The sequence below is a fragment of the Leucopleurus acutus genome (assembly GCF_964270905.1).
Source record: "Leucopleurus acutus genome assembly, chromosome: 12".
Classification (NCBI taxonomy): Eukaryota; Metazoa; Chordata; class Mammalia; order Artiodactyla; family Delphinidae; genus Leucopleurus; species Leucopleurus acutus.
In genome coordinates, this window is record NC_139154.1 from 84591524 (window position 1) to 84735702 (window position 144179).

Genomic DNA, 144179 nt, shown 5'->3' on the forward strand with positions numbered 1-144179 from the left:
GTGGTGTGGCTGAGAGTTCTCCTGATCAGTTCAGGGTCCTAACTGCACTGCCTGATTAAGCAAACATGCTGAGGTTTTCTTCCTTGGGTATAAACACATCTGTTTGAAACAGGGATCTTTAATGTTTGCACTGTCTCTGAGGGAAAGGGTAGAAACTCCTGCTCAAGGGAGATGTTTTGGGGAAGATTCTAGGCAAAACTCAGCATTTCGATATTGTCTTAGTCCTTTTGGGCTGCTATAACGAAAATGCCTAGACTAGGGGGCTTAACCAACAAATATTTATTCTGAAGACTGGGAAGTCCAAGATCAAGGTGCTGGCAAATTCAGTGTCTGATGAGGGGCTGTTTCCTGTTTCAGAGACAGCCATCGTCTCCTTGTGTTCTCACATGGCAGTAAGAGAGTGGGAGAACTCTATGAGGTCTCTTTTTAAGGGCACTAATCACTTCCCAAAAGGCCCACCTCCAAGGGACATCACTTTGGGGATCAGGCTTCAGAATATGAATTTGTGGGGGCGGGGCGTGGGGGCATAAACAGTCCAGAGCAGATATAGAAGCCTTTGACTCAAACCAAACCCTGCCTGGAACGTCTAGTCTTGGTGTGCTGGATGCTCCTTTGGCGTCGAGTAAGGCAGACTGTGTCCTGATCAGTACCTCTCTTTTCCTGGATCCTAATCTGAACAGAGGTTAGAGATGCCTCCTTGAATGTGGAAGAAATTCTATGCCCTTTACATCACATTAGCCTCCTGGGGGGAAGACAGAGAGGCCCAAAGAGAAGTAGCCAGATGTGGGATTTTTCAAGAGAATGTACCACAGGCCCCTATGAGATGTAAACATTCTCCCCAGTCACACTGGGAGTCTCTTCACCCCATCCCTACCCTCACTCCCACCCTCTGCTTGGTGGTAGGACACAGTAGTCTGATCCACATCAGGATTTTTTGTCTTTGGAGTTGAGAGACGGAGTAGAGTGGGAGGGTGGGAGACAGTGGATGGACGGAAATCTAAGTTGACCTTTGCCTATTATCAACAGGAAATCAAACTAATTGTAAAATAATTCAGCAGCAGGAAGGGGCCACGTCCTCTTCTCTTTCAGATGTCTGTGCTTCCTTCTCCATATGAATCTTCTCCCCAGGCTCTCCAGTGACCTTACAGCCTTTGGACTTTCCTACTGCTCTGAGTTCTAAGCATCGTGGGTGTGCTTCTCTAACTCAGACACCTTTTTGTCATCTGTCTTTTGTCACCTGTTCTTATACACACATTCACGTTCCTGTCACAGAAATGCAAAGTTACGTCTTCTCGTGACACTTCCAATAACAGTATTACCTGCTTGAGGCAAATGCTGATTGCTGCTTCCTTTTTTAGTGCCCTTAAGAGCTAGTATAGAGCATTCCACACCCACACATTACTAGCTAATAATGGGATTTACAGGTAAATATGCATCAACTTCTAGACAGTAAGAAGGAAAACATTTTTTTCCCTACATCAATAGTAATCTTAGTTCTGAAAAGAAAGAACTATTTGAAGGGAGAAACAAGGTAGAGATTTGATTGAAAAGAAAAAAGAAAAGGTAGAAGTGTGGGCATAAAAGAACATGAGAAGCCAGGCAGACTGATGGCCACATCTAAGATTCAAGCACTAGGCTGTATTTCTTCCTGAGAGCAGGGATCAGCAAACTATAGTCCATGGGTCAAATATGGCTGGTCTCCAGTTTTTATAAACAATGTTTTATTGAAACAGAACCATGCTCATTTGTTTACATATTGTTTATGGCTGTTTTCATGCTGCAGTGGCAGAATTGAATAGTTGCAACAAAGGCCTCATGGCCTGTAGAGACAAATAAATTAACCATCTGGCTGTTTACAGAGTTTGCTGATCCCTGCCCTTGAGCAAGTGCACTTGCTTAGTATTAAAGCCGGAGGGAGTATTCACTGTCTGGAGTTTACCTCTTTTCTTTTCCTGCTGCCTACTTTCAATGCCAAGTAGAGGTTATAATGATACTTCATGGGCCCTAGCGCTCTCCCTTCTTTCCTGGAAAATCAAGTATTTTGTAAAAGAAAGAAGAAGGCAGGGGAGAAAGCAGAAGCTTCATGGCAGAAACTTCACGCTCCTTGAGAGCTCACTTCGACTATTGGCTCTAACTCCATGGCAAGTGGAATGTGAAGGTGATGGTAGAATAATATATTAAATATATCTTCCTTTTCTAGGGAAAGAGATGCTTAGGTATATTGCTGCTCATACCCATTGTACATATATCTCATTAAAATTTATACTGCTTTAAAATGAGCTTCTGGTTGAGATAATAGTATTGGATCAAGATTTCGTTTATATTGAAATGGTTTGATTGGAATATCCTAGTATGAGGAAGCAAGGAAAAGGCCAAAAGTGCTTATACTAGATGTAATTTAGTAAAAATGGAAAGTTCAGGTGTTTCTGACATATAGAGAACATTTACAGCATTTTGGCTTTTCACATTCATCTTTCCAAGTTCTAACATTTTCTTTTCTTAACCCCTTAAAAATAATGAATAATTCTGTTGTGTACCCAAAGCTTGAAATATTTGGGTATATGTTAATTCAGAAGATAAAATTCTTTTGGAAATCCTCACTTTAGTCTACATATGAGAAATGAAAAGTCTACTAGCTAGAATTCTAAAATTACCAGTATCATTGGGTTTATACCATTAAATTGTTTTGAGAATCTTATTCAGGGGTCTGGAATTAATAACCATCCATTCATGATATCAACTCCAGCGTTGGCTTCTGGGTTAATGAGTTTGTCCATCTGCCCCCCACTTTTTCATCAGCAGTAAACATAGGCTTTAGTAAGCATTAAAAGATAACCTGTCTGAAGACTCACGCCCACTCTCCATCTTGGGAGGATTACATTTCTGGGGACCGTTAAGATCTATTTCAGTATCTGTTATTCACTAAATATTTGTCTTTTGCTGTCTCCAGATAATTGGTAGACTATTACTTTGCTTCCTTTATGTTAAGTATGGCCTTTGTTCAGATCACTGAAATATGAGAGAAAAGTCTTGAGGACCACTTCTGGTTATAAGCTTTAAGAGTCTACCTGTGAATCACCACTGTCACTTCCTTTTTTCTTCAATCAGCAACATTTCATATAGTGTGGGCTCTGCACATCTGGGTTCCAGAGTGGGGTGATGTGGACGTGAGCTCTCAGTCAACCTGTGCACACTACGTAGAGCAAGAAATACACCTTTGTGTCTTAAGCCACTGGGATCTGTGGTGTCTTTTGTTACTGTGTCGTTAACCTGGCCCTTCCTGAGTGATTCAGTGTGTTTAGCATGGCTTTAAAAAAATGATTTGAATTCTCCATAGTGGGAGAAACAATCAATTATTTCTCAAAGAGACTCATATGAATGTTTGACCTGGCCTTTTAGTCAATGATTTTATATTAGTATGCCTCTGGGATGCAATACACACTTTTTTCTGTCTGTTCACTTTTGTTGTTGTCGTTGTTCCCTATATATGTTATTCCCCAGGAAGAAGACATTTGAAGGAATACTTTAGAAATTGAATGTGTGAAAGCCAGTCCAGGTCTCCGTCAGCATCCCTTGGAGAAAGCAACCCTCAGAAAGAATTGAATGATATTAGGCCTGGGGGAAATGCAGCTAGAGAGTAACAAGCTATTAGCAAATTGGGTTGCTTTCAGCATAACATAACATAACAGGATAATATAAATATGGATTAGTGGTCCAGTCCAAGTTTTTACCGAAAGAAGTACAGATGATGTGAGTGGAGGAGGAGCTAAGACAAAGATTTAGCCAGAAAAACACATTTTTGTATATGCCAGGCCACTTAATCCATTTCTGCACTCATTTTTAAGCCCAGGCATTATCATTGATAACAATTTGTCGCCTTTGAAAACTCAGAGTGACTAAGGCTCTTCCTATACTCTGACAAATCATGTACTTGGACAGTTTTAGTTGTAGTGGCCTTAGGTAGAGATAGCTTTCTTTTCTCTTCTCTTTATGGGCAAGAGTGTCTTGCAGAGTCTCCAGTTAGGCCCAGGCACTTTCAGACCTTTAGAAAGCAGCTGCCAGAGGAAAGAAGCCACTTAAACTGGCCTGTGTAGGTTTATGTTTTCATAGAACAAAGCAGTGTTCCTTGCCTATTGTTCTATCTCTAGCCACATGTGCGTATTAGCAGCAATAATAAAACATTGCTGCATTATCCCCAAAGCATGGGTCTCTGATAAGATAAAAGCTTTTTTCCCAGAAGGGTTGGTTAGTGTCTGGGGGGTGGGAGATTGGAAAGGAAGAAGTACATTAACCTCACGGTGCTGATAGAAATGGCCTTTTCTGTTATGAAGAAAATGCACACGTTAAACACGTGCGACTCGCAAAGTCATAAGAGATCGGTTACCTTCTCACTCTACTTATCTCAGTTTATAGGGCTAGTAAGTGGTTAAAATGCTGCAGACTGTTCAGTGAGAAGTGGTCCATGAAAGACATACAAAGAGTCAGATCTAAAAAAAAAGAAGGGACTTCCCTGGAGGTGCAGTGGTTAAGAATCCGCCTGCCAATGCAGGGAACATGGGTTCGAGCTCTGGTCCGGGAAGATCCGCATGCTGCAGAGCAACTAAGCCCGTGCGCCACAACTACTGAGCCTGCGCTCTAGAGCCTGAGAGCCACAACTACTGAGCCCACATGCCACAACTACTGAAGCCTGCGTGCCTAGAGCCCATGCTCCATAGCAAGAGAAGCCACCGCAATGAGAAGCCCGCGCACCGCAACGAAGAGTAGCCCCCGCTCGCCGCAACTAGAGAAAGCCTGCGCGCAGCAACAAAGACCCAATGCAGCCAAAAATAAATAGATAAGTAAGTAAATTAATTAAAAAAAATTTTAGTAAAGGAGAAAGGTCACAGCAAGAGAGGTTATTGAGTTATGAGTAAGTGGAAACTCAGAGTATATCCCAGTCATCTACAATGTTCCTTGTGAAGTTTGTGCACTAGTCTCTTCTTCTGTCCTTGGATGAAGCTATTACTTTTTATTGGCTTATTTTTCTTTATCCTTCAATATAAGACTATATGTAACATATATGTGAGTGATGAAGCAGAATAATAAAATGAACAGTTGTGAACTCACCACTCAATTTTAGGACCACAAACATCACTGTAATTTCTTATGCAATTCTCCCACATCACAAAACTCTGCCTTTTCCCAGCCTGATGGTGAACTTTGTGCTGAACATTGCTTGCTTTTATTAAAAATTATTTTCACGCGTGTATATACATACACATACACGTGGGTACATCCATATAGTGTGTCGCTTGGCTTTGCTGGATTTTTGAGCTTTATAAAAATAATACACTGTGTGTAGTTTGTTGGGACTTGCTGTTTTTACTCAATATTCTTAGATGCACTCATGTTGTTTGTAAAATTTCGTCTATTTATTTTTCCTGCTCTATAATTTTTCATTACCTGACTAAACTACAGTTTGTTCATCCACTTTTTCTGTTGATAGGCATTTGAGTTGTTACTCAGGGTTTTTTTGGTTTGTTTTTTGTTTTGTTTTGCTGCTGTGAACAGAACTGCAATGATTTTTTTTTTTTTTTTGCTGCTGTGAATAGAACTGCAATGAATATTTTTGTTCATGTCTCCTGGGACACAAGGGCAAAAGTTTCCCTACATATTACCCTGGATTGTATTGTAGGTAAATATTCAACTTTACATACTTTAGAGCATACTGCCACGTTTTTTCCAAAGTAGTTGTACCAGTTTGCTTTCCTTTCGCCAATGTACATGAATAAAAGTTCCCACAGATCCACCTCTTTCAATCTTTGATATTATAAGATGTCTTAATTTATGCTAATCTAGTGTATAAATGGTATTTCATTGTGGTCTGATTTGCATCTCCATGATTGCTATTGAGTTTGAGCATCTTTGCAAATATTTATTGGCAATTTGTGTCACCTTTGGCTTTTTTTTCAACTAGCAAGGTAACTATGTATCCAGTTTTCATTAGAAGGGAAAGAGAAGCCAGTTGATTAAAGCCCTTAGGAATTAAGTCCACAATTGGTAGCTGATAGATGACCAGAACTAAGACAAGCAATAACTCCTGTCTGTGAAAGCAGGACAGTGTGTGAGAGTACCCTTAGGAATCGCTTAAATCTTAAACTTTTAAAATAATTTGTACCTAATAATGAACTATATCTATAAATAACGGTGCATGACAATTGAGAACTTTCTGTATTCCTACATAAATCTGTTAATATTGTGTGGTGATAAGCAACAAAACTCACTTTGACTAACTTAAGCTCAAAAAGATTATTCAGAGCCATTCTGTTCACAATAGCAAAAGAATGGAAAAACTCGAAGTACATCCATAGGAGAATGGATGAGTCAATTGTTGGCATCATGGCATCTTGTATGATGGCCCCACTGAGACTGCATATGGACCCCAAAGGAGATCTGGCTACTGTTACCAAAAGAAAAAGGAACATGGAGGCTGGGAGGAAAAAACAGCCTCCAAAACCTGGCTCACTGGACTCTTTCTTAGGTAGAAAGACTGAAAGGAATTGCTGGTTTCCAAAGAAGACAAGTGGAGTTTGAATGAAAAATGCATGTTTTTAACATCATGAGAAAATATTACTAGATTATTTTTCTAACTACCCTGATTCTCTTTGTGGCTGAGGTTTTCTAGGTTAAGCTAATAGCCAATAAGTTAGTTTGTGCTAAGATGTGAGGATGGCGATGACTTGGCTGCGGGAAGGAGTATGCCCCGACTCCAGTGCCAGCTTGAACCTGTTGATGTTGTTGGCTTTGGTGTTCATGAGCTCATGCATATCCCCTTCCTAGTAATTGTGAACCTTCGGGAGAGGAACTAAATCTGCACTCACTAAGAGAAAGGCTGTCTGCTCGGGTTTCTTTGGGTCCTGTCACTGGCAGGAGACATCTCCAAATCTATCTCTCAATCAAAGTTTGACATTAGTACTAATTTAAGTAGATAGTAAATTCACTATTTAAGCAAGTCAGATACAGTGTGCCTTGGTTCCAGAAAGGCCCCAAGAAGGCTGTGAGGTAGGAGGGACTAAGATTGTGAACTCCAGGTACTTACGTACATAGCAGGGGAGGGAAGGGTGGCACCATTTTGAAATTCAAAAGAAGGGTGATCTACAACAAGGCAATATGTGGTTAGAATCATTTTCCTTTAACTTTTTTATTTAGAAGGAAACTTATTGAAGCATATGACAAAAATAAATGTATATAAGCAATAACAGAATTTCAAGTACGAGCAGTGTCAATAATAATAATAATAGTTACCATTTATTGATTTTTCTCCTCTGTGTCTCTCAAAGTGCATATGTGTCTTAATTCTGACCCTTATAACAATGCTTTCAGTAGTTTTCTTATTCCTATTTTACAGATAAGAAAGCTGAAATTCAGATCAGTTAAGTAACATATAAAGTAGCAAGTGACATTGCTGGGATGATGTCATGTTTGGAATTAGAATTATGACTAATTCTAATGAGTGCACATTTGACTTTTTCCTGCAAAAAGATATACAGTATTTGATAAAGATGCCTGATATTTCTGTGCAGAATTATAGCTATATAATGATATACATGAGGCAGTTAGGATTGGAACACTTTTTTCTGAATTGGTGAAGAAAAATGATGGAACACTGGATGCTTTCTCTCCATGGTAAATACCTTTTGACATTAATATCCCACTTGTGAAATGCCTTTAGCAAACTCCTCTTTCCTTTTCTTTAACAGGTACGGAGAAGTAAGGGGCAGCTCAGATGAGGCCTCCCCTTTTGACTGGATAAAAAAAAGAGGGGCTAGAAAATGTCATTCTTTGGTGGAAGAGAGTCTTATGTTTGGTTCTGTTGTGATCTCTGATGTTGGGGCAGTAGAAACTTTGACCCATTTAGAAAATAGCGCCATAACATTGCATTACGACTGTTTTTCACTTAAGCAATATATCTCAATTGAATAAATTTTTCATCCTTTTATAAAGGAGAGAGTCTTATAATACTCAACAGAACCACAATTCTTTTTTCCTCAATTTATTATTTGTTGGCCAACACTCCCATCTGAGTCAACAGGCTTGGGTGTGATGCTCCTCTGGTCCATCCATCGTGGACCGGAGCTCAGCATTTAGTGCAGCCATTATCTTTCAGCTCTCACTCGAGTCAGCAATCTCGCACAGCTTGATCCCCCCTTTAATTTAGAATTTGTCTTCTTCCTTGGCTGCTGGCTGCCTTCAGAAAGGAATGAGCATTCTCAGTGAGTAAATGTAACTAACTCCCCAGCCCTCACCCTCTTCCCACCCCAGCAATCATTAGTTGGAACATCTGTTCACCCTGTGTTTGACACATGATAGAGCTCACACTGGGATTTTTGGTTAGGAGTTTTTCAACATCAATTATTTACTAGACTGAAAGCTCTATAAAGAAAGAACTGTGTCCTAAACTCAACTGTAATTCTAAGCGTGAGCATAAAGCCTGGTATTTATTAGGGCCAAAGAAATATTTGTTCAACTGCATTGAATATTTATATCTGAGACATTAACTCAAGATGGTTGATAGAAGAGGGAAACCAGAAAGCCACATTTTGTCATAGAGATTTATGTTATGACTTATCCTCCATTGGAATAGACCCATGTTAATGACCTTATTCTTATTGCATCATTCTTCTTACACATTCATCTTTTTAACTCTGAGAGGCAGTAGTAAGAGTTAGGCTCTTGAATCAGAAAGATTTGGGCTAGTTCCCAACATTGCTGCTTCCTAGCTTGGTACGCTTGGGCAAATTACTTAAACATTCCAAGCCTCAATGTTTTTATCTCTAAAATGGGAGTAAATAATCACAACTACCTAAATGTAGTATTTTGAGATAATATTTGTAAGGTCTATGTAGTAAGTGCTCAGTGAATGGTAGCTACAATGATTATTTTACAACCAAGAGCAAAACTGATATTTATACCACAGTGAAACTGCAGACAACTTTTCCATTCAGTTTCAAAGATATAAAATTTTGTACCATTTAAGATAGTTATTCAGAAAAATCATTATTTCCTTTCCTTACATGTACCAACAATAGATATTCAGTGATGGTTACAATAGCATGATTATCTTGTAACATAAAATGAATCTTTCACCCTAGCACCCCACTTCAAAAAATATTTTTAATTGGCCATAAGAAGTGGGTTTTCAAACCAGTTTCTCTACTGGTTCTTGTTTATTCGATACCATGTCTTGCAGTGTATATCGGTCAGCTACTGCTGTATAACAAACCATTCCAAACACACAGTGGCTTAAAACTCACGCACACAATTGTGGGTTGGGTGCAATTTGGCTAATCTAGGCTGGGCTTGGCTGAGTGATTCTGATTTAAGCTGTGGGTCTGGCCAGGCCCAGTTCCTTGTTGCAGGCTGGGTTCAGGTCTTCTCCATATGTGTTCATTCATTCTAGGCACAAGCTCTTCTCATGTTTATGAAATATAGAGGCACAAGAGGAAAGCTCATCTGTATAAGCACATTTTAAGCCTTTGTATCATATCTGCTAATATCCCATAGGCAAAGCAAGTCACATGTCTGAGACTAAAGTCAGGGAAATATATTTCTCCTATGGATCTAGGCAATTGGCAGTAAATATTTTTGAGCAATAATCAATCTACATTAAATATAACAACACAATAAATTCTAAATTGAGGCCAGCAGTTCTGTGAATAATTTCTTCCCCAGTGTCTCACATAGCAATAGCGACTGATAAAGGGTTTCATTTTTCTAAGGGTACATTTTCAACCAACCTGTACCACTAAGTGCAGAATGTTCAGTTCAGCATGTCTAAGAGGCAGGTATGCAACAGAGCTTTAAAAATATAGCACTTAGGAAAATATACTGAAGTGAGTCCTAGGGGATATAGCTAAAGAGATTGCTATTATTTCTAGCAATACAATTTATGCTTCCTGTAGGAATAGTATTTGGGGTCTTTTTTTTTTTTTGAGAAAGAAAAACTAAGTTGTGCTTGTGCTGCATTTGATAACTGGTTTCTGAAATATCAGATAAGAATTTGTATATTTGGCTTAGGAGAAATTTTAATTAGTTATTTCAGTCTCAAAGTTATAATGAAAAAGAAAACAACATGTTCTAGATTCTAGATTTCTAAGTGTAGGTATGGGGATGGGTGAACTGGGGAGGGCAATGTACTTACTCACACTTTTGCTTACTTTCAGCGAAGCCATATAAAGAAATATGGTCTTGAGACCCGCTCTTGGCCTTAGCATGGGAAGTGTATTCAACAAAATATGGTGACCGAAGACAGGTCCTTCACACGTTTACCACCTGCACGTAAAGGAATGTATTTGAACAAGGAATTTGCATTTTTTGGAGTGTGATTGTGCTACATCGAACACTTCTGGAGCCTGTTTTTCCCTTCATCCTTCCCACTTCCATCCCCAAGGTAAGCAAGCTTCATCTTCCACACTTTGGAAAAAACAAACACCTTCATCTAAAGCAGGGGTTCCCAACCTTAGCTGCACATTGGAATCATCTGGGGAATTGAAAAATACTGATGCCTGTGTGTCTTAGAGAGGCTGATTGAACTGGTCTGTGCATAAGAATATTTAAAGCTCCCCTGGTGAATTAACTGTGGAACCAGTGCTGTGAATCTCTAATCTAAAGCCTTGCTAACTTCATCTTTGTCATCAGAATAGCTCTCTGCTTAGAAATCTGCATTCGGTGCTGTGCAAAATGAGATGTTGCATATTAACTAATGGAGTGTTATCAGTGTGTCTGGAGCTTAGCATGTTATTTCATTGAATTTAATCTTCATGACTATCCCATGAGAGAGGTATTACTGTCCTAATTCTATAGATGAGGAAACAGAGCATCAGAGGAGGACATGGCTTGCCCTCAAACACACAGTTTTTAATCACAAGGCTAGGATTCCAATGCCAACTATCAGCTTCAATGCCTTGGGCCCTTTCCTACTCCAAAATAAAGCTGAGTGTGCACTGTTTTTGTCATCCTGTAACATGTAAAAGCTTCTAAGATGGAGAGCAGTTTTTCATAATGTAAGCAGACAGCGTAGGAAGCCCCAGAGAAAAAGAACCAGGCATGACTTTCTTGACATAAGAGAAGCCATTTTTGGCCTAAGCCATTTTGTGATCTAAGCCTGGTCATAATGCTTGCCCTTGAATAGGTCTCAGTAATCAGTGATTTTAAGGGAAGTAAGGGAATGCAGGAACAAAGGAAAAGCAGTCAAGAAACAGTAGTTCAGCAATAAAACAGAGTCCTAGTTCCTCCTCAAGCGATATACATCACAGTCTAAATGTCCATTGATGGGTGAATGGATGAAGAAGATGTGGTGTGTATATACAATGGAATATTACTCAGCCTTAAAAAAGAATGAAATAATGCCATTTGCAGCAACATGGATGGACCTAGAGTTTGTCATACTGAGTGAAGTAAGTCAGAGAAAGACAAATATCATTTGATATCGCTTATATGTGGAATCTATAAAAATGGTACTAATGAACTTATTTACATAACAGAAATAGAGTCACAGATGTAGAAAACAAACTTATGGTTACCAAGGGGTAAAGTGAGGGGAGGGGGAGGAATAAATTGGGAGATTGGGATTGACATATACACACTACTGTCTATAAAATAGATAAGTAATAAGAATCTATCGCATAGCACAGGGAACTCTACTCAGTACTCTGTGATGACCTATATGGGAAAGGAATCTAAAAAAGAGTGAATATATGTATATGTATAACTGATTCACTTTGCTGTATGGCAGAAACTAACACAACATTGCAGATCAATGATACTCCAATAAAAATTAATTTAAAAAAATGCGCCTCAAAAAAATACATCACAGTCTGATCCAGTCATTGAGTTCTGCAGGGACTAAGGCCCCCACCCAGGTAGAGGACAGAATGATGATGTTGACCCTTGTGAAATTCAATCAACTGAAGCTTGGACTCTGTCGGCCTTGGCCCCAATTCTACGCTGAATTCACCTCTTCTCAAGCCCCTAAATGAATATGCATATGCTCTTAGCTTAAAACTTTCCCCGATTTTCGGGGAGACACTGCTTTGGGAAATGTTCCCAGTGTTCTCCTTACTTGCTGCAAGTAATGGATCCTTTCTTCTCCCAATCTTTGGCTTGGTTGTGTCTTTTGGTTCAACACCCATCAAGAGGCAAACCCAGTGTTTAGGTAACAGTGCACGTGCTGTGGTGGGACACATAAAAAGCAGAGTGAATAGTATGCCAAGATATGAACAGGCAACAATAGTTTGATTTCAAAGCCAATTGAAACTAAGTATGATAAAGGATATGCAAGAGCAAAAGGCAGTTAGATCGGAGCTGGGTAGCTTTCTTAAGACTGTATATTATATGTATATCAGCTAAAGGAAATTTGTCAGATGTTTCTTCGGTTGATTACAGAAGGGTGGATGGAAAAATATTGGAATTTCTAAAAATGTCTTAAAATTGGAAAGGAGGGAATTGTAGAAGGTGCTTGAGATCGAGAGAAAAGTGGGCATTGAGCTGGGGAAGCCCAGTGGCACGAGGCAGAGCAGGACTGTCAGACTGAACAAATCGACTGGGTCCCCAGATTAGAAGTGTTGTATATTGGCTGCTCTCTGTCCAGCCAAGTCGTTTTGCAGACACACCCTCTCTGTGGGCCCTTGGGTGACGTGCTGATGGTGTGCGGTGTGGAGATTGTCCTCACAAGATGCATGCTGTCCTCCTCAGGGAGGCCTGGCCTCAGCGGACATCTCGGAGAGGAAGTCTCAGAGCCAGGTCTGTTTCCAACTCTTCTATGTCCTAAAACCTTAAAACAAAACATGAACCTCAGAAGATCAAAGAGCAAGTGGGAGGGATGTGACGTGAAGAGAAGAAGGATCCTAGGCAATAGAGCTCATAGGCAATGAGCAATAATTATAAGAGAGGATTTTCAATAATTTTCTCCAAAATTGTATTAGGTCCTGACAACATGAAAAGTTAAGACTGTAGGTTTTACTCTGATGTTTTAGTTTAAAAGTGGATCTATCCCTTGTGGACAAAAATATGTCACCTGCCATATCAGTAAATAAAGGGTGGTGTGGCCATCAAGCCATCAGCCACGGCAGCTGCCCCCGACTGTGTACCCTGAGGGGCTTTAGGATGAAGAACGGGATGCTGACCCTAGATAGTTAAGGTGCATGTCACAGGAATGATATCAAGGAGCCCAGACTCTTGCATCTTACCATACACAGAAAAGTGCTAAATTCATTATGTTGAGATGTCTGTTTTTTCTTTAATTAACAGTAAACTTTTGATGTTCAGCTACCTGATTTTTGTTGCAAAAAATCCTATATATCTTGGTTCCTCCCTTAACTCTTTGGAACGGTCCCTCAAAGCCATCTGAGAGGCTGCCTCCTGGGCTTAAGTCCTCAGTATGTCTGCGGAATAAAACATCATTCTTAACTTTTAGGTTGTGCCTTTTTCTTTTCAGTCAACACCCTCTTAGCTGAAAGTGCTTCCAGGAGCTGAGCTTTACTGCTCTTGTCATTGGCTTCTTGCCAGTGTTTCTGAGTTAGACCTGGGGTTACATCCTGATCTGCTGAGGGACACTCAGGTCTCTCTTCTGATTTCTCAAAGCTGAAGACTGATTTTTACTTTCTCATGAACCAATTAGAAAGCTCCATTTACAAGCTCAATCTATGAATAATAAAACCTTATAGTTTTATAGTAAAGTGTGTTTTTTGTTGATTATAAAGTATGTTATCCTTTTTTATTCTTGCAAAATCCTGCCGAAATAGTCAGAATAGTCTTTTTTTATCCCCATTTTACAGATAGAGAGACTGAGGAGGTTCAGAGTGGTTGTGTGAATTGTGCCACAGTGCCGTGCATCATGCTCTTCAAAACCTGTTCCCACCTGGAGCCACGTTTGGCTCACAGGAAGCTGAAGTCAGGTGAGGCAGGTATTACTACCGTTTCCTGGGTGAAGAAGCTGAGACCTGAGAGGAGAGCTCATTTTCTCCAGGTCTTTGGGTAACGCACAGCTAAGGTCACCAAGGCCTTTCACTTTCACATTTGGATCCTTCTTTCATGATGGTTAAACAATGTTTGTGAAAATTCACTTTTTGAAGGAAAAGAAATAGAGGACGAATAAGACTGCTGCCACTGGTGATGAGATATTCCTATGTACGCTTTCATGATTCTAATAGAATGGGCAGAATGCGTGTATTCTGATTCTTTTGGAATAAAATTCCCACTTCCAATTTAATGCTGTTATTATTATATTTTTATTTTTTAAAATTGAAGTATATTTGATTTATAATGTGCTGGTTTCTGGTGTACAACGAAGTGATTCAGATATATATATATATATATATATATATATATATATTCTTTTTCATATTCTTTTCCATTATTGTTTGTTTATTACAGGATATTGAATATAGATAGCTCCCTGTGCTACACAGTAGAACCTTGTTGTTTATCTATTTTATATACAGTAGTTTGTATCTGCTAATCCCAAACTCCTAATCTATCCCTCCCCCCACCATCCCCTTTGGTAACCATAAGTTTCTTTTCTATGTCTCTGAGTATATTTCTGTTTTGTAAATAGGTTCATTTGTATCATACTCCAGATTCCACATATGAGTGATATCATATGATATTTGTCTTTGACTTACTTCACTCAGTATGACAATCTCTAGATCCATCCATGTTGCTGCAAATGGCATTATTTCATTCTTTTTTATGGCTAATATTCCATTGTGTGTACCCACATCTTCTTTATCGATTCATCTTTCCATGTGTCACTGAACACTTAGGTTGCTTCCATGTCTTGGCTATTGTAAATAGTGCTGCTATTAACATTGGGGTGCATGTATCTTTTTGAATTAGAGTTTTCTCTGGATATATGCCCAGGAGTAATGGTGGGTTATTTTAATGATGATGAACTTAGAATGTGCATTTAACCACAAACTCTTCAATTTTGTTTCAGTCCAGAGCTTTCAGTTTTGGTCACTTTTCTTCTCTTTCTTTAATGATTTATTTTTCCTTCTTCTGCCTCACAGAGTTAAATTCATGCCCTTCACATTAGTCAGGAAGTGGTTTTCAAAAAACAGAAAAAGAAGATGATCCAAGGAGAGTGAGGGAAGTATGTCCTATCACTTCTAATCTCTTTTTTTCTCATCATTTAAAAAATTTCTATTTTTGTGCTTGCTTTATAATATACATGGCATATTAGTAGGCTAGCCTATTACTTGTGTATAATATACATATTTATGTACATAACTATCACACAAACACATGCAGACATACTGAGGTGTGTGCACAAGATATTTTAATTTCTAGGGATATAGGTCCATAAAAGTTTGGAGACCCCTAATGTTATGGTTGAATTGTGTCCACCTCCCCCCAAAAAAGATGTTGACCCTAGGCCCTAGTACCTCAAAAAGTGATCTGATTTGAAAATAAGACCATTGCAGATATAATATATTATATTACAGATGAGGTCATACTGCAGTAGGGTAGGCCTCTAACCCAATATGACAGGTGCCTTTATAAGAAGACAGCCATGTGAAAACAGAGAGACACAGGAAAACTCCTGTGAAGATGGAGGAAGAGATTGGAGTGATGCATCTATGGGCCAAGGAATGCCAAGGATTGCCAGCCGTCACAAGAAGCTAGGAGAGAGGCATGGAACAAATGTTCTATAGGGCCCCTCAGAAGGCACCATTTCTGCCGATACCTTGGTTTCAGACTTCTAGTCTCCAGAACTGTTAGACAATACATTTCTGTTGTTTAAAGCCACCCAGTTTGTGGTTCTTTGTTATGTCAGCCCTCAGAAAGTAATAAACTTAGTATATATTGACACAAAAATTATCTGAACTATTTTAAGAAAACTTGACAAATTTACACTATTTTCAACTGGTACAATCTATCGACATGACGCTTTCATTAGGAAATCTAAGTAGACATTTGAAGTCTGAGGAGGGTGCTGAGAGTCAGGGGGAGAAAAAATGCCCAGTGCCTTTGGACCTCTCATTACCAGGAGGAAGCCATGAATGTCTCCACAGAAATAATGGGTCCAAGAACACGCTTGGGAGACTGGGAAAGGCCACCGGGCTTTCAGAGCAAAAAGCTGAGTGGTTGAAAAAAGACAGTGGGAGTGTAAAAGAAATCAGAGAGGCCTGGGGCTAATTTTTGCTGGTTTATTTTTTTTTCCATTTGTTTATTTGCTACAAGTCAGATTTTGGAGCAATTAGCAAAATATCATGCAAATATTCCCAGTGTGACAACACATGAATAACTTTAATTCTGCTGAACATTTGTCTTGTTGCTACAAAATACATCTGCTATTTGCATTAACTTAATCTGTTAAGATATTGTGGACTAAACCACAGACTTCCAGAGACATTTAGGAATCAACTTCCCATTTTTATTGGACACTTTTGACTAGCAAAATCTGCTTTCGTGATCACATGATCCCACCCCAGGAGCACCTCTTTTCCCAGGGCTGTTTCAGACAATAGAAGAAGAAGCATAATGGAGCATTAAAGAGGGAAGTGTTGGTGGGGCAGGAGGGATGCTTATCAGTAACAGAAGCAAGCAGAGAAATAAATAAATGAAGGAAATGTTGTAACACATGGATATGCGTTCTGTGCATTTGAGAGACGGACAGAAAGGCATTAAACTCTTGACATGTGCAAAGTACTGTGTTACCTACTTCACATAATTCATATCATGGAAATGATCTCATGACCCCTCTAGAGGGTAGATTTTAAGGGGGCAAATCATTTGCCCCACATTATACAGAGAATAAGGAGCAGGGTGACTATTCCATTCATTCAGCAGATGTTTATTCGGCCCCTACCCTGTGCCAGGTACTGTTCTAGTTACTGGGTGTAAAGAGGTAAATAAAAAAATAATAAGAAGAAAGGCCACTGTTTCTAGAGAGTTTAGCTCTAGATGAAAGACTCAGACATGTGAAAGTAAACAGACAAATAAAGAAGACACATTCAGGGCTTCCCTGGTGGCGCAGTGGTTGAGAGTCCGCCTGCCGATTCAGGGGACATGGGTTCGTGCCCCGGTCCGGGAGGATCCCACATGCCGCGGAGCGGCTGGGCCCGTGGGCCATGGCCGCTGAGCCTGCGCGTCCGGAGCCTGTGCTGCGCAGCGGGAGAGGCCACAACAGTGAGAGGCCTGCGTACCGCAAAAAAAAAAAAAAAAAAAAAAAAAAGACACATTCAGATAGGGATGAAAGTGATGCAGAAAGTAAGACTGTGTGATGTGCTAACAAGTACTTGGCAGGTGACTTCATCAGACAACGTGGTCATGGAAAACCTCTCTGAGGATGTGACAGTCACTGAGACTTGACAGATGAGAAGTCATTTATGCAAAGAAGAACATCCAAGAAGAAGGCATCCAAGAGGCAGTACTGTATCACGGTAGAGAGCCTTCATTCTGGAGGGAGGTTGCCTGTCCCACAAGTCTCGCCTCCACCATTTACCAGCTGTGTTACTATGGGCCAGTCTCCAAAGCTCTCTGTAGAATAGAAAAACACAGGCCTCTTCTTGACTTGTGGTACAGGTCAAAAGGAAACCACATGTAACAAACAAGAGTGTCTGGCTTGTACTGAGTTATGAATGTAGATACATTACTCAAGTGGATATCCAGTATCTGAGCCCATGCTCATTATGAATAAGTCTCAAGGAAAGGATAAAGCAATAGAAGTTAAGTGCTAATGACACCTGCCCTGTCCCTTGTCAGTGAGCTCCCTACTGTTTTTCTGCTTCCGCAATACTCCCAGGCTAAGAACTATGTAAACTCACTAAACCCTGACGAGCAGGCCACTCTCTTGGCCTGGAGCCTGCCTAGCCTCCACATTGCCTGTAACATATCAAGTCCAAACACCTTAACTTTGCACTTAATGAATGACCTCCATGATCTGACCCCAAACTCCATTTTTGGTCTTTTCTTCTCATGTTACTTTCCTGTGCCCAAATTAGTTTTCTCACTATAACATGAATGTGGCATCTACTTGCTGGAGGTCAGGATCTGCAAAAAGATTGAATGATATGATGATGAAAGCCAGCACCAGTGCCCAAGAAGACGGGAGCAGCCTCCACCAAGATGCCTTCCTGAGGACACTCACCCCAGTGCATGTCATCACTGCACCCCTCCGTGCTCAGACCTGTGCAGGTGACACCACTGGCAGAATCCGGGGGAGGAGGAGCTCTATTTCTCAGCCTTGGAATGCACCTTGAACTTCAGTGGGTGCCTAGCCCGTGAGCAGGTGATCCGTAGATCCATCCGTTGTGTATGGGTCGGATTCCCAGGGTGCCAAGAACTTGGCAATGGCCAGGAGGATACATTCACCCACTTCCCGTGCTGCCTTTCCTCGCCCCAATCCTATCTCCGCTGGTCTAACCCAAAGCAATAAACGTGGCTTTGTCATTCAAAACAAAACAAAACCGAAACTTCTCATATCCTTACAGTCATTCTTTAATTCATTTATTTTACAGATGCCTGTTAGGTGTTAGCACTGTGCTAAATGCTGGGAGATTGTGCCCGATTAATCTCTCTATTGTTTCTGCTCTTGAGATGTTCTCAATCTAATGGCAAAGACATGTAAAGCACACTTTATAATCCAACATATTGTAACAGAAGTATTGCAGATGCAAGATGAGAAGCTCCCACAGGAGGAAGGGGCATAGGGTAAAGACCCCACTTGCAAGATGAAAGCTGGAGGGGGATAAAGGAAGAAGGAAGGGTTTTCTGGCAGAGAAATCAACCTTCACAGTGTCAGGGTGCCGTGATGGTTATGTTGCATTTAGAGGAATCATGGATTCATTGTCCTGTCTTCATACCGATCTCTCACTTAGTCATGTGACCTTTTCTTCACTTACTTCTACTCCTCCAGCCCCCCTGCAACCCAAGGTCTCCTAGGTTCACAGAGGGGTAATGATTGAAAGCATGGACTTTGGAGCTGGGCTAAAATGTGATCTGATCTTGGCCCCAACCAATGAATATTTGCTTGACTTTGGGTGAGTTCTTTATCCTCTCTGAGACTTGGTTTCCTCACCTGTAAAATGGGGATGACAAAAGAACCTACTTTATAGTGGCGCTGGAAGAACTGAATGGGGCATTGCGTGTAAGTCACTTAGTACAGTGTTTTCCTGGTATAACTGCCCCTTTACATATTTCTATTCCCCACCCTACAAGTTCGGCACCTCCCTAGGTGTGGCATGCACCATGATATAGTTGTTTGGTGAATTAGTAGATGAATACATGTGTTTGACATTGTTAGTTTCCTAACGTCCTAGTTTCCATCAATGGCTAAGGTTTTAATTCCATTTTAGTAAATGATGAACTATTGAAATATAGTTTCCTGCTTTTGAAACGTTTTAATTAAATTATTATTATTTTTTAACCTCTAAATCCTTATTCCCAGGAAATGTCCACCCTGAAGTTCCTTTCTTTTGCCAGAAGAGAGCAATTCATCAGCTTTGAGAAGATTATGGTCCAGCAGGGAGCCTATTCAAGTCCATTTGAGACATAGATCCCTTTGAGGCTTTAATACAAGGAAGGCACATTGAAGGCCTTGTTAACGCAAGTATTAATATTCATAATACACCCCAGTCGCTTTTGTGTCTCAGACTCATTCCTCTTCCATAACACTGTGATCTGTATCACTTTATCAGCTGCCCCCCAAGGGAATGTGCTTGATAATTCACAAAACAAATACATCTGCTCCGTGGCCCGTCTGCCCCATCAGTCTCCCAGTGTATCCAGCTCTGATTTCTCAGTGCAAGGGCATGTGATGAAACCTCCAGGACTGGTCATCCAGCGCGGTGCCACTGATATAATCTTCCCGAGAACTGGTCCCACTTCAGGCTGGCCCCGTGCAAGGGCATTCAGGGGAGGACACCTTTTCCTGCCTCCTTGACAACAGGCAATGCCTTGTGGAGTGCCGTTTAATAAAAGAATCATTTGGGTTTGTTTCTTATGCTACGATGTCACAAATGTCAGTTCATTGTACTAAGCTGGAGTGGCTGGGGATTACTGGCCCGAAACACCAAACAAATGTATAAAAGTAGAACAAAGGGCTTGACTGGATGTGTAATTGGAAATACAAATTGACATTTGAGAAATAATATCTGATTTCACTAATTTTCCTTTTATTGGGGTGGGGTGGGAATGGGAGAGGGGTTCTATAAAATGAGTTTGTAGCTACGTGAAAAAAAAAATCAAGTCAGCTATGTGTGTATAGCCGTTGTGATATTTTTAGCCACACATTGACTTTTCCCCTTAACTTATCTGTTTAGTGAGTAGGGAAGTAGCCTATTATATATTTCTTCAATCAGTTGTAGCCGTGGGCTTTCTTTATATTTGGCGTTTGAGACACCCACTGTCCCTTTCACTCCCCAAACATCTGAAAAGCATTGAGATAGCTCAGCTAGATTGCTTTCTCACAATTTGAATCACATTTGCATAAAATCTCTGGTCCTCACTTTGAGTTCCCTTTTAATCTTCCCCAGGAATTCTTGTTTACATCCCTTATCAGAGCTGAGGAACTGGGAAAAGACCCAGTTGCGGCCTTTAATTTGAGATCCTGAGGTTGTCTGCTTCAGAAATAAGACGGTTTCACACATGGTGTCCTAGGAATCATGCTACCCCCTTTCAAGAAGACCTGAGGAGGTGTGTGTGTGTGTGTGTGTGTGTGTGTGTATGTGTGTGTGTGTGTGTGCAGCTGAAATCTGCTCTGCTTCTTTCTTCTCAGTAAGGACCAGAAATACCACATCATGGTTTTCCATGAAGCTGAGAAGACTGATGGTAATCCATGACTTTGAACTTTAAAATCAACAAGCAGCCCCCCTAAAAGAGTTCACAACCACATGAAGAGACAGGTGCACTTGATAGGGTCTATTACAAGAACAAACAGGACTTACAGAGCAGAACCCTAAAGGCAACTTTGTTTTTGTCCTGACTTCTCCTTTTAAACCTGCTCAATGGGGAAAGGTTTTTCCCTACCATTGGATAAAATTTCAGAGTCTATGGCCTTTCTGCTTACTTTCAGATGATACATGTCCAATGGCCACCTAAAGGAAAAAAAAAAAACCCAAAGCACAGTCTTGAATAAGAAGTCAGGATGGCCAGTCCACAGCAACTGTTCAGTGTTCATGCAGCGGTAAGTCTTCACCTCCGTCTCCAACCTGCCCACCTTCTTTCTTCCTTGTGCACCTGGACCTCCACTCTCTAGCTGCCATCTCACGCCCCTGTGGGGTTGTAGAGATCAGTAAGAGAAACAGGAAAGTTCTTTCAAGACTTGTACTGTTGTAAGCTGGCTCTGCTTTCTCTGGGCTGGAATTTCTAAAAGATGATTAAAGACCATTCTGTCTCCTGTGTGAAAAGTGCAGGGTTGTTCAGACATCACCTGCTGGACAATCCGACTACCCTTCTCTTGACATAATGCTGTTGATTTCTTGACCTGCCCTCCTAATACTCAGCCTGTAGCTCCACCCCCTCCCCTCCAGCCTCTTACAGTTAAGGTCCCTTATATCACCAAGTCAAGCCCTTTCTAGGGCACAGTTCGTGTTGAAAGTTTGGACAGCCGTTACCAAAATATTCTTCCACAATTCCAACTCCCTTAATTCCTTCATATTCTTCTTGTGGGAAAGAAGTCTGTTGACTTAGGAAACCTGTTCATAGTTATTTCTTTTGAAAATTTGTGCCTGGAACTTCACGTTGGAGTTTCCTAGGTACTGAATTTTCGTGCATTTTCAACTTTTGTGTGATCCCCCTGCTACACGTGTTATATAGATGATTCAGATCCTAAGAGTTTGTTATCCCCTGTTTTTTATGTGTGTGTGCTCTACCCTGATTAGGACTCTGAGGGCAGAGGGTTGAGAGAAACTGAGAATTGTAAGCCTTCTCTGCATGTGGGTAGCAGTCTTAGGGAAGCTGTAGAGAGGAGGGACCTGTCTTTGGCTGAAGAATGGAGAAACTTTGGACTGAGGACGAGGACAGTAAAAAAGGTGTGTATGAGTAGAGCTACGAGAGGAGCTAGAGCTTGTGTGTGAACATAGAAGGCAGAGTGGCCTCCTGTGGTAGGTAGGATTCCAAGAGGACCCCCAATGTCTCATTTACATAATCCCCTCCCCTTTAGTGTGGCCAGGACCTGTGACATGATGGAATGTCATTTTTCTGACTATGCTATATTAGATGCAAAGGTGAAGGGAGTTTTGCAGATGTAATTAGGGTCCCTAATCAGCTGATTTTGAGTTAAGCAGAAGACTCTTCTGGGTGGCCCTGACCTAGTTAGGTGGGCCTTAGATGGGACCGACTTCCCTGCTGGCCTGGAAGAAATCACACACTGTGAACTGCCCAGGGCAAAGAGGGGCCTTCAGGAGTTGAGGGTCTTAGTCTTATAGCTACACAACATGGAATTCTGTGTAGCTTGGAGGAGGACCCTAATCCTCAGGTGAGACCACAGCCTTGACTGACGTCAACACCACCGTTGTCTCAAGCCACTCGACGTGTGGTCAGTTAGAAACACAGCAAATAGAAAACGAACGAGCCTCCCTTCATGAGACTGTCTGTTGGAGCGTCTTGAGAGACAAGGATACAAAAGTTAGTGAGAGACCTAGTTAGGTAGGATTTAGGATGCTGGATTTGATGGGAGCATACCGTTCGGTATAGATCCAGATATATTGTGTAAAAAATTAACTCTGGTTGGCTTCTGTTCTATATTCTTTACAGGTGGACTGGAGATGCTTCTCTGCATTATCCTGAACCCAGGACCCAGGCTAATGAACACCTCTTTCTTTTTTTTTTTTTTTTTATGAACACCTCTTTCTTAATGTTGCCAATGGCAATAATAATATGCAAATAAAAGAATATAATGAATTGCATAAACGTGTTTACAGCTTCAGCCCAAAGGTGTCACTTTTCACTTTGACTCATATTTCATTGGCCAAAGCAAGTCACCTGGATACAACCAACTTCAAGGGTAGAAAGAACAAACCAGAAGTATTTGGTGAATTTCATCAGTCAGTGTTCAATAGTCATTTTAGATTCTAAAACAAGAAGGTGACTTAATGACAGCCAGCCTCTTAGTTTATACCCAAGCACCTTCCTTCTCATCCCAAATTCTGAGAAGGTGTGCACGTGTTCACTGCAAGCACACAGCTTATTTTGTATTGGATGTTTGACACTACACAGAACTATAAACAACATTAAGAAACAAGTGTCTTTTCTTATACGAATGCTTTCTGCCCTGGTATTCCTGATGGATATAAAATAAATTTTGAGGCCTTTTAATAGTAGGAATTTCCATTTTCCTGCCTCTTCTATGCCTTCATAGACACCTTCCCACCGCCCCTGAGACTCAGTTTGCTAGTGAATTCAGGGTCAGGCACGGTAGACTCACCAGCTTTTCAAAGACGGATGCCGGGAGAAATTTTGAGAGGTATTCTAATTAAAATTGTGTTAAGCCTCAGAAAAGAGTGGAAGTGTGAGAGGTCTAAAGCTTGCCCAAAATAAAAACCAACTGTACCCATGCCAGTTAGTAAAAATGTTACTCCAGTTTTAAAATTCTCAGGGCACTTTCAACTCTATTATGGCTGATTTAAGAAGGACAACTTTTTTTTTTTTTTTTTTTTTTTTTGCGGTACGCAGGTCTCTCACTGTTGTGGCCTTTCCCGCTGCGGAGCACAGGCTCCGGACGCGCAGGCTCAGCAGCCATGGCTCACGGGCCCAGTCGCTCCGCAGCAAGTGGCGTCTTCTCAGACCGCGGCACAAACCCGTGTCCCCTGCATCGGCAGGCGGACTCTCAACCACTGCGCCACCAGGGAAGCCCAGGACAACTGTTTTTATCCCACTTGTGATAAGTGAAAAATCGAGGGATAGAGAATGTTTGACTTGCCTCTCTTCTTCTCCCATCAAAATGATCACTTAGGAGAGAATTTGCAGGTATTTCACTTCTCCAAGGATTATCTACATTTTAATCTTCAGAGAGAAATGGAATCTGTGTCCCCCTGGGAGAATTATTTCAGGCATCATCAAGGATGTGGTAGAGGCTGGTTTGGGATGGTAAAGTTACAGATGGGAAATGCCATCCTGTCAATCGTTGTGGAAGCCAGACACAGAAGAGGGAGCCAGGAGACCAGAAGGAGAAGATACATGAACGTGCAGAGCATAACACGCCCGTGCAAGTGCTGGGCGGAAGAAGAGGCAGACACAGGAGCTGGGCACAAACAACCAGAGAGATAGTGTGAGGAATAGGAGAGAAGGCCTGTGGGACCCAGAGGAGGAGAGAGTTTCCAAAAGGAAGGAAGGGGAAAGTGTCAAACTCCACAGAGAAGGCAGCTGAAAGGATGAAGGGAAGATTTCTGTGGATGCCGTAAGTCAAGGCTATTACTGACCCGAGAGAGGACCCTGTTCGTAGAGGGAGAATGAAGCCAGATTATTGTGAGACAGTCTGCTTTCCAAGAAGCTGCAGAGGGAGTGGTGAGCAGAGCGATAGCTACTGTAAGGGATGCCACCTCAGGGAATTAGAAAAACATTGTTATGAGCGGAGAGATCTGCCTTATCAGTAGATTCATATTCTATTTAGAGGGGAAAGTGCTCCCAAAGAGAGGAAGGTTCATGGTGCTGGTGAGAGATGTATTGTTGCTGGACCGAGGTGTCTGCTGAGGCTGCATCTCCGGAGGAAGCATCGGTCTCTGACAGGAGGAGGGTGCTCTCCTCCTTGAAGCAGGGGCAAAGGAGGGGAGGATGAGGCCTCGTAGAGATGGGTGAGATGGGGCTGGAGGGTGAGGTCCACTTCTGGAAGCCTCACTTTGCTTTCTAACCACAGAAGGAAGTGTCCTACCTGCAGGGGGAAGGACAGATGGAGAAGAACCCAGGACACAAGGAGTTTTGCCAAAAATGCCATTGTACCCATTTGGGGTCAGTCGTGCAGCATCTGGGGAGAACTCTGCCGAGCATTGTCCTGCTTTTGGACAAGGCAGGAGGGAAATGAAGTCCAGGAAGTTCCTTTGAGCCAGCTCTCCCTTCACACACCTTGACGCACCCCCAGCCAATCTTGAAAGACCATGTGCAAGTTGGGGGAGCAGGTAAGAGATGAGTTTCTTTGACTGGGTCTGAATGGAGCTTAACTTTGAACAGGGACCCTGACCCTGGAACTCACTTTTGCGAGCGTTTTTGGGGCATGAATACAAAATTTGTGAGTTGACCTGACTAATTTTGGGACATCTAAATCGCGAGGAATACAATTTTGAGTTCTCCTTTTCCTATTCGCATCTGTGACAAAGGTATTTTCAACCTTGCAAGGGTTTTGCGGCTCAAGTTGAGTGCTTTTGCTTTGTGAGAAATGTGTTTTATGTTTGGGGGGATTTGTCTTTTGTTCGTTGAAGAGTGTCTCATAAAGACACTTGTTTTGGGGGGCAGCTGTTTTCAGTAGAACTGGAGGAGGGGTTTCTGTGTGCAGGGATTAGGTTCCCTAAAAAGAGATTACCAATCTCTTTATTCTCCAGGGTTTTTCAGGAATCTTCCATGATTGGCTGAGCCGGAGGAATCTTCCCTTGACAGCTCTATAAAGAAAGAAAGACAATAAAGACAATCTCATAGGCAGTCAGTCGATGAAGATTTTTGTCTGGAATAAATGTAGCACATCTCATAAAGTTTTTATAGATGCTACCTTTCAGATGCTTAGAATATTATTACCTAGCCCAACATTTCTCTGTTCCTGATTTTTCCTCTTTTTGCCTGAAAAGGAAAAAAAAGCACTTTTCAGATGTTCTTTGGTGTCTATTTTTAGCTCTTAGCGGAGTTGTTTAAATGACTGATTTTTCTTTTTGGACCGCTTGGCGTTCTTTTCCTACTGGATTTAATTAGAGTCTTTCACAAAAATCTGACAATTAGTGGATTTTGCGATGGAATTCATGATTTGTATCTTTACTTTGCTTCAACATAGAAGCCTCAACAAGTCCTTCCTAACCATAAGGTTTTGGTGCTTTGGGGCCAAAATAGAAGAAAAATAGAATTCGGATGGGGATAAAATAACGGATCACTCCCAAATAATAGAACAGAAACTGACCCAAACCTAGCCTGCAGCAGCAAAATTCAAGTTATTTAAAAATTCTCCTAATAAGTGAAAATGAAACAAAACAAAACAAAAAATAGTTAGGAGCTACATTATTAAGAATTCTACATGCTGTTTTGTGCTGGGTTCTTTGCAGATATTATGTCTCTCTTTTGCTCTGATCTTCAGTGAAATTCTCAATTTCTCTCTCCCCCTCCCCCATGTGTTTTAGGAAGGAGTGCGTGGGAGCAGGGTTTCTGAGGCAGCTGCAAAGGAACTCTGTCTGTGCCAGGTAAAAATATATTCATATCTTTCCACATGGATGGTGCTTGATGAACCTGCTTTAATGTGCCTTGGGTCTGCAGAGTTGTGCCACTCTACGGCATATTTTATTATTTAATGGGAAAGAAAATGTATCACTATGGTGAGGGACCCAAGATGTCCAAAATCCTGCCTGATACCCCCTTATTGAGAAAATTGTTTTCTTCATTTTGTGGAAAAAAAAAAAAGGTGTGTGGGGGGCAGGGGGGCAAAAGGGATTTCAGTCAAGAGAGAATTATCCCCTGATAATCGTCCTCTGCCCCTTGATTTTTGTAAGTTGAACGCTCTGATTTCTGCTAGTGAAGCTCCCCTTTTGCGTAAGGAAAGGATAGGGAAAAGATAACATGTTAAAATTGCTTTTTTTCCCCTTTCCACAGAGAAAGGCCTATATAGGGCCATGAAATCAGTGTTTTTTTGTGGTGCTACCATCAATCCTATACCTCAGTAAGGAGACATTGGGTATTCTAGGATTTGAGATTTGTTTCCCTGATAACATATATATATATATATATAAAATATTTATGTAATATATGTTTCACAAAATACTCAGGGAATACAAATCCTAAACCCATCGCTGTGACTCCCTTTGCCTCCTGGCTTATAAGGCAGAATGCTGGGCGGTGGAGGAAGGCAGGGTCCATGGAGAGGTGGGCAGGGCATCCCAGAAAACGTGGTCTTGAGATGCCCTGGGCAGCCACACGGGTACCAGGTACCGGAGACTAATCTCAGGCGCTCCTGGCACACCTTGGTCTCCAGATGGGTGTGAAACACCAGGTGGGTACTTTAGACATGGCATTTTATGTTGGGAGCAGAGGGAGGTAACAGGATAAAAAGGACCAGTTTTGCTCTGGGAGTTAGAAACTTTGAGCGATCCTACCAGAGACATCACTTGCTCACGGCGTGTCCTTGGGCAGGTGAAGCTACTTAATCTGGCTACATCTGGGTTCTTCTGGAAAGCAGGGGTAATAGTCTCTGCCTTGCTTATCTCAGGAGTGTGGCTAGTGTCAGGTAGCACAGGGAACGTGGCTGCTTTAAATCTGAACGTAAACGTGCTTTGCAAGCTGCAAATGCCTATGATGGAGTGCTTTCTGTGTGCCTGGCCCCGCGCTGGGCTCCCAGGGGTATGGCTGAGGGCTATGGACCACAATCCCCAGCCCTCAGTGGGCTGAGAGGATAATTCAAGCAGGAATAAGCAGCGGTGGGATCAGGTGCCTCTGCGGGGCCGTCCTAGTCAGCAGTAGGCAGATGTTTGATTTAACACAGCAGCCTTCAAACTCCCTGAGGGCTATGTGGACAGTGTGGGCAGTTGTACAAAGGGCAAAGAATCACCATATTCCATAGTCTCTGAGGCACACATTCCCCACCCGCCACCCCATATTTTAACATCTCTAAAACCAGAGTATCTCTTACCGTGGGTGGTTGGTTTTCATTAAAATAGCAGCTCTTTCTTGTTATTGGTACACAAAGTAACGGTGCATCTTACAATCTACAAAGTCTTACATTGAATAAAATACTCTATGAGAAGAAAAATACCATATCCTTGATATCCAACACTGCTAAGTCCAATGTTGAGAAGAAGAATTTTAAATTAGTGAGTCTCTCATCATCAAAGCAACTCAGTCTGTCGTTGAAATTGTTTTACAAAGTGGGACAGAGGAGATGTTTCCCATGGATGGCTCCGTGCAGAGCATTGGATTTTGACCTTCAGAGCATCAACATGCTTTCTTCTTCTTAGAAATTAGTTGATTTCTATATTTTTTTCAAATCTTAGAAACAGGATCTTACCTGTGGGGAAAAACTGACGCGAGAGATTCAGTCAGACATGAAGGGAAACCATTGGCTTTGCAGCCATGAACTGTATCGTGAAAGTTGCTTTCAACCCCAGGCTGTCTATTCTCAGTCAACCTTTAGCTGCTTCCAATTTTTTGGACTGACATGCCCCACTTTCTTCTTTATGCCCCTTTCACTGTGCTGGAAAAGTCATATTAGAGACATTGTTCCTTGGGAATCAAAAGGAGGCAGTGGTAGGCAGTGGAGGGAAATGAGAAAGAGGTTGCTCAAGTCCTTCTACTTTCTCGGAAGAGGTTGGATCTACTTACCATTTAAAAATGCTCTTTTGGGGCTTCCCTGGTGGCGCAGTGGTTGAGAGTCCGCCTGCCGATGCAGGGGACACGGGTTCGTGCCCCGGTCCGGGAAGATCCCAAATGCTGCGGAGCGGCTGGGCCCGTGAGCCGTGGCCGCTGGGCCTGCGCGTCCGGAGCCTGTGCCGCGCAGCAGGTGAGGCCACAACAGTGAGAGGCCTGTGTACCGCAAAAAAAAAAAAATTAAAAAAAAAATGCTCTTTTGATTTCGACGTGAACTAGTGTCCTAGAGCCCTGACATATGGTAGCTGCCTTGGCGTACTCCAATGCCTGGTCCGAGTCCCCTTTATTTCTGGCTTTGGGGTCCCGGTCCTCTTCCTGGCATTTTTTTCTTCTTTGGTGCCTTCACCTCTTTGGCTGTGGTCATTAACCAACCCAACCTCCATCTTGACTCCCTTCCTCCACCTGGTTGGTCCAGCAGGTGGGTGGAGTCCCTCGGCCTGACAGCTCCCTAACACTACCCACCCTTGGCATCTGTCACAGTGTAGTCGATTTCTTTTGTCTTCTGGCACTTACAAGTCAGACAGGATCTGGGCTCACATTTGACTTGGCCAGTTAACCCCCTCTAATCAGCTTCAGTTGTCAAATGGGATGATAATAATAATAATGTCCACCTCATACTGCTGTCATGTTGTTTAAATGAGCAGAGGAGTTTTAAGTATTCAGTGTAGTGACTGGTCGGCCCATGGAAGCTATTCTTTATCTTCTTACCACTAGTAGGACTAGTTATTGTTGTAGTGGTAGTATGTTAGTAATATTTGGGGACATGGAGAAACTTGCAGCGTTACGCAAATCAGCTTGTGATGACATTTCTATGCTCTTTAAAAGAACTAGCAGCCCTTCTCTAAGATTTGCTAGAGAATTTTAAGTCCTAATGCCCTAAGGCATATATTGTATGTTAATGAATGAACTTATTTCCTCTGCATTCTAGAGCAGTGCTAGCCAAGTACCTTCTTTGAGAAAATTGAGAAAACAGTCACCGGAATCATTTTCTGTGGGGCTAAATTCTCTCAAGGAACCTCAGTTGGGAAAAGCTGATAAAGAATAGATTTCCGTAATTCACGAGGTGGAGTTTGTATTTGAGAGCCATTTGATTTAGCAGAATGAGTGAGACTCAAAAGGGAACGAAGCTAATACATAAATTCCAAATATAGCCTGCTTATAAGGGATTCTGAAGACTGCCTCCAAGAGGAATTTTTCTGTTGTTTAAAGTTATCCTCTGTAGACCTGACCCTGAAACCTATTTCCCAGCTAATAATTTCCATTTCTACATTATTGAGCCTGAACACTGACCATAGACTTTTCTTGCAGGTGGTGCTAAATAAGAATGTGGGTGCATTTATTTTGGAAGCTGTTGGGGAATGCTGTCTAGAATTTTAGCTGATCTCATTTGTGATGCACGATTCTTATCACAAGACAAAAATGTGCTTTCGGTTGACATTCAAAAAGAAGACAAGGAGAGATATTATTATCTGGAATAATACAGCCACATCAAGCCTTCCACTGCATTTGCACGGTGGGGACAGTTGGCTCAGAATTACCAGTTAGACTGGAGGGAGAATGCGGCAGGGACGCTTTCTCTCTGACATCTAGATCTAGATGTAGATCATAGCTGGGTAGGAACAGAGTGATGAAATCAGAAGGAACTCCAAAGCGTCTGCTTGGCTCGAATGCATTAGTGTTAGGAAATAGAATGGTGTTTCCCTTCGTCTTTTTGGAAGCTGTGAAACATCAGTAGTCTTTCCGTCCTCTTTTTTTTATGGTCTTTCATTCTGAAATTCTTCTTTTTTATTTTTAAAATTTTTATTGGGGTATAGTTGATTTACAATGTTGTGTGAGTTTCGGTTGTACAGCAAAGTGAATCAGTTATGCATACACATATATCCTGTTCTCTGACTGTATTACCAAGGGCTCATTTTGACTCAGGGCAGTTATAAGAAGAGTGAACATGAATGGGACCTGTTGCCATCAAAAAAGCCATGGTGACCCTGGGAGAGTGAGACCTTACTTACAGCTAGAAATTGGCACAGTCCTTCTACATTTTGCAGTCTTGTTTTTAGCCTCTTTTCAATGGGCATTCATATTTAAGCTATGTAACAAAATGAAAATTCTTTTTAGGGAAAGATTAAACTACGTAGACACTGGTATTAAAGGGATATTTTGCTTTTCCTGTAGAGATTTATCTTCACTTTAAAGATTAAATGTGAAATAAGCCATGAAAAGAAAAAAGAAAAAGAAAAAGCCGGATGGTAGATCAGAAGAATTTCACTTTCAACATCTCCTTCTAATGAGCCTACAATTAGACAAGGATTGTCAACAGAGCATTTGCCAAAACCCAGACAATTTTTTCAGGTGGAGGTAGGGATGTTAGGGGAAGAGAAAGTTAGAAAAGAAATTCTGTGCTGGAAAACCTAGCTGTTTCTGTGGGTTTCTGAACAAACTAAAGTAAACTGATAGTCCTCTGACCATCCAGGTGGGCTCATCTGTGGAAAACCCCTGTCTCCTTTCAGTGTACTTTAAATAGCTCAACTCACAGAAACAGGGCTGACGAGGTGATATATTTTTTTTTTTTTTTTGCGGTACGCGGGCATCTCACTGTTGTGGCCTCTCCCGTTGCGGAGCACAGGCTCCGGACGTGCAGGCTCAGCGGCCATGGCTCACGGGCCCAGCCGCTCCGCGGCATGTGGGATCTTCCCGGACTGGGGCACGAACCCATGTCCCCTGCATCGGCAGGTGGACTCTCAACCACTGCGCCACCAGGGAAGCCCGAGGTGATATTTTTCATTCCTAGTAAACTTGTAATGCAGGCTACAAAGAAAGTGTTTTCTAACTCTTTTCAACTGTTTATTGCTAGGTAGCCTACACCCAACTGCTTCCTCATCTTCCCCCAACCTCCTCTACATGATAGCAACCACATAGGTTGGGAAAAACTTTACAATGAAGAGCATGCCAGTATTATGCAGGCTTCTGTGATTCATTGGCTTTGAAACAGCTTCTTGAAGGCACAGTAAAATGGGGAAACTTAGTGCCTCCAATAAATGAAATTGTGCCCTTGTCACCTAAGGAGAGAGGTGGAGGAGGGGGGTGTGCCATCACAGGAAGCGAAAACTCGGGGAGAGCGATACTCTTGATTTCAATCCAGAGCAAGAGCAGTGGGCTTTGTGCTTCAAAAACACTTGACCTTGACCTGCACATGTTGTAATGAGATGTTCTGAGCATCCTATTCTGAGTCTTTGATCAAAGGGCAGGTCCTGATGGCTGGTTTGGTTTAAAAATACCCTATTAGGGATGTTCCTTCTACATGTATGTAAACTCTGGGTGGGAGAGACCTTATACCGTCAGCCTTATCCTGAGGGTGTGACTAGAAATTCAGCCTCACAGTGAACCCAGAAAACTGTGCCCAGAGCATTTTGAGGGCAGCTAATGAGAACCATAAAATAACACTAAAGAAAGATCTGAATGAACATGCCAGATGACTACATTTGTACTCCCTGAATTGGGTGGAAGATTTATGCATCAAGTTTGGGGCTGCCTTCGAATCTAGCCTCTCATAAAATTTGGCTGCTGCCCTGTTTAAATAAAACGGAAGATAAAAGTGGTTTCAAGAGTGTGATGAAACGATTGTGTTATTGAAATGCTAATTTAGATGTGGCAACTGCCTAAGAAAAGGTCCTGCTTGTGCAACATGCCCAGTGAAAGCTCCTTTTCTCCAGTGTTGTGCGTGTGTTTATGCACGTACATATCTTACTGTTTGACAAGCCCTCTATGAGTGTCAATCTTGGTATGTTTCTACCCAGGGGCTTTCTCTGTGGCTGCTTTAACACACATTTTAAATGATCATTTGTTGAACACATGAGCTCTCCTTTTCAAATACCACTGCATGCTTGACAAGATTTGGAACCTTCTAGAAAAGGGTCCCTGGCTCAGTGGCTTTGATCATGGACTAGGTAATTTGCTTGACTAGAGGATTCACTTCAGGCCAGGGGAAGCAAGTAGATTGTCACCAACTCAGGACCAGTTTAGCGAGGAGGCCATTCCCAGAGGCCTTCGACCTGGAACCCCTCAGGTAAAATTGCTTCATCCAATCTCCTCAGCCTCAGGAGAATGATAGGCTTTTGGAAACTGAGCAGTACCCCAGGCACTGTTGTCACTGTGGATAAACAAATGGACAGATAGCTGAACCATGGGGTCTCCCTGCAGCAATGCAAATCGAAAAGTAAATGCATTTTGAAACAAACGAAGCCATAGGTTTTTAAAAGCCAGCCTGGTGATAAAAATGTCCAACAAATCTGTCATTTGTCTGTGACATTTGAGGGAGAATTCATCACGTCTTGAGTTTACTTATAAAGAGGGTAACTATGAAAAATTGTCACTATAACACTAATTGTGGGGAATATTTATTCTATTCAAGTTGCTTTCTCCACTAACGCAATCTCTAAAAATGCACCATCCAGCCTCTGGAGTATTTATGCTTTCCTTTCCATAATTATAAATGTGGAGGCCGCTGATGCATGATACCTGGGAACTAGAAAGGATCCAGAGAGAAATGGAAAAAACCCATGACAGAGATGAAAAATACCACGTTGGAGCTCACAGCCCTTGGCCCAGCGAGGGTTTCAGGTCATCCATCTTGTCTTTGATTTGTCTGCCTTTTCACTTCAAATAGGTTTACAGGTTTTTAGCTGAAACCAATTAAAGAGAGCCAATTGGCAGGGTTAGCACTTGTGGTGTTTATGGTGTGCATTGTATTGATTTATGCTGCTCAGCAGCTACAGTGAAAAGCAAACTACATGGAGAGGAAGGGAAACCTCATCCTGGGGAGACGTTACAGTGTGCAGGATTAATGCAAGGACGGCAATGAACAATGCTATAAAGAAAACTGCTGACTAGGCAAGGTCCAGCAAGAAGAGATTTCTTTCTTTTTTTTTTTTTTTTTAAGAAAGACATACCAACAGTAACAGTTCAGTGACAAATAATTAGGCGAGATGCTCAGTATCCGTTGACAGTGCAGCACTCTTTCGCTTGAAGTAGCAGAAAAGGATGCAGGGAAGGGGACCACCTTTGTTGGTTGTTTTGTTGGCCTTTAGGTTTAACATGCTGGACAGTGACCTAATTTGGAAGCCCTAAGGGAATGTGTTGCAGGAGAATATTGTATGGAAGTTCTTGAGTAATGGGACAAGATAACTATTTCTTCAGATCTTACAGTATTGGGAACATCTGGTCAATCCCTTAAGCCTGGCAGGGTGAAAATATTGAATGGGATATCCTGGAAAATGGGAAGCCTTGGGGGGAATACCCATAAATTGAGGGTGGTGGAGAAGGACCCAGAACAACTTCTGAGGTCTCTTTGTGCCTTCCAGCTGTGCAGCGCTTAGAATGCTCAGTGATGCTTTTGGTCTTGATAGTTTACACATTTAATTCCTCAAAGCTATCCTCATTGGCAGGAACTAGAGGGTGGGCAAAATACTGGCATCTGTGAACATAAGATTAAACAACTGTACCTTGGGGCGGGGGTGGGGGAGAATTGTAGCCTTTTGTTTGCAGCCCTTTATTGCACAGGCTTATGAAATTCAGGAGAGGTTATCAGACACTCGTTTGACAATTCTTATAAATGCTTGGAGACAGAGAGCTTTGATTATTGCAGGAAAAAAAAACGTTAAAGCAAGTAAATGGTTTGGAAAATAACTCAGGCTGGATTGTCATGTAAGACTTCTATGATTTTGTGTTAAACTTCATAAAGACAGGTGAGTCAGGCTCAGCCTTGAGTATTTGTAATGATAATAATAATTATTATTATGGTGCTAATATTCTTGCCTTGTCTTTGCTTAATAACTTATCCTCTTTTTTAATAAATATGATGACATACATTGGCTCTTTGATTATTAAAACAGACCTGTGAGTTGGTAAGCTTAGCCATCATTATCCCTATCTGAAAGATGAAGAAGTAACCTCAGAGAGATTAAGTGATTTATTATGGCAACGGATAAGAGGAAAAGGGAAAGGAACTAACAATTACTGAAAACTTATGACTCACCAGATTCTGAACTGAACAACAACAAAAAAAATATATATATATAAGCTCAAAACAACGTATCAATATCCCTTTTTTATAGAAGAGGAAGCTGGAGTCAGACAGGTGGAGTAAATTTCCCACAGGTTATAACAAACAAGAGGGGATGTTGGGTTTTGAACTCAGGTCTCAAGCTCTGGCTACTCATACAATACTCTCTCTATTTGACCACGATGGTAATTTTTTTAAAAAGTAAGCTCCCTAGTCTAGTATGTAAGGAACTTAGAAGTTATTACTCCATCCTAACAACAGGTAAAACGTTGAACAAACTGAAAAATCAGCAACTCTTCTTTTTCTATTTTATTTTATTTATTTGTTTCTTTTGGATGTGTTGGGTCTTCACTGCTGCACGTGGGCTTTCTCTAGTTGCGGTGAGCGGGGGCTACTCTTAGTTGTGGTGCGTGGGCTTCTCATTGCAGTGGCTTCTCTTGTTGCAGAGCACAGGCTCTAGGCGTGTGGGCTTCAGTAGTTGCAGCACAGGGGCTCTAGAGCGCAGGCTCAGTAGTTGTGTGCATGGACTTAGATGCTCCGCAGCATGTGGGATCTTCCTGGACCAGGGCTCAAACCCATGTCCCCTGCATTGGCAGGTGGATTCTTAACCACCGTGCCACCAGGAAGTCCCTCAACAACTCTTCTTAGATCTTTCATAGAAGTGAGGTCACAGGGCCAACTTCTGCCCCTAAAATTGGTGGATACAGAGAACCAGAGCTTAGAGGAGTAGAAACTTAGGAGCAGAAAATTCTGTGGCAATCAGTACTGGGATAAGAAAACTGAACTGCGGTTGATGAATTGCTGAGGCTAAGTGTGGACAGGTCTAAGAGGTCAAACTTCCAGGGAACTCAGTCATTGAGTGGTCCTCACACTTTTGTGAGTTTTACCTTCAGGAGCTCAACCAGGTTCTCACAGTGAAGGTCAGAGAAAAAAAAATCCCCTTGGGCTTCTGACAGAGAGAGAGAGAAAAAGTAACCATTTTGAAATATATACCAGAGCCCTCTGTTCTTCTTAAGAGAGTCTGCCCTCACTATGGGTATTATCAGAACCTAGCCTGCCTGGGGGAAGGAAAAACCCAACTCCAGCCAGCTCTAGCCATCCTGTACCATGAAGGGGGTTAAAGACAAACAAACAAAAAACTAAGAAGCACTTCAATTTTGAAGTTCACAGCCCAGAGAAATATGCTTACTAAAAAACTGAGATCCATTTATAGGACTATAGAATGCTTTCCCTCCTACCATACCTTACCACTGAATTATTAAAGACCTATTTATTGCAGTTCTTTTTAACCCATACATCATGTCCACTATTCAAAAAACTACTACAAGGCTCACTAAAAGGCAAAAAATCCAGTTTGAAGAGATAGAGCAAAGATCAGAACCAGACCCAGATATGGCTGGGATGTTGGAATTATCAGATCATGTATTTAAAACAATTATAATTTAAATGCTAGGGGTCTAATGGAAAAGGTAAACAATATACAAGAACAGATAGGTAATGTAAGCAGAGAGATGGGAATTCTAAAAGAATTTTAAAAATCCTGGAGATTAAAACATTGTAATAGAAATGAAAAATGCCTTTGTTGGGCTCATTAGTAGAATGGACATGGGTGAAGAAAAATTTCTGAGCCTGAAGATATGTCAATAAAACTTTCAGAATTGAAAAACAAAGAGAAAAAAGACTGGAATATATAGAACAAAATATCAGAGAACTGTAAGACAACTACAAAAGTTGTAACATACATACATGTATGTGTGTGTGTGTGTGTGTGTATATATATATATATGTGTGTGTGTGTGTCAGGGATAAAACAGGATATATATATATAATGGGAATGCTGGAAGGAGAAGAAAGAGAGAGAGGAACAGAAGCAATATGTGAAATAATAATGACTGAAAATTTCCCCAAAATTGATGTCATTCACCGGACCAGAGATCCCAGAAGCTCAGAGAACACCAAGCAGGATAAATGTCAAAGACAGCAAACAACAACAATAACACACAAAAAACCTACACATACACATATTATATGCAAAATTGTGAAAATCAAAGATAAAGAAAAAATTCTTGAAGGAAACGAGAGGTACAAAAACAGCTTACCTATACAGTAGCAAAGATAATAATTATATCCAACTTTTCCTCAGAAACCCTGAAGGTGAGAAGAGAGTAGCACTTAAAGTGCTGAGAAAAAAAGCTCCACCAACCTAGAATTCTGTAACCTGAAAAATTATTCCTCAGAAGTGAAAGAGAAATAAAGACTTTCTCAGACAAACAGAAATTGAGGGACTTTGTTGCCAGAAGACCTGCTTTGCAAGAAACGTTAAAAGTTCTTCAGAGAGAAGAGAAATGATTAGGTCAGAAACTCAGATCTACATAAGAAAGGAAGAGAATTAAAGAAAGAATAAGTGAAGGTACAATAAATTTTTTTCTTACTCTTAATTGGTCTAACAGGTAACCAGTTTGTTCAAAATAATAGTAACAACATTGTATTTAATGGTTATAGATTATGTATACATGAAGTGAATGACAGCAATAATACAAGAGACAGGAGGGAAGAATTAGTTATAGTTTTGTTATATTAATGTACTTACACTACCTATGAAGTGTCATAGTGTTGTTTGAAAGTGAACGTGGATTAATTGTAAATGTATATGGCAAACTCTAGGCAACCACTTAAAAAAGTAATAAAACAAAGTATAACTGATATTTCAAGAAAGGAGAGAATGCAATCATATAAGATGCTCAGTTAAAATCACAGAAGACAGAAAAAGGGTGGAAGACAAAAATTAGAATCAAGAAGAAAAACAATGAAAACAGTAGCAAATATTGTAGGTATTAACCCAACTATATCCATAATCACTTTAAATGTCATGGTCTAAAAGATAAAGATTTTCAGAATGGATCAAAATATTAAAACTGGAGATTGCCAGAATGGATCAAAAACAAGACCAAACTCAAACTCTATGTTGCGTATCAGAAATCCACTTTAAATATAGAGACACATATAGATTGAAAGTAAATGGATGGAGAAAATCTACCATGCTAATACTGATTGAATTAAAGCTGACACAGCCATATTAATTTCAGATAGAGTAGACTTCACAGCAAGGAAAATTGTCAGGGATAAAAAGGGGCATTACATAATGGTAAAGGAGACAATTCTCCAAGAAGACATAACTATCCTTAATGTGATTGTGCCTTCCTTATTACAGAAATTCAATCAATAATTAATAACCTTCAAATTAGAAAACACCAGGCCTACAGGGGTTCACTGGTGAATACTACCAAAAATTTAAGAAGAAATGAAACCAATTCTTTTTTCATTTTCAAAAGATAGAAGTAGAGGGAATACTTCTTAACTCATTCTATGAGGCCAGCATTACCCTAATACCAAACCAGATAAAGACATTATAAGAAAAGAAACCTACAGACCAAGATCTCACATGAACACATAGGCAAAGATCCTCAACAAAATATTAACGAATCAACTGTAACAATGCATAAAATAATTATACACCATAACCAAGTAGGATTTATCTCAGGTATGTAAAGCTAGTTCAACATTTGAAAATCAATTAATGTAATGCATCACATCTATAGGCTAAAGAAGAAAAATCGCATAATCATATCAATGAATGTATAAAAAACATTTGACAAAATTTAATACCCTGTTAAGATGAAAACTCTCACAAATGAGAAATAGATGGGAAACCCCTCAGCTCAATAAAGAACATCTACAAAAAAACCTACAGCTAATATCATACTTAACAGGGAAGAAACTAGGAATGTTCCTGCTAAAATCATGAATAAGGCAAGGATATGGTCCCCCTCCCCACTTCTTTTTAACATTATGCTGGAAGTCCTAGCTAATGCAATAAGAAAAAAAGGAAATAAGAGATATACAGATTGGGAAGAAGAAATAAAACTGTCTTTTTTTCAAATGGCATGATTGTCTATGAACAGTATTTGAAAGAACAGACTAATAAGCAATTATAGCAAGGTTGCAGGATACATGGTTAATATACAAAATCCAATCACTTTCCTATATATCAGTAGTAATGAGTAGAATTTAAAATTTAAAACACAATACCTTTACATTAGCACCTAACAATAAATACTTAAGAATAAACATAACAAAACATGTACAAGATGTATATGAGGAAAACTACAAAACTCTAATAAGAGAAATTAAAGAACTAAATAAATGGAGAGCTATTCCACGTTTATGAATAGGAAGACTGTATATGTTTTATAATTTGCTCTATTGATTCAGCACATCCCAATCAAAATCCTAGCAAGTTATTTAGTGGATATTGACAATCTGATTCTAAAGTTTATATACAGAGGCAAAAGACCCAGAATAGCCAATTCAACATTAAAGGCAAAAGAATAAAGTAGAGAACTGACAATACCTGACTTCAGGACTTACTCTTAAGCTACGGTAATCAAGACAGTGTGTGACTGCCATAAAAACTGACAACTAGATCAATAGAATAGAATAGAGAGTCCAGAAAAAAATCCACATAAATATAGTCCACTCATTTTTGATAAAGGAGCAAAAATAATACAACAGAGAAACCAGCCTTTTCAATAAAAAGAACTGAACATTCACATGCAAAAATATGAATTTAGACATAGACTTCACATCATTTACAAAAATTAACTCAAAATGAATTATAGGCTGAAATGCAAATCTATAAAACTAGAAGATACCATAAGAGAAAACCTAGATGACCATAAATATAATGATGAGTTTTAAATACAAAGGAAATACCCATGAAAGAAATAATTGATAACCTAGACTTCATTACAGTTAAAATCTTCTGCTCTGCAAAGACACTGTCAGGAGAATGAGAAGATAAGCTACAGACTGGGAGAAGATATTTGCATTAGACATACTGAATGAAGGACTGTTATTGGATATATAGAAAGAACTCTTAAAACTCACCAGTAAGGGGGCTTCCCTGGTGGCGCAGTGGTTGAGAGTCCGCCTGCCGATGCAGGGGACACGGGTTCGTGGCCCGGTCCGGGAAGATCCCACATGCCGCGGAGCGGCTGGGTCCGTGGACCATGGCCGCTGAGCCTGCGCGTCCGGAGCCTGTGCTCCGCTGCGGGAAAGGCCGCAACAGTGAGAGGCCCGCGTACCGCAAAAAACAAAAAAACAAAAACAAAAAAACCCCAACTCACCAGTAAGAAAATGAACAACCTGATTTAAAAAAATGGGCAAAAGACGCGAACTGTTACCTCATTAAAGGAGATGGCAAATAAGCATATGAAAAGATGCTCAACATCATATGTAACTAGGGAATTATAGATTAAAACGACTATGAGATACCACTCTACACCTATTAGAATGGCCAAAATCCAAAACAGTGATACCACCAAATGGTGGTGAGTATGGAGAACAACAAGAGCTCTCATTCATTACTGGTGGGAATGAAAATGGTACAGTCACTTTGGAAGGCTGCGTGGCAGTTTCTTACAAAACTTAATACTCTTACCATATGACCCTTCAGTCATGCTCCTGGGTATTTACTAAAATGAGTAATGTCCACACAAATGAGTTTATGCCCACACAAAAACTGGCACACAGATGTTTATTTTAGCTTTATGTATAATTGTCAAAACTTGTAAGCAATCCATACATCCCTCAGTAGAGGAATGGATAAATAAACAATGATACATCTAGACATCTAGACTCTGCTAAAAAGCAATGAGCTATCAAGCCACGGAGGAACATTAAACGTGTATCACTATGTGAAAGAAGCCAATCTGAGAAGGCTATACACTATGATTCCAACTCTGTGACACTCTGGAAAAGGCAAACTATGGGAACAGTAAAAAAATCAATGATTGCCTGGGGTTAGGTGGAACACAGAGGATTTTTAGGGCAATGAAACTATTCTGTATGATACTGTGATGGTGGATACATGTCATTGTGCATTTGTCAAAGCCCATAGTATATATAACACCAAGAGTGAACCCTAATGTAAATCCTAATGTAAAATATCATTCATTATTTTTATTGGTTAAGTCTGGCGACTCTTCTCAATGTATATTAGCAGAATAAATGTTTGGAACATCCACACCTTCTTATTAAATTATTTGTGCAGTTGCTTGTTTTAATGACTGTCTCCCACGCTAGACGTTAAACTCTTAAAGGGCAAGGACTAAGCCTGTCCTTGATTGATAATGATGTGCCAGTGGAGGTTCATCATTTGTAACAGATGTGCGGCTCTGAGTGGGGGAAGATGACAGTGGAAGAGGTTGTGCTCGTTGGGGTCGGGGCAGGGGTATGTGGGATCTCTTTGCACTTGTCTCAATTTTGCTGTGAACCTAAAACTTCTCTTACAAATCAAGCCTATTTTTTTTTTTTTTAAAAAAGGAAGTCTGCAAAAGTCTCAGTATTTACTCAGATCAAACTGGAGAAGCACTGTGGTGTGTTTATTGTCCTTGTTTTCATCCAGTTTAGATGAGCTTTTTTCAGTTGACACATCCCTTCTTCTGAATAACATTTCCCCAAGTTCCCTAATACATAGAATTCGTAGCCTTTCTTGGCTCCAAAGATATATGGCAGTTTCCTTTGTCATAGAACATGGAAGTAATATTGCCACATAATTTATCATCCAAAGCAGGACAATTTTGAAGTGAAAGGAGTCACCGTTAATAATTATACCAAGACAACAGGCACATACTTTTTAAAAAAATTTTTATTGGAGTATAGTTGATTTACAATGTTAGTTTCAGGTGTACAGCAAAGTGAATCAGTTATACATATCCATATATCCACTCTTTTTTAGATTCTTTTCCCATATAGGTCATTGCAGAGTATTGAATAGGGCTTCCTGGGCTATACAGTAAGGTCCTTATTAGTTATCTATTTTGTACATAGTAGTGTGTATGTCAATCCCAATCTCCCAATTTATCCCTCCCCCGCTTCCCCTCTGGTAACCATAAGTTTGTTTTCTATATCTGAGATCCTATTTCTGTTTTGTAAATAAGTCCATTTGTACCATATTTTTAGATTCCACATTTAAGGGATATCATACAATATTTGTCTCTGTCTGACTTACTTCACACAGTATGACAGTCTTCTAGGTCCATCCTTGTTGCTGTAAATGGCATTATTTCGTTCTTTTTTATGGCTGAGTCATATTCCATTGTATATATATATACCACATCTTTTTTATCCATTCCTCCATCGATGGACATTTAGGTTGCTTCTTTGTCCTGGCAGTTGTAATAGTTCTGCAGTGAACATAGGGGTGGATGTATCTTTTCGAATTATGGTTTTCTCTGGGTATATGCCCAGGAGTGGGATTGCTGGATCATACAGTAGCTCTGTTTTTACTTGTTTAAGGAACCTCCATACTGTAAATTGGTGCAGCCACTATGGAGGACGACAGGCATACACTTGGATTGCCCAGGACAAAACAGGAAGAATGTTCATCCTACCCACTGTGCCAAGCCTTCCAAGGAGAGCTGAGCCAGGTGGCCATGTGTGCGTATGTGAGTAGTGGACTAAATTCATTGTAGCAGCAACTCTATTTACTTTTCCCCCTTAAATAGTGATCTTCTTGGGTACAGGCTGTGTTTTATTCTTCTATGTACCTCCTTTATTTTTCCTGGGCCTGACATGTTTCATTACTTAGCGAGTGTTCAATGAATAAATGAATGGGCTAAAGGCTTAGCTACATTTCTTCTTTTTACCTTCTGTGTCAACTCCCTCAGTTAGAATTTCTGATTTCATTTATGAGTTCCTTCATTCCACCTTAGTTGATATCATTCCTCTTTGACATAACAAACTCTAGCATTTATCTCTCACAGTGATTTTTTTTTTTTTTTTTTTTTTTTTGTGGTACGCGGGTCTCTCACTGTTATGGCCTCTCCCGTTGCTGAGTAAGGCTCCAGACGCGCAGGCTCAGCGGCCATGGCTCACGGGCCCAGCCGCTCCGCGGCATGTGGGATCCTCCCGGACCAGGGCACGAACCCGTGTCCCCTGCATCGGCAGGACTCTCAACCACTGCGCCACCAGGGAAGCCCACAGTGATGTTTCTTTCAGATTTCCTGCTTTGCTGGCTAACGCCACACTAACCAGGTAATTATAGCAAGTTTGTATGTCAGGATTTGGAGGTTGAGTTGGGGAAATTTTGTAGAGGAAGGCTTACAAAATGGTGCATTTTGGGGCAAAGACCAAAACACTCCTGTCCACTGGGGAGAATGACAGACTGGAAAGTCACAAAAGATTTTGAGATGACTATGGTTATTTATAATAACATGGTTGTTACAATAACTATGGTTATTTCAGTACCAAAAGAGAAAGTAAGTGGCACCAATTTAGAGGCCGATTGCAGAATTGATAGGAAAAAAAAGGTGTGATGAGGTCTTGATAACACAAGATATTTTTAACCAACCAACCAGATAAAAAATAAAATACAGCATGCTATTCTTGTTACATGGGTTAGATATAATTTTAAGCCTGGATAAAGCTAAGCATAGGCAAGATATGATAAGACTAACTGAGAATCTGAAGAAAGTACCCTGGCTTGCAAGTTAGGAAACCAAAATTCTAGCCTCGGCTGGGAAGAGTGGCTCTGTGACATAACCTCCAGGGGCCTAATTCGTATTTATCTGTGATGTGAGGGCGTTCAGACCATGTACACTTTAGGACCCCTTGTAGATTTAGCAGTCTCTTTTCATGTTTTTTTTTGGTAGGTACTTAGGCTGGAAGCCCCCAGAAGCAGAAGAGACAGCTCATACTGTACCCTGAATGCTAAGAGTCATCGGCTCCCCAGACCTGAACAACCCCCTATTCGCACGGTTGGTAACCTTGGAACTTTTATGTCGGTTTTTTTTTTTTTTTTTTTAGTTGCTGGAAGGGACCAGTTACTCTCAGAAGTGGGGCTCAGAAAAACAAATATTGTATGCTAACACATATATATGGAATCTAAAAAAAAAAATGGTTCTGAAGAACCTAGGGGCGGGACAGGAATAAAGACGCAGACGTAGGGAATGGATTGGAGACACGGGGAGGGGGAAGGGTAAGCTGGGACGAAGTGAGAGAGTAGCATTGACATATATACACTACCAAATGTAAAATAGATAGCTAGTGGGAAGCAGCCGCATAGCACACAGAGATCAGCTTGGTGCTTTGCGACCACCTAGAGGGGTGGGAGGGAGATGCAAGAGGGAGGGGATAAGGGGATATATGTATACATATAGCTGATTCACTTTGTTATACAGCAGAAACTAACACACCATTGTAAAGCAATTATATTCCAATAAAGATGTTAAGAAAAATAAAATACATAAATATTAACTAAATGAGTAAATAAGTTACAGGATATATTGTACAGCACAGGGAATATAGTTAATATTTTACAATAATTATAAACAGATTATAACCTTTAATAATTGTGAATCACTATGTTGTGCACCTGAAACTCACATGATATTGTAAATCAACTATGCCTCAATAAAACAAACAAATTAAAAAAAAAAAAAAAAGAAATGGGGCTCAGAATTCCCACCTTGGAAACATTTAGTTCAACCCTGTAATTTCACAAGAGAGAAGCTGATGCTCATATTTAAATCCACGGGTCATGTCATAGAAGAATATTTGTAAAACCTATGTCTCCTGACATGACACGGCTCAAGTCTTCTAACCCCTTCACCTATTTATTCATTCATTCATTCATTCAGTACTTTCTAAGTACCTACTATCCAGTCAACATCTTTTTCACCTGTCAGGAGTCAAAAAGATAGGGAATATGACCCCTGTTTAGAAACATGGATTTCCTAGACATATGTGTTGATGAAATCTCATTGTTGGCATTTTAAATTATGTAGTTGTTTTCATTCAGCACCTGTCTGCCTTAGCTTTCACACTGAAGAATATTATACGTTTGTTTTTCTGGTGTGGGCAGTAGGGCAGAATGTTAGATATTGCTTGTATTGATTAAGACATGCTAACCTGCAAAATCAATGCCCCCTGTCCCACCATCCCCTGCCAAATATAATGGCTTAGAGAATAAGAATTTCATTTATTCTTCATTTAACAGGCAAACAGGCCTGTTCCCTATAGTTTTTCAAGGACTCAGACTGATGGAGGCTGTGCCATCTTCAGTACATCTTACACGGTTACCCTGGGTACCAATATCTGGCCAAATGAAGGGAAAGGGCACAGATGACTACATACAGGTTTTTATGGGCCAGGCCTTGCCACAGCACTGCACACTCTTGCTCGCATTCTATTGGCTAGAACTCAGTCACATGACCACTTGTAAAGGAAAGATAGGCTGGAAAATGTAGTCTGTCCCCTTGCCAGGAAGAGGAAAAAACTGACAACAGTCTTTGCCACATGGTTTTATGCTCAACCAAGTGGTGAAAAGTATCCCCAAACCTCACCTTGCATTCAACCGTTGTGTGAATTCCAATTCAGATTTAGTTCAACTTTGTGGAGGATGATTTGCTTCAAGTATTAAAGAGTGTATGAGTTCATCCTGGTTGAAAATCAACTTACTTGCTTTTTTTCTGTGGCCCATACCAGATGCTTTTAGAAGTCTGCCAATAAATTAAAGATTCAATTAAAAAAAATAATCAAGCACAGAACACAAATTGTAAACTTTTGTCTCTATGTCTTTCAATTTCTTTTTTACCGTGGACAACACAATTACATAATATCTCAAACAACCTACATAATACTCTTTATTAGAACAAAAAAATAAACAAACAAAAACCCTGCTTTACTTTAGTGATATTCCTGAGGGATTAAAGAAAGAGAGCCTTAACTACACATATTTTAAAAAATCGAGCACAAGACTGCTATAGAAATAACTTCTATTTCACAAGAGGAATACATTTGTATAATCATGGAGATATGACTTTGCCTGCCATTAACAACTCAACATTAGAAAATCCTTCAACCTACCAGAAATATTTTTCTGTAACTTACATGACTAACAATTAAATTTAAAATGTGGAGATCGGGTAATGGCATAAGTACGAGGGCTGGCAAGATTACTAAATCACCTCAAGAAGGTGCAAAGGGAAAACTGGACTGAGGTCTTCATGGGGGTGTAACTTGAATATAACTTTAATTTAAAGTGTCCCATTAGACAGTTAGTACTATTTCCCTAGATTTCCAGATGGCTCACTCTTACACTTTAGTTTCTGCTCAAATCTTTTTTTTCAGCGAGTCTGTCTCTGACTACTTTATGAAATATAGCATTTCCCATTTACTCTGTCTCCTTTCTTGGCTTTATTTTTATTGTATAGCACTTTTTTTTCTACTGCACATCATATTATATATTTACTTGTTTATTTGTCATTGTCTCTATGCATCACTGAAATACAAGCTCAAGGAGGGCAGGAACTTCATCTGTCTTGCTCATGATAGTATTCCCAGTACCTTGAAGTACATAAATTAGATTAGGTGCTCAATAAGCTTACGTTGAATGAATGACTTGCTGATTTCATATAGAAAAAAGGTTGCCCTGTGCACATGACCTAGACATTGGTCATTGGTTATGACCTACTGTGATATCACACACTTGCGTCAGTTAGCATTTGCTGCTGAAATAACCGCCCCCAAACGTAGTGGCTCAAAACAACAATTATTTATTTAGCTTATGATTATGTGGGTCTCAGTTTGGGCTGGGCTTTCAGCTGGGTGGTTTTCTTGGTCTTAGCTGTGCTCTCTTATGCATCTGTGGCCAGCTTAGAGTCAGCTAGGTGACTCTACTTTGTGGGGGGGTTGGCTGGCTGTCCACCTGTGGGGATGGGAGTGACGTGGCATGTGTCTCATCATCTAGCAGGACAGCCCGGGCTATCTGCATGACAGATGCTCAGGGTTTCACGAGTGAGAGGAGAAGGTGGAAAGCCTTTTGAGGCATATATTCAAGACCAGCACGAAGAACCTCTGCTACAATCTGTTAGTCAAAGCACGTCATCATGGCAGCCCAGATTCAAGGGTTGGAGGAATAAAGTCCACCTCTACCAGGATGGAGCTGCAAAGCCTGCTTTTAAGAACATGGATTTAGGAAAGGGAAGATTTTGTGGCCACTTTAGGAATCTATCACCAAACCATCAGTGTTTTGGCCTGGAGGGCCTACTGATCCCCGAATCCGGACAAGTGCCTCTTCTATTAAAGCATCGTTGCATCAAAGCAACCTAATATAGAAAGTTCAAATGCACATCTAGCGCTAACGTTCTTAATCAGCATATTCAAGAAGCCTTCCCTGTGAGGGAGGACTGATTGTCAGCCATCTAACAGCCATCTCCTTTCTTTTCTCCCCCACGATATTAATTATGTTCCAGGCTGCATGCATCTCTGTTCAGCTATGTACGTTACCTCTCAATAAAAAGAGATGTTGTTTCAAAATAAATAGCCTGATACACTGTAAAGAAGCTGAAGATACTTAGAAACAATATTTCCTAAATATTTATAAGCTATATTTCAAACTCTGTTACATTCAGTGAATTGTGTAAATAAATATCAGACCTGCAAGTCACCATCCCACAGCACCAGTGAAGCTCGGCCAATTATTCATCTGTAAACAGGCAAGTCATCATCTCAGACTCTGTCCTCTGTCTTACAGCTCTGTCTTTGGATTCTAGCCAGTAAACAAACCCAAAGTGCGAAATTTTTTTTACTTACTAAAAGGAAAAAAGAGTACCTTCATTATGAGGAGGAATGGCAAGTGTTTGTGTTCCTTATTTTTTAATTGTTAGTTTTTAATTGCTATAAGGGAAGCCATTGAGTTAAACTGATCCAAGTCTCAACTGGAACAGAGTACAGGGACATGGGGGAGGGAACAGAAGGTGGGAAGTGGATAGAAGAAGCAGAGAGTCTTTTTGTTTAATTCCTTTGAAAAGCTCCAGGCTTGCAGTGCTGCAGTCTGGAAGGACAGGTCAACCACACGCGAATACTTAGGTTACACTTCTGGAACAGTGTTCTGGTTCTCTTGGCCGCAGGTTGAGGATGAGAGGGAAGCGGGAAGAACCGCAAGGAATTCATAGAGTGTGACTGTATGCAGCATCTACACTGTGCATTTTCTCTCTGTCCTAGGGATGCTCATCTTCCAAGAGACTGGCTCCAGATCTAGACACAGAGATGAGAAGTGTGCTATCAAAGTTTGGATATAGTGGAACTAATATATGGAGTTTCAACACAAATCTGCAAGTGTTTGAAGAAGGGGTTGGTTGTTCAGTGTGGTGTGGAATTATGGGGGTCTTCAATGTAATCTTGAAGAGCAGGTTGCAGATGAATCTAGAAAAAGTATCTCTGGCAAAATGGGAAACATTGAAAGGATAGGAATGAATTAGGGTATTTATAGACAGTGAGAAGGTGGTACTGAATGGCGAGAAATTTGGTCTGAATGTAGACGGGTGTGTGTTGGGGAGTGATGAGAGCTGCAAAGGCAGAGAGTACCAGGTAAGGAAACTGGGACTTATTCCAGTGGTCACTGGAAGCCACTGAAGACTTTGAAACCATTATCCTAAAAATGAATGTGTGGGAAGATGTGGACAGGGATGCTGGGTTACACCTCTTAGCAAAATATAGTGTCCAAGAACGAGGATCCTCATCTCCGTATGAGTGTTAGCAAAGGTAGATGGAACAAAACAAGCCTATTGACCACCTGTAACCCACCAGGTTGATCAGAAGTTTCTGTATCAATGATAGATACTCACTAACAAGGGAAAGAAGTTGAGTCAGTCTCTCTCTGCTCTCGTTCGTATTCTCTTTCTCTCTCTATCTTATCTGAGAGGTTGTATTTTAAGGCACAGTCAGATGGACTGCATTCCCTAGGAATAACACTTAATTTTAAGACTTTTTGTCCATTACTGCAGAGAATGACCCTTCTCTGTACTTCAAGTACTGGAAACTCACAGTACTTGAAAACTTGAAATAATCTCTCTCTTTGGTCTCTCTTCTTCCTTCAGTGTTTGATGCTGGTATTGTACTAAAGTTATCTATATGCACGTTCTTCAAACGAATAAATGAGCAAACAAACCTCCTGAACTAATGAAAGATCCTTGCCGTCATTCCTCACGCTAGCTTTTTTCTGACAATATGTTCAGATCAATCTTTTTCTAATTATTTATATTGGTTCTCTCTTTTCCAACTTTTCGAAGGCAGATTATTGCCTGGTACAGATCCCTACTGATCTTTTATCTTCATTTTTTTACTCTTACCGGATTACCCCATCTGTTCCCACTGTCTCCAACGCAGACACAAGTTCTTGAAGAAATGTAATACTTTCTATTTTTCAGAGACTGAAAAAAATCCCTTTAACTTAATTTGCAAATTGTATTAGAAAGTTAGAACCAATATTTGAAAGCATTAGTAACTTTATTAGAAAATAAAAATCATTTATCATAAATATTTAAATTCTAAGAAAGCAGGAAATAAAATTATTGAGAATTCTAATTTGCAGAGATAAGTGCTATTCATATATGGATCATGACATCTCCTCTCTTGTTCTATATATTTATATGCACAGGCATACCCGTATACACACAGATTTTCATCTAGGAATCAGAGAAAGAGAAAAAATATATAGTTGTTGTTGTTTTTTTAATTAAAAAAAACCTTGAGTTACAGTCGTCATTACTCAAGATGAGGGGAAAATAGATGGCATGAATATTTATATAGAGCCCATCATGCGTAACTTAAAATATCAACATTTTCCTGGTTTACTCAAGCTTGGCAAAGCTTAGAACTTCGTTACCAAATTCAATAATGCTACATTTACAAAAAATCAAGGTTATACTAAGTGCTACTGCAGAGGGAAGAGAAAACAACAAGCGGGCTGGTAATTATAGTGGAGCCAGCTACCAGAAAGGGTTAGGAGTCTCAATAAGTCTGTTAGCATTTGTAGCACTGTCCACCCCCTTCCTACTCTGAGATTTTACAGCCTCCACATAAATATTTTTAAAGACCCAAATTGGTTCTTCAAGGTATGACTGATAGAGGTAGTTTCCTTTATTAAAAAAGTAGTCCCATTGTTTAGAAGCAGCTGGATGCTTAGCCTTAAAGATGCAGTTTATGCAAAGAAGAGAAACGTTGATCAGTATAACATAATTTTATTGATAACATTCTCCTCCGCAAACATTTAGGAGTTAGTGGAAGCACCTATCCAGAAAAATAAGCTACTTAAAATGCCATAAATCTATCGTCTTATTTCTCAAATGGTTTATTCTGAGTAAAAGATGTCTCTGGAGTGTAAAAGGAAAACACTTTGGGAATTAATATAAACCAGGAAAAACGCTGGTAGTCTCTACTCTCAACAAAAAGAGCAAAATATCAATATGGGGGTGGGATATATTTTTGTCTGAGCTTAGTCCTGATTGAATAAAAGAGTTTTCGTTTTTCGGTTTTTGAGGGGTTTTTTTGTTTTTTTTGGCAAGTCACAATAATGTAACTTAAAAAGTTTCTAGAAATATTTATTGTATATAGCCTAGAAGATGAAAAGAATGTAACTATTACTCTTGGTTTGTTTTGAGGTTATTTACTTAGGGTTAAGCACCTCATTTTTCTTGTGTACAAAAAGTAATTATGCAGTCAAAAGAAATATAGCTCATATACTTCAAAACATATGAAAAATGTAAAACTTTATTACACACATTAATTTCTAACAAAGGACATCTCAACATCAGTGTAACTGGGGCAAGCCGGATAACATGTATATATATGGATGCTTCTCCCAAATGGGTTTTGTAAAGGCAAACAAACAAATAAACAATTTCTTCTTTTTTTTTGCGGTACGCGAGCCTCTCACTGTTGTGGCCTCTCCCGTTGCGGAGCACAGGCTCTGGACGCGCAGGCTCAGCGGCCATGGCTCACGGGCCCAGCCGCTCCGCGGCATGTGGGATCTTCCCGGACCGGGGCACGAACCCGTGTCCCCTGCATCGGCTGGCAGACTCTCAACCACTGCGCCACCAAGGAAGCCCCAATTTCTTCTTTTATGTCTGCCTCTCTTTTATAAATTTTTACTTCCCAATATAGGCAATAGTTTTGAGGAGGTTTTTTTTTTTTTTTTGGTGTTTGTATGTTAGTGTATTCTGTTCAAGCTAGTTTCTCTAGCCCCCTGCTCTACCCCCTCCCCATTTTAAATTTTATTGTTTCAAGCTACTTAAGTTGAATCCATTTCTACATGCAGCAAAACAAAGACATGAAAACCTACAAATTATAAAGTAATAGGTTGATGGTTTTTCCAACTTGCATTTTGCCCATTCTGACCTTCTAAAAATGTCAGCGTATTCTTGGAAAGCCACTTTTACTGTGAGCCAGGCCTGTTCTGTTTGCCCTCATTTTGTTTCATTCCTGGAGAAGCAGCTCCTAGATAACAAGATCTGTCTTCTTGCCACCCTAGGCAGGACGATTTGTGGGTTGATTTCAATTGTCTTGGGGCCCAAGGCAACTTAGATGGCTGACGTACTAGAGGTATCATGCTGGACAATTGGGTACGCAGCTAATGTAAAGAATGGAGGGGCAGGGGTGATTCTCACCTTGTATGCACTAACTAGTAACTGGAAAAATCATTTTATTAATGAAAAGAAAAATAACTATAATAAAAGCAAAATAACAAATGTTATCTCACATGGGGTAGAAGAACCTGACATTTTAAACTGTCAAGCCAGAAGATCAATGGAATCTTCTCATTCCGGTAAAATATGCAAACATTGTCTTGATGTTTGAAGCTATTTTTTAAAACTAATTGAATAGAAATTCGTGAGAGGTCTGGGTGTCTATGTTTGGAGGTTGGTGAAGGATCAGAGAGTGGCTTACAGTCATGAGAAATATCACAAGGAAAAGGAATAAATAGTTCCCTCAGGATACAATAGTCTATGATAATACAGAATTTTTCAGAAATAAAAAGCGTAGCACTTATGAGTTCAGTCAAGCAACATGAACACCCAAACAAAATAAAGCCTATAGTTCAGCTTCATGAGTAACTGACCTGATAATGCAATGCTTAACTTTAGCAAACCAGAATTTTTGAAGAAAATAGCTGTTAGAGAAGTCATACATTACTGAACTACAATATATATTCCCATCTTTATTCTTTCTTTGTTTTTTCTCTACAGTAGTGCTTAGAGGGGAAAATCCTCAAAGAGGTTATTGGCTATGAATAGTGTCCAGGAATTTTTCAAATGAGACTTGAAATTTCAGTTAGACTCTGAACTGGATGTCAATACCCCAACATTTACTTGCCAGAGAATAATCATCAAAATTTAAGTTTAATGTTCCCCTTTCTATTCTTTTAAGTTCCCCTCACATGATGTCCATTGTGTGTCTGGGAGGTTAGGAAGGGATAGAAAGAGATCTCTAAAGAAGTTACCATTTTAATGCAAAAATAATGTCATCTTGACATCCAACATTGTAACTTAAGCTATCAAATGAGAATGATTACTCTATAGTCAAGGAAATTATGCTTACAAACCTTCTAAGGGGATTTTTCACAACACAAATGCATATGTCTCTTTAAAGCAGTGAAGAATGAGATCTTTAAAAAGATAGCTCCTCAAAAAGGGAACCCCTATACACTGTCATTGGGAATGTAAATTGGTGCAGCCACTGTGGAAAACAATATGGAGGTTTCTCAAAAAACTAAAAATAGAGCTACCATATGATCCAGCAATTCCACTCCTGGGTATACAGCTGAAAAAAACAAAAACACTAATTCGAAAAGATACACACACCCCAATGTTTATAGTAGCATTATTTACAATTGCCAAGATATGGAAGCAACCTAAGAGTCCATCAAGAGATGACTGGATAAAGAAGATGGAACAGTATTCAGCCATGAAAAAAGAATGAAATTTTGGCATTTGCAGTAACACAGATGGACTTGGAGGGTGCTAAGTGAAGTAAGTCAGACAGAGAAAGACAAATACTGTATGACATTTCTTATATGTGAAATCTAAAAAAGTAAAACAAACTAGTGAATGTAACGAAAAATATAATGAAAAAGAAACAGATTCACAGATACAGAGAACAGACTAGTTGTCACCAGTGGGGAGAGGGAAGGGCGGAGGGGCAATATGGAGGTAGGGGAATAAGAGTTACAAACTATTATGTATAAAATAAGCTACAAGGGTATATTGCACAACACAGGGAATATAGCCAATACTTTATAATTACTATAAATGGAGTATAATCTTTAAAAATTGTGAATAACAGTATAAGTTACTGTACACCTGTAACATATAATACTGTATGTCAACTATATATCAATTAAGAACATTAAAAAATTTTTAAAAAAACAGAGCTCTTCAAGTTTGCATAAGTTTTTATTGTCAGGTATGAGTCATTCGTGGGGATGACTCTAAAAAATGTAAATTTTCCCATGGAGAGAGCCCTAAAGTCCTCATCCTCCATTCAAGGCCAACTTACATATTGTGGCCAAGTGCCAAAATACTTCTAGGGGCCCACAAAAATGTCCTAATTTCTTTAAAAATTAGAGCAAAAAGGGAACTTCTAGGTCAAAGAAAATGTCTTAATATGTCATATTAGTATATTCTTTGTAGCAGCACAGTCATAAAATGTAATTTAATATTTGTCTTCGGGGGAAGTGGTCCATGAAGGTACAAGTGTCTTTAGTGCCTGTGAGAATCATAATGTGGCCCTGTCTCCATACACTCTCTTTCACCCTAAAATCTGCCTCCCTATTTGAATTTTTTAAATTCATGAGATTCAATTTCTTTATCTGTCAAATGGAAGTATTATCTCATAGGGCTGTTCTGAGGATTAAATAAAATAGCAAACTCAAGAGCATTTTGTAAAGAACTTTCTTAAGGGAGATCACATTATTATTTTCTTGGTCATGGCCATTATCATCCATCTAGTCACTGACGCTAGAAATCTGGGATGAAATTTGGATCCTGTTTCTCCATCACTTCTTCCAAAAAGCTGCCAGCATTTTTGATTTCTACCTCTGCCATGGCTCTGAAATCCATGCTTCTTTTATGGGCCCATTGCTAAAGCATCCTTCCTCTGTGTTTTTAAAACTTTTATTATGGAGAGTTTAGACAGAAGTACACAGAAGAGTATAACAAATTCCATGTACCCATTTCTAGGTCCCCAAATCAATCCTGCTTGATATCCATATCCCAAACCACCTTTGAAGCAATCTCGTGCGTTATGTAATTTTATCTATAAATATTTCAATATCTTTCTCTATGAGATAAGGACTGTGTTTAAAAACAAAAACCCATAATACTATACTCACTCCTAAAAATAGCAGTAACTTCTTAATTCATCAAATTTCTAGTCAGTGCTCATATTTACAGTTGTATAAATGTCTTAAATGTTTTTTAAAGGTTCTTCCAGTTAGACTCCAAATAAGGTCCTAACATGTTTCTTGATCTGTAGGTTCCCTGCCAACCTCTTTATTTTTCCCCTGTTTATTAACTACTCTTTTAACCACATTATTCCTGTGGCTCGACTTTCTGCTTCCGCACTTTTTTCTCTTTGATTTACTTTCCATGCTGCTACCGACGTTATCTAAAATGGATTCCATCACATGACTCTTCTCATTAAAAAAAGAAACTCCACTGGCTTCAAAATGTTTACAGGGATGAAGTCCATTTATTTATTTGTTTAACTATTTATTCAGGTTACTGAAAGCCTTCAATAACAAGATCTAAATACACATTTCCAAACTAATTTTCCAATTTCTCTTCTATGCCTTCACTTACAGCCCTCCACACCCATCCCTTACACTCCGACCCAAAATGCTTTATTCTCTTTCAGGAACTTTGCTCAGGCTGTTTTTATTTGTCTCTGCCAGAAAAGCCCGCCACTTTCTTTGCACATCAAAATCCTTCTCATCCTTTAGAGAACTGTGGATTTCTCTTCATTCCTTTGCCAACACTCCAGATCTAAATTAACCACCAACCTCTCTGGTTCCTTATAGTACTTTGATAGTACATCTCTAATGCTGATTATAATAATGACAGCATCAAAAAGCTTTAAATGCCTGAAGCCATCTAATGTGCCCAACCACCTTATAGAGAAAGTACTATTATATTCCTATTTACCGATGAGGAAACAATAGTAGCTAATATTAACTCAGCGTCCATTAGGTCCCAGCTACTGTTCTCTCCGAATATAATTGACTAGGTTCTATTATTATGTCCATTATATATTTGAGGAAAATAACCAAGGTCTCACAGCTAGTTAATGACACAGCAAGGCCTGGAACACAGGTAGTTTGGCTATGGAACCCATAACCTGAACCACTGTGCTAGGCTGCTCTTACGAAGAAATACAGTTTTTATAAAAAAATGTGTGTGTGTGTGTGTGTGTGTGTGTGTGTGATTTTATAGCTTTCCCTCAGGAGCATGTCTTCCCCAAGGCCAGCTCTTGTCTAATTCTCAGCACAGTACTGCATACATATAGTAAAATGTTCGATGAATTAAATATATTGAATTAATCCTGAAGTGTCTGGTAACTGTAACAAAGAAAGACTATTCAGAATAATGAGCTACAATTTCTGAAATTCAATACAATTCAATGTAAATTAAGACCAAGTTTACCAAAAAATTAAAAAAAGGGAAGGATTTACATATACATTTTAGCAGCATATCTATTATGTAAAGCAATGCTCACTACCATAGAGCTAGAATAGTCTAATAACTAAATTGCATGATTTTCCTCCACAGTTCTTAAAGAAATATGCAGCAGAAAATATGGAATATGAAGCTACAAAATGATGCATAGTCCCAAGTTTCCCCTGATAGGTGACATTTCACAAGCAGGCCCATTGTCATTATGTAGGTGTCCTGACTGTAATACATGGACTATTTTTTCAGAGGTTGACAAGCTATTTCATTTACTCATGCAGTAATCAGGGCTGAAACGTGAATAGATCTGGGGAGAGGTTGGGACATAGTGTGAAATTGTTTTCAATACTGCTTGGACCATTCCAATTTAGGAAAGAAGCAAAGCAACCAATGTCTCCTCCCAGATTCTGAGACTGTCATTCATTTGAAATTAAGATAGACAATGAAACTACAGATTCACTGGTCTTAGGCTGATTGAGAAGCAAAGACAGATGCCATTTACTTCAGTTTTGGATCCATATTAGAAATTTTTTCCAGTGTGATTCTTGTAGCTTACCGAATTCTTGAGGAATATTATTGCTTTTCTAAAGAAAAATAATTTAGTTTTTTTTTCTTTTCTTATTTACAAAAAGAGTTGGGGAACTTCACAGGTTAGAAATAGGGGCCCAAAGTGATGAAATAGGCTTTTAGCTCTGAAATGTCAAATTCCCCAATGACATTTAGCTGAATTACATTTGCAGTTCCATCCTCTGAATTGTTTTTAAAGACAAGGACTATGGCCCAGAAAGGCCCTCAAGCCCCAGATACTGTGGATGGGATCTGCAGCCCCAGTTCCTAATGTCTTGACTTCACTTTGCAGGAAAAATTTTCTACTTTTCCAAATTAGCTGCAGAGAGAGAGAGAAAGAGAGGGCCCTGGTATTTGTAAAGCCCCTCTCCCTAAAAACACTCAGTCCAGGAATAAGACTTCAAATCAGAATAATTTTGGAATTCCTAATGACTAATTTAACTGATATCAGAGCTAAACTCTGCTTTGCTCCCTGTCTTCTGACAGCACCCCCTTGATAATTACCATTAGATGATTTACACCTGCTGTCAGAGACCCTCCTACATCTTCTTATCCAAGATGCTGCTAACTCCCAAAATTCCTAGGTATGCCACTTCCCTTAAAACACAACCCATCTTGCCCATCAGTCTTTCGTTTGAGTCAAATAAATAGAAGAAAATTAAAAAAAAAAAATGACCATTTGCTAGGGTTTGAGACCGGACCTGATCCCTGGCTATATATCTACATCTGTGTGGGCAGGAGAACAGGGTAAAATTTTCAGTTCACATTATCTTAAGAAATAGATAAAAACCATTGGTTAGTGGATAAGGATGGTCTCTTGTGGATATCTCACATGATTTCCCACTGATAATTGTTGTTTGAGAGAAAATTTTAAGCATTTTTATAGGTACTACTGGGTTTGATATTACAGATAATGTAACAGGGATTTTGTGTTTTCAAGGTTGTTAGCGCCAATTTCACACTTTATTCAGGTTTCCTTAGTTTTCATCTAATGTGCTTTTGCTCTTTTAGGATCCCATCCAGGATACAATGTTACATTTATTTGTCATGTCATTTTTTCCCCATTTGAATTGATTTTGTAAGAATTGTCATTGTATTCGAGAAACCTGTCTTCAAGAAACTTATAATCTAATTACTCTGGTTAACAATTCTTTATGAAATTTAACAACTTCCTGCTCTGATATGTGCAGATAGCTATGGAAATCATGAGTGGCCCAGGAGGTGGTGGTATTTTCGCAAAGTAAGGTAGAGTGGAAATGATATACACGAACAGAAAAGATGGCGGAACAGGGCATTCCTCTGCACAAGAGTAAGCCATTTGTATTTGTGAGAGTAAAGCAAAAAGATGACAAGAACCCAAGATTAATATGACTGAAGGCAGATGCAAAGAGGAAGGTAAAGTTCAGGAAAGTCCTTAGAAGTACAAGCCCCTCATGGAACTTTTTCCTCAGAAACATTCTTCTCAGCAAAGGGGGGAAGATGAATGTTCACAGTTTCTGGCCTACAGCCTAGAGCTTCATTCCTTGAATTTACACTCCCTTTTCTCCCTTTTGGCTAATCTTCAAACACTATAAAAGGATGGAGGGGTTGAGGTTTTTCTTAAATACAGCCTCTCAGAAGTTGATTTTTGCATTTGTTTCTCCTGTAGGACTTTGACTGTTAATGGAACACTCCAAAATTGTATTTCCAAATTCCAGACCATCTGTGCTTTCTACTGATTCTGATTTAGGACACTTTTGATTTTCTTGAGTGTGTGTCTTGTTTCAAAGAATGAAAAAATTATCACTTAGCCTTTCTGAAGACGAGAAACACTAGGTTTCTGTTTTCCTTGGTTTGAGAAAGACCTTCTGGTTTAGGAAAATGAAGTGGTTAAGAGAAAGTGGGATACTTTTTATTGAAGTATTGTTGCTGTACAATATTATATAAGTTACAGGTGTACAATATAATGGTTCAAAATCTTTAATGGTTATACTTCATTTATAGCTATTATAAAATATTGGCTATATTCCCTTTGTTGTACAATATATCCTTGTAGTTTATTTTTACCTCTTAAAGCAGGGGTACTTTTAAAACATTAGATAAAAACTAAGGAAACCTGAATAAAGTGTGAAACTGGCACTAACAACCTTGGAAACACACAATCCCTGTTACATTATCTGTAATATTGAACCTAGTAAGACTTGAAAAATGCTTAAAAATTTCTGTCAAAGTAAACAACATTTATCAGCGGGAAATCATGTGAAATGTCTACAAAAGACCATTCTTATCCACCAACCAATGTTTCAAAAATCTATTTCTTAGGACAATATGAACTGAAATATTTACCCTTGTTCCCCTGACCATACAGGTGTAGATATATAGCCAGGGATCAGGTCAGGTCCCGAACCCTAGCAAAAGGTAAAGTAAGTTTGTTTTTTAGATTTGCTTCAATTTGTTAGACTCAAAACCAAGTTGGCATTGAAGAGCGCAAAAGAGATTTAAAAAATGTTTTTTTCCTCTTTCTTGATGAACTCCATGATCAAGTCTTTCCTCCAGCAAATTATCTTCACTATATTCATTTTGCAATGACCAAAAAAGGAAAAACATCAGGAAGGAGTATCAGCTTTAACTTTTAATTTCCTGGTTTTTGTCAGTTTATGTCACAACATTAATTTTATTTCTACAAAAGAGGGAGGGTTGCAGGTAATTAATATGACTCTTCTGTACTCTTCCCAGAGGAAAAATACCCTATTATTAACACTGAGTTGTTAAAGAACAGAACAAAAGAAAACTGAATCTGAGATGTAGAAAGAACTTTCCCCATGTGTCACTATACACACAGGAGGGGGTTGGTATTTCACTGGCAATGGTTACTGAACTTGGTTCATTGTCAGGCACTCCTACTTGCTAATTAGATAACATCCCAGCCAGCGCTGTGAAGCTGAGTGTATAACCCTTTTAGAGACCCTGTTACAGTTTGGTGATACTTCTGCAAGTCAGAATTTCTTGCTTTCTATTCCTCATTTCCCCATCCTTTATGGAGCAAATGTTGTACACCTGAAAATTGTATTTGATGGAACTATACCAAGCTCTTAGAGGCATTTTTCTCCTCCTCTTTCTGAATTCAGAGAGGCTGAGCAAAGCCACGTGTTGATGCAGTGCAGGGTCCTCAAACATTTGTAAAATGCCTTCAAACAAAAGGGGAGTATGCTGGTATCCTGCTAAACCCTGTCTGTAATCTGCAGCCTTTACAATGAGACAAAGAAGCTGTGGCTTGTCCCCTAATATAGTTGCAATGAAGATAGAATGATGGCCCTTGAAGTAAATATAAAATAATTGTATGTGACGGCTTATGCAAAACGGCTTTGTTCTTAAATACTGGAAAGGCAGTCACCCTGAAACAATGGGGTAAATTAGCATGCAGCCAACCCCAGGCTCTCAGCTACACACACGCACGCACGCACGCACGCACACACACACGCACACACACACGCACTCACACTCACAAGTTCACTGTGACGGACGCTTGGTGCTTGCTGGGAGGTTAACAGTAAGAATCTCTCTTGGGAAGACAGCATGTCAGATTTCAGACACTTTCCCTACGAATGGGCTTTTGCTGCTCAAAGCGGGGGCTTTTCTGATCCAGATAATAAAGTCCATTTACATGAAAAGATGCCGCTTTCAGTGAAATGATTAATTTCAGAAATACCTGGCATCTGAATGAAGCAGAGACTTCAAGAAATGACTGATGATGAGAAAAGATAATTAGGCAAATGTCAAGAGTTTTGCTTGGGGACTGAGGGGCTGCCCCATCTAGGTTATCCTATACTCATTCCAGATGGAAATGAAAGGCCTTTGTGGGAAGTTGGAGATGATCAACCTATGGTTGCAGAGAAAGTCTCTTTAGCTCATGTTTCTCTGGGTTTGGCTCCATCACGACCAGTGGCCAGCTGATGCTTACCTCCAATGACTTGTCAGTGAATCCCAGACAAAGCTGGCCTTGTTTTTCATGAGGCCTGAAAAATGTAAATTTATCTTTCCTTACATGTCATTTGTTCAAAAGTGACCTCTCTGTTCTGAGCCTTTTCAAAAATCTCATTGACTTTTCCTCCCCTCTAAAAGGAGAAAAACAAAAAGGGGAAAAGGCCAAACACCATTTAATACTCTGCAGAAAGGACTTTGAAGATGAAGACTGAATTGGGAGGTAATGCAAATGTCCCCCCCACCCTCTGCCCCCAAACATTGTTTTTGAACCCTTTCTTCATGGTGTTTATTGTTTTTTTTTTTTTTTCCTCAATTGGTGAATTGGAGGATGTCAATGACTAGAGATTAGTGACCTCCACAGGGTAGAGCTGATGGAAAGCAAGGCACTCCTAGTGGACTGACAGAGTATTTCTCCAAAGGAACTTTTTAGAATAGAATCTTTAACAGGAGCAAGAGAGAGGGAGGTTCTTTCCTTATTTTTTTCTGTCTGACAGTACATCTTAATTCCTCCAAAAAGATAGTCATTATAGACTAACTGTTTGTAGATATACCGTGGTCCATGAGTGATTCTCAGCAACCCTAACCTCTCCCCTTTACTCTTTCTTCTTCCAGCTGATTGGTGCCTAAAGGAGAAAAGTGCCTCCCATCTCCAGGCAATAGAACTCCTCCAAGAAGAGAGGAAATGATTCAGAGAAAGATCCTAGCTAGCAATTTAGGCCTGAGCCTACGCATTTAGATTTACATCTGGTATTAACCATGGTTGCTACGGGTTGAATTGTGTCTCCACAAAAGATATGCTGAAGTCCTAACCCCCAGTACTTCAGAATGTGACTTTTCTTTGGAAATAGGGCTGTTGCAGATGTAATTAATAAAGATGAGGTCATGCTGGAGTAGAGTGGGCTCAATTCAATATGCCTAGTGTCCTTATAAGAACATGATGTGAAGACACACAGGGGAAATCACCATGTGACTCCAGAGAGAGAGAATGGAGTCATATTGTTACAAGCCAAAGAAGACCAAGGATCGATGGCCACCACCAGAGGCTATGAAGACACCAGGAAGGATTCTACCCTACAGATTGCAGAGGGAGCAAGGCCCTACTGACACTTCGGTTTTGGACTTCTGGCCTCCAGAACTGTGAGACACAGATTTCTCCATGGTACTTTGCTATAGCAGTCCTAGGAAATGAATACAATAGTTGTATTATTTAACACCGCAGGCCTATCTTTATAGGAAACCTTCTTTTTTCTCCCTAACTTAAACTCTTACAGTCTTACCCCATTTCCATCATCATGGGCAGATATGGGTTTACTAAGAGACAGTGTCACCTGTCACAAATGGTGAAAGAGGTATAGCTTCATATTCACCAGAAACAGAGAATCTGTCCCCTAAAAGGCTTGACTATCTTTAAACATACCACTAGTCTATGTAAAACTGCTCATCAGTGTCATGGCAGCCCCTCAAAACGAATGCTCAGTATATTTAGTGAAATACCATGTGCTAGATACGTTGAGTGTGCTGTAAGTTATTCACTACTCTCTATTATAAAATACCAAGACATGAGAGGAGAAAAAAACCTATGTGTCAGCTAGTTTTATTCCTTTGGAGGAAATACATTAAAATATATTCGTAGCAAATATGTGAAGTCTTTGGCTACGTCTGTTTCTACTAGTGGGATAAAGCTGGAAAGAATTGAAATTACCCATTGTGTGGAGCTTTCTACTCAAAAAGGGACAATTCCATCATCTCTGCATAATTTTAAAAAGCTATTTACCCAAAATAGTAAAATACGATTAGTACTATACTAGTAAATAATACATATAACTTGGTGTGAGTTAATTTCCTTCAAGTTTTCAAAACTTGCTTTAGAAATCACATTGTTTAGTGGAAGTTTTGTGCAAATGACAAAATATTAGCAAATAAAAACAAAAATGGTTATGTTATTCTTTATCATTTGTTATATAACACAGCATAAACATATTACTGAAGTATGCCATTTCTTTGGTTTTGAGTGTTTGCTACTGTTCAAGCCAACGATCCTGACAGCTAAACAATTTTATAATATAAAGATGCTTTTTCTTTGGGCAGTAGAAATTTGCAGAAATGGTAGAGGGTCCCACAGTCCAAATACAATATGACTGTGTTGTCCTATTTGCTTTTAATCATACATAATTCCTGAGATGCTTAACATTTTAAGTTTAAATATTATCTCAGTACAAAGCTTTTCCCCTGCTAATGCATAATTTCATTTAGAAATTAATATCTCCCACTTATAATGCATCAAAAACTAGAAACATTTTCCTTCCTTAATGGTGTAGGAATTAGTGTAATTTTAAAGCACTCAAGGATATAATTATTTACATGTACTAGAAATGTTAACTAGAACTATCTGATCAAGGTATGTGGAAAGTTGGAGAAAAGCAAAACATTCCTGAAATTATAAATAGCTAGCTATTTTAATGTTACTTAAAAAGAAATAATTAGGTTATGTGAACATTCCAGATTATAGAAGAACGTGTCCCTGGAATCCTTTGAAAATTAAATGTTTCTTTTCTTTTCTTTTTTTATCTTTAACTTTTTTAATTTTTTACATCTTTATTGGAGTATAATTGCTTTACAATGGTGTGTTAGTTTCTGCTTTATAACAAAGTGAATCAGTTATACATATACATATGTTCCCATATCTCTTCCCTCTTGCATCTCCCTCCCTCCCACCCTCCCTATCCCACCCCTCCAGGCGGTCACAAAGCACCGAGCTGATCCCCCTGTGCTATGCGGCTGCTTCCTACTAGCTATCTACCTTACCTTTGGTAGTGTATATATGTCCATGTCTCTCTCTCACTTTGTCACAGCTTTCCCTTCCCCCTCCCCATATCCTCAAGTCCATTCTCTAGTAGGTCTGTGTCTTTATTCCTATTTTATTCCTTTATTATATTCCTGATTCCTCCAGCTCCGTTTTTCGTTCTCAAGATTGCTTTGGCTATTCGGGGTCTTTTGTGTTTCCATACAAATTGTGAAATTTTTTGTTCTAGTTCTGTGAAAAATACCAGTGGTAGTTTGATAGGGATTGCACTGAATCTGTAGATTGCTTTGGGTAGTAGAGTCATTTTCACAATGTTGATTCTTCCAGTCCAAGAACACGGTATATCTTCCATCTATTTGTATCATCTTTAATTTCTTTCATCAGTGTCTTATAATTTTCTGCATACAGGTCTTTTGTCTCCTTAGGTAGGTTTATTGCTAGATATTTTATTCTTTATGTTGCAGTGGTAAATGGGAGTGTTTTCTTGATTTCACTTTCAGATTTTTCATCCTTAGTGTATAGGAATGCCAGAGATTTCTGTGCATTAATTTTGTATCCTGCTACTTTACCAAATTCATTGATTAGCTCTAGTAGTTTTCTGGTAGCATCTTTAGGATTCTCTATGTAGAGTATCATGTCATCTGCAAAGAGTGACAGCTTTACTTCTTTTCCGATTTGGATTCCTTTCATTTCCTTTTCTTCTCTGATTGCTGTGGCTAAAACTTCCAAAACTATGTTGAATAAGAGTGGTGAGAGTGGGCAACCTTGTCTTGTTCCTGCTCTTAGTGGAAATGCTTTCAGTTGTTCACCATTGAGGACGATGTTGGCTGTGGGTTTGTCATATATGGCCTTTATTATGTTGAGGAAAGTTCCCTCTATGCCTACTTTCTGCAGGGTTTTTATCATAAATAGTGTTGAATTTTGTCAAAAGCTTTCTCTGCATCTATTGAGATGATCATATGGTTTTTCTCCTTCAATTTGTTAATATGCTTTATCACATTGATTGATTTGCATATATTAAAGAATCCTTGCATTCCTGGAATAAACCCCACTTGATCATGGTGTATGATCCATTTAATGTGCTGTTGGATTCTGTTTGCTAGTATTTTGTTGAGGATTTTTGCATCTATGTTCATTAGTGATATTGGCCTGTAGTTTACTTTCTTTGTGACATCCTTGTCTGGTTTTGGTATCAAGGTGATGGTGGGCTTGTAGAATGAGTTTGGAAGTGTTCCTCCCTCTGCTATATTTTGGAAGAGTTTGAGAAGGATAGGTGTTAGCTCTTCTCTAAATGTTTGATAGAATTCACCTGTGAAGCCATCTGGTCCTGGGCTTTTGTTTGTTGGAAGATTCTTAATCACAGTTTCAATTTCATTGCTTGTGATTGGTCTGTTCATATTTTCTGTTCTTTCCTGATTCAGTCTTGGCAGGTTCTACATTTCTAAGAATTTGTCCATTTCTTCCAGGTTGTCCATTTTATTGGCCTAGAGTTGCTTGTAGTAATCTCTCATGATCTTTTGTATTTCTGCAGTGTCAGTTGTTACTTCTCCTTTTTCATTTCTAATTCTGTGGATTTGAGTCTTCTCCCTTTTTTTCTTGATGAGTCTGGCTAATGGTTTATCAATTTTGTTTATCTTCTCAAAGAACCAGCTTTTAGCCTTATTGATCTTTGTTATCGTTTCCTTCATTTCTTTTTCATTTATTTCTGATCTGATTTTTATGATTTCTTTCCTTCTGCTAACTTTGGGGTATTTTTGTTCTTCTTTCTCTAATTGCTTTAGGTGCAAGGTTTGGTTGTTTATTCGAGATGTTTCCTGTTTCTTAAGGTAGGATTGTATTGCTATAAACTTCCCTCTTAGAACTGCTTTTGCTGCATCCCATAGATTTTGGGTCGTCGTGTCTCCATTGTCATTTGTTTCTAGGTATTTTTTTATTTCCTCTTTGATTTCTTCAGTGATCACTTCATTATTAAGTAGTGTATTGTTTAGCCTCCATGTGTTTGTATTTTTTACAGATCTTTTCCTGTAATTGATATCTAGTCTCATAGCGTTGTGGTTGGAAAAGATACTTGATACAGTTTCAGTTTTCTTAAATTTACCAAGGCTTGATTTGTGACACAAGATATGGTCTATCCTGGAGAATGTTCCATGAGCATTTGAGAAAAATGTGTATTCTGTTGTTTTTGGATGGAATGTCCGATACATATCAATTAAGTCCATCTTGTTTAATGTATCATTTAAAGCTTGTGTTTCCTTATTTATTTTCATTTTGGATGATCTGTCCATTGGGGAAAGTGGGGTGTTAAAGTCCCCTACTATGAATGTGTTACTGTTGATTTCCCCTTTTATGGCTGTTAGTATTTGCCTTATGTATTGAGGTGTTCCTCTGTTGGGTGCATAAATATTTACAATTGTTATATCTTCTTCTTGGATTGATCCCTTGATCATTATGTAGTGTACTTCTTTGTCCCTTGTAATAGTCTTTGCTTTAAAGTCTATTTTGTCTGATATGAGAAATGCTACTCCAGCTTTCTTTTGGTTTCCATTTGCATGAAATATCTTTTTCCATCCCCTTAGTTTCAGTCTGTATGTGTCTCTAGGTCTGAAGTGGGCCTCTTGTAGACAGCAAATATATGGGTCTTGTTTTTGTATCCATTCAGCTAATCTGTGTCTTTTGGTGGGAGCATTTGGTCCATTTACATTTAATTATCGAAATGTATGTTCCTATTCCCATTTTCTTAATTGTTTTGGGTTCATTATTGTAGGTCTTTTCCTTCTTTTGTGTTTCTTGCCTAGAGAAGTTCCTTTAGCAGTCGTTGTGAAGCTGGTTTGGTGGTGCTGAACTCTCTCAGCTTTTGCTTGTCTGTAAAGGTTTTAATTTCTCCATCAAATCTGAATGAGATCCTTGCTGGGTAGAGTAATCTTGGTTGCAGGTTTTTCTCCTTCATCACTTTAAATATGTCCTGCCACTCCCTTCTGGCTTGCAGAGTTTCTGCTGAAAGATCAGCTGTTAACCTTATGGGGATTCCCTTGTGTGTTACTTGTTGTTTTTCCCTTGCTGCTTTTAATATGTTTTCTTTGTATTTAATTTTTGACAGTTTGATTAAAATGTGTCTTGGCATATTTCTCCTTGGATTTATCCTGTATGGGACTCTCTGTGCTTCCTGGACTTGATTAACTATTTCCTTTCCCATATTAGGGAAGTTTTCAACTATAATCTCTTCAAATATTTTCTCAGTCCCTCTCTTTTTCTCTTCTTCTTCTGGAACCCCTAATTCAAATGTTGGTGCATTTAATGTTGTCCCAGAGGTCTCTGAGACTGTCCTCAGTTCTTTTCATTCTTTTTTCTTTATTGTGCTCTGCAGTAGTTATTTCCACTATTTTATCTTCCAGGTCACTTATCCGTTCTTCTGCCTCAGTTATTCTGCTATTGATCCCATCTAGAGTATTTTTCATTTCATTTATTGTGTTGTTCATCGTTGTTTGTTTCATCTTTAGTTCTTCTAGGTCCTTGTTAAATGTTTCTTGCATTTTGTCTATTCTATTTCCAAGAGTTTGGATCATTTTTACTATCATTATTCTGAATTATTTTTCAGGTAGACTGCCTATTTCCTCTTCGTTTGTTAGGTCTGGTGGGTTTTTATCTTGCTCCTTCATCTGCTGTGTGGTTTTCTGTCTTCTCATTTTGCTTACCTTACTGTGTTTGGGGTCTCCTTTTTGCAGGCTGCAGGTTCGTAGTTCCGTTGTTTTTGGTGTCTGTCCGCAGTGGCTAAGGTCGGTTCAGTGGGTTGTGTAGGCTTCCTGGTGGAGGGGACTAGTGCCTCTGTTCTGGTGGATGAGGCTGGATCTTGTCTTTCTGGTGGGCAGGTCCACGTCTGGTGGTGTGTTTTGGGGTGTCTGTGGACTTATTATGATTTTAGGCAGCCTCTCTGCTAATGGGTGGGTTTGTGTTCCTGTCTTGCTAGTTGTTTGGCATAGGATGTCCAGCACTGTAGCTTGCTGGTCATTGAGTGAGGCTGGGTGCTGGTGTTGAGATGGAGATCTCTGGGAGATATTCGCCATTTGATATTATGTGGAGCTGGGCGGTTTCTTGTGGACCAGTGTCCTGAAGTTGGCTCTCCCACCTCAGAGGCACAGCACTGACTCCTGGCTGCAGCACCAAAAGCCTTTCATCCACACAGCTCAGAATAAAAGGGAGAACAAGTAGAAAGAAAGAATTAGTAGAAGTAGAAAGAAAGAAAGAAAGGAGGGAGGGAGGCAGGGAGGGAGGAAGGAAGGAAGGAAGAAGGGAAGGAAGGAAAAAAGAAAGAAGATAAAGTAAAATAAAATAAAGTAAGGTAAAATATAATAAAGTTATTAAGATAAAAAATAATTAAGAAAAAAAAGAAAAAAATTAAAAACGAACAAAAAAACGGACGGATAGAACCCTTGGACAAATGGTGGAAGCAAAGCTATACAGACAAAATCTCACACAGAAGCATACACATACACACAAAAAGAGGAAAAGGGGAAAAAATTATAAATCTTGCTCTCAAAGTGCACTTCCTCAATTTGGGATGATTCGTTGTGTATTCATGTATTCTACAGATGCAGGGTACGTCAAGTTGATTGTGGAGCTGTAATCCGCTGCTTCTGAGGCTGCTGGGAGAGATTTCCCTTTCTCTTCTTTGTTCTCACAGCTCCCGGGGCCTCAGCTTTGGATTTGGCCCCGCCTGTGCGTGTAGGTCGCTGGAGGGCGTCTGTTCTTCGCTCAGACAGGACGGGGTTAAAGGAGCCGCTGATTCGCGGGCTCTGGCTCACTCAGGCCGGGGGTGGGCGGGGCACGCAGTGCGGGGCGGGCCTGCGCCGGCAGAGGCCGGAATGACGTTGCATTTTCCTGAGGCGCGCCTTGAGTTCTCCCGGAGGAGTTGTCCCTGGATCCCGGGACCCTGGCAGTGGCTGGCGGCAGTGGCTGGCTGCACAGGCTCCCTGGAAGGGAGGTGTGGAGAGTGACCTGTGCTCGCACACAGGCTTCTTGGTGGCGGCAGCAGCAGCCTTAGCGTCTCATGCCGCCATGTTAGCCGCGGCTCGCGCCCGTCTCTGGAGCTCCTTTAAGCAGCGCTCTTAATCCCCTCTCCTCGCGCACCAGAAAACAAAGAGGGAAGAAAAACTCTCTTGCCTCTTCGGCAGCTACAGACTTTCCCCGGACTCCCTCCCGGCTAGCCGTGGCGCACTAAACCCCTGCAGGCTGTCAGTCCTTTGCCGGCGCTCCGACCGAAGCCCGAGCCTCAGCTCCCAGCCCCGCCCGCCCCGGCGAGGGAGCAGACAAGCCTCTCCGGCTGGTGAGTACTGGTCAGCACTGATCCTCTGTGCGGGAATCTCGCCGCTTTCCCCTCTGCACCCCTGTTGCTGTGTTTTCTTCCGCGGCTCCGAAGCTTTCCCGCTCAGCCACCCGCAGTCTCCGCCCGCGAAGGGGTTCCTAGTGTGTGGAAAGCTTTTTTCCTTCCCAGTTCCCTCCCACAGGTGCAGGGCCCGTCCCTATCCTTTTGTCTCTGTTTTTTTTTTTTCTTTTGCCCTACCCAGGTATGTGGGTTTTTTTTTTGCCTTTTGGGAGGTCTGAGGTCTTCTGCCAGCGTTCAGTAGGTGTTCTGTAGGAGTTGTTCCACGTGTTGATGTATTTCTGGTGTATCTGTGGGGAGAAGGTGATCTCCACGTCTTACTCTTCCGCCATTTTCCCGGAAGCTCCAAATGTTTCTTTATTTTCAAAGTACTTGAAGATTATTTATTTTCTGTTAAAGTTAATATGTAAGTAGATATGGCTTTGGTATTGTTGGAAGTGATAGAAAGAAATAGATGAAGTGTTAACAAATGTATTGCTAGTTGTGCTAAAATTGAATGTGATGCATATATGTCAATTGGATATACATACAGTTGTAGTATTTTTTATCATTATTATGAAGTGTGCTTAGTTTTACAAATGCATCTGCTCATTGTGATGATTCCTGTGCTCAGCTTAAATGGAAGTAATCATTTTTCTTCTTTTGGTTATAAAGGTACAGTTTATATTTCTTGTGTGATTGATTATATTCCTGGAAGGTCTTGTGATTAACAATATAGTATTTTTTTTTTTATTGAGTTATTTCACACACAAATGGCAGGGCCCAAAGGGTATTCTGGGTTTGCAGGATTTTTCTAATATATGTGTTCCCTTCTGTATTAAAGCTGCTAATTAGTGCTTTTAAACAGCTCAACATTGAATTGTTGGAAGGCGCCATATCAGAGGCTAATATAAAACTGTTTATGTGGAAGGATATATAAAATAAGAAGGTGTTAAACCCAACACAAAGTGAGTGGCAGAGGGTTCCCACCAGTGTTTTGTTTGTTTTGTCTCATTTAAAGTTAAGATGCCTGTGTTATCTTTGTGACGTGGGACATGCTGTACATACAGATGGACTGAAATGTGTCAGTTTCTGAGCTGCATTTCTCTGGCAAAGAAGACAATGGGTAGTTTTATCAGGAAATAGCTATTCCTTAACAACACTAGTTTTTATTTTTAACAGAAGGACATATGGAGATACACACACACACACACACACATACACATATACAAGCTTTTTTTAAATCATCTTTCTTGGAGTATAATTGCTTTACAATGATGTGTTAGTTTCTGCTTTATAACAAAGTGAATCAGCTATACATATACATATGTCCCCATATCTCCTCCCTCTTGCATCTCCCTCCCACCCTCCCTCTCCCACCCCTCTAGGTGGTCACAAAGCACTGAGTTGATCTCCCTGTGCTATGCGGCTGCTTCCCACTAGTTATCTATTTTACATTTGGTAGTATATATAAGTCCATGCCACTCTCTCACTTCATCCCAGCTTCCCCTTCCCCCTCCCCATGTCCTCAAGTCCATTCTCTACATCTGCATCTTTATCCCTGTCCTGCCCCTAGGTTCTTCAGAACCATTTTTTGTGCTTTTATATGTTGGTTATACGAGACAGGCGAAAAGTTCCTATTCCTGCTAAGCATGTTCATGAGCTTTTAAATAGTATTTTGATATGCTTGTCTAATAGGCAATAATTCATTAAGAGATTTTTGAATTTCTCAAGGCAGTTTCACAACTGAAGGTCAATGTACATGTGTTGAAATCAATCCAAAAGTCTCAGTATCTGAAGTCAGATTCTATTCTCAGTATTATAAATGAATCAAGCTAGAGGAAAAAAATTAAGAAGTCATCTATTTCAATCCAGTACTCTCAGCTTCCACACAGATAGACCAGGGAGAAAACTTTCTGTTCTTAAAGCCTTCCAGGGAAATTTACATGTCTCCCTCATCATCCCAGCAAAGTTTAATGATTGGTTTCAAGGGATGACTACATCATTTTTTTACTTCCCGGCCAGACTATCTCATCTCAAATGAAGCACAGAGGCACAACTGGACAACCTGCAGGAACGGATTTTTCTTAGTTATCATCCTTTATTGCATCAAAGCACACTAGTTTCAAACAGGCATTCTGTCTAGCTTTATACCTTACCATGAGGCTTTCTACTATCCTTTATATACGTGCTCAGTGTTAAAAAGGATTTTGATTTGATTTTGTTTCATTTTTAGTGTTTTTTAAAAAAACTCTGTTGTTCTTTTGAATGGGAATCCTTGGGAATTCCATGATGCTGGATATGGAAAAGGATATATTTCTAATGGACATTCAACTAGATTTTGGAAATGTCATGTGGCAACCAAGAGCTGTATCTTAAAATTGAAAAAAAACACATGTAGTTGATAAACTCTTAGCAAGTTTGATTAATAAAAAAAGAGGGCAGTCATAAATAATGTTAGGAATTAAAATAAGACATCATTACAGGTTCTTCAGCTATCCCAGACATAGAAGACATAGAGATACTTTATGGCAGTAAGATTGAGGATCTGGGTTACATTAATCACAAAAATTGAAAAACATACTCAACCTGACGAAAGGTGAAATAGAAAATATAAATAGTCCTAGATATATTAATACTAAAGAGTCTGCAGTTTACATCTTGACACAGGGAAATCTTTTGACCTAGATGGCTTCACTGATCAATTCTTCCATAAATTTAAAACAGAAATAACACCAATTACAATGCACTCTTTTAGGAAAAGAGGGAACAACTCACAAATTATTTTAAAAGGTCACTAATATCTCCATACTAAATCCTGACAAATAATATGAGAGGTAAATTACAGGTGAACCTCTCTCATGAAAGTAGATATAAAAATAGTAAACAACATCTTTATTGTTTATTAGAATTTATTAAGATAATACAATGTTCGTTTAACATTTGAAAAATATCACTCAGTGTAAAGGTACCCCCCCAGCCCCACTTCTATATTGTACTCTTTAGATGAAAGTCACAATGGGTAGCCCACACTTAGAGAGTGGGAATTTATGGTCCCCCTTGTTGAGGAGTGGGTACCTGCAAAAATTATTTTTCATTTCTACATGAGACATTTGTCTTTTCCCTTTTATTTATTCAGTCGTTTATTGACATCAGTATGGACTTGTGAGGAGTTAATTAAACTTAGGTGTTAATCCAATATTGCTTTATTTTATTTTATTGTCAATATTGTCCTAGCTTTGGCTGTTGGAACTCTTTCAGTTGGCTCCTGTGACTCTTTAACAAACTCTCGTCAATGTGGCTTTTTTTTTTTAAGCACTTCTTTACTTTCTGGCACTGGAAGTTGCTCTAGGCTCGTCTTGTATATTTCTCACCCTAGTCCTAGAAGACTTTTCTCCAAGGATCCCTGGTTTCTTTCATTGTATTTTTTATATACTACAGCGGTCCTCCCCATCCACGATTTCACTTTCCATGGTTTTGGTTATCCACTCTTAACCATGGTCTGAAAATACTAAATAGAAAATTTCAGAAATAAAAATTTCTCAAGTTTTAAATTGGGCAATGTTCTGAATAGTGTGATGAAATCTCATGCGTCCCTGCCTGGGGTGTGAATCATCCCTTTGTCTAGGGTATTCTGCCCATTAGTCACTTAGTAGCTTTCTTGGATATCAAACTGACTGTCAAGGTATCCAAATGCTTGTGTTCAAGTAACACTTATTTTACCTAATAGTGGCCCCCAAAGTACAAGAGTAATTATGCTGTCAATTTGGATATGCTAAAGTGAAACCATAAAGTGTTTCCTTTAAGTGAAAAGGTGAAAGTTCTCAACTTATGGTAATTCTATATTTAGTTTTATAAGGAACCTCCATACTCTTCTCTAGAATGATTGTACCAATTTACATTCTCACCAATAGTGTAGGAGGGTTCCCTTTTCTCCACACCCTCTCCAGCATTTATTGTTTGTATATATATATTTTTAACATCTTTATTGGAGTATAATTGCTTTACAATGGTGTGTTAGTTTCTGCTGTATAACAAAGTGAATCAGGTATACATATATATATATATCCCCATATCTCTTCCCTCTTGCGTCTCCCTCCCTCCCACTCTCCCTATCCTACCCTTCTATGTGGTCACAAAGCACCGAGCTGATCTCCCTGTACAATGTGACTGCTTCCCACTAGCTATCTACATTTGGTAGTGTATATATGTACATGCCACTCTCTCACTTTGTCCTCCCAGCTTACGCTTCCCCGTCCCTGTGTCCTCAAGTCCATTCTCTAGTAGGTCTGCATCTTTGTTCCCGTCCTGCCCCTAGGTTCTTCATGACCATTTTTTTTTTTTTTTTTTTTTTTTTTTAGATTCCACATATATATGTGTTAGCATACAGTATTTGTTTTTTTCTTTCTGACTTACTTCACTCTGGATGACAGACTCTGGGTCCATCCACCTCACTACAAATAACTCAATTTTGTTTCTTTTTATGGCTGGGTAATATTGCATTATATATATGTGTCACATCTTCTTTATCCATTCATCTGTCAGTGGACACTCAGGCTGCTTCCATGTCCTGGCTATTGTAAATAAAGCTGCAATGAACATTGTGGTACATGACTCTTTTTGAATTATGGTTTTCTCAGGGTATATGCCCAGGAGTGGGATTGCTGGGTTGTATGGTAGTTCTATTTTTAGTTTTCTAAGGAACCTCCATAGTGTTCTCCACAGTGGCTGTATCAATTTACATTCCCACCAACAGTGCAAGAGGGTTCCCTTTTCTCCACACCCTCTCCAGCATTTATTGTTTGTAGATTTTTTTTTTTTTTTTTTTTTTTTTTTTCAGTACGCGGGCCTCTCACCGCTGTGGCCTCTCCCGTTGAGGAGCAACAGGCTCCGGACGCACAGCCTCAGCGGCCATGGCCCACGGGCCCAGCCGCTCCGCGGCTTGTGGGATCTTCCCGGGCCGGGGCACGAACCCGCGTCCCCTGCATCGGCAGGCGGACTCTCAACCACTGCGCCACCAGGGAAGCCCTGTTTGTAGATTTTTTGATGATGGCCATTCTGACTGGTATGAGGTAATACCTCATTGTAGTTTTGATTTGCATTTATCTAAAGATTAGTGATGTTGAGCATCCTCTCTTGTGTTTGTTGGCAATCTGTATATCTTCTTTGGAGAAATGTCTGCTTAGGTCTTCTGCCCATTTTTGGATTGGGTTGTTTGTTTTTTTGATATTGAGCTGCTTGTAAATTTTGGAGATTAATCCTTTGTCAGTTGCTTCATTTGCAAATATTTTTTCCCACTCTGTGGGCTGTCTTTATGTCTTGTTTATGGTTTCCTTTGCTGTGCAAAAGCTTTTAAGTTTCATTAGGTCCCATTTGTTTATTTTTGTTTTTATTTCCATTTCTCTGGGAGGGGGGTCAAAAAGGATCTTGCTGTGATTTATGTCATAAAGTGTTCTTCCTATGTTTTCCTCTAAGAGTTTTATAGTGTCTGGCCTTACATTTAGGTCTTTAATCCATTTTGAGTTTATTTTTGTGCCTGGTGTTAGGGAGTGTTCTAATTTCATTCTTTTACATGTAGCTGTCCAGTTTTCCCAGCACCACTTATTGGAGAGGCTGTCTTTTCTCCATTGTATATTCTTGCCTCCTTTATCAAAAATAAGGTGACCATATGTGCGTGGGTTTATCTATGGGCTTTGTATCCTGTTCCACTGATCTATATTTCTGTTTTTGTGCCGGTACCATACTGTCTTGATTACTGTAGCTTTGTAGTATAGTCTGAAGTCAGGGAGCCTGTTTCCTCTAGCTCCGTTTTTCTTTCTCAAGATTGCTTTGGCTAATCAGTGTTTTTAGAAAGGAAAGAAAAAAAATTGTATGCTGAGGTTGCTAATATCTATGGTAAGAATTAATTTTTCATTTGTGAAATTGTGAAGAAGTAAAAAGAAATTCATTCTAGTTTTGCTGCTGTTGCATCTCACACTGCAAAAGTTACAGCCACAGCGCATTATACTTGTGCAATAAGATATTCTGAGAAAGAGAGAGGGATACCACATTCATGTAACTTTTATTATAGTATACTGTTATGATTGTTTTATTTTATTATTAGTTATTGTTGTTAATCTCTTACTGTGCCTAATTTACAAATTAAACTTTATTGTAGGTATGTATGTATAGGAAAAAACATGGTATGTGAATGGTTTGGTACTATCTGTGGTTTCAGACATCCACCAGGGGTCTTGGAACAAATCCTCCTCAGATAAGAGGGGACTATTATACTAACAAAAATGAAATAAAATAACATTTCAACAGAATTAAAAATTTCCCAATACCTAAAAGAAAACGTACCAAAAAGAGATTCAGTATTTCTATACTAAAACTTCAGAACATTATTGAGAAATATTAAAGAGATAAATAAATAGAGGAACAGAGTATGTTCATAAATTAAAATTAATTTCTCCTAAATTGATCCATAGATTCAATTCAATTCACACCAAAATCTCAGAGAAACTGTTGTAGAAATTGACAATCTGATTTTAAATTTATAGTTGAATAAAAGGCTTGAAAATAGTATAGATAATCTTGAAGAAGAATTTAATATAAAACTAGAGTAAGAAAGATAGTGTGGTATTAGCTGAAGATTAAATAAATAACAGAATAAAAAGTCTTGAAAGAGAAGCACATATACACGTATACATGGTCAATTTCTCCCCCAACAAAAATTTCAAACATAAAGCAAAGTTGGAAGAAGTTTACAGTAATACTCACCACCTACATTCTACCATAATCAATTAACAATGCTCGCTTATCATAGATTTAGTCATCCATTCAGCCATCATGTATTTTATTGCATTTCAAAGTAAATTCCAGGTGTTACACTTCCTTCTAAACACTGCAACATTAATACCATTAACTAGTGTTCAATATTTCTTTACAGTTCTTTACTTCTGATGTAACATTTACATATAATGAAATGAACAACTAAATCTACAATATCTGAAATTTGACAAATATATATACCTATGTAACACAATCCTCTATCAAGTTATAGAATAGTTCCATTATACCAGAACGTTTCATCATGCCCTTTCCCAGCCAATTCCTGTCCCGTTCCCCAGATACAACAAGAATTTAGATGTCTTTTATGATAGAATTTTTGGGGTGTTCTAATATTTCATATAAACAGAATTATACAGTATGTTCTACTCATGTCTAGCTTCTTTAACTCAGCATAACATCTTTAAGATCTATCTATATAGTTGCAAATACTGAGAGTGTATGCATTTTAATTGATGAGTAATATTCCACTCTGTGAGTAAATCACAGTTCGTTTATTCTTCTATTAATGGACACATGGGCAGTTTCAAGTTTTTGGTTGTTATGGATGAAACTGCTATGAACACTATTTATAAGTCCCTTGTGACAATGTGATTGAATTTCCCTTGCATAAATATGGAAGATTGGAATTGATGTGTCATAAGGTAGGCATGTGTATAGTTTTATAAGAAACTGCCAGAACTTTTTCCAAAGTAGCTGTACCATGTTCCAGGCTTCTCAAGTACCCAGTCTGGGATATAAAGGAGGCAAAAAGAAAATGTAGGGAACATGCTGCCATGTTTTGAGCCCCAATTTCCCTAGCCAGTTTGTCTTTTTTTCCACCTTTCAGTGTCTTCTTATATGTAACATTCAAGTGTTTTAACTATACTTAATGGGAGGAATAAGGAGAAATATGTCAACTTCATCTTGTTTGGAATCAAAAATGTGTTGCTATCTTCATTTTATCTTGAACATGATGATACTGACTGGAGATTGGGATTGTCAAGTGAGTCTCTAATACTCTTGGCTTTTTGTAGGTTTAGGTGTGATAGAGCTTGACATGAGTTTGAAGACAGGAAGACACAGTGGTCAGAGTTGATGACTATGAAGAATTGTCTGGTCTCTGTCCCATGGGAAGATGCTTTGAAAGAAAAGGGCTCAGATCACTACTGAGGGATGCCAGATGAAAGGAAGGGCACATTGTCAGGTTGTAGCATGGGTAGCTCAGAACAATGATGGAGGAACACATTGGATGGATGTTTGTAAGTAGCTCCTGAGGTGTTCAAAGCATAAAGAAGTGGCATTTTCTGAAACCAGGAGAAGGGTAAAAACAGGAAGACATGGGAAGCTATAGAGTAAATGCCCTTACTTGTTGAGATGTGATGTAGGAAAAGCAGACGAGTACTCCCCATATGCCCATCTGCACTGGCCTGCCCTTGTCTTCAGTAGTCACAAGTTCAGCTGGAGAGGGACCTGAGGTCCACAGGAAAAGCCCTTGGGATAGGACTCAGGTATAATCAGGGCTGGTGAAATGCTTGGGGAGAAATCTGACATTGAGAGCAGGTCAGCCTTGAGCAAAGCAGTGGAGAGTTGGGGGAAACATGTAAGACAAGGGAACAAAAGGAATTATATTTTTGGAATTAATAATGAGGGCATTTTTACAATGGGATGGCAAAAGAAAGGGTGACTTTGTTTAGTTTGTAAGAGAGAATAAGAAAGAAGAGAACTAAAATGAATTAAAGACAAATAATGAAATTAAAGCTTTCAGTAAACACAGCACAGAAAAACATTTTCATCTGTATAGAAATATATCTTCCTTTCATAGTTTTTAGTTACTTCCCATCTATCTACTCATAAATTACTTGTCATTTTGCCTCTAATGTACTACCTTATTGGTGTTCCCATTGTGACCTTTTATAGTAGTGTGTGCTGGTTCAGGGCAATGCATATCCAATATGAAGTCATTTATCAATTAGGGAAAATGCATATTCATATACATATATTTGATGTGCAAATATTTTTGATTTGGTGTGTGAAAAATCTTTTTCCTATAGATTCCATTAAAAATATATTGGAAGTAATGTTTGCTTCACCCAGTGTATGGTTTTTTTAGGGTTAGTTTTGTTCCTGTCTCACTTTGAAAGCCAAATATATTTATAGGATATTGCATAGAGATTTGTTGATTTGCTAATTTGATATATTTAGTCATGACTCACTAGGTCATCTTAATGATGTTGTTGAACATGTTACCAGGCAGCTGCCAGTAAAGAATGGTACATTGTTTTTCTTCTCAGGTTGACCCAAGTACCTCTGGAGATTAGGTGGTATGTTGAGTAGAGAGGGCTGGGTGTCATGTAATGTTACAGGATAAATATGGCAATGTGCCCAGGAGCATCAATCTTATGTGAAGATCTGAGAGAAAAGTTTTGGGGAGTAAAAGCAGTTTTGCATTTACAGGTAAATTAGCAGAATTCCATTTTCCATGTCACACAATTTTGAATCCTCACAAAAGCGCAGAAAGTAGAACACTAATACACAGGGAATAATTGTAAAATTTAGTACTTTGGCATTATCCACTCATTACATTTGTGCTGCAGATCCATCAAAGAGAACTGAGGATGACTTTGCGGGAGGCCATGGAACTATGACTTAGGTCCAGTGGGCTAGTGTTCTATCTCCTGATATAACCAGCTAGAAGGGTAATTTTTTTTTGGTGGGTCCCAGAAGGTTTGCATGGCTAGAATTTTGGGAACCTGAGTTTGTCCCCTGAGGTCTAGTACATTTAAATTTGATTGAACACATACAAAATGTTTCCCACGTATTTGTTCAACTTTCTGCTATAATTATACTCAAATGTTTGTAAACATGCTCTTAGTTTTAGTTTTGTTTCCCTCCACAGTGAGTTCCTTGGTAGTACAAAAGAACTGATAGTTCTAGAATTTACAAGCTATTTTTTATTTTCCTTTTAAAGGTTTAATAATATAAACACACTTGGAACATAAACTTCCCCACAACTGTTGAAGATAATTCCTCAATGAGCAAAATAATGAGAGAAATTTAGAACCCTTGAAAACCATTGAGGTCACATCAGGTAGTATATTCCTGCCTGATGATCCTAATAGTAAACTTGAAGAAACTGATAAAGCTGAGTGAATAACAACTTGAGAACCTGTAGTCAATATAAGTAGCAGTAAAACTAAAAAGTATGGGATGTATTTAGAAGCTTTTTCATATTTTTATTTTTGTGGAGAGGCAAATTGGTCCACACTTCGGTATTGCCTGAGAAACTTGTGAGCAAAAACTACAAAACATTGAACCTATAGATCAGTTTTGGGGAGAATTGATGCTTGCCTTATCATTATCAAGTCTTCTAACTGTTAACACGATATATTTTTCCATTTATTTAGGTCTTATTTATTTTTTTCATGAATGTCTTGTAGATTTCAGAATACAGATTCTGAATATATTTTGTTAGATTGATATTTAGAATTTCATTTTTTAAGCTATTATTGTAGGTACTTTTTTTGAAAATTTGTATTCCAGTCTTTCATTGCTAGCATATATAAATACAATTTATTTTTGTTTATTGACCTAATATCTTGCAAATTTGCTAATCTCTTTTATTGTATGTAGGAGCCTTTAAATAGATTCTTTGGCATTTTCCATGTATAGAAGCATGTTTTCTGTGAATATAGTTTTTTTTTTCCCTTTAAATCTGTATTAATTTTATTTCTCTTGCTTTATTGCACAGACTAAGAATTTCAGTATAATATTGAGCAGCAGTGTTGAGAGGGGCCATTCTTGCCTTTTCCCTCATGGTAAAAGCAACTAATCTTTCACCATTCTGAGATTCCAGTTGTACACACATTAGGCTGTTTGATATGGTCCCACAGTTCTTGGATATTCTGTTCTTTTATTTTAACACATTTTTTTCTCTTTGTGTTTCAGCTTGAGTAGCTTCTACTGATCTATCTTTAAGGTCACTGATTCTTCAGCTCTGTCAAGTTTACTTGAAGACACTGTTGAAGCCATTTTCATCTCTCTTACTATGTTCTAATTAATAGCATTAATAGAATTAATTAATTCTACTCTCTGCTTCTATGAGTTTGACTGTATTAGGTTCCACATATACATGTGACAATACAGTATTTTTCTTTGTCTGGCTTATTTCACTTAGCATAGTGTACTCCAGGTCCATCCATGTCGTTACAAATGACAGAATTTCTGTTTTATTTTTAAGGCTGAATAATATTCCATTGTATGTACATACCACATTCTCTTTATCTATTCATCTACTGATGGACATTTTGGTTGTTTCCACATCTTGGCTATTGTGAATACAATTTTCCCCAGATATCCGAAAACAGAGTGTTCCTGTGAAACCTTTCCTAAACTGAAATGGCATGAAGTGAAGATGAAGTAACCTTAGGATACATCTTGCTAACAGATGCACAAAATAAACTGAGATAAAGCACAGATGCTCACAGACACAGGTCTAACCTATGGTGGCCTGATACTGAGATGTTACGTATGGTTCCTGGGGAAGGACCTTGACCGGCCCACTCTCACTGCTCTGTGTGCCCACTGTCTCTTTAACGTCTCTGCAAAACCAACACTGAATGCTATTTTGACGTTTTGTCTTTTTTCATAAAAATGAAAATCCTCTTTGGATTTCTTTTAGTTAGTGAAAGTAGGTACTAATGTAGGTCTTTTGTAAAAGCAAAGTGGTATAAAGGGAACTTTCAAAAATCGGGAGATACTTGTAATGTTTCAATGACCATGGGAGTGCAGGTATTTTCCTTTGAAATTCTGATTTCAATTCCTTTGGATAAAAACCCAGTAGTGGAATTGCTGGATCATATGGTAGTTTTATTTTTAATTTTTTGAGAAACCTCCATACTATTTTTCATAATGGCTGGGACCAATTTACATTCCCAACGGTGTATCAGGGACCTCTTTTCTCCACATCCTTGCCAACAGTTATCTTTTTTTTTTTTAATAATAGATGTCCTAACAGGTGTGAGGTGATATCTCATTGTAGTTTTGGTTTGCATTTCCCTGATGATTCATGATGTTGAGCACCTTTTCATGCCTGTTGGCCACCTCTATGTCTTTTTTGGTGAAATGTCTATTCAGGTCCTTTGTCCATTTTTTAATTGGGTCTTTTATTTTTTGTTATTGAGTTGTATGATTCTTTATATACTTTGATTACTAATCCTTATCTGATATATGGTTAGCAAATATTTTCTCCCATTCTGCAAATTGTGTTTTCATTTTGTTGATGAAACATAACTATTTCTGAATATTGAATTTAATTTACATTATAAATATTTCTGTGAGTGCTGGGAACTAAATCACTGAAGTGCTTTGGATTGACAGGTATAGTATTTTTAAAAAATTAGAGCCAACATTTAAAAATTAAAAGCTTTCACATTTAAAAAATTCCAATTTGCAGTTCCTGTTGGGAGGTCAGAATATCTGTCCACTGGGCCTTCATTCTCGCATGGACATAGTTACCTAGTACTGAGGAGTAGCCACGCTCTTCAAAGGGGCATGTGTGTTTTCCACTGCAACAGGGTTCACCCATGTTGGTTTTACAAATTATGGCATGTATATGTATGTGTGAGTGTGTGTATGCATTTAATTACCGTGCATTTACTTCTAAACTTATCTGTGCATGTATAAACATATGTTGATATGTTTAAAGAAAGAATTTCTGTTAGGATACACATCACAGCAAACTATTGTTATGATGCACTCCTCCCTGTTACCGTACACCTGCATGTCATTCATTAATGGTGACTAGTTAGTCCCTGTTATCATTTAAGTTTTCAATCTCTTTTCTAGTATTATGGGAACTCTGTGAATGATAAGTAACCTCTTTAAAAGTTGATGCTTTTTCATTAATTAATTAATTTTACATCTTTATTGGAGTATAATTGCTTTACAATGTTGTGTTAGTTTCTGCTGTATAACAAAGTGAATCAGCTATATGTACATATATATCCCCATATCTCCTCCCTTTTGCGTCTCCCTCCCACCCTCCCTATCCCACCCCTCTAGGTGGTCACAAAGCACCGAGCTGATCTCCCTGTGCTATGCAGCTGCTTCCTACTAGCTGTCTATTTTACATTTGGTAGTGTATATATGTCAAGATGCTTTAAAATTTGATCATCTGGAAACTGTTAATACAAGATTCTTACATTAAACATACATTATCTAGACTACATTCACGGGGCTCTTTTCCTGTTGCCTGGTATGGTATATAATTGGCTGCCTTATTGTATCCATTTATATCTTATGGAATGTTCACTTGAATACAAGTTTCTACTCATACTGTTGGCCCATGCACAACAATCTTTATCCTACCCCATTTGACAAATTCTTGTGAACTGAGGTACATATATATATATATGATAGATTTTTAAAAAAAATTTTATTTATTTTTGGCTGCGTTGGGTCTTCATTGCTGCATGTGTGCTTTTCTAGTTGTGGTGAGTGGGGGCTACTCTTCATTTCAGTGTGGGCTTCTCATTGCAGTGGCTTCTCTTGTTGTGGAGCATGGGCTGTAGGTGCACGGGCTTCAGTAGTTGTGGCTTGCGGGCTCAGTAGTTGCGGCTCATGGGCTTAGTTGTTCCGCGGCATGTGGGATCTTCCCGGACCAGGGAGCGAACCCGTGTGTCCCCTGCATTGGCAGGCAGATTCTTAACCATGGCACCACCAGGGAAGTCCCTATACAGGATAGATTTTTAATCTATGTTTTGTAATCTATAGCGACATATTATTTGATAAATGAACTGTCTGAAGCTCAGAGTTTTTTCTTGGGTATGTAATATTTATTCCTGAGAAGTCTTTTGTGCCACACAAGCAAAGAAATCACAAATAAATGAAGAGAAGGTGGGCACTGTATGATCAGAGAGACTGGGGATGGGGGGGAAGATACATATAAGTTTACAAATAAGTTTTACAAATATTTAAAGCTAGGAGGAATGTTAATGGTGTAGAAGACACAATGAACAGTCCTCTACACCTCTGAGTTCTGACCTTTGGAGAAATAAATCTAAAGAGCTAGATATACAAATAGTATGACAATTATGAAAATCCAAATAGAAATTTCATAGGAATCTTAATAATTCTTATCATCAGAACACTGAATTACTAAAGTGAAAGTAGTGATGAGGTTTCGACCAATTTCACTCACAACTAATTTAAGTAACAGTGTTTACAGTTTTCATGAAAATTCGTTTTTGTGGATCCAAGGTGAGACAAAAGAAAACAAATTCTTGTCATATATGCAGAGCCTCTTTGTCTGCCAGGGGTGGACAGATTGTAGTTACTGTTTAACATAATATGTAGTTAACATTCTTGGACTGCTTTGTTATTTTTGTACCGTCTTTTATCTTGGTGCGGACTTCGTGTATGGCATGTTGGAACTGTTTTCTACAGAGAAAAAAGCTAACACAGTCTTGTTTTATAAAGAGTTCGTAACAATATGTGTTTACAAATTGCTTACTTTGAGATGGACAGGCGAAAGGTACTATATAAGTGGCAAGTATTATTATCTGTCTAAATCTAGCTGAGTGAACAAATCTTTTTAATGCCCATTTTAATGACACCGTTGTTCCATATGGTAGACCTCAAATACATAAAACAATCTGAGTTAGTACCTTCCCTGGAGAGAACCAGATTGTCCAGGTGTACCATATTTTAAAGTCAGGGTGAAATTAAGAGACACAGCTTTTCCAAATTCAGGCTCAAACAGCCACCCAGACCAAGTTAATTTCTCTCTTTATTGTTTCCATCAACACAGGGCTATTTCATTAATGAAATAAAACCATGTATTATCTACTGAAAAGCAGGTCTTAATCATGTTATGGAATCTGGGCCCGTATGGATTTTGGTAAGTGGAAGTTCCCTGGCACTAAGCTACCGAGATTGGGTTATTTGCATAACTTTGATTAAGTTTGGTAAAGACGTGGGTTGAGCTTTCTTCTGGGCAAGGCTGATTCCATGAAGATGGTGTTTGGTGGTATCTTTTAGGTCTTGAGGCATTTTGTTCATTATGGTTCAAAGCTCCTCATGGGCTTTAACTTGGCAGATGGAATAACTAGACACAGGTAATAAGGTCTGTTAACCTTTGAAAGTCACCGTACATTAATAAAATAGAACTGATTTTTGAGACAGCTTTTTCTTCTTTTGCTTTGTATTTATTGTTGAAGTGGATCCCTCTTTTTCTGATTGATGTAACAGTCCTCTTGCAAAATAACTCAGGTGTCCTATGTGGCATCTTGGGGAAGCCAGTTAGTAGCATGACCATAAAGGACAGGAAGAAAAAAATCTGAGTAAGAGTGAAACCAAGGCGCTTGCTTCTTGGGGTGCTGGTGGAAGGGTCTGATTAGCTTGGTGGGGTTTATGTCTTGACTGCTCCCATAGTTAAGGCATAGTCATAATTTAGTTGAAGTGGACCACACTGATCCCAGATCACATGCACAGACCATATTCTTCACCCTAGTCAGAAAATGAGTGCTTGAATGCAGAGAAGACGAAGGAAGAGATGTGAGGCCTTGAAACATGATTCAGTGGACCTAATTCTTTGTCCTTGTTCCACAGCTGGAAAAAATGGTCCTTGAGTTCCTTTGTAATAGCTATTTATTTGGACAGTTTACAAAGGATCCGGTGTCTTAAATCCAATCTAATGCTTAGCCACCATCCCATGTTACAAGTCTTTCTAAGGAGATCTTAAATAATATCTGCTCCCAAATTCAGAGAGCTAGGGTGTCTCAAATCCAAAGGATAATGGTAATTTTTATGATGGTGATGACGATGATTTCAATGATTGCTAAAATTTCCTGAGCACTTATGATGTGAAAGGCATTAGCTTAATTAGCTTGCCTTTTGTGAATTGTTTGTACAACACCCCCAATGAAACTTGTACTATTGATACATTATCCTCATTTCACAGATGGGTACCCTGAGCACAGAAAGTTTAAGTCATATTGTCCAGCTAATATGTGTTGGGTTCAGAGTTCAAATCAAGGAGTCTAATTCCATGTCATGGACCCCTAAACAGCTTCTTATAATGGAGTTGCCAAAGAGAGATGGGTTCCTTGAATGGATGGGCTTATTGGCAGAGGAAGTTTTTCTAACTTAACTTTGAAATAAAATAAGGGTCATGGGGCAGGGGAAATTGACAAAAGTGCTGACACAGGTTCTATTAACTAGTTTGTTACAGAAGGGGAGGAGAGGACTTGTTAGGCCTGAGAGCTCCACCTGAACAATGCTGCCTTCATTCTAAATTATTGCTGAATGAGAGGGAGGGACAGAGTGGCTAGGTGATCAAAGGCCTTTCAGGGAAGGATGTGAAATGCCAGCCACGGGCTCTTCCCTGTCTCCAGAAGTTTGCTGCAGTGCATTTAATAATTGCTTCCCATTATTGCCTGACTGTCCTTTCCAAATAAATCCACCTGATTGGGATGGATTTGGTGTGGGAATATCTGTTCAGGCCTATTAGCCAGCACCTTTCTTGATATTTCCCTGTCCACATTTATTAAGGAGATCGGGTGATGATTCAGCCTGGGTTCTGGTTCTCCCCCTGGTTTCAGAATTACAATAATGAGTGCTGATCTTAGGCCTGGAAGTTGGTATTTTGTTTTCACGTTATCCCTGTCGCTTCTTAGCAGCAGAGGCAGAAGCACTTTGCTTTGGGTGTGAAACCAGGTTGTCAGACATCAGGGCTCTTGGTGCATTTCTGAGAGTGGGAGATTTTAGGGGCAAGTTTTCTTCCTTTTGCTTTTATCTTATTCTCTGAAAGAGACTGTATTTCTAGCTGTACTGGCAGCTTCAGTCATTTTCAAGCACATCCTTTAGAAGTAAACCCCTAGAGCCAAAGGAGGGGGCATCAGTGACTGTCCTTGGAATAATAGAGAAAATGCCCTCTCTTCCATCGAGGGAACTGAATCATCACAGTAGCCAGTATTCTGCTAGTTACAGAGACGTTTCTGGGTCTCCTCATCACCAATGCACGACCTAGCTTCCAGGAGAGCAGTGATTTTTTTCTAGGAATCACCACCCCCATTACTATTGATAGTATTATTATTAAGCTCTTAATATGAGCCAGACATGCTTCAAAGCACTTTTTGCAGTAATTATTCACTATTCACACTAGCCCTGTAAGTAGGTATTATGATTGGTCATCCCCATCTGGCAGGGATGGAAATTAAGACTTAAAATGACTCAGCACTTAACCAAGACCATGAAGCAGGTAAACTGGGACTCAAACACAGACCCCCCTGGACCAGAGTGTTTGTGCTCTACTCAATCTCCTCGTCCACCTTTTTTAGCCCTAAATGGTCATGGGACAACTTAGGTGTCAGTAAAATGACACCAGCACAGAAGATAAAGTAGAAAAAGATGGAGCTGAAGACAGAAGAGAGCAGTAAGATGGGTTCACGGTCTTGGCAATCTAGGGAAGAGTTTTAGAACGTAGAAAATAATTCAGCCACACTGGCCATGAGATTATGCTTGAAGAGAAGAAGTAATAAAGCATAACATATTTTGGGACAGCAGCAAAGACACCAAGTTCTGAGGGGTAGAAATTAGAGGCGAGGTTTTTTTCCTAACCATTTCACTTAATCCTCACAACCTCTCATTCCCATTTTACTGATAGAGACTCTGGGCTGAAGTAGTTATTTGCCAAAATTTGCAAAGTTAGGAAGTGTCAGGGCAGTTACATCAGCCTAGGTCAAGGTGGTTCTGGAAGAGTCCAGATGGGAGAAAGTGGAGTCTGACCAGCCAATACTTCTAGAAATCATTTTGGGAAATATTTCTATATAAATGGAGATAATTCAAAGAACCAGGATGAGATCTGGTTTTTTTTTTTGCATTACGCGGGCCTCTCACTGTTGTGGCCTCTCCCATTGTGGAACACAGGTTGCGGACGTGCAGGCTCAGTGGCCATGGCTCATGGGCCCAGCCGCTCCACGGCATGTGGGATCCTCCCGGACCGGGGCACGAACCCATGTCCCCTGCATCGGCAGGCGGACTCTCAACCACTGTGCCACCAGGGAAGCCCTGAGATCTGTTTTTGTCTTTCTTTCTCTGTCTCTGTGTCTCTGTCTCTCTCCCCCGCTACACACACACAAACACACACACACACACACACACACACACAGCCCTAGTGCAGTTCAAAAGGAAAAAGCTGAACAATGAGACCTTTTAAGGAGGAAAACATTGCAGTGTTACTATATTACTTTTCAACTTCTGTAATTCCTGAGAGCATATTTAGAAAAGTGAGGGAGCTTCAGTGAGAGAAGTTAGTATGTTTTATCTAGAACGACCTTTGGTGATTTGATTGTAACTTTGATAGTGGGATTCAACTTTTTGATTCTTTAAATATGTTAGAATTATCAGTGTATATACCTAATCCTACATCATGTAAAAGTCATATTTAATTAAATTAATGTAACTGGAATAGTTCAGTTGGCTTAACTTGTTCATTTTCTCTAACTAAATATCAGCTTACACTAAAAATTTTATTAATCACACTAATGAGAATTTTTATATTAAATATATATATTACATTTAGCTTAAACGTTAATAGTCTACATTATTTTAATAAATTGCACTGAGGGAGTATATATGAAATAAATCTCTCATGCAGATTTTATTGGTTGCTGCATAGTTAATAGACACTAATGTGATCAGAGCCTAGATGTGATCATAAGATCAGTAGTTAAAATGATTGAAATATAAATTAGGAGCTGGAATAATTGTTTGTTAGGAGCTCAGATAATAACTGTTTGGTAATGCTCGGAGGGTCGAAGAAATAAAACATTCAAATGTGCAGCAAGAGCAGGCAAGAGAAACACTTTGAGGCGGACAAAGGCACCGGATGCTCTTCTACTAATTGCTCTTTCATTCTCGCTCTTTCTCCAAGGATGTCTGACATGCCCCTCCTCCTCCCATATCTTGCCCCATCTTAGTGAGCCTTCTCCCCAGCAACCAGATCTTCTGCATCCTTTCTCTCTTTTGCTTTTCTGCTCACCGTCCATTAGTCATTACTGATAATGACAAACTATCTTGCCACCATTTTGCTGTTAACATGCAAATTCTTTGAGAACTGGTAGAAAAACCACACTTGTTTTCTGTGGACTGGGATTCTCTTTCTTCTATGGCAGGGATCAACAGACTCTTTCTGAAAAGGGCTAGATGAGAAATATTTTAAACTTTCTGGACCACATGATCCTTATTGCAACTACTCAACTCTGCCCATATAGGCACCAGAAGCAGCCATCAGATAATAGTCAGCAAATGCACATGACTGTATCCCGATAAAACTTCATGAAAACAGACATCAAGTTGAATTTGGCCCACTGGCCATAATTTGGCCATCTGTTCTATGTTGTCAAATGTTCTCCTGACCCAAAGACACATTAAAACTTTTTCTCTCAAAAGGAGATTCTCAGTTGAAATATCTTTCTCAACAATAGAGCTGTAATGAATTTCTCATATCTGTTTGTGTGCTGTGCAGTCCTGACAAGGTAAAATTGGTGACCGCTAATAAAATAGAAGCAATCTATACTCCATGACCCTGGAGGCCCAGAGGTTAATTAAAAAAGAGTGTGAACGTATTTAAGAGACTTAATCAACTTTTCTGTCCCATGTAGCTATGAGAACTTCCTCCAGATAGGATTTGATGGTGACCAGATCTAATCCTGCAAACAGACTTCTTAGGTAATTTTGATAGTAAATTTCTCTTTCTTATCTGAACTTTTCCCCCCAAATTCTTGATAGAGTTATTGGAAAACCATTTTTCTTTTTTAGTTTGTTTGTTTCAGAGTCTTTGCCTTTTCTCTATCCTCTCCACTCCAATTAATTCACCTGCCTCCTTCACCTTTTGAAATATTATTCTTTAGTTATTTATCTTGATGGTTGACTCGGAATGTTCAGCCTTCTTTTCCATGGAGGGTTTTTGGTGGTTTTGAGCAATGTGCCCTTTCAATCTCTTTAATAAATTCCTTAAGGAAGTTGGGGATTTCTGACAACGATTTTTGAATAAAGAGCCTCTGACTTCCTTTCCTTCCACTCCTCCAGAAATCTTATAAGTCTAACATTGTTTCCTCTTAATAATCTCTTCTACAGGGCAACTATTTCAACTTTCGACTTCAATTATTCATGTTCAATGCTTGCGTGTGTTAAATTCATTAATTTCTATGAAATCCCCTTAATTTACTCACTATGGGCAAAGCTACTGTGAAAGACAATGTGGTTGGAGACAAAGACATTGAAAATAGTCTCTGCCCTTGAGGCGCGTATCATTCACCTAAAATACCAGGTTGATAAACACTGTATGAGTGACACACAAAGAAGTTAGTAAACATGTGAAGAACGTTAAGTCATTGTTCTCTGGGGCTTGGATGTAACAGTGGACATTGGTTGATTTCCCTGTGCAGTATCCACACAACTTTTGTGTAAAGACCATACCCCAGCTTGCTTTGGGGTTACCATTCCTCTTCACTCTCAGCCCATGTGCCAACTGTGGTACTGACTTTAATCCCAGAGGATCACATGCCCCAAGGAAGCTAATGCTCCCAGTTCACTCATCTGGAGCTGAGTTTACCAGTAAATAAGAAACTCCAATCTGGACCCATGTGTTCTTTTTGTGCCATCCTGGAAGCAGTTTCTTTCTGCTGTTGGACTGGACTTTTTGACAAAGGGAACCGGAAGGTGCTGTGGGCCGCCATGCAGAGCCTCAGATGCAGCCAACACAGAGAAGCTCACCAGAGAGCTGGGTCCTGCCGATGTCATCTGAAGTCCACATCAATCTGGAACTGAAGCTGAACTGGACTCCTTGGTCGCCTGAACCATGGTTTTCAGCTTAAACCAACTTAAGCTGGGTTTTCTGCCACTTGGAACAGAGCACATGATCGTGGAGTCTGGACTTGAAAGATGATAGAATCTTTATAGGTAAAGCTGAGGTCACAGTTTTCAAACATTCTAATCTACATACCAACTTCTGCATTTGATGGTGTTGAATACAGTTTTCCATTTAGGGTAAGGTATTGATTTGAAGGTTGCTGATGTTGGAAGTCCTTTCTGTGTTGTGTCACCTTGCCCGCAGATGCTTAAACCATTCTAGGAATCTGAAATCATCAAACCTTGAAAGGGCACTTCTGAGCACTTTAGTATGTTTCCTTCTGTGACCCACTCACTTTCCCTGGTGGCATCACCACTGGCGATCTACATCACGCTTCAAGTTCTCTGTAGATTGCTTACTTCTCACCTGGCATTTCTGGGCTTCCAACACCATGAGCTTTTTTGTTTTTTAATAGAAAATAGCTCTTTGCACCTTACGTGATGTACCAGGGGAGGGAAGAAAATGAACATTTTTAGAAATCTGCCATGTGTCACAATTTATATTTTATCTCATTTAATATTTTTGCCCTAACTCTAACAGGAAATGACTATTACTGTCTTTAAAGGTTACAAAGGGAGGCTTGAAAATTTTATTTAACTCATCAAAATTGCGTAGCTAGTACACAGAAGCTTCAGGATTTGATCCCATGTCCCTCTGAATCCAAAGCCCCTGCTAATTCCTCTACATCAAGCGGATAGGATGTCATTTTCAACACTATCCCTGGATGACAAGCAGACCATACCTCACCTTTACCTTCAGTAAAGGTGGTCAGTGACCAGAGTCCAGGAGCTGGTGAGATACCAAGGAAGAGTTTCTCTGCTTAGGCCCCTCTGATACTTCTCATGGGGTGAGGCTGTGTCCGGGCTCTTTTCACATCTCTCAGGGGCATCTTTGTACCTTGAGCAGCTGTTTTGTGTATGTCATGATTGGCGAGGGTAATTTCAGTCTCCTGACAAGGCGTAAGGCTGAGAGTGCCACGGTTGTGGCTTGTGGCTGCAGGGAGTCTCTGTAGCTTCTGCTGTTCGTGGCCACAGCTGCTGGGGAGGGCCAAGGGAGTCCTCCAGTGCTTGTCACCTCTTCAGGCACTTCCGGGCCCCTCACAGCTGGGTAGTCCCGATCCTATCAACACTCTTCAGAGTGCTGTTCACAGCTGGATCCCTGCTCAGCCCTGACACTGTGCAGCTTTTTCAATTAACAGCACTTTCAAAGACGACGTTCAAAGTCAGCACTCTCAGCCTGCCCTTTGACACCAGCCTTATACTGATGTACTGTCCCTCTCCTAGCAAACCTGGAGAGACCAATGGCTCCTGCTCTGCACAATAGGGGTATCTAGGGAAGTCGGCAATTGTTCCTTATCCCTCCGGCTTTATTAATCATGCAAATCAAACTCCAGAATCAGTCTTGAATGTCTAACCATCTGCCAGGATAGACACAAACTGAATTTTGGTGATTAACAGCCTGGACTTGGAAAGGTCTGGATTTGAATGCAGGGCCCAGCACTTAACAAACATGTTATGACTAGAGGTCTCTGAGGTACTCATGTGCAAAATAGGGGTAGATCTTACTTCATAGGGTCTTTGTGAAGATTAAATGAAACAAATATATGAAGGAGCTTGGCACATAGTATGTACTTAGCACACAGTAAGTATTTTTACTGAGCATCCTTGGTTCTACTGTTATCTTTCTGCCTTCTGTCTTCTTGATATCTATTTCTTTGGTGAATGAAAATGCAAATTGTCTTACAACTTCCATGATAGATCTTAATATTTTGCACCTGAACTTTCCAGTTGCAAGGAAGAAGGTACTTCTAATACTCTTAGGATGTATACTGAACATCTCCCTAATTTTGTTGTTGAAATCAAACAATTTTGTCCTAAGTGACGACTGTTGTCATATTGCAGCATATTCTTGGATTATGGGTTTTCTCTCTTGATTTGCAAAGTTCATGGTCTTCGAAGGGTTATCAAGACCTCTACCCCAAGCCCTATTTGCTTGATTCTTTTAAGATGATACATTAAACAAAAAATTTGGGTCCAGCCCTCTTGAGATTTTTGAAGGATTTTCTGCTGTGCAGTATTTGTTCAACCAGAAGACAGGCAGCATGTCATATGTATTGCTGAGTAGAAGGAATCTTAAGTCGTTGCTCTCAGCTTTGATAGAAGCGGGGCAGGCACAGCATAAGTGGAAGGGAAGGGGCTGACAGGACTCCCTGGGATCTTGGGATGATTTCCATCATCTTCCATCTCTCTTGGGCCTGATTTTAAACTGACCTTGGACTGATAGACAGCTATCACCTGAAGAATGCTATTAAAATCAAACCCCTCCCCGGAAGGCAGGAGGCATCTCTGCTCGTCTTCTTCACCTTGGCACCATGCTTATCTTGGCAGGCAAATGCCAGGCTCAGCAGCATCATGTGGTACTGAACACCCTTTTGGGTAGCTTGCAGTTATGTAACAGGTGATCTGTGGGATTGCTAGTACTTTTAGGGCACTGGAATTGGGGCAGAGAAAGAACACATTGTTTGATCCTATGCTGAAAATGTGGTGAATAAGCTGAATGAAAGGGAGAACCACTTAATGGGCTCCACTCCATTGTGGATACTCTAAAGCTGGAAGGAAATACAAAGCTCAGTTTCTGTCCTTGAGGAACTTGTGTTTGTGTTGGCCAGGCCAGAGTAAGGCACATGAAGCAACAGTCTGGATAAAGGAGTGTGTGATTAAGTGACAACCAAATAGTACAGGCAGAAAGTGCTCTGGGGGCCTGGCCTTAGGAGACATGGCGGAGACGGCCAAGTGTTGACAGGTTTGCAATGATCTGATGTTTCTGTGAGATGCTTGCCCAGGGTTAGAGACACAGTTGTGACTGTGAACATCGCAATTCCAAAAATCACATCTCAGTGATTGTTTCATTTTCTCAAGTCCCGGATTCCTGTTGATTGAGGAAAACACATTAGAAGCTTTTCAGGGTCACAGGATAGTATTTTGTGCTTTCTAAGAAGGCAGTTAGCTAAGAGTTTCAACAGTTCTCAAGCTCTGGTAGACTTGTAAATTTCTAAATGTATGAGATCAGGGTTACCTTACTGCCACTCACTGACTGCATGACCTTAAGCTTGTAAGCCTGCTAAGCTTCACTTTCTCTGCTGAAGGAGAGTGATAATACTATCCTTACAGACTTGTTATGAGGATCACAGGACGATAATATATACAAAGTGTTTGGTACATGGAAGGACTTAGTACAAACAGGTTTACCACGGTCACTGGTGGGGCTGCGAAGAAACACCTTTAAATGAATATAAAGTCAGAGAATGTGGGAGCTGCAAGGGATCAGAGTGGTTACTTGGGTCAACTCCTCATTTTATAGATGAGGAATGGAGGCTGAGATAAACTAAATTATTTATTCAACAACACGTACCACGCAGCATTACAGGTGGGTGAGCCGCCATGTTTCCTAACTGACCTTCCATTGCGTTTCTTTAACATATGGCCTTCTATGGTGAATAGGTATAATCAGTCACTAAGTTCAGCAATTCCCTCTTCTCATCTGCCTCTTTATTTCACTGTCTCCCTCCAATATTATCAATAACTACTTTGTGTGTGGCACTGTGGGGGATTTAAAAGTAAACAAGACATTGTTCTTGCTGTCAAGGACTTGGCACTGTAGGTGACTCAGCTGCCATTAGTGTTCTCAGATTCAGGAGGGATCAATGGGGAAATGGGTGGACTTGGGGCTCAAGGATAAATCAGGCACCCAGAGGGAGGCAAGCCAGTGGAGTGGTTCAAGTTGGAGTCTAGAAGCAGGCAGATTAGGCTCACCTCCTTGCCTTAACCTTGAGGAAATTACTGAAACTTCCTATCTGGGTATAAAATGAGGATGATAAGAATATCTGCTTTCTAGGGTTGTTGTGCAGATAAATGAGAATGTAGTACAGGGCTTGGCATGTAACAAGCATTCAGTCAATGAGACACTGGTGGCACTGTGTGCAGGAGAGAACAGAATAGTAAAATAGAACCACAGAATCATAATAAAGTATGTCTGATGCTAAGTAGTAATTCTGTTCCAACCTCGGGAGGAAAGTCCTTGCATAACGGTTACTGCTTTTCAGAAGTGGGTCCAAAGATATTACACTACTCAGAAAACTCAAAACGTTACTAACGCTTTTTCCAAAGAATGAACGTGGTCCCCCTCTACCATGCTTAACAAATATGAGACCACTTGAATCTTCTTGGGAAGTCAACCGTGGTGAATCTGGACTCTAAAAAATTAAAAACTTTTTTTTTTGTCAAACTGTTCTTTCTCAAGCCAGTTTCTGATCAGCAGATTCATCTGGGCAAATGAGCTCCCCTTATTCCTTACAATTCTATTTCAGATACGTTTTTCATCAGCTCTATTATTACACATTCTTTTCAGACTCTCTCTCAATGTAATAATAATACCTACCATTTCCTTTACAGTGATTTATGACTTTATTAAAGCTCTTAGATTTCTGTTCATATTTCTAATCTTTTGACTTGCGTCACTTTGTATAATTTAATTATCATCAGAGGTTTTGCTATAGGTAGGGACACCTGAATTTAATTAATGTGCTGTTTGCATATTTCACATCATAAATAATGTCCAATAAATTATATGTTAATACTAATCCCGTAGTAGCTCTCATAACAACTCCCGGAATTTAAATCCCAGCCATGGATCAAATCCTCGTCGATGGCACTTGACATCTACATTTTTCCCCAGGACCTTTCTGACCACTCTGGTGCCTCTTTCCTTTTACCCATTTATGTAATAGTTATATCCAGAGCTTTCAGAAGTTGACCAGTAAAGACAGAGAGCAATGCAATTTGATTTTCTTCCCTGAGATTTCCTTTTCAAGATATACAAGTATCAAGAATCTAGGAGATTATATAGTAGGTCCCTGTTGGTTATCTATTTTATATATAGTAGTGTGTATATGTTAATCCCAAACTCCTAATTTACCCCTCCCCTCCTCTTTCCCCTTTGGTGCTGCATAGAACAGGGACCTATAGTCAGTATTTTGTAATAACCTATAAGGAAAAAGAATCTGAAGATATATACATACATATATATGTACATATATGTATATATATATAAAACTGAATCACTTTTGCTGTACACCTGAGACTAACACAACATTGTAAATCAACTATACTTCAATAAAACAATAAAATAAAATAAAAAATAAATAGAAAAAAAAAGAATCTGGGGTGGGAGTAGGAGCCAGCTCACCTCTTTCTGGTTCTTAATTACAAATCTACATAAAGATTGCTGTGGGTGACGGCAGAGTTGATGAGCTGCTGTCCAGAACACAGTTCCTTCAGACTGTACAAATCAAAGTGACCACTTTAAGGAAGTATTTCAATTCTACTCTCATCAAAGAGTTAAAACGCCAAAGGCTTTCAGTGTCTCATTTCACTTACACACATAGCCCATTATAACCTGCATAAACAAGGATGACAAGTTGAGATTAATGAGAGTCCCCAAGTGACAGAACAATTTAATTGTCAGAAATCGTAGGAGCTGAACTTTACCAGTGTATTTATATAAGACAGCCACAGTCTAAAAACTTCCCTAATTGATTATGACCAATAAGTAATAACTTGGAAAGCAGTTTTCTGGTATACAAATAACAAATGACTCATAATAGTTAATTGAGGTATTAAGATGCATAAGGGAAGAATATTAGATTGACTAGATAAATGATTCATAATGTAAGGGAAATAATTGCAGAGTTCATACTCCTAAGTAGGGTATAGCTCATAAGCAATGCTGAAAGTACATCAAATAAAGGGAACTGTGTTTGCTAAATGAACTCCCAGCTAATTGGGTATCATAGCTATGTTGCCTCTAGGCTCCATTGGATCCTTGCTTTCTTTCAAGCCCAGAAGCCGTCTTATGGAGTCTTCTAAGCCACAGTTCTTATCCTGGATCTTGCAGCCCTTGCAGCAAAAGGGTATGGGGTCTGAGGATGGGGGTGGCGTAGAGCAGCCAGACACATGCAGAAAGTGGACCAAGTTATGGCTGAGCGCATAACATGGTGACTGATCCTGCCTTTCATGGCTAGGGCTCTGACTGGCCATGGGCCCAGCTTTGGGGACCCAGGGATACCCGTGTAACGTCACTCTCAACAACCTCCATGCTGAACGTACTAGCAGCTGGAGGCAGCTTCTTATGTAATACAACTTCGGGGATTCTCCGCACCCAAATATCTCTGTAACTCAATCTGGGCTAGACTGTTCTCCATCTCAAGTCCCAGCAGGTTCATTATTTGATCAAAGTCACAGCAAAAGTATATGGCTACACCTAAGCTTTCCAACACCAGGTTGTATTTTCCGTAGTCTCTGTCAGATATAATTAGGAAGAGTTTCTTGAAAATGTAATTTAAGAGCGGAGATCTTTCTGGCCATTGTCTGTTGTGTCTTTATTGCACTCTGATTGACTTTAAGTTCTGGCCGCAGAAAGGTTCCATATTCTCCAAGTCCATCTTAAACTTCTTTCTGAATGTCTTTTAAAATCCTATTCTGCTGATGGTACACTTAAATTCTCCACTAGCACACTGGGTACGTCCTTGGCTTCATCTCAGTTTAATTTTAAAATAATACCATCTTCTTTCATTGATTCAGGTGAGAGATAAGTAACGTTTGTCAAGTGATGAACTGTAGTAGGTGTGTCCAACACTATTCTAGGTGTTTGACACGTTATTCCATTGAATCCTCACTGAATCTTTGAGAAATAGAAGATCTTTTGTTTTGGAAATGAAAAGCCTGAAAGCGAGCAAGGTCAAGTGATAAAATTGTGTGTTTTATGCCCTTCTGTTCTGCCCTTGGTATTCTTTATTCCCAACTGTGCCTGGTACATATTCTAGCCCAGGAGTGGGCACTTAACAAACACCAGTAGAATTCAATTCTGCAAATGCTTGAGTTAGGCTTTAGGATTAATGGGTGAGCGAGTTTAGATGGAGCAACACTGTTCTGTTCTTCCAACTAGAAAACCAGGGCTCAGTGCCTGACAGACGGCGGTTTGGTAGCATTAATAAGAATAGGAGGCTATGCTTACATATGTATATCTTTTAACTGTCCAGAGAAATCTTTATGGATGCTAATACAGTTTTTGAATTTAGAAACATAGGTCATCACTCTAGGCAAATCCCTGCAAGGCTTCTCTTGCTTCTTGGGGCAGAAAGCCACAGTCTTTATAGTTATCTGCTGTTCCTTGAACCCCAGGCCAGTTCTTTCCCACATATCTGCATAGCTCACTTCCTCACCACCTAGAAGTCTCTGCTCAAATATCAGTCACTTTTCTATGAGGCCTCTGCTGACCACTGTATTTGAGAGGGCAGAGCCTGCATTATCCCCGAACCTCAACTTCCCAATTCCCCATCCTTTAGTAGGCTCTTGAACTTTCTCTTTCTTCCCTGGCACTAAACATGCTTTTTCTTATAGGAGAATTTTCTGATTTATTATCTTTATCGTTTATTGAGTTTCTCCCACCATGGAAATGTAAGCTCCAGGAGGGCATGGACCCACTTCTCATTCACTGATGCATCCCAAATGTCTAGAGGAATGTCTGGTCGATAGGGACTTAATGAACCAGTGGATCATGATAAATACTGGTTAAATGCATAGAGTGTGACCTGTTTTCTTCTTAGATAATTCAGCATTTGTAATAAAGTTTAAGAAACACTTTTGTTACTAACTTGGAGTTAGTAGCAACGAGCCCTGGATTTGTGTAGATTTTCAAAACTTCCTCACTTTATGAGGCATCCTGCCTTTCAAATTTCAACTAAAGATATAAAACGATATATACACTATTTAGTTACTTTTTTTTTTAGTTACTTTTTGAGTACAGGAAAAGAAATATGAAAAAGTTGACTTTTAATGCTTAGTAGTTGCCAGATCCAGAGAGAACATGCCGCCATGTTGGTCTGTCCTGCCTGTTTCACAGATGAAGTGACCAAAGCACTAAGGCAGTTGAGTGGTTGGGATTTGAGGAGACACTTGAATGCTGCTGGCTGGCCTCTCAGCATATCCACATTGGACTCTATCATAACCTAGCAACCTGGCTTGGCTGTTTATAGGGACGTTTACTCCTTAAATCTCATGAACGCCTTTCCTCTCTCTTCTCTTCTTACATCAGTCCAAGACAAAATCTGCAGTTCAAGTGAATGATACAGTGGGGAAAGCTCAAGTCTGGCCCCTTTGCTTGAGGAGCCCACAGCAGTTCTTTTCGACTGCTTCTTCTGGGCATGCTTGAAAAAACCCCAGCTAGCATGCTCCTAGCCCCCCATCTATGATTTCATTGGGAAACTATGCATAAGATACTTTGGAAATAAATATACACAAGAAATTACAACTCTGTTTGAATGACCCTCTACCTTGGAATGTCTAGAACTGTGAGAATTATAAGGCCAAGAAATATGTCCAGGCCTATGGGCTTGAAAAGTTACTATTCCTTATATGGAATCTGAACAGACAGGGAAGCTAAAGTTGTATAAACTAAACGGAGATTTTTTTTTTTTTTCCCCAGCCACTTACGTGCTTCATCCTTGACCTAGTTCATTTATAGGTTCCTTTAAGATACTAGGCCTTGAAAGTTCATTGCCTTCTTCATGGTCTTCCAACAGTGAATTTCTGAGCAGCCCGTGCTTTTCATGGACTTCGTATGAGAAAGGTCCAAGGATGGATGGACCCAGAAAGAGGCCATGAGTGTGCACTGGTGCAGTTTTATCAGAATAAAATGCTGATAAAATAAGTGCTAACTATCTGGGGGGCTGGTTAGAGTACCCCAGGTACAGTTTATTCATTACTGTTGGAAATTTTAAAATGTAGACGTTCGAAATGTTTAGTCTGGTTTTCAGTAAGGAAGGAGGACAAGTGGATTCAGGCAAGGACCTGCAGAACAATATTTCTTTTACTCGATTTCCTTGATAATGGAGAAGACAGGGCAACAAGCTGCCATCCTAAAGCTAAAAACTGAAATTCTATTTTTTTAAATAGGGGTAATTATTTTCTATTACACAGTGTAGAATGGGGACATTTTGCAATTTTGGTTTGCACAGAATATTTTTTATTTTTTTTTGCGGTATGCGGGCCTCTCACTGTTGTGACCTCTCCCGTTGCGGAGCACAGGCTCCGGACGCGCAGGCTCGGCGGCCATGGCTCACGGGCCCAGCCGCTCCGCGGCACGTGGGATCTTCCCGGACCGGTGCACGAACCCGTGTTCCCTGCGTTGGCAGGCGTACTCTCAACCACTGCGCCACCAGGGAAGCCCATGCACAGAATATTTTAATGTAAGGAATTCAGAATACTAACAGCGTATGTTTGAAAAGGTTATGCTTTCATTGATCCTCACCAGCAGTTCTGAAGTTTGGCTAGGTTCAGATCCCAACTTGACCATTAACCAGGATAAATTTCTTTTCCTCTCTAAGCTTCAGTTTTCTCATTTAACAGATGCAGATTAAAAACAGTATCTGCCTTATAGGATTGTTGTAAGTGATTAGTAAGTTAAAGCAACACTATACAAATCCTGATATGTACATAGTATTTGGTAAATAGATACAATTATTACTCTTACCAGCCATATTATTAATTGCCAGGCTTAAGGATATAGGAGTTTCTAAAAAGTGGAAGGTAGCTCATAAAATGATTCCACACATGTTGAAAACGGCCCCCTTAGTATGAACTCATTTGTTACTCAGGGTTCTTTTTTTCTAGGTGTACGTCTACATTTTCAGTAGAAGTAGGGGAGAGAGATAGTTATCCATATCATCCAAAGGAAGTGCTGAATTTGGACTTTGTCACTGCAGTTTCTCAGATGAAACTTGGATTTCATAGATGCTTCACTTAGCTGCATTGATACGTAGCATTTAACCTGCAGATTGACCTAGAGATCATGTAACAGATAAAATACCGCTTCTTTTTCCTAAAACCTAGATGTTAATAGTTGCTCACAGTACTTTCACTTCAAGGTCTTTTCTCTCATGTGCTGGGTGACCCAACAGCAGACTTCACGTAGGGTACCCAGAAAGCAAGTGGAGGCTTCCTCACTCCTGCAAAAGAGAAAAGCTCATATTAGAGCTTTTCTAAAGAAACATATTAGAATTTTGAAATGAGTAAACCTGGATAGAAGATCTTTTGGCTTTACATACCTAAGACGTCTGGGGTTTAAGCGTAGTGTTTTATTTTAAGTGCATGGCAGGAGACAGAAATAGTGCCTAAAGTTTTCCTGTATTACTGCCTCTGCAGTTCTGAATCTAGCCCTGGTCTTAGAATTGGAATACTTTTATAGACATTTAGATATTTTTTTCACCAAAACAAATACCTATTTTACATTTAGGGAAGGCTAAAGGAAGGAATCTCAAATTGGTTTATAAGCTCAGTGATGGAAATAGAATGAGTATTACATATTTCTATCTCATTTGAAAACACCGTTTGTTGTTAGGGGCTTTAATATAACTCAGGCGCTGGGTAACTGACTTTGGTAAACCTGATTTTCCAGTTTTTAAATCTCCAATCACTAAGCATCTGGGTTTTGCTCTTTAAAGAAACTAATACTATGATAATACTTAATATTTGTCATTTTCAGCAAAGCCAGCTTTAAATATTTCCTAGTGCTAATGCATGGTTTGTCGAAGCATTTTAGCTAAATCTAATCTTTCATTACTGTTGCTGTCTATCTCTATTTCAGATGGCTAATTTGCTGACTTTCTTCAAAGTTCAGTTTTTGTTACATGTCTGATCAAGCTTAACAATAATTTCCTATATTATATTAGCCAAAGTAATGTTTGTTTATGAGCTTAGAGTCATATTTATTAACATCCGTGATTAACTGAAAATTGCCCCATGTGGTATTTCAATCCACAAATGTGTTTTGATTAGAGAAGGGACAATCATTCCATTTGCATTTGATGCTAACACAAATGGTATAATTTTCAGCTCTCTTAGTGAAACAGATAGTAGCAGAGAAAAGAAAAGGTAAGGCCTTAGAAAGACTGCCCATGTGGCTGCTGCTTTCTGATCATTTAGACCCTAATGTGATTTTGTTTCTTTGTAGCACATTTCCATAAAATAGTTTTTGGTATGGATAATTACCTTAATTGTTCATATACTCTCTAAAGTATCACTGGGGCATTATCTATTATGTTGCTTGAAATTGATCACTGTGTTCTTTCTAACATATTTCATCCTCTTTAGGATTGGATGTCTGACTATTTAGACTTAAAACTTGACAAATATTATGCCTGCAGAAATCTGGTAAATAAGAAAAAATATATATTGAAAAGATGATTTATGTTCTCTTTAATTCTGACTACTTTTCTCCGAAGCTTTCGTGACCTGATATAAATCTCCAAGTCTGCTTTTTTTTTTTTTTTAAATCCAGTAGAATAGAATTTAGCTTTGCACAGATTACTTGGACACACAGGGAGGGATTCTGTTTGAGCATCTGATGCTGCTGGAATCTGGAATCTGATTTTTCGATCAGAGGCTCGGGGTGGTCTTTGGAAGCTCTAGTTCCAGCAGAGGGTATAATGGATGCCCAAGGCATGACTGCCTTGGGGGGCGGTGTTGGCCAACCCTGACCTGCTGACATGGGAGTCATCTCATAGGAACTCCCAGCAGGCTCTTTCACTTTCCCTGGAGATAAGAATCACCCTTTGGAGCCAAAAATCTTTGTCCTTTCTATCAAAAAGGGTGGTCACTTTCATTTGCAGTTCAGAATGGTAACTTACACAAGATGATCTGACTTTTGTTCTCTTCCGTGGGTTGAGAGCTATAGAGACACTTAAGTTTTGTCTTATAATCTTTAAAGCCGGACCAAACAGAGGACAGAAAGTCACCAGCGCCTAGCACAATTCCCACCGTTCTCTGTGATGATGGTTGAATGAGTGAATGAATAAAGGAATGAACTGTTCCAAACACCTTACGTGACCACCGGCCTGATGCTCCCATTTCAAGCTTTTGTGCTTCGGATGTTTCTTTACCTCGTTTGCACAGTTAACTGTATCCAAAAGTTTTACTCTAATTCCTAAAAAAAAACCCCTTCCTATGAATTGGGAGCACCTCTTACATTTGTTTGGATCAGCTTTAATCTGCATGGAACCCCCTTTTCGTGCCAGAATGCCAGCTCTCATACATCAGCCAGCTCAAACTGAATAAATCTATTTAAATACTTATAAAATATTAAGGATGCATTTGGGAAAAGCCTCTAAGGTTATTGTGGCACCCATGTACCTCACAGTAACTAATTTATTAAGCAGTTTGCAAACCTGGGAAGAAAGGAAAAAGAAAAATGGTTTCATAAACCAAGAGCAGAAGCCAATTTTTCAGCTCAGATGATGAAAGGAAGCATGCATTTCTAATCAAAAAGACAGATAAGCCTTCTCTCTCCCACCATTCCCTCCCCGGCAAAGTGCCTTTTCATCATCAACAACACTCCATTCCTAATGGCGGCCTGGGCCTTTCTGCACCTTCTGCATACGCTGGTAATGTACACACAGCATCCCTTTGAAACAAGAGCCCATTAGCTGTGGCAGCCTACCTTTCCACATGACGTTCTTCTGTAGCAAGTCGTCAACGCAGTGTTAAATCATTCCTACTGGGCATGCTCAGAACCCTGTTGGAGGAATAAAACGATATTTAGAGCCATAGCATGAAAATTGCTTTTCAGCCCCCTTGAAGGACAGTTAAAAAAGAAAAATGAAAAGGGAAAAGGTCATCAACTAGACAGGTAACACCAAGCTCATTCTTCTACTGGGGAGCTTTCCTTCTTTAGATTTCTTGAGGTGATCCTTTGTGACCCTCAGTCTGATGTATGTGGTGGCTGTCCCTTTGTGCCAAGGGTAGGGTCAGAGCCCACATAATGCTCTTGTTCAGTATTCCAGGTCAGCCTGACCCTCCAACACCTTTTACTGCCCTCCCATAACAGTGCAATAAACATTTGTGTTAATGACAGCTGTCATCTTCAACGAGTTTGGTCTGTCTTGTAAGGTTCAGAAATCTTACCTTTCCATTATTCTCCCCGCTAGCTTGCACAGGTGTTGCTGATTGTAGCAGCCTTGCGGGCCTCCCAAGAACCCCGTATGTAGATCCTTCCTCTTAATGCTTTAATTGTCCCGTGTCCCACAGGCCACCCTGGAAGGGTGCTCACTTGCTCTTCATGCCTCTCCTCACAGGGGTTTCTTGACATATACTGATGTATAATAATAATGGTATTATGTTTAATACAGCAGACGTAAAGCATATGGAGATGGTTGGAGACAGGGAAGAAAGAGTTTGTAGGAGTCACTTTGTTATTTATTTTTAAGGGCCAGTATCAATAAACTGCGTGCTAAACTTAGCTCTGGCTTATCTTAGCATCGTCCGTGAAGTTTGTGCAGGAAATAATCAACGTGGCGCCCAGTGAGGCCTCCGAGTTCAGTGGTGGTTTGTACAGACCCTGGACAAAGAAAAGGGTTTTTGAGGGTAGCCCATATCTCCTTTTACCCAGGGTAAAAGGGGGGAGGGAGACTTGATTTCTGACAAGCTGCCTACATATTTGGAGTCAAGTCATTTGTTATTTTAGGCCTGGATTCCTAAGCACATTTTCTCAAGGTGTTTATATGCAGCTCGTTTCCATATTTTTCTCACTCCTGGAAGCAGGTCAGAACATGCTAAAAAACAGGGCTTTGGTGAATTATTTTCCTGCCAGTCAGTGTGGTAGAAGGACATAAAGACACATCTTTACCAGCAGGTAGGGTGACATTTCCCAACACCTCTGCGTAATGCAGGAGAGATTAAGACCACGTTGAGGATTACCATTCCTGAGCGCAATTCGTTTCCTTGCCATCGTCAATGCCTTCGGACATTTCTCACCGCATCATGGCCTCTCTGGAGGCACAGCTCTCGTTGGCTGCAGTGGCTCTGATCTGGTTCATTTCTGTTCCTGGGAGCCATCCACATGTCTGAGAATCTGGGTCCCTGTGATTTTGCCTTTGATGGATTTTGTCCATTTCATGGATCACCGTTTGAGTCAGAGTTTGACGGAAGGTTTCAGCCAAGTAGGGGACAGAGCTTAAAGGTCAGAGCATGAGAGGCAACCTTCTCCACCTCAAGCCACAGCTCCCTGCAAGGGAGGTGGTACAGGAAAGCACAGCCGTCTCTCTGGGCTTTCTGGATGGTAAGACTCACTGGGTCTCCCCAGAGAGCACCATCTCCCAGGGAAATTCTGATTCAGTAAATCTCCCTTGAGGTCTGAGAATCTGTTTTTAATAGGAGTTCCACATGATTTTCCTCAACAGGAAAGGTTCTTTGTAAGGATTTTGGGAAAATTGTCATTGCTAAACACATGCCGAAAATTCCTGCTTTGACAGCAAGCTGATGAACATTTTGGTGCATTGAATGAATGAGTGAATGAAGCCTTTTATTCTGAGTCCAGCCACACAGACTGGACTGGATAAAATGGTCCCAAAGACAAGTTCGTGTATGGGGAGCAGTAGAGGAAAGGGAGAAGGACGTGATTAGATGGAAAAAGTTCTGGAAAATTCTGGAAAACTCAAGTCAGTGTCAGGGATTGGAGGTGGAAATGGGGGGAACTCAAGAAGACTTGAGCCCCAGGACGCTTATCTCTGCCTTTCATAAGGGCTGGTTTTAATCACTCCCTTGTACCTTTTGCTGGTGTCATTTGTCAAACCTTCGCATAAAAGTTGCAAAGTGAGGTTATTCAGCGGGTACCATCATCCATCTCCCATTATTGACTGAGTGGGAGGTGGGATACCATTCCTCTGTATGCAGCCTGCCGCCTGCTTTTGTTCTGTCCCGCAACCCTGGCCCCATGCTGGAGTGGAGTGCAGCCCCCATGCCTTTTCAACAAAGCCCTTTGCAGCCCGCTGCGTGTGCCTTCTGGGTGTGCTCTCCTGGCGTCTGCTTTAGAGACTTCCTCTTCTGGGGATTTACCGATTTGAAACAAATCCCTTGGCTTTGGCCCTGAATCCCATAATTTTAAACTGTGTGATGATCAGAGTTGTTCATCAAACTCTAATAACAGTGTGGTAAGAGCAGCTTTCCTCTTGCTGCGGTTCCATCCCTGGTGCACCGCCCGCTCTCTGCCATCACATTGAGCTCCCCAATGGTTGAGAGAGAGAATCAGCAGAGGTACACGGGTAGATGGGAAAAGGAGTTTCCTCACATACATGATTTGGCCCCCTTTTAACCCAAAGACAACTAAAAATGCCAGCAGCTGAACTTAGGAAGCACTTAGCACACTCCAGGTAGTATTTCACAGGTGGTACTTGGCAGTCATTGATTAATCCTCACAACAACTCTATGAAGTTGTTACTATTTATCAAGACCATTTTGCTGGCCCCCCAGTCTACCAGCTTACCTGCTGAGCCCGTGGCCTGGCCTTGCAGAAGAGGTGGGATTGTGATGGAAGATGGTATTTCCAGATGAGGGGAAGAGGCACAAGGGACCTTATGGGTTGAACAGGTAACAAGAAAGCACCCAGAGACCCATTCTGAGTGACAAATCTGTGTAAGATTTAAAAAAAGAATAAATCGCCAGTGACTGGAACTGTAAGATGATGGGAAAATTTCCTTTGCCCTGGACCAGCTGAAATGCACAAACATGAGGCTAGTGAAGTGATCAGGAAGAAGAAATCGAGGGCATGCTTAAGCTGGCTCAGCAGCAGGTCCACCGGGGCTGACTGTGGGATCAAATAATCAGCATTTGATATCCAGGAAGAGAAAAACTGGGCTGACATATGAACTTGATAACAGATACTTTGAAACTCTTTTTTTTCCCCCATTTGACCCTTTACCAAATTTACAGATAACTTTATTTCTAAAAAGATTTCTTTGGCTTTCCTTGTATTTATGTTTAGTTTGATCACAAAAGGGGACGATACTTGTTCCCTTGCTCTGGGTATCTACCTCCTGGCCCGCAGCACATTATTTTCCTTTTCAGCCTTTCTTAAAACTGATGCCAGGGGAGATAGTATTGTTTAGCACAGCACTGTTTAATCGAAATTTAATGCAAGCCATATCCACATTTTAAAATTTCTAGTAGCCACATTAAAAAAATTTTTTTTAAAGGTACAGTTGATTTTCATAATGTATTTTGTTTAATCCAACATAGTCAAAATATCATTTCAACAGATCTCTGAAATTTGGAGTGTTCTTTTTACACTTAGAGCACATCTCACTTTGGACTAGTCACCCTCCAGGTGTTCAATGGCCACATGTGGCTCATGCTATCATGTGGGACAGTATAGGTCTAGCAGTTCAGTCAACCAAACTGGTCAAATCATGGTGGTCAAATCGTGGCCTTATTGCTTTTTAGCTGGTCATCCTTAGAAAAGTTAGTTAACCTCTCTAAACTGCATTTTTCTCACTGGGAAAATAGGGACAACAGTAAGCACCAAATGAGTTCATGTATGCAACTATACTAAACCTGGGCAGAAGTACTAGGTAAACGTCAGCGACACCAGGACTGTCACAGCCCAGCTCCCACCCTGGCTTCCTTCTTTCTGAACCTGAACAGGCTGAAGTTAAGGCTGAATTTTAAAAACCATTAGACTCCTTATTTCTGTCTATAACTTTTGATCATTGTATATCTACATAATATCTATCTATATAACATCTTCATTTAAATCTAGTAATTCTCAAGTAGGGGCATCTAGTGGGTAGAAGCCAGGGATGGTGCTAAACATCTTATAATACACAGGACACCCGACCGCCCATCATAATGAAGAGTTATCTGACACCAAATTTTAATAGTGCCACAGCTGAGTGCCATGGTTGTTTTAATTGGACTAACCTGCGCACTTGTGTGTGTGTGTGTGTGTGTGTGTGTGTGTGTGTGTGTATCACCTTATTATTCTTTGATCCCTTTTAAGACAATTTAGAATATGAATTATAAATAAATGCTAATAGAAAACACCATCCTTGATCCTTGGAATATCTCTCACTTAGTGGTATAGAGGGATTCTGCATCCCAAATTCCAGGAATAGGCTTCCTCGGGCTTTCCAGAGGGGAAGGATTATGACTTGTACAGTCAGATGTAAGAGGCCATGAGTTCCCACTGTCCTGTGACCTGAGACCAGTCCGCAGAAGCTCCGCCATCCTGGGGCTGATGGGCTCCTGACGAGGGTTTGGCTTCCACTGGACCTGCTCCCTTGCCAGAATTGAGTGCCATGTGCAAACTGACAGCTGCCTTCCTGCCCTGCCAGGGTCTGCTGGGTCACAGGACCCAAGGAGAAGGTGCAGGAGCCCCCCAGTGCCAGTTCTGGGGCAGGTGGCCTCATGAGAAGGCTCCTTCCCACCCTCTCCCAACCCCTTTCTCCCGTTTATGTTACGACAAATGTACTCCATTTACTCTGAGCTCTTGGAGGGACTTAAGAAAGATGGTTCCACGCCCCGCAACATTGAAGATAGTTTCAGAGTGCCACGTTTGTTCACAGGGGGTCTTCGGGAATTTGCAGGCTTGCTTTCTCTTCTCCCTGTTCTCTTGGGAAGTCCTCGTGGGAGATTCTTCTGGTCTTAGTTTTTACAGTTGTGTGCTTTCCCTCGTTATCATTGTGCTAGTTTCCCTAAAGGTCTTCCAATTAGTCTTTTGGGTTTCCCCGGTTCACCTTGGAAATGGCATTGTACCTTGTGTCGGCACTTGAGCTCAGGTCATTGAAACCCCCAGGAGACAGGGGTAAGCAGTCCCCTCTGCTTCTGATTATACGGAATATCATTTGTGAATCTTCTTGCTGCAAAAAAGCTGCTTGAATGTTTCCTTGATTCCTGCCTTCCAAAGAGCAGCTGTTTTGTTTGTCTTTGTGGTTTCCCGGCTAGGTTATCTGTGGATGTCATTCCAGTGACCAGAAAGCGTCCCTTTCACTGCCCTCCGCTCAAGAAGGTGGACACAGCAGTGCTGGGGAGAAACACAGTTTCCTTCAGTTTCTTACGCCACTCCTGGTAGCCTGGGCTGTTGGAGCAGAGATGTCCCGACTGGAAGAGCCAGCTGCCACTAATCCTGGTGACCTAGTTAACTCCCCAGACCAAAAGACCACTGTTGCCAAAAGAGTGTGAACTGACAGCAGAATCCCCTTTCTCTCTGTTAAAATTCAAAGGAAGTACGAACCCCAAGAGGACCTGTTCTGGCTCTAAGACCATGTCTGGTGAACAGATGGGTGAAAGCCAAGTGGCTGGCTCTGCCCTCTTGCCGGTGCAGGGAGCCATCCCTCTCCTGCATGGCTTCCTCTTTCAGCAAGTGATCAGCTTCCTCTGGCCACCTGGAAAACGCAGAGTCAAACACCTGTCTAAGTAGATATGCTGAACGCTGGGCCTGATCCATCTGTAGCGCAAGACACAACATTCACCAGCTGCTTTCCCGAGCGCGAGGTGGGAGCATAGGCTTTGATGACAGCATCGCTGCTGCACTTGAACCGCCGCTGAGCTGATTCTTTCCACGTTGTGGGGAGGGGCAGGCTTGCAAGCTGGGGCCCGCCAGGGTTTGCCCAGACGTGGGGAAGGGAGGGAGGCTGCAAGAGCACAGGGCGAGCCCAAGTCAGCCTGGGCCCACGGCTGGCCTTCTGAGCTCTGGGGCTGAGGCAGTCCTTCTTCAGGAGCAGACGGTGGTTTGGCTAAGCCAGCATTCTGATTCTAGAAAAATGAGGCAGTTCTGTTGGAAGTAGCCATGGAGACCATAGTTTTACATGGAGCAGTTCTTTCCTTTGTCTTGGGAGAGCTCAGTTTATGGAGAAAGCCCAGGAAAACAGAAGAGAGGAAAGATTGTTTTGCCTCCGCATTTAGGTGTGAGTGTGTGTGGGGTGCTTGAATTTTCCTTTTTTGGCTAGTTATTGAGTCTGTGCTCCTTTAATTTTATTGTCACCACTCTCATCCTAATAAAAATGGTTGTTAAACACTACTAATTGTGTGGTACAGGGCAAGCAGCATGCTCTGTCCCACCAAACAAGTGCCTTATATTCTCTGAAGCAGGATGCAGTTTGTGAGAATATCACCTTATTTTGGAGGGTGGTGCCAGAAAAAATACCAGAGCCTGGTTCTTAGAGCTATTTCTGAATAACTGAGTGGTATCATTGCCGTCTTTTATCTGGCCTAACACTTAAATAACAAATGGACCCAAACATTCTAGTGAGCCCTTAATATGTGTCAGGCACTGTTCTAAGTACTCTATTCTAATGAGCTAATTTAAATCCTCATAACCCTGTAAGGGAGACATGAGAGTTTTACAGGTGGAGAATCTGATGCCCAGAGAGGCTCGGTAACTTCCCAAAGACCATGTTGTTAACAAATGCTGGGGGCAAACCAGGCAGTGTCCCAGCCTGCTGGAAGCCCATGGCTGCACAGGGCTGGCAAACAATTATGAATTACATTCATTTACCTCCTAGACTATTTAGAAGCTCATTCATTTTAAAGCATGTTACAACAAGGCAATTCTAAAATGCCTGTTTCCAGCATTAAAAAGAAAACACCTATTTCAGGCAGCCCTTTCCCAGGTTGCCTACATCATTTCCCCACAGGTCTCGCTCAGGCCTCTTGGAGATGGAGGCTTTGGGTTGCCAACTCTTGGGTCCTAGCAAACTTCAGTGGTTCTCCTAGCCGCTTGGGAGATTTCTGGTCCTATCGACTTCTAACTGCTCAGACCTCTGAGAGCAAAATAATTTGGTGATTTGTGATGTGAAGGGAATGTGGATCCCGCAGAGTGCAGAGAGCTCCAGAATGGGTTGAGGGGGAGAGGCGAGGGCCTCCCCATCTGCCTGCTCCCTTCCCCTGGTGCCCCCTGTCTCCTGATGTGTCCCAGGCATCCGTTTGCTCTATTAGCATTGGGGAGCAATTATCTTCAGTTTGTGAAGTGTGAGTGTTTGACCCAGGACCCAAATCAGAGTCTGTATTCATCACACTTGACAGAGATTTGTCACCCATAAGAAGGCAAGTCAATCTACTGGACCTTCAATTTGTATTTCTCTGGGAGTCATACTGTCTCAGAAGGTCACACTATAGTGTTAAAAGACCAAGGTCTTCCAAGACCAATGCTCTCCATTCTGGCTTCCCCGTAGCCAGGAAATATCCCTTATTGACTAATATCGTAAGCAGTAGAAGAATGAAGGCGTTGGGGAAGCAATCTTTGCAGTGAACTAATCTTTTACAAGTGTTGGCTGACTCTCAGGCCTGTAGGATTGGAGGCCAGGATGGGCGGTGTCTTGGTGGGTATGCCTATGTGCTCAATGGGCCATGGACAAAAACTTTGATTTTAACTATATGACTATCTCCCATATTTTATTTAATTCCATTCCAAAGGCAGGAAAGAAGGCAGGAAACACAAATTCAGAAGGCATGGAAACTAACCTCAACTCCTCACTTATTAATTGTGTGACCTTGAAAAAGTCACCTAAAGCACCTGGGCTGTTTCCTCCCTCACTGGGTGAGTGGTTTGGGCCAGACAATACATCATCCCCACGTAGTTATAATAGTCATGGCTATCATTTCAAGGTGTACAGGTGGGGTTAAGTTTCCATTTTGCTTTGGGATTCTAAAGAAAGTTAAAGACTCTTCAAACCGTGAAAAATTTAAAAAGCAAGCAAGTTTATCATTTTCATTGCATCCTGTATGTAGATAGATATATAAATATACAGTGAGCCGCTGGAACAGCATGTAAAAAATGTTTTGAGTCATTTCAAAGCCTATGCCATGTGCTGAATGGAGATTTCTGAGACTTCTACAGTCACTAACTTCAGCACTCACCTCTAATATATTCCGACTTAAAGTGTGCAACCTTGTTTAAAATGCACTGCTAAAGCATATATTTTCATGTATTGTTATGTCTGAATGCATGATAACCAGGTTGAAAATCAAATTATCTGTGTTAGGGTGAATATTATAGTGTGAATACTGCCTGCTGGGCTGTGAATGAATCTTGTAAACACAATCAAATGCATCTTTCCCTTTCTCTCACGCTCAGTACCCCTACCCCTCTCGGAGAGGCAATTCTTCCCCTCCCTTCCCACTGTCACAGCAGTTCATGGTTATCGTGGGTGACATCTTCAGCTTCAATGCAGCATGAGCTCTGCCATGAGATTAAAGCCGCTTCAGGAATAAGGAAAACTAAATAAATGTCACCCTTTTTCCAGAGGAATGTGACATGCTTTGTTAAACTACAAGTGTCTAATGAAAAGTTTTGAGTCTCCCAAGTTGTTTTTTGAGGGCAAAGAGGAGATGTGTAAAAGAAGCTGTTTTTGTTCCTTTGCTAATTTACTAAATTATCCAAACAGGAGGGGAGGGGTATCAGCATGTGACACTGGGAACAGACCCTGAAGTTCAAGCCCAGGGCTTTCAGCGGGGGGAGTGAGTGAGTCCCGCCCTGTCCCAAGGTTTCAGTCCCTTCTCTATTGCTGTCTGAACACTCAGCGGAGCAGCTATGATAGTCATTTATGGAGTGCCTGGCTTTAGATACAGACAAGGGATTAAGGGAGGACATGATCTTTTGGAAGGAAAGCCATGGCTCCAACGCCATACAAGGCAAGGTTGCCGTAAGATCTGAGCAAGCGATAGCCCATGCAGGACCGTACTAGATCTTTCCTCCCGCTGGCAGCATCCTTGCCTACTGTTGCCAGATCTCCAAAGTTCACAATTGCAACTTCCAGAAAGGGAAAATAAACTCCATGAATTATGGGGTTACCCTGACCTTTATGTAACAAGGCAGTTAGTTGCTCCCTTAGCAAAACAGTGAAGGGGATGGTCTTAGAGATGAATTTCTCTCTCCTTCCCAGACCCTTTCTTTCCTTTTTTTGTACCTGTCCTTACCTGACCCCCAGCATTTAAGGTCCCATATAGACCCTATTGTTCTCAAACAGGCCTCCCTCACCCCTACCCACTGCAGAGAGCCCACCTTGAGCAGCCCTCCGTTTCTTTCCTGGACCCCTCACCCTGGTTCATTCCCATATCCAAGTCCCCCTCTCTGTGGACCTCTGAGGAGCGAGTACTAATAGGGTCTCATAGCTCAATTCCCTGGCAGGTTTCCCATTTTATCTGAGGTCTTCAATGCTGTGCTCCAAAGGAAGGAGCAATGGTGCTACTGTAGACATGGGGGATGTAAACAGTGATATAAACACCCTAGGATCCTTTTAGCTCTGGAAACATTGCTTACAGGCAGCCACCTAGCCACAGTCAGCCTGGCAGTTTCTAGGGCATGTCTCTGTTGATTTGTCATGGATTTTGAGGGTTGGATACTCACAAGTTCTCCTGAGAGCAGTGAGCATCCGGAGTCATCTTTCAGCAAGGTACATCCTTCTCCAGCTCCCAATTCTTTGCATGCATTGAAAAAAGAAGACCAAAATGAGCATTAACTCGAGTCTTAAAGAAGAGGAAAACATCACGAAAAAGCTCCTGTAAGCCAAGTGTGGAAAAGAGAAGGGGTCCTCATGGTTGATTCCGCTGCTGTGTCATCAGCAGCCTATACAAGGAGGCGAGGACCATTGTTTTAATAACTAGTTGGCAGAACTACCTCCACTTTCCCTGTAGATTTCTCCTTAGGCATTGACTGATGTTAGCAAAAAGCAGCTCAGGAAAATACTGGGGAAATGCAGGGATTGATCAGCTTTGAATACAGACTAGGAGGTGGTAAGGCTTCTCCATTTTCACCATGTACTCTTCCCTGCACCCCTGCTCTCCCCTACACCTTCTAGTGTGTAAGTTGTTTCTCCCCATTTCCCCTCCCTCTCCTAAGGAAGACCCATTTTCTGAGGCAGAATAGATCAGGATCCCTCTTCTTCAAAACAATCCAAAAAGCTCAGAGTCTGCTACTGCTGAGTATTCTCTCTAGGGGATTTCAAGATAGACAGTTGTTCAGAAGTCCCAGAGGAACATGAAAAACAGGAGAGGGGATCACCCATAGCCTCTCACGTGCCTGACCCACAGCTCAGCTAAGAACTGAGCCTTAGGAGGAAAGCAGGTTTTCTCTGCTCTAATAATAAAAACAATAATAGCTATCATTTATGTACCACTTACAGAGTGCCAGGTACTGTGCTGAGCCCTTTACCCTCATTATTTCACTTCATCCTTAAACATTTCCATTATTAGTCCCCTTTTACAGATAAGCTAACAGAGGCTTAAAGAAGTTAAGCAACTTTCTTAGAGTTACACAGATGGTCAGTAGCAGAGCTGGGATTCAAACTGAGGCAGACTGACTCTAGAGAGAACAGAAAGAATGTGTGTGTGTGTGTGTGTGTTTGTGCATGTGCCCACAAATCGGAAAGTAAACTCCCCAAGGGTAGGCCATTGTTTTGTTCTCTACAATAAGCTGCAGCCTGAAAAATAGTCCTTGGCACTATTTATAGACACTCTGTAAATATTGGTTGAATGCATTATGAGAGATTGGATTTAACCTAAAGCTTAACCAAATCCATGATTTAAAAAAATAAGATAAAAACTAATATTCGTCCATTTTTTTAGCATTTCAAATTGATCGTGCGTATCAGCTCATTTTATTCTCATAAAAGCCTGTGCAGTTGAGATGGCACATATCACATAAAGAAACTGGAGAGAGTGAACTGAACTTAGATATTTATTGTAGCATTTCATCACTGCTGTGCACCAAGAACTGTGCTATTACTTTCTATTTATTAAATTATTTCATCCTCATAACCCCAAGTGGTAGTTTCTCTTACTATCTCCTTTTTATAGAAGAAAAAACTGAGGCACAGAGAGTATAAGAACTAGCATTTACATAGATTTTCCACATGCTACGTGCAAGTATGAAATCTGTATGGAGCTGAGACTAGCGCTTGTGTCTTAACTGTTATTCATGTATTTTGATTCACACATTTTACCTGAAAGAAATACCTAGGAGATGATTTAATCTATTTTCCTCTGCTAGACTTTGAGGCTCAGAGAAGGTAACAGATTTTCCCGGAGTCACACAGCTAATGGCATAACCAATGGCCAAGCTGAGACTGGAATTGTGCTGTCCAGTAGGGTAGTCACCAGCTGCAGGTGGCTATTTAAACTTACAACTACAAGTCAATAGTTAAAAATTCAGTTCCTCAACTAGCCACATTCCATGGATTCAAATGTAACATGTATTTAAAGGGGACCATACGAGGTAAAACATTATAGATTTCACTGCCTGCTTGGTTTGCTCTCCTAATACACTCATGTTCTTCTTGGTAGCTCTACGTGCATGCCTTTCTCCACTAGATATGACTGTGCTATGGAGCCAGTGCTCTGCATTTCCCCATTCATTCTCATCTTCTCGTGTTGTGATAAGCCCACTGTTGCTGTAGGCAATATGGAACCCGGTCTTCGAAGAGTTTTGTGCTTTATTTAAAGAGATAAAACTTTCATTTCTGAAACAACTGAGGTACAATTCTGAGCCATCTTAGGAGTAAATAAAATAATTTCTTTTTTTTTTTTTTTTGTGGTACGCGGGCCTCTCACTGTTGTGGCCTCTCCCGTTGTGGAGCACAGGCTCCGGATGCTCAGGCTCAGTGGCCATGGCTCACGGGCCTAGCCTCTCCGCGGCATGTGGGATCTTCCCGGACCAGGGCACGAACCCGTGACCCCTGCATCGGCAGGCAGACCCTCAACCACTGTGCCACCAGGGAAGCCCAAATAATTTCTTACATTTATGTTATTAAGAGTTTGCAAAAAGCTTTCATAGGCCAGTCTCTCATTTAAGCTTCAAAATAACCACTGTAAGTAGGAAAGCAGCTATCATTAGACCCATTTCATAGATGAGAAAGCTGAACTTTTGCATGTATAAATAACCAATGCGAACTGGCGTGTCAAAGTCTAGATTAGACAACTCATGTAAGTATAGACATATTGGAGGAATGCAAAGCAAAGGAAATCACGAATGGAGGAAAATTTCTGGTTTTCCTTGTCGATGTCTAGTCCATGCCTGGTCTAAGAAAAGTAAAGGTGAATAAAGCAGGAATGAAGCATGGTCTCTGCCCTCTCAGAGCTTAAAATTGAAAGTTGGGAAAGTTTAAGTCCTGTGGCTCAATAGATAAAGTATAAGTTAGCAAGCAGCACCCGTCGTGGTAATTTGCAGTTTTGCCCCTTGGTGCAGCCTCATGGCCCAGCCCAGTGCCCAGTACATAGTACGCACTCAATTAAGATTTGTTGAATAAGTTTTTGTGGGAATGTAATCCATGCTTAGGTCCAAGCAAGAGAACAAGGCAAATGTACATAGCAGTTCAGGACCCTGAAATGTGACTCCATCTCCGTCTATTTATGGAGTTGTCAGTTAAAATGTACACTGACTTCTCTCAATTCTTGAACTGTTTTCCTGATAGCAATTTTTATATAAACACATCTTTACTTCAGTAAATTGGCTGGGGCATTAGATTACCAAGAAAGGCTAAAACCATTGTGGGAAACAGCAAAAAGAGTTGGCGTTTAAAGTAAAAATAGGAATGGAGGAATGATAAAGGAGAACTAGTCACAGACAGCTAGCTGTTGCACCCCAAATGGGAGAGTCTTTTGGAAAACGTTTGGGAAGATAAGGTTGCCATTTGATTTGGCTATTTATGTCACTTGACCCAATTGCTAGGAGAAGGAAAAATTTGATTTTCTTAAGGTATATCAAAAAGCTTCTTGAATGACTCCCAATATCCTAAAAATATTTTTGAATTGGCTACAAACTTTAGCTGATACAAACTTTGTAAGACACAAGTAATAATAATCATGTCAGTGTTTCGTTGGGAGGATCAATTCTGCTTTTTAAATTCCAAGGAAAAAATTAATAATTTAGAAGTTCTATGTTTTATTCATTTTCACCATGCTAGTAGAAAATGAATGAATAAGCAAATATATGAATTATGTTGGGGAATATTTGTAATCTAATTCCACTCAGAAATAAAGACATAATTGTAAATGGGCACTGTCATTGTCTAACGCATGTCTTTTCAAACTAAGATGTTTGTAGTTGGTATAGAAGGAAGCCTAGACAAGGAGAGAGCTGACAGCTCCCCCAGGATTTACCAGTCTCCTTAACCACTTGAGTGATGCTGCCCCCAAGCTGAAATAGCGCGAAGCCTTGAATTCAATGTTGCTTAACTCTTAATACCCACAGGTTCCTCTTCCTCTTGCGCAGGTTCCGTCTTAAAAAGCAACATAATTATGATATCGTCACAGGAACATCCACAGCTTAAGTTAGGGCAGGGGGAGAGACTCTAGGGTGTAATTCGCTAGTAGCCTAATTGTGGATTCTGCCTCTTCCGTGAATTTCTATAACAGTCTCTTAACAGGTCTCCCTGCCACCAGCCCTTGCTCTCTGCAACCCATCTATTTTGCCCTTCTGCAAACTATCTCCTCATGGCTTATAGAAGAAAGTACAAACTCTTTAGCCAAGCAGTCCATGCCTGGCACCATCTGACACCAGCCTCCTTCTAAAACCTAATTTCTCACTTTTCCCTTCCAGATTAACCTCTTTGCTCATTACTTTATAAATATATTCATATTTAGGACTTTCCAAGGTTTTCCCGTGCCATCTCCCCTCGCTGAAATCGAATCTCCAGGTCTGTGCATTTCCTTTGCCTGTAGTAAGATGAAATACTTAGTGAGTGAATGGATGGATGGATGGATTGGTGGATGGATGGATGCATGGATGGATCAAATTCATCCTTGTGTTTCTTTGAATCCCAACTGTTCTCTAGATCCTTTATCTTACTAACATATTTTGTGTTTTCTCAGCCCTGCTTTGAATCCTAAACCACGTCTTTGCCCATTATTTGGCACTCAGCAAACGCTGACTTGTGTTAATTATTAATTAGCTAACTTATTAATTAAATCGACGCATTTGTTGGGTGGCGGTCATGTAGCCAACACTGCACATAGTAGGAGCTAGTAAGGAGCTTTCAATCCAATAGGGGAACAGATGAGAAAATCACCAATCATTGCTGTAAAAGATAACATATAAGAAGTGCTGTGCAGGTTCATCGGAAAATACAGGTGAGGGTGATTCAATAAAGTCTGAGGGATTCCAGAAATGTTCCCAAGAAGTGATAGTGTTTGATCTGAGGAATGTTTATATGGTGCATCACTCCTCTTCACATCCACCTGAATGGGGATTTTGTTTTGACCAGAGCCTCCTACTTAGTAATAGTATTTATCCTTTGAATTTTGAGCTGCCTTACCATGATTAAAGAGATTTCAGACCCTTATCTCAATTAATTCTCCTAAATCCTAGCTGACATAGTTGGTCAGGCAGGGAAGACTACGGGACCCAAGAGCAATACTTATTCAATCTCATGGCCAGCATGCATTTACAAGGAAGGTTTTCTGATCCCTACTAGAGACTTGAAATCCCATTGGGCAACTTGAAGAGTTGGCATTATTTAGGAGGGGTTTGGATTTTCTGGTCTGTCTTTAATGGTGCTGAGCTGGGTCAGCTCTCCCTTCCATTATGGCTAATGCAGGTCTTGTTTTGGGAGGAGTAAGAACCAATCACTAGGGGCAGATTGAAAGGCACTGGGAGAATCCAACTTCAAGGGACATCTGGGGACACGGGGGTGGATAAATGATGAAAGCAAGAGACATCCTTTTTCAAGTACATTCTAAGAAAGTTACATGGCAGGGATGTTCTCACCTACAGAGTAGAACTGAGGTCATTCCATGAGTAAGGAAACAGGAGACATTTATACTGACAAAAAGCAACAAATATCGAAGACTCTTCAGTTTAAAAATGAAAGTGAAATTATGATGAGTTTTAATGCGAGCTCTGCTGCCAAAAGAGCTTTGCCCTCTAAATGCCAGGTGACTTCTCCCTCACCTCTGCTAGCAGTTTTCCTTGTCTTCAGTAAAGTGCTATATAAATATGGCAGAAATATGTTCCTGGATTGTAAAAGAAAGAAAAGACCAGCTCTCAGTTGTAACATGTTGAAAGTTTGTAATCCAAGCATTTTTCTTGAGCTCTCAGTATCGAATCCTTGAAGCCACTTGGTAAAACTCAAAGATTACATGGTAACTTGACTAATTTAAGAGCTGCCAAAAGAAAAAATATAGTCCACCCTTTTTCTAAGGAAAAAAAGCCATGAGTCATAAGCCTAAAAGCTCTGGTCCTTAAGGTGCAAATGTAGAAGCACTAGGCAGAAACTACCCAAACTCCTTTGAAACAAATAAACCTGGTATGTCGAAGGCACAAAGATTTGTAGCCACCTCTCGCTCATGTAAGGTCCCAGGATAGTCATGAATCTGGGATGGTCCAGTCCAGAGTTTTTAGTTTTGAGTGGGACAACTTTCTTGAACAGAGGGCCATGAAAATGTTGGAAACCTTTCTTTTCTTCATGTTGCTGTTGATCTGTTTTTACCCGAGAGACTATTAAAAACGCACAAAGCTTTTGGCTCTTAAATTATGAGACCTATTCATCCTAGTAGCTTTGTTTACTTGCAAAGTGTGTTCTCATCTTAGGTTGCAAAGGAGTGAGACCTCCTGCCAAGATATGTGCATGCATGTTAAGATGGATGCATTAGCGAATTCATGGTAGTTTGTTACTCTTTTGCAAAATGTGCCATTTTATCCGTGTTTTGAAGAGGATGGGTTAGAGCACACCGTGGGGATTAAGAGCCTGTGATTTGAGCTTAGGCAGATCTGGGTTTGGGTCTGGCCAATCTGATCACTAGCTTCATGACCTTCGTCAAGTTTTTTAACCTAGCTAGGAATTGGTTTCTTCATCTGTAAAAATGATGATAAAACAACCTACCACGTGGGATTTCTGGGAGGATTAAATAAGATAATGCATATAAATACCTTAGGAAGGTATCTGCCATATCATTGACACTTAGTACACAGGAGATGTTATTTTTGCAATTACTGCTATTTGTACCATCATCTAAATACCACGAAGTCTTGCTGAGTCCACACTCTAACCTAAGACAGCAAACTCTTTTCATGCTTCTGTGATGGTTTATTGGTACTTCGTGCTTTGAACACATATGGTGCTGTGCTCATGGGGATTAAGAGTCCCTTGGATCTATGAATGATCTAGAGGAGAGTGTGCCCTTCCGGTTGAGGCAGTTAATGAGGACACACTGAAGCACGTCCAACAGAGTCCCCACAGGATGGAGAAACTGAGTCGTATGTAGGATGATGAGAAACCTGAAGGTATTAGTAGAAAGAAGACTTAGAAGGAATAGCATAGCTCCTTTCAAATATGCGAAGGGCTTTGTATCAAATAGGGTTTGGACTAGATCGGAGTTTCTTTATCTCAGTACTATTGGAGTTTGGGATTAGGTAATTCTTTGTTGGGGGGTTGTTCGGTGCATTATACCATATTTAGTATTCCTGTCAGTAGCAGTTTTAGTAGTCAGGACAAGCAAAAATCTCTCTACCCTTCGCCACATGTCTTCTGGGGGGGGGAGGACAAAATGGCCCCTCTCTTTGTATGAAAACAACTGGACTAGGTTAATCTTGTAGAACAAAGTAGAACTGTGACCAGCTTGTGGAAATGCCCATGAGGAAGGTGTGTATTCTTTATTACTAATCAGCGAGGTCCCACAACAGAACAGATGAGCTGCTGGTCACTGGAGACATCCAAGCAAAGGCTGAGGGGTTTCTCTAAATAGAGCACTTACTCTGAATAGATTGTTGGTATTCATAATTTCCATATTCCTAATTTTCCCATACTCTATGTTCTTTGTGAAGCAAATTTCATCTCAGATGGGATTCTTTAGCCCATCCTCAGCACACAGTTATAGGGAAAGGGCCAATGTGCCGGGGAGGATACAAAAACTCATGACTCTGATCTACTGTTTGTGAGTTACTAAACCTCTCTCTGGGTCTCAGGATTTCAGATGCTTTCTTTTATTCAAATCCAACATTTTATGGTTCTGGAATGTTGCTTTCTAACTGTGATGTCAAGCCATTAACTTTCTCTGTCCCTGTTTGTCTTTTGTAATCAGTGTTGTAACTGATAATGTTGAGAAACTCTCACCCACTCAGATCTTCTGCTTGCTGAGGTGGTTAACTCTTAAAACCTAAAGGAGAAGAATAAGATAAAATGTCGTGAGTTTTGGATGAGATGTAAGTGGATATTGCCTTTCACTAGCAAATAAGGAACATGTGTGAACCTCAAAACTGTTTCCTGCAAAAAACATAATGATGTGCCCATAGAAGGTAATCAATGTATACTAATTGGATTAAATGAGATAAAAGTACCCTGCTATGCAGTGGATTTTATGCCTAGAAATACAGCATTTACTCTCATTCTTGAAACATTCCTGATTCCCAACCATTTTAAGATTGGGATCTTTTTTCTATATAGAGTCTCTAAAAAGATTATGTTATATTATCATAGGTCTTTCTTGTCATATAGTTCTCTGACCACATCTTTCTAATATTAAGAGATAGCATCTATATGCTTTTGTATCAAACTGGCTAAATGTGTCCACTGCAAAGGTAATAAACTGATTTTCAAAGAGAATAATATGTTCTGTGATTGTCAGATCCACACATTTGCTTCTTCCAGTGGAATTAGCCGTATTATCATCAGCCTAACGTGTTCAGTTCTGAGGTCCAGAGAGCTGTCCAGCCTGATATCCAACTTGAGGAAGATCAGATAGATAAAACCAAGGCTAGAACTAATCCAGACACAAATGGACTAGAGGTAAGAAAGAGATCATGACAAGAGGAAGGAAATGTGTGAAATTCGCAAGAAAGGATGTCACCCACTCTTAGATGTATTATAGGTGGTCCTTTCTTAAATTGACTCGGAATTGGCTCAGCTATGATGCTGCAGTAACAAAGGACCCCCAAATTTCAGTGGTGCGCAACAATAAAGGTTATTTCCTGCTTATACTCATCTTGGGTCCACGTTAGTACTGCTACACGTTGTCTTCGCTCCAGGGTCCAGGCTGACAGAGCAATTCCTCTTTTGGACGTTGCTGGTCATTAAGCAGGAGGAAAAAGAGAGCCTGGAGACCACATACTGGCCCTAAAACTTCTACACATCAGTGAAACACATCACTTTCCATGCAGTTCACTGGCTAGGGGAGGTTGTATGGCCAAGCCCCGTCCATAGGGGACTGAAATCTGATTCTCCTGCAGGGAGAGGGCCATGAGTATTTGGGAACAATAATTTAAGCTGCCATAGTTCTTTTCCTGCAGAATTCATCACGGCTCAGGAACAAGCTGAATGATGTAAGCCTGAAAAATGGAGACACACCTGTGTGTGTCCATTCATGGATGGAGAATTTGGAAGGGTGTTTCTCAGTCTGATCACCCCCGTTTTTCTCCTGCTCAGTGGGTGGGGAATCTGAAGCTCTGTCATCTTTCCCATAGCCTCCTGTTAACTTGGGGAGAGAAGACACCAGCTGTGTCCCCTGATGGAGTGGAGATGGCAGCTGCAAACGGAAACACGTGTTTTCTCCTGTAGTTCCCCTGTCAGTGCATCTGTGGGTGTGTGGCCACCTTGCTAACTAACCACTTGTAGAGACGTTTAGAAATCCATGTGTCTAGCCTTATTACGGCCAGATCATTCCACCGGATCTGAGCACTGATAGGTGCCACAGATGAGCTGTTGTCTGTCTAGTTAGTTTGCCTTTGTGGGCTTCTTTCTTTCCAGCCCCCATTGCGTATGACGTGTGTTGACGAAATTGTGTCAGAGTAAAAAATCTCTCATTGACTGAGAGAAAAACAGGCCAATGTGGCATGGAACACGTCTCCATAAACTGCCTTCATCCCCTGCGGTCCAGGAAAACAGCCCCTCTAGAAGTCCTGTTTATTGTACATCGAAATGCAAATTAGGTTTTTAGGGTTTTTTCACCCTGTGTCATAAAACAGCAACTCCTCCGGAGTGTTTGGTAAGCTGCAACTCTGCAAAAGCTCCCAAGTAACCCCTAATTAGAAACTTGAAGCTCTAAGAGCTGATGATGTCAAACGCTAAGTGACCCCTTGTTTGGGCAGCCAGAGGACATATTTAGGTTTGAAGGTATCATCTATAATCTACTAAATTCATGATTTTATGATATGATTAGGCAGGCTCTTCTCTGTCATGGCCTAAAAATAACGCAATGGAAACTGAATTCATTGGATGTATAAACAGCCCTCCCTCTGAGGTGGTGCTTTCTCTGGGTCAGATTTCTTGTGATTGGCAGGGGGCTCTGACAGCTCATATTGTATATTCTTAAGAGGATCCTGGGTAGAAATGGTCAATTAGAACTGCCACTCAGCCTCTCCTCACACTGGCTGCTAGTGGACTGCCACTTGGGCTCTGAACTAGCTGTTAGGATGGAGAAATCCTGCTTCCCCATTGTCATTGGGTTAAGTGGGGGTGATGCCAGGAAAATCTTAATTGCATGCTCACATCCCTAACGTTACAACCCAGCAGAAAGGAGGCAACTCACACTGTGGGATAGAATTAGCCATCCTCCAGTGTAGGTGCAGGAGAATTCTTTTGAGCGGAATATGTCTCCTGATTTTTGTCACACCCACTAAGGCGGGTCTGCCTCTGGTCCTACTGCATAGCTTTCTCCTCTTTGCACAAAAATCTTCCCTCACTCCCACTACACACAGACACGTTCTCTCCCAGAGGATGTAGCGACGCAGCCATGCGTGTGGTTTTCCTCTCCCCTTTCTGCTTCCCGTGCCCTGATTTCAAGGTGAATGAGGTCAGTCCAGAGAGCAGCTGGTTGGAGCTGACCCTTTGCTGATTTTCTCCTTGAGATTTGAGGGATGTTGCCAAGTCATTCATCCTACCCTGCATGTCTTATAATGTGGCGAAAGCAAACAGGAGAGTTCAGTCCAATGTGGGAAACTTGACAAACAGGTGGGAAAGACATACAAAAGTTTTTGTCAACGCCATCAGGAAGAAAATCATTGTACTGAAGGTGAGCTGGAGAGAATGCTGAGTGTGGACCCAGAAAGTAAGATTTCCTCTAAGTGGGAAAGATTAAGGGAGGGAGAAGAGAAGAGAAAAGAGAAGGGGAGAGGGGAAAGAAGACAAAAGAGGGGAAAAGGGAGGGTAGAGGAGGAGGGAGGGTACAAAGCATTCTAATCTTGTGCTAGGGTTTCACATCCTCGACATGATAAAAGACTCAGGCTTTGGATTAAGTGCTTGGGACTATGTCAGCCCTTGAATATTATTAAAAAACTAAGGACAATGCCTGGAACACAGTAGCTCCTCAATACCTAGGTTTGGGTATGATTGAATTATATTTGAAACCGTGGGGAATTTTCTTCTCTTGGTAGTGGAGGAAAGATTACCAAGGTATGTTAGAGCAAGAGTTGTTTCTCACCATTGCTTGGGATGAATTGGAAGATGGTGGTGAGTATGACCAGAGCTCTAGGCTCCTACATTTATCTGCTTCTGGAGAAGTTGAATTTAGTTTTCTAAAACCATCTTGAAATCAAAATGTTCAAAACAGAATTTATCCCCTTTTCCCTCAAAACATAATCTCCCTCCCAATCTGTATAGACTTTCTGATATAATGACATCCCTTTCAGTCACCCAGATTCCAAACATCAGTTATGAGAGAGAGAGAGAGAGAGAGGAGAAAGACTTGAGAACTGAAATATAGAGAATATATTTTCTATTTATAAGAAATAAATATCAGGTAAGTAGCATTGTTGCTAAAGATGAAACGGGAGTCATTTACAGATGATGGATTCATGTTTTATACCAAACACGCATCAGGACATTCAGAAAAAAGGAAATAATGAAGTTGGAAAGGGATCTTAGGGTCTCCTAATACATCATGAAAACCATGGCAGACAGTAAAAGAGGTATTTTCTCATGACACCTGGCTTCCTAAAGGTCAAGAAGAATTAATGATGGCTCAAAGGTTATGCTGCAATTGACTTAAATATACTTCTGAGACATGGTCCCAGATGAGAATGCTTCATTTCACTTAGAGAGGAAAGGATTAGGGATTCCTGATTTTGAACATTCCTGTCTGTGAAGCGGTTCATGGACTAACAAGGAGAAATTGCTTTCTCTCTGGCGATAACATCAGGAAGGACTTAGATTTGGAGACATTTGTGACAGGGTGGATCACAAGCTGCTGAAATATGACATCTCTAAAAGATTTCAAGAGTTCTGTTTTGGAACTCTCTTTGCCTTCTCTTCTGCCTCACTGTCTATCAAATCAGCATCCTCTTACCATTTAATTAGCTTCTGAAATGTCCCTTTGGAGGTAAGAAGCTTTGACCTATCAAGTTTGTAAGGGAGCATTCCATGGCAATTGTTCATGCTCTGCACCATAACTCACTCCTGTATGCTAAGTATGTTCCGAGCCCCTGCAGTGTAACTGGCAATGCTGTAAACATTGGAAAGTTGGGGAGGAGTCTCGCTTATTCATTTATGCTTACTTAGTAGAGGCTGGTAAAAGCCCTGGGGCTTAGCACCGGAGAAAGCAGACACAGGCCTGCCCTCATGGGGTTTGCGTTTCAGTGCACATGGCAGACAGATAGATACACACCCAGGTGTGTCATATAATGACATATAATGGTCAGTGCTGAATAGAAAGAAAGGTGAAGGGAGTGATGGTGCCTGCAATTCTCTATCTTTTATGTAAGCGGTCGGGGAAGGTTTCTCTGAGGAGCTGACATTTGGCAAAGATCTGGATGAAGCGAGGGGAGTGTCCAGGTAGGCCTCTGGGCAAAGAGCCTTCCAGGCAGAGGGAATGGTTAGCCCCAGAGTTCTGAGTAGGTGTGTCCGTGGCTTGGTCAAGAAATGGCTCAGAGGCCATGTGTCTGAACTTGGACAAAGAGAGGGAAGGCGGGGGTGAGTTCAGACAGACCTCAGGCTTTATGGACCTTGTTGAGGGTTTCTGACGTTATTCTAAATATAATAGGAAATTGTTTGCTGGAGGGTTTTGAATAGAGGAATGATATGTCCTGACGTCTGTGGAGAATAAGGTGGGGCAGGGTGGAAGCAGCAAGGATAGAAAACCAATGAAGCCCAGACTTTTGAAGAAGTCACAGCCTAATGGGGAAACAGACGTGCCCACAAGTGCTCAGAGTACTGAGTGCAAGGAGGTGCAAGGAGGTGCAAGGAGGACTCAGCAGAGGAATGTCAAAGGGTGATGGGTACCCCAGGGAGTTGAATAAGCACTAGGCCAGGGGATCCAGGGATGACCCCAGAGAGAAATCACATCTTACATGCATCTTGAAGACAAGGATTTTTCCAATGGAGGAAAACAGCGCAAGCACTGCTGACTGAAGGAGCAGTGGATGCAAAGGAATGGAAAGGCAAAGAGAATGTCACTTATTTGAAGGACACCAAGCAGTTAGGGATGGCTGGATGTCTGGGTCTCAGGTGACCATGGCAGACTCTGGAAAGCCTCACTTGTTTGTGACTTTATCGTATAGGCAATGGTTTAGGAACCACTAGAATTTTGAGCAGAGAAATAAATAATGACATTTGTAACATGTGACTATTTCTACCTCCTTTAAAACATAGAATTTGGAGCACACAGAGGTGAATTGAAATCTTGGCTAGAATAGGTAGTACCTGGGAGAACATAGGTAAGTTTTTAATATCTGTTAGCCTTGGTTTCCTTGTCTATAAAGTGAGAAAAGTAGTATCTACTTCAGGAGAGCTGTGAATATTAGAATTTTAAAAGTGCTTAGCATAATGTCTGGCCCATCATAAGGGATCAATTACTTAAAGAGTTACTTTTATTATTGCAAAGAGCTGGAGTGGAGAGAGACAGGAGGCAGGCATACTGCTGAGGAGACCATCGCATTAGTGTAGGGACCAACACCAAGGGCCGTCACTCTGGTAGGAGGGAAAGATGGGGATAAAAAGGAGATTCAAGAAATATTTATGGGCTGTGATTAACAGAGCCTGATGGCTATGGGAGTTGAGATGTCGGGAAATGAAAACGTCTCTAAAATTTCTAGCTTATACTCAAGGAGATTGCTGTGTGATGTGATCATTATTAAGACCTGAGAGAATGAAAGAGGAAAGAATATCCAAGGACTTTGTCAGCTCTCTAGCAGAATGTTGCTTTACCATCCCACTAAAACTACTTACAATGGAAAAGAGACAATTCCCCCCAAGAAAATCCAAGAGCTACCAAGAAGAAGAAATGGACATTAAGTTAAAAAAACACACAAATATCTTAGACTGGGCTTTTCTAATAATGTCATAGGCTGGGCTTTTCTAATAGACAGGTGTGAAGTTTCATACATTTTATTTATTTATATTTTAAATAAGAGGGTGATCCTGGTACTATTGGCAAGCAGACATTTTGTGAATGGTCTTTGACGTTGGCACTGAAAATGGCAGTGAGGTTGATAATGTTGACACAGATCTTTTTTAAGATGATAGACCACTGTCTACACTTAGGGGGTCTTCCAGGGGGCACTGATAGACTTAGGGAAACTTCCGTCAGCCTCCCCACTGCTGTGATTCTATGATGCTGCTCTGAGCTCTAACACTACCAAGTTACAAAATGAATGATCACAGATGGTGCCTCATGCAATGGCCCCGTCTCCAAATATGACTCTCAAGTCAGTTCCAGAGCTGGTAGAAATTGCCATATAAAAATGACATTTCTCTTTACTCAGGGATTGCCGTGTAAATAATAGCAGCTCAGGTAACATTCTAGAGTTCTCTGAATGGGCTTCAGGAGAGGTACGTGGACAGGGGAGATGGCAAAGTGGTAGTTATAGACAGCAGCCTAGAGAACGGTCTCCGTTCTGCCCATTTCCCTGGGTCAACCCTAGCTGAAAGCTTACCCTGCGGAGTTGCACCACACACATAATTTTGCCATGGACAACTTCTTTGATATCAAAGAATCAAGTTTATACAAGCCTAAGCCACATTGCAAACAACAGTACTTCCTGGACTGAGTATGAGTAATTAGCTGTGAGAGTCATGACCATTTGGCCTCCAACCCATACTGGCATTTAAGATACATCATAGAAATCCACATAGTGTTCATCATAACATAAAAGGCTGGCCCCTTAATGAACATCTTTATCTGGGAAGCCCAGCTACAATATATTTCTAGAACCTCATAATGATCACATTTACTTTATGTTTTGGTGCTCTTGAGCTAAAAAGAGGGAAAAAAAAAACCGATGGAGAAAAACGTTAATTTAAGTTCTGTGGTTGAGACCAAAGCAAAAACTGCATGATGTTGCCAGGTTACCATGGACTGCAAAGTAAATACATGCAATTATTTCTCATAAATACTCGGCAACGTCTTTGCATTTTCCTTGAAATGGCAGCAAATCCAAGAATGGGAGTTCTTGTGTTCCACAGCTGCTTATGAGCATTGTTATGCTTGGGCATAAGTTACAGAAGCCACGATTTCAACCACAGTGGAAAAGACTCTAAAGATTTCTGCCCCTTATTAACTACCGTGTGACCACTAGGTTTATGAATGGAGTTAAAAGTTCTGAATAGGAACAAAACTGTGGTAAATGCTCTCAAAAGCACTATGAGGAAATTTTTTCACAGTACTGGTGCCAAGGCAGAGAGAGACACACAGAGTGAGAGAGAGAGAGAGAGAGAGAGGGAGGGAGAGAGAGAGAGAGAGGAGGAATAAAAACTCTGCAGGTCTCCCCAGGGCTGGCAGTGGCCACCCGCCAGTCATGGCAAACAGAAGTACACTTTCTGTGCTAAGTAAATAAACTTAATTGTAAGTTTGTAAGGCCACAAAAAGTATAAACCAAATGTTTTGTGCCAAGATCTGAAATGTCTCCATTGGAAGTTCATGGAAAAAAGAGCTATCTTTTTAAAAATCAGAACTGAACTGCTTGGAACTTGTAACTGCCCAGAACAGAGCCCCAGGGGCCAGTGGTTAAAAATATGATTTTTATAAACAAACCTGACATTGCAAACTTAATGCAAAATCCTATGCCTGTAGCACCACTTATGTGTGCAACTTGTTTAAATAAGAGCTGCAAGAAAAAGGAAGTAAAACTGACCATTAACGTTTTGTTTAACATTTTCAACTATGTATATTTTGGAGTAGATGGTGGTGTACACTTAGCCTTCCAAGAATTAAGAATCTGTTGACATTTTCTTCCGAATTTTTCTATGCATATTTTACGAAAATTCAGCTCTTAGTATATGCCGTACACATAAAGTATCCTGGGTGCCAAATTTTACCTTGCTGCAGAATTGCTTGGGGTGTCACCAAATTCATTACGCTGAATTGAACTTAGAGAAACATTATAAACAATACTTAACTGAGGTCATTCCTTGCCCTCATACTTGCAGATTGAAAATAGAGGTGGTTTCTTTTTCCTCTGGATATTTATTAGCCAATATTCTCCTCACTCCAATTCAATCTCCTTTGGTATTTGAAGAGAAACCACAAAACACTAGTTGTTAATATTGTTTTAAGCCTCACCCTCTTGCTTCATTGTCTCTTTGGTTAGATCCGCTTCTAATATGCCACTTTGCAAGTTTAATTAAAATCATAACAGCTCAATCCTATGAGTTTGGATAACACTGGATAGCAACACAGATTTCAGGAATTACAGCAGAGACATAAAATCTCTCTTAGGGTTGGATGGATGGTTTACCAATAAGTTAGATGGAAAATTCTGTTTCTTAAACACATAAATATTTAACACGATTACAGTTCATTTGTTCCTAGTCCCATTATTCCAGAAGATCATGTGTTCCTCCTGAGAGTGTTGTTCTGAACCGCCTGGTTCTGATTTGAGTTTGGATCATCTTCCTTGTGCATGAGGTCAGTTTCTGTGTGTTCTTAGCATGACCCAAAATGCCATTGTCTCACTCTATACCCTTTGAAAATCCAACCTGGTAGTTTGCCACCTTTCCCCTCTTCATTCTTAAGCTTACAGACATTTTTCAGTCTTTTAGAAGAGCAAGAGGATTTTGTTGTTGTTTACTTGCATGTAGCTTTCATTGCTGAAGCAGTGGAAGTAAAACTAGCTTTATGTGCCTGAAGGGTCAAGGACAGTTAAGGGTGGCCTGGTGCAATTTGAGCTTTGGAAGAGATTTACCAGATGGGATGATTTTGAAGAGGTTTGGTCATTATCTTGGATGTGGTACACATAGTACTTTCTGCGTGATTTCTCTGAAGTGATTAACCATTGTATTGCTTTTTTTCCACAGTGCATTCTGTGATCTTCTTGGAGGCATGTGTGGTATGCTTAGTTCTACTCTATTAATTATATGGGGTATCCTCAAATCTTTCCTCTGTTGTTTTGCTATTAAGGATTAGCAAAACATTTTCTTCAGCCGGCTATTCATTTGTAAGACTGTGTCCTTCCCCTTCTCAGAGCCTCTGCTCCATGCCCAGAGAGGAACATTTTGGACTCTATAACTTTATACCTCTAAAATATTAAGAAGAAACCCTCTAAATAAATAATACAACATGATTTCAACCACAAAGGAGATGATGTTAAATTCCATTTTGACATCAGTTGGAATGGAATGGATGTAAAATGGAATTTAACATCATGAGGTTCACTTACACCCACATAAGTATGATATTGAGAGGTGAACTAAGGACAGAGAACCATTTTAGTTCTAAATATTGTTGGGTTTTGTGGGATTCAACCAAACCCTCAATGCTAGAAGAACATCTCTTCAGATTAAATTGCAGTGGATAAATATTCAACTCTGGTCCCATTTACACTCAGATATTTTGTTTTCATTCTTCCAAGTTCCAAGCAGTTACAGAGATTCTGGCAAAGGGAAAAAGGCTTCATGTGAATGTATCCTATTCAGAAATATCCCTGAATGATCACCGCCAAGGTTTTAAAATTTGTTGTCCTGAAAAATTCAGGCCTCTATTTTGGTCAAGGTTGGGACAAGAATTATTAACTTTCTTTTCCCTCTATACCAAGTGAAATAATGCCTGGCTAGTAATTTACTTGCATTAGGAAACCAAGTAGGGAACTTGTCCTACTTACACCCAATCTTCTCATTGGATAGTTTAGCATGTCTATAAATTCACTTTGATGAGTTCAAACAGAATTTCCTATGTGTGGGAGAATAAAATATCATCGCCTGATTGTTGCCTATCTGACCTTGAATGTAAAATTGGCGTTGAGCCATAATTTTCGGGCCTCTCATTTGTGCAACATAATGAAGAGTCAGAAAGGATTTATTTTTAAAGACATTTCCCAAGTACCATTTAGAACCACTTGAAATTATTTCCTATTTTTTGTGCTTACTACCTTGCAAACACTGCTGATACTTTGGAGAGTATTTTTCCACCTTCCAGGGCCAACAGAAAATTGGATCTTGCCCAGGTATCCATGCTGATAGCTCATGTTGGATCCAGACTTAAATGTTTTCAGAAAACATTAGTAGTCATGTTAAATTACTATACTTCATGTAACTCTCGCTCACACCAGCTGATGAAGCTCAGCTTGATTAAAAAATAACCTACATTGTATGGCTGCTGCTACTTATATTCCAGGGAAATCTGTGTTTCTGTAGGTTCTATCTCTGGGTAGCTATCTTCCTGTTTTCTCATTTTGTCCTAAAGTGTCAATAACAGTAATTAAATTTGGACACTTACTATCAGTCTGATCTTTGGTATTAAGAACCCATAAAATTCTGAGATAAAAACTTCATCTGTCTTATTGTCAGAGCTTAGGCTGGTATTCCTTCTTTTACTTTTTCTTTCTCTTTTTCTGCTTTAAACAGTATATCAGGATTAGAAAATCCATCTATCTGTTTTTCAGCTGAAGAATAACAAAGAAAATTTACCTCTATTAATCAGGGTTATGGTTAGCTTTAAAATTTTATGGCACGTATCTTTATCATTTATGTATATATTTTCTCTGATTGCAAAAAACATCTTTTATTTCTTTTTTGATGTAGACAAAATTGGATAGTATAGCAAAAAAACCCCACAAAGGCAAATGTATTATTCATTTTTATTTCTATTACTCAGGGGAAACAATGTTTTTAATATTTTGGTGTATATGCTCTAGTCTTTTTAAAAATGAATATTAATTTTTCCAAAAATGATGTCAAGTTACAAAGATATCAGGCAACATATTTTATTCATGACACAGTAATTGTCTGTGTTTCCACTGATGCTTTCTTATACAACATATGATTATAATTGAAGCAGAGTAGTTTGTGATACAGTCATATCATGATTTGTTTAGACAATTACATATTTCTATTTATTTAGGCCATTTTCAGTGTCTTGCTGGTTATAGATATTGTCATTTTTATTTTAAACGTTATCAATTTTATTTGTGTGGTTAAAACAGGAATTCATTAATTAAATTTACTAGCAACAAATTTTAACTGCTTTTATTTTTTATTTTCCTATTCATGTCATTTGCCTATATTTCATATTGTCTTTTGCTTATAATTTGCAGCAATTACAAACAAATGCTCTTTATATATTTTTGATAAAAAACCCTTAGAAAATTTTGACTTTTTAAAAGAGATTTTCCCAAATTTTGTTTATTTTCTTTTTAAGGCTTTTGCCATAGGTTTAAGTTTACAATGTTTTCAACCACCATAAAATTATGTATATTTTAACCTATAATTATCTTTAGTGGCTTTGTGGTTGTTTGCTTTTAATTTAAAATGTAATTTATTTCTAATTTATTTGCAGGATGCTATGAAATTTATCTTTTTTAAATGTTAGGAAATTATACCAAGCTACTTATTAAGTAATCCATCCTTTTTACACTTATGAGAAAATTATTAGTTGTTCCATATTTTCACATTTTTAAAGCTTGTACTCCTTTGTCTTTCTTGTATTATTACAAAAGAACTTCCAGAATAGAAATAAATAATTATTGAAATATTAGGCTTATTTTTTTTCTGAATTTAATGGAAATGATTCCAGTATTTCACATTATTATGATACTGAGGATGGGTGTGCTGTGATAGACTTTGTAATGTTTAAGGAATTGCCTTATTATCCCCATCTAGCTATTTTTTAAAATCAAGAATGAATGTTAATTCCTATCAAGTTCTTTTAAACACCTATCAAATGATAGTGTTTTTTAATACTTTGATTTTGATGTTATACTCATTTTCCATAAATAAAGGTAATTTGCTCATAATTTATAATTCTTTTAGCATAATGTTAGATTCAGTTTGGTAGAGGTTGTGTGTGTGTGTGTGTGTGTTTCATCCACAATACTAGGTTTTATAATCAGAGATACAGGAATTTGGAAAATAAATGAGAGAGATTTCCATATTTTTGATGCTCTGAAATTACTTAAATAACATAGAAATAAAATTCTTAAAGTTTTGAAAACACTGTTGTTCTTTCTATTGAGGTATGATCTGCAGAGAGTGGAATGCACTGAATGGAATGCATTTGAATTTTTGTGTACAGTTCAATTAGTTTTGTCAAATCCGTACACTCATGTAACTCACACCCAAATCCAGACCTAAAACATTTCCACCATCCCAGGAGGTTTTATCATGTGACTTTCCAGACAGGTCCACCTCCAGAGGCGTGTGCCTTGATTTTCATCACCTGTCTGTTCTTATACTCTCTATAAATTAAATCATACGTTTGAGAGTCATGTTGTTACATATGTTCATGATTCATTTCTTTGCATTGCCAAGTCATAATCCATTGTATGAATGCCCCAATTTGTTTATCTAGTTTCCTGTTGATGAAATATTAGTTCTTTCCGGTTCTAGGCCCTTATAAGTAGAGTTGCTTTAAGCATTCTTGTACAAGTTTTCCTATGGCAATCTGTAAATACTTAATAGTAGAAATGGGTGTCATAGGGCAGGTAATGAGTTTAACTTTATCAGAAAGTGCCACTTTTTCAGAGGATGTAACTTTTACACTACTGCCAGCAATGTATGTGAATTCCATTTGATCCACATCCTCATTAATATTTGATATTGTCAATCTTTTTACTTTTACCATTCTAGTAGGAGTGAGACAGTATGTCACAGTATGTCACTTGTATGTTTTTGATGACTAATGATATTAAGCATCATTTTATGTGCACTTTTGCCATTTATATATCTTCTTTTGTGAAGTGTGTTTAAATCTTTTGCCCATTTTTAAATTGGGTTGTTTGTCTTTTTACTATTGAGTTGTAGGAGCTCTTTACATATTGTGGATAGAAATCCTTTGTCAAACATATGTACTGCAAATATTTCTTCCCTGTCTTCAGCTTGTTCCTTAATTTTCTTAACATTTTGAGGTAATATGATTTAAATAAAACATTTAAGAAAATATATCTTATTTTGCATATATTTAGTCACATCTTTTATATTTTGATATGTAGATTACTCTTTTTCATTATTAATTAATGTGAAGTAATTGCAATTTTGGTTTTCTCTTTGAACAAATCTATTTAGAAACAAGATTTTAATACTCTAGTTTTAGGAGTTAATTTATATTTTTATTTTTAACCTGTAGCTTTATTTCTTTTCTATTGGAAAATATGACCATTATTATTTCTAATTTTGTAAGCTTTCCATGATGGACATTGTGATGCACAGTTCAGACACTCTTTCAGCAATGGAAAAATATATTTTTTCCTCCTGGGATTGCAGCAGGTAAATAGCCCTCAGCTATCACAATCCTTGGGGATTGTCTCCACTGAAAAGCTGCCACACCCAATGCCACACTCCCTTCCCTGGGAAACCAAATTCAATGACTGATCCTGTTCTCCAACTCACAGCTCTGCTACTCCTTCGTCCAAACTTGCCTCCTTTCCTTCCCTTCCATAGATGTTGAACCTTCTAAATGCTAATCTCCATCTTAGAATGTGCCTCTCTGGGAGGTATGTCTGCAATAATCGCTGAGATGTGTGTGTGTGTGTGTGTGTGTGTGTGTGTGTGTGTGTGTGTGTGTGTGTGTGTGTGTGTATGGGTGTAGCCAGTTAAATGATTGAATTTGTAAATGCTGCAGGGATATTGCAAAAATAATACAAAACCAAACATAAACAACAGCACCAAAAGCAAGGCATACTTGTATTCTTTCACTGGAGGATACAAAGCCTGATTATAGTTATTAAGCTAAGTATCTATATTATTATATCTCTTTTTATATTTATGTTTTGCTGCTTGAGTCATCAAAGATTGTCTTAATTCTCTTCTATTGACTTTAAAAAATTTATTTGTGAATATTTTATATACTTGTTTTATATATCATTATATTTTGATATAATAAAATTACCTATATGGAAATTTATAACAATATATATTATTAGTGAGTTGTACCCTGTATTGGCATGAATTAACTGTTCCTCTTTCTGTATTTTTGCCTTAATGTTTTGTATGATGTGACTGTTGCAACCCTTTCACTTCTTTTTATTTATATAATTTGCTTTGTTCAACTTTTTACTGTTAACTTATTTGTATTTTTTTTAGATATATTCTTGTTAATTGAAATAGTTAGATTTTTTCTTAAAACTGAGTGTTTTTAAAAAGGGAATATTTAACTCTTTTATCTTATATTTGGCCTTCTGTCACTTTCTATAATTCTTTTAGTCATGCTTTCTTATTATTTTATTATTTTCTGAAATTCAGAATATAAGCCAGACTTTCTTTGCTATATTAATTTCTAGTGTATTAGGAAGAGTATATTTTGTTTTAATTCAACTATTGATTACTTTTCAATTTTTCAAAAGCATTCTTTAATCTAATTTGTTTTAATTAGAGTAAAAATATATAGTTTTTAAAGTCTTTCTATATAAGAGGGAACATTAGTCAAGCTTTTATTTCTTCTCAAGTCTCCTTAATTTTCAGATTTTAGTTTCTGTTCATGTAATCTGGAATTTCCAATCAATATTATTATTGAAGTTTTACTAACTATATTACATATATTTTCTTAAAAATAATTTAACTTCTTAAATTTGTCCACCATTTCATAAATTTCCTTTTTTCTTCTTTATAATTCTGTATTTTTATCTCCAAAATTTTTTCCTGCTATAATATTTTTAATTTCCTTATACCATTCTTATTTTTTTTAATCATTGTGCTGCCTTTTCATTTTATTATACTTTATTCATATGACTTTTCCTCTCCTGTTCCATAGAATTCATGTCTTCTTGTACTTGAGCATAAAAATTTACTGAAATAACCAGAGATATTTTCTTTCTTTTGATATTCCAGGGTAATTTTTTCTAATTCTCAAAGGCAAGTGATTTGTTTTTCAATTCTCTGTGTCGTGGAGCAACTACTATGGTGCTTCAGACATCCTAAGGGTTTCATAATTTTGATTTCTTGAATTATAACCTCAAACTAAGACTTAGAATAAACTCTTACCTGGTACCTTCAACTTTAACCTTTGTATTTTAAATCCAACTGGAACCTCATACGCTAATTAAATATATGTATTTATAGATATTTTCCTGCTCAAAAATCTTCCCTGACTTTTAATGCCTATAAAGTCCAAACTACTTAACCTGCATTAAAGACTCTCATCTTCTCTGCCTCTATTAGTAAACTCATCTACCATAACTCTCCACTCAAATCATACATTACTCACATCTGCTCATTTACCCCAGCTGTTTCCGTTATCAACATTGTACCCCTTACCTCTCTATTTATTTTCTTTACCTCTCTATTTACATTCTTAGCCAGTCTTCAGAGCACACTTTCAATCCTTCCTCTTATATAGAGTTTCTTGATCAGTCCTTCCTAAAGTGACCTATTCCTTACCTGAACTCCTCCACCAGTTATGCAGCTGTTCCATTGGGGGCTTAACTTTTTATTACCTTGTACTTGTGGGTTATGTTGGTATGTGTCGGTATCTGACTCCCCCAACTAGAGGATGGACTCTGAAGGCCAAGATCACACCCCGATTGTTGTTGCTACCGCTGTTGTCTCATGTGATTAAAAAATCCTTTGATTCTTAGCAGAGCACCTTGCCTTTACTGAGTCTGTAGTAAATATTGGCTGATTGCTAAACATGAAACTCACCCGAGAGCTTTGAGCATATCTATTTCTGATACTGGTAACCTATTGCTTAAATCTGAGAAAAGTACAAAACAATATCAAAATCAGTCCATAAACTATACACACCTTATAAGAGGGATTACTTCCAAGTATGTAATGAATTTAACGCTTCAACAACACTTTAAACAATTATTCTGTTTCCTGTTTTAAGTTGTGACTCTTCAAAAGAGCAGTGGCGTGCTCCCTCTTCTGACTCCAATCTCTTGTGGCTTCATTGTTCTTTGGCAAAGATTGCTTGAATTTGTCAGTCTCTTAACCCTGCTTGGAGAACCAGAATTTCAATTGTGGTTCCCACACCTTGATCACTTACTAGGTCCAGAGGCTTTTAAGGCTAAGTCAGGCATAGTAATGGTTTACATGACTACGTTACTTCGCGAGGCAAATGACGTCTGCAGAAAGATGAAAATTCTTTTTTAATCCTTTTTTTTTTTTTAATGAATTACTGCAGAAGGAGCTGGCGATTTTCCCTGGCATTGGATTTTATGTCACACAAAGACCTGTGCTCTTCTAAAAACATTGCCACAGCTTGATGACTCTTCGTCAAAAGTTTTGACAGTTTGTTGGCACATGATACATCCCTGCACCTGTCTGGGTAAACTTAAAAATTTGTGTATTTAAAAGTAATATTTATAAATACTTCAGCATTTAACGTGGATTGGCGCATACTGAGTGATTATTTAAAACACCTAAATTTTGAACTCCAATCCCAAGTCTTTCTGGGGAGGTGGCTAACTCAGTTTCCTTGGCTGTCCTAATAAGGAACAAGAAGATACATTCAAATAGCCCAGTGGATTTTTCCAGGGAGTCTTTAGTCTCATTAACTTTCTTTCTCTTAATGAGCATGTAAAAGCCCTTGAGTTGTTCACCATTTTTAAAATGAGGTATTTAATATGTCCTTTAAAAGTTCAAGGATTGAAACCCTTCCCATTCTTTTTAAATCCGCAATTACAACACTGAATACTCTTTCCCGTTCTGTCCGTTTACACGTAGTTAAGTGAGAAATGTGTTTTTTAAAAAAAATCAGGGTGCAACAGCATTGGATGATCTGCAAGTGCTGGCTCCAGTATCCTGAAAGATTTTTTTTTTTTTTTCGAAGAGTTATCTATAACATCCCCTTAGCTGTGGATAAAGGACAACCACGTTGAAGGAATCATTAAATACTGAATAAGAAGAATTTCACACCTGGACCACAACTGACCATATTGTTTTTGCCACTCCTACTATTATATTCCTGGTATTTAAAAATAATTTAAATATTTTATAAAGCAAAAGTTCCTAGGCATGATCAGTCTTTTTACCTCATCCATCACAGGATTTCTTGAGATACAACATGGCATAATAAAATTGGACTGGAATCCAATTCTGACTGCTGCTTGATACCTACGTCCCTTTAGACAAGTCACTTGTTTTCTCTGAATCATCTAATTTTCACGCAGAGTCGATGTGAGGATCAAGTGAAATAATACATGTGTAAGGAATAAATTGTTTTTCTTGTTGGCTGGGAAGAAGGGCCATATGGAAACTACTGGCTATTTCAAAATACAGTTGTTTAACGCATCATTATGGCTGACAGATGGTGATGAATGGAAGTGAGGCAGTTCTAGAAAAAGGGAGTCCAAGGAATTGGAACTGAGCTCAGCTATGAAGAGTAAATATCCTGCAACAGTCTTCCCATCACCATTTTCATCACTATTTTCCTGCTATAATTAAAAGAAAAATATATTCAGAGAAGAGTTCATGGAGATAGTGACCCACATGCTCTCTGGATAACTACATTTCTGGCAGTGCTGAAAGCTGCTCTACACCTAGAGACAGACGATTAGAAAGACTGACTTCCTTGAAATTGATCTCCAAGAGGATTTTGTGTGGCCAGAAATTTCCATTGAATAGACATGGAAGAGAAGTGAAAAATCAGAGAAAGTATGTATTCCTATTTTAAACGTAGCTGAGAATCTAGGAATGAGAAATGAAGATTGGCTCTCGACTCAATGCTTTAGAGTTGAGGAAACCAAGCAGATAATCTTTTCTGACTCAATTTTATAGATAATGAAACTGAAGTCCCCAGAGAAGTTAACTTGCCTAGTTTGCAGGTGAGCTCGTGTCCTGGTTGGCTCAGTGTATACCTGTTGCTCTAGCTTAATTTTTCTTAGCACTTTCATTTCACACTCAAAAGTGTCCTGTTGGAACAACAAATTGTATAGCTGCCGTCAGTGGTGGCCTCAGAACAGCAGGGCAAAGATTGCTCTCCACATCTCCAGATCTCAATTCCTAGCTCACTGTCCCTGCATCTACCCTACTACTGCCTTGTCTTGAGTGAACTGGAACGCACTCTGTTTTTCAAATAGGAATCCTATTATTTTGCTCACGTGGGTCCAGAGCCATTCAGAGATTAGAACTCTTAAGAGGAACATGAAAGACGTTATGAACACTAAGAGAGTTAAGGTTAGAAATTCACTGGAAGAAATTCACTGGAAGAGAATTTATGGCAAGCTTGGTATTCATTCAGTCAGGAAATAGTTAGGGCCCTATGTGTCTCGCAAACTAAGTGAGAGCTCACCTGTCGGTGTTTCATGCATTCTTTTCTCCATCTCTTTTTGTCAAGTAAACAATTACTGAGCATTTTCTAAATGCAAGGCACTGTGAAAGAATCAAAGAAGTGGCAATGGTTGAGAGGCTACCAACAGCTTTAAGAGAGATGATCAGCGTTCTCTAACTTGTGAATTTTCATTTAATTGGGTAGCATCGTGTTAGTGTAATGGTCAACATTTCCAGTGTGGATTCCACTTGTACTCTTGACAGTTCAAGATGACTTGGTGACCAGGTATCAGTGATCTGGGAGATAGTCTAAATATTTGGTAAAGTGATGGCTGGGTGGTAGGAAAAGGAGGCGGGAGGAGAGAATTTCCCAGCGCCCCTCAAATCACGCCATCTAATTTGTTTCCTACATGAGCCCAGACCACAAGGTCAGCCGCGGGGCTGAGGTGCCAGTGACTTATCCCTGAGAGGTCAGAAGTACATCAGAAAACCTCCTACCACAGAGGGTGAATAAGAGGGCTATAAAACATGAGAACACAAAACGTAATGGCTTAATGGTTTTGGCTCTGATCTGGTTTGCAGGGACCTATCTTCTTACATAGTCAATGAGCTGTTTCCAGCCTACATTTGATTTCGTTAGTGGAGAGAGAAAACAGATGCGCTGTTGGCAGCATGGGAGTCTAATCCAAACATCTAACTAAATAACACTGCTTGGAGGAATTCAGAATGGGGTCCAAGAGTAGGAAGAGAAATATATTAGAGAACAGGGACTCTGAAAGTTTACTCTTCCCCCCTTGTCTATGGTGTAGTGTAGCCATCAGTAGCAGTCATCAGTGGCTAATGACCTGGAAGAAGCAGGAAATCATGTGGAAGTAGGGTCACACATGACGATCTATGGCAACTTACAAGCAGGCTTGCTTAAGTTGCTTCCCCCGTCGCATGAGATGGGTTCTTTTATGAGTTTGAGTCAAATCCATTCAAATAGGGTTTCCTAACCTGGCACTGTGCAAGCTCCTCAAAGCTAGAAACCTATAGGAATTAGATGTCTTTCAATTTCCAGAGCCTTACTGTGTGGTATAGGGATTCCTTTTCTTTAAAAAGGTACTTTCTCTCAAAGATATCTTGGGAAATTTTATCCCACAATTACTACAAAATCTTTGGCTTCTTATAAGTTGAACCAAGAGTTAATTTGTATGTCAAAGATACAAGTTGAAATCATTAAGGAAAAACGTACGATACCATAAAAGCTCCTTATATTTGTAATATTTGAAATTATTTTAAAAAGTTAATGTGTGCGTGTGTGTGTGTGCGTGTGTGCGTGTGTGTGTGGGCGTATGTGCACTCCGAGTCTCTCTTTATGCCCTCAGATACAAATAGAGAGTCTAGAAGCCAGGAAGAATTCTGAATTAAATGGGAATCCTTGTTAGTAACTTCCCTGTTCCAGCAGTCATGTGATATGTGGAAGTCCACCTTGGTATCCATCCATACCTACAAATAAAAAGATTTATCATTGATCATGCATATAATTGAAAAGATGAACATCAAGGATTCCTCCTTTCTTATCCGTATGTAGCTAACCTGAGATATAGTCCTATAAATTATAGAAAACAAACAATAACAGAATAGCTTGCCATCTTAGAAGTCTGGAAAACAGATGAGCTCTCTAGACTGAGCAAAACATGCAAGTATATAGCCATGTGCCTTTCCATCAGAACTGTTGGTAAAAAAAACCTAGCACATTTATACAAAGCAGATTAATGTTGGCCTGAGGATGGGACTGGAGGTGGGAAGTGTGGATGGGAAGGATTTTGCAATGACACAAGAAAATGCATAGGGGCGATGGATATATTTACTATCTTGATTGTGACGATGGTTTCGTGGGTGTATGCACATTTCAAACCTTATCAAATTATGGCCTTAAAAAATGTGCAGCTTATTGTATCAATCCTACCTCAATGAACCTGAAAACAATTGTAGATTGTTAAAAAATAAAACTAACACAAAAGAAACTCAGAATTTTAAGGCATTTTTTTAGTGTGGCCCTATAAGCTCCATTAAGGGTATTATGTTGCCTATTAGAATGACTGGAATTAGAGATATTTCCATGAAAGAAAGGTGCATGTCTTATTTATTTCTGTTGCTAAAACCTTAAGTCTCAGTACAGGTCCTGGTACATAATAAAGGTACATGGTATACTTTGACTGAATAGAAAAATACAAGCAATATAATCCCAAAGTATACGGACAAGAAGGATATACTGGTTAGGATAGTATGATATACCATTTATATTTGGCTGCTAGTAACAGAATCCCAATTCTAGAGGATAAATCAAACAAGTATTTATTCTTTCCTGCAATAGTGGTTCAGAGATAGGCAATCCAGGGCTGTTGGGTGGCTCTCCAAAAGCACTAGGAACTCAAGATTTTTCTGTTTTTTTCTGCTTCATAACACATGGCTTTCATCTTCAAGGATAACGAATTTTCCCAGATGGTAGAGGAAATTCTGGCCATTATCACTGACTTCTAGAAACAGGAAGGAAGATGGCAGCTCTTCTTTGCTTAGACTATTCCTTTTAAGTGACCTTCTCTGAAAACCTACCCCACATTTTTGTATTTCGTTAGCCATATTTAATATCAAGGGAGGCTGGGGAGAGTAGGCTGTATGTCAGTTGCTAATGTATACAGGTAAAGTCAGGTTTTGGATAACAAGGAAGAGGGAGAAAATGGATATTGGGTGGCAACCAGCTCTCCCTATCACATGGGACCTCAATGTTCCTTTTATGATTATCATTTCTCTTGTTCTTGGCACCAAAGTTGAATAGTAATTAGGGTTTATAGAGCACACTTCTAGGTGTGGCTTCTTAACCACTCAGGTCTTTTTTTTGTGGTATGCGGGCCTCTCACTGTTGTGGCCTCTCCCGTTGTGAAGCACAGGCTCTGGACATGCAGGCTCAGCGGCCATGGCTCACGGGCCCAGCTGCTCCGCGGCATGTGGGATCTTCCCGGACCGGGGCACGAACCCGTGTCCCCTGCGTCGGCAGGCGGACTCTCAACCACTGCACCACCAGGGAAGCCCCACTCAGGTCTTTTATTTCACTATAAACATTTGACAGACACCAAACAGATAGAAAAGGAAATGGTTATACCTAGAGGAAACTAACAGCACTGAATTCCAACTGACAGATTCACTCTTCTACCAAGCAAAGAATACAGGTCAAAGGCCATTGTAATAAAACGATTGTCCAGATTCTTTGATTTTATTGTATTGCATATTTCTTAAGAAGAATGTGTTATTGCCTAGGGCTCAGAAATCTTTTGCTATATAGAGATTTTGTCACAATAATATTTGTTGTGATGAAATTTGACCTATATTATATTTCTTTATGTCTGCTGCCTAATTTCCCTTAAGGCTGTGGTTTTCAAATTTTTTTAGATGGAGAAATGCTTTGTTGGAACAAAATCTTTTGGAAACATACAAATAAAACAGATAAAATTGATGTGGCTCTAGATGAAGGATTATGAGTAGAAATAACCTACAAACCCCTCGAGCTCATCCACTTTCCCATCTCTATCCTCTACTTTAAAACACACATACATGTTTGGATCATGGTTTAAGATGTTGTCAATGATTTATTTTTAGTAAGATTTAAATCCATCTAGTCAAGAATAAGTAAAAGAACTGGAAAATATTCTCTTCTCTTCCACCAGCTCATTTCCTTAGATTCTATGAGATGACCACTTAAATCTTCCAATTTGTACGTAAGTTAAGAATTTGAGAATCAGTAGCAATTTGGTGTTTTTAAATAGTGTCTTGGCTTGGAGAACAGAAGTTAATCAACTGCTGAGGTTTCACTGTTGTAAAATCTTATTATGGCGTGGAAATATAGCTCTTCACTGCACCATCAGAATCCACACACTTCCACTCTAATGGGAGAGAAATTACTACATTTATCACTCATTTAAAACACAGTTTTTCAGAAAATGGATGGTTTTGTTGTTGCTATATATTTTGTTTATCATATCCATAACTAAGCATTGTGAATTCATCAAAAATAAAATCTGAAGTTCTTTCATTAAAAAGAAACATTTTTAGAGAAAAAATATACATATTTGGAAATAAGGTCATCTACCAGTTTTTATTATTGTGAGATAGGTGTTACGTGATTTTCTTTTTAAAGAAAAAAAAAAAGAATATGGGCACAGGAAGTTTTAGGAGTCAATCTGACTTTTTGTTAAAACCAAAGATGGGCCTACCAAGGAAAGAGTAAAGTTACTCTTTATAAAGCTGTTTTAGATCCAAGTCAATTATTAAATTTACTTATGATATATATACATTTACATTATTGTCCAAATTGGTGGTGCTTAGAAGGGGAAGTGTTGCCTTCTCAGAAGGCATTTTAGAAATGGGTGTGGGTGGGTTTAGATTGTTAAAATATTTGGCATGTGCTGCTGGCAGTTACTGGATGGGGGTCAGGGATGCTACATGCCCTGTGATGTGCTAGAGAGTCCTGTAGAATAAGCACTTGCCCATGATCTGCAGGACTGCCGGACATCCCACTAGACACCTAGTCAGTTTTACATATAAGCACAAAGTATCTTTTCATGGTTTTAACATATACTGACACGAAAATTAGTGAGAGATTTTATTTTATCATATTTTGTTCAAAGTTTTATTAAGATTTGTTCACCATTTCAGAAAGTCATGTCATTGGCAGCAAAATCATTTGTGGTACATGCACCAGCAGCCCTCCATAGGTTGCATCCTTAGTGATGATTCAATGAATAGGTACAAGCACCTTCCCGTGTACTTGTCTCTGAGTTTTACAAACTGAACTATAGATAATTTTCGTATGAACTATTATACTTTTATTTCTCCTTTATATTTAGTCGAGGCTGCAGATAATTCCTATGGATTTCATTTCAGGAGAGTAAAGGTGGTTATAAGAAGTAGATGTTGGTTCTGATAAAGTTGAGGATTATTAGCCCAGGGGTTCTCAATCTTGTTACCATGGACATTTGGGGCAGATTATTATTTGTTGCAGGGTTCGATCCTGCGCACTGTAGAATCTTTAACAGCATCCTTGGTTTCCACTCACTAGACGCTAGGAGCATTCCCCTGACATACACCCAAATTGTGACAACCAAAAATTTCTCAAGACAATGACAAATATCCCCTAGGGGACAGAATCATCCCTAACTGTGAACCACTGTATTAGTGGAAGATATAGTAAGAATTCTAGAATTGTCATATGTGCTCCTTTTCTTTAGCTCACCATTACTTAAAAAAAAATATTTTCCCAACTTTAATCTTACGGATTTTAAAATTCATTGGTTTTTTTTAAATTGAAGTATAGTCGATTTACAATGTAGTGTTAGTTTCTGGTGTACAGCAAAGTGATTCAGATATATATATATATATATATATACACACACACACACACACACACACACACACACACACATATTCTTTTTCAGATTCTTTTCATTACAGTTTGTTATAAGATATTGGATATAGTTCCCTGTGCTATGCAGTAGGACCCTTATTGTTTCTCTATTTTATATATAGTAGTTTGTATCTGCTAATCCCAAACTCCTAATTTATCTCCCACACCCTTTCCACTTTGGTAGCCATAAGTTTGATTTTCATGTCTGTGAGTCTGTTTCTGTTTTATAAATAAGTTCATTTGTATCACTTTTTAGATTCCACGTATAAGTGATATCACATGACATTTGTCTTCTCTGTGTGACTTACTTCACTTAGTATGATAATCTCTAGGTCCATCCACGTTGCTGCAAATGACATTATTTCATCCTTCTTATGGCTGAGTAATATTCCATTGTATACATACACCACATCTTCTTTATCCATTCATCTGTCGATGGACATTTAGGTTGCTTTCATGTCTTGGCTATTGTGAATGGTGCTGCTCTGAACACTGACGTGCATGTACCATTACTTATTAACGAACAACTTCCCTATATTCTTTGAAACTGCTGTGGACAGTTCCTTGGTGCAGCCCATGTCCCGGTTTCCTTCAGTAGCTTGTCATGACTGTGCTAGCTACTGCCTCTTTCAGACTTTTCAGAATTTTGATTCTTTTTTAGGAAGAAGGAAACTGAACTGGAAAGGCTGATTTTTATCTCCGTTTTGTCATATTTTATTTGTGTGACCTTGGGCAAATCATTTCACCCCTTCCGTGTCTCAACTTCATCTGTAAAATGAAGGATTGGGCTAGAAAACCTGAGGTTCCTTCATCTCTCAAAATCTTTGATTGGGCTTCCCTGGCGGCGCAGTGGTTGTGAGAGTCCGCCTGCCGATGCAGGAGACACGGGTTTGTGCCCCGGCCCGGGAAGATCCCACGTGCCACGGAGTGGCTGGGCTCGTGAGCCATGGCCGCTGAGCCTGCGCGTCCGGAGCCTGTGCTCCGCAATGGGAGAGGCCACAACAGTGAGAGGCCCACAAAAAAAAAAAAAAAACTTTGATTAATTTTTCTCTGACTCATCTCTTAAAAAAACCTGTTTAACTGTTGGCAATTCTACATGTGATTTGGCAGGAGACATCTCAAAAGTGCTGAGAAAGTATAAGAAAACAGTGATATTAAAACAGTGATATAAAAAACAGTGATATTCATGAAAAATATTATCACTCAGAGAATTTTAAAATAGTCCAACTGAAGTTGGCAAAATAGATTAATTGCAGCTTAACAAAATCTAAATTTATTTAAAACCTTCTTGTTAAAGAACCTTGCTCTGAAATAGAACAAAAAGACTCATTAGGGTATTAACAAACACATATGCTTGTACTTCCTGAGGGAGAAAGAGGGAGTTAATAATTTGGCCCATGATCTAGATTGATGAGAAAACCTGAAGACTCAGAATTACATAGGTATCTATACTGATTACTCTTCCTCTAAATGGCCAAGCCATATGGATGACAAATGAAAAAGTCATCAAGTCATATACTGTTTCTCCCACATGGCTAAATACCTGGATATTTGGAGATAGAGGGAACTTACAACTAATTGGCTGAATTTTCACCGTTTTTTTCCCCTTGGCTTGGATATGAGAAACATGGAACTCACATGGAACTCACTTTATAGTGTTGGCAACAGGCACCTCTAAATCAAAGAGGTTTCAATTATGGATATTCCCTGTTTCTCCTCTCCTGTTATATAAAAAGGCTCTAAAAGCATTCTGTTGGCCAAAGGTGATGATAACTCAGAATTAAATGC